The 128214-nt window shown below is 49.5% G+C and overlaps 35 protein-coding genes across 35 annotated transcripts; 16 read left to right on the top strand and 19 right to left on the bottom strand.

The window, feature by feature from the left end:
• Positions 1-7557: 7557 nt before the first annotated feature.
• On the top strand, positions 7558-11176 carry FSUBG_4467 (uncharacterized protein; the record flags this gene model as incomplete). The annotated part of the gene is made up of 2 exons (XM_036682459.1): positions 7558-7587; positions 7826-11176. 2 exons carry the CDS (start codon positions 7558-7560, stop codon positions 11174-11176), a joined length of 3381 nt encoding a protein of 1126 aa, XP_036540083.1.
• A 1758-nt stretch (positions 11177-12934) lies between these two features.
• On the bottom strand, positions 12935-19211 carry FSUBG_4466 (uncharacterized protein; the record flags this gene model as incomplete). The annotated part of the gene is made up of 6 exons (XM_036682458.1): positions 12935-15254; positions 15344-16493; positions 16542-18345; positions 18436-18501; positions 18553-19114; positions 19168-19211. The coding sequence occupies 6 exons, from the start codon at positions 19209-19211 to the stop codon at positions 12935-12937; spliced, it is 5946 nt and encodes a 1981-aa protein (XP_036540082.1).
• A 2616-nt stretch (positions 19212-21827) lies between these two features.
• On the top strand, positions 21828-22613 carry FSUBG_4465 (flavin-nucleotide-binding protein; the record flags this gene model as incomplete). The annotated part of the gene is made up of 1 exon (XM_036682457.1): positions 21828-22613. One exon carries the CDS (start codon positions 21828-21830, stop codon positions 22611-22613), a length of 786 nt encoding a protein of 261 aa, XP_036540081.1.
• Positions 22614-22751: 138 nt separating this feature from the next.
• FSUBG_4464 (spermine spermidine synthase family) lies at positions 22752-24583 on the bottom strand (the record flags this gene model as incomplete). The annotated part of the gene is made up of 3 exons (XM_036682456.1): positions 22752-23156; positions 23207-23507; positions 23556-24583. 3 exons carry the CDS (start codon positions 24581-24583, stop codon positions 22752-22754), a joined length of 1734 nt encoding a protein of 577 aa, XP_036540080.1.
• A 1057-nt stretch (positions 24584-25640) lies between these two features.
• FSUBG_4463 (DAL81-transcriptional activator) lies at positions 25641-28024 on the bottom strand (the record flags this gene model as incomplete). Its single annotated transcript, XM_036682455.1, has 2 exons — positions 25641-27444; positions 27675-28024. The coding sequence occupies 2 exons, from the start codon at positions 28022-28024 to the stop codon at positions 25641-25643; spliced, it is 2154 nt and encodes a 717-aa protein (XP_036540079.1).
• A 4288-nt stretch (positions 28025-32312) lies between these two features.
• Positions 32313-33090, bottom strand: FSUBG_4462 (gnat family protein acetyltransferase; the record flags this gene model as incomplete). Its single annotated transcript, XM_036682454.1, has 2 exons — positions 32313-32566; positions 32697-33090. The coding sequence occupies 2 exons, from the start codon at positions 33088-33090 to the stop codon at positions 32313-32315; spliced, it is 648 nt and encodes a 215-aa protein (XP_036540078.1).
• A 2075-nt stretch (positions 33091-35165) lies between these two features.
• FSUBG_4461 (tyrosinase precursor) lies at positions 35166-36935 on the bottom strand (the record flags this gene model as incomplete). The annotated part of the gene is made up of 2 exons (XM_036682453.1): positions 35166-36717; positions 36769-36935. The coding sequence occupies 2 exons, from the start codon at positions 36933-36935 to the stop codon at positions 35166-35168; spliced, it is 1719 nt and encodes a 572-aa protein (XP_036540077.1).
• Positions 36936-41824: 4889 nt separating this feature from the next.
• On the bottom strand, positions 41825-42934 carry FSUBG_4460 (dihydrodipicolinate synthetase; the record flags this gene model as incomplete). The annotated part of the gene is made up of 1 exon (XM_036682452.1): positions 41825-42934. One exon carries the CDS (start codon positions 42932-42934, stop codon positions 41825-41827), a length of 1110 nt encoding a protein of 369 aa, XP_036540076.1.
• Positions 42935-45088: 2154 nt separating this feature from the next.
• FSUBG_4459 (minichromosome maintenance 10) lies at positions 45089-47458 on the bottom strand (the record flags this gene model as incomplete). The annotated part of the gene is made up of 2 exons (XM_036682450.1): positions 45089-47391; positions 47449-47458. The coding sequence occupies 2 exons, from the start codon at positions 47456-47458 to the stop codon at positions 45089-45091; spliced, it is 2313 nt and encodes a 770-aa protein (XP_036540075.1).
• Positions 47459-48123: 665 nt separating this feature from the next.
• FSUBG_4458 (ribonuclease H2 subunit B) lies at positions 48124-49380 on the top strand (the record flags this gene model as incomplete). The annotated part of the gene is made up of 1 exon (XM_036682449.1): positions 48124-49380. The coding sequence occupies one exon, from the start codon at positions 48124-48126 to the stop codon at positions 49378-49380; it is 1257 nt and encodes a 418-aa protein (XP_036540074.1).
• Positions 49381-49437: 57 nt separating this feature from the next.
• Positions 49438-50185, bottom strand: FSUBG_4457 (DASH complex subunit duo1; the record flags this gene model as incomplete). The annotated part of the gene is made up of 2 exons (XM_036682448.1): positions 49438-49887; positions 49937-50185. The coding sequence occupies 2 exons, from the start codon at positions 50183-50185 to the stop codon at positions 49438-49440; spliced, it is 699 nt and encodes a 232-aa protein (XP_036540073.1).
• Positions 50186-51046: 861 nt separating this feature from the next.
• FSUBG_4456 (uncharacterized protein) lies at positions 51047-52357 on the top strand (the record flags this gene model as incomplete). Its single annotated transcript, XM_036682447.1, has 2 exons — positions 51047-51822; positions 51874-52357. The coding sequence occupies 2 exons, from the start codon at positions 51047-51049 to the stop codon at positions 52355-52357; spliced, it is 1260 nt and encodes a 419-aa protein (XP_036540072.1).
• A 732-nt stretch (positions 52358-53089) lies between these two features.
• On the top strand, positions 53090-55517 carry FSUBG_4455 (tubulin-tyrosine ligase PBY1; the record flags this gene model as incomplete). The annotated part of the gene is made up of 3 exons (XM_036682446.1): positions 53090-53985; positions 54030-54095; positions 54203-55517. The coding sequence occupies 3 exons, from the start codon at positions 53090-53092 to the stop codon at positions 55515-55517; spliced, it is 2277 nt and encodes a 758-aa protein (XP_036540071.1).
• Positions 55518-60708: 5191 nt separating this feature from the next.
• FSUBG_4454 (Ca2+-transporting ATPase) lies at positions 60709-64861 on the top strand (the record flags this gene model as incomplete). Its single annotated transcript, XM_036682445.1, has 3 exons — positions 60709-60749; positions 60835-64113; positions 64165-64861. The coding sequence occupies 3 exons, from the start codon at positions 60709-60711 to the stop codon at positions 64859-64861; spliced, it is 4017 nt and encodes a 1338-aa protein (XP_036540070.1).
• Positions 64862-66718: 1857 nt separating this feature from the next.
• On the top strand, positions 66719-68291 carry FSUBG_4453 (NAD-dependent histone deacetylase SIR2; the record flags this gene model as incomplete). The annotated part of the gene is made up of 2 exons (XM_036682444.1): positions 66719-66959; positions 67069-68291. 2 exons carry the CDS (start codon positions 66719-66721, stop codon positions 68289-68291), a joined length of 1464 nt encoding a protein of 487 aa, XP_036540069.1.
• A 954-nt stretch (positions 68292-69245) lies between these two features.
• On the bottom strand, positions 69246-72105 carry FSUBG_4452 (SCY1 kinase; the record flags this gene model as incomplete). Its single annotated transcript, XM_036682443.1, has 3 exons — positions 69246-70570; positions 70618-71455; positions 71521-72105. 3 exons carry the CDS (start codon positions 72103-72105, stop codon positions 69246-69248), a joined length of 2748 nt encoding a protein of 915 aa, XP_036540068.1.
• Positions 72106-72847: 742 nt separating this feature from the next.
• On the top strand, positions 72848-74124 carry FSUBG_4451 (branched-chain amino acid aminotransferase; the record flags this gene model as incomplete). Its single annotated transcript, XM_036682442.1, has 2 exons — positions 72848-73061; positions 73115-74124. The coding sequence occupies 2 exons, from the start codon at positions 72848-72850 to the stop codon at positions 74122-74124; spliced, it is 1224 nt and encodes a 407-aa protein (XP_036540067.1).
• A 285-nt stretch (positions 74125-74409) lies between these two features.
• On the bottom strand, positions 74410-74870 carry FSUBG_4450 (NADH:ubiquinone oxidoreductase subunit; the record flags this gene model as incomplete). Its single annotated transcript, XM_036682441.1, has 2 exons — positions 74410-74500; positions 74611-74870. 2 exons carry the CDS (start codon positions 74868-74870, stop codon positions 74410-74412), a joined length of 351 nt encoding a protein of 116 aa, XP_036540066.1.
• A 975-nt stretch (positions 74871-75845) lies between these two features.
• On the top strand, positions 75846-79313 carry FSUBG_4449 (BRE4-like protein; the record flags this gene model as incomplete). Its single annotated transcript, XM_036682439.1, has 9 exons — positions 75846-76458; positions 76515-76927; positions 76980-77310; positions 77362-77858; positions 77913-78230; positions 78277-78505; positions 78549-78928; positions 78977-79194; positions 79244-79313. 9 exons carry the CDS (start codon positions 75846-75848, stop codon positions 79311-79313), a joined length of 3069 nt encoding a protein of 1022 aa, XP_036540065.1.
• Positions 79314-79372: 59 nt separating this feature from the next.
• On the bottom strand, positions 79373-84267 carry FSUBG_4448 (DNA replication ATP-dependent helicase Dna2; the record flags this gene model as incomplete). The annotated part of the gene is made up of 6 exons (XM_036682438.1): positions 79373-82609; positions 82659-82751; positions 82801-83401; positions 83484-83604; positions 83643-84162; positions 84223-84267. 6 exons carry the CDS (start codon positions 84265-84267, stop codon positions 79373-79375), a joined length of 4617 nt encoding a protein of 1538 aa, XP_036540064.1.
• Positions 84268-84669: 402 nt separating this feature from the next.
• On the top strand, positions 84670-85869 carry FSUBG_4447 (uncharacterized protein; the record flags this gene model as incomplete). The annotated part of the gene is made up of 1 exon (XM_036682437.1): positions 84670-85869. The coding sequence occupies one exon, from the start codon at positions 84670-84672 to the stop codon at positions 85867-85869; it is 1200 nt and encodes a 399-aa protein (XP_036540063.1).
• A 204-nt stretch (positions 85870-86073) lies between these two features.
• On the bottom strand, positions 86074-88966 carry FSUBG_4446 (uncharacterized protein; the record flags this gene model as incomplete). Its single annotated transcript, XM_036682436.1, has 2 exons — positions 86074-88004; positions 88051-88966. The coding sequence occupies 2 exons, from the start codon at positions 88964-88966 to the stop codon at positions 86074-86076; spliced, it is 2847 nt and encodes a 948-aa protein (XP_036540062.1).
• A 3009-nt stretch (positions 88967-91975) lies between these two features.
• On the bottom strand, positions 91976-92655 carry FSUBG_4445 (golgi apparatus membrane TVP18; the record flags this gene model as incomplete). Its single annotated transcript, XM_036682435.1, has 4 exons — positions 91976-92276; positions 92326-92421; positions 92550-92565; positions 92619-92655. 4 exons carry the CDS (start codon positions 92653-92655, stop codon positions 91976-91978), a joined length of 450 nt encoding a protein of 149 aa, XP_036540061.1.
• Positions 92656-94364: 1709 nt separating this feature from the next.
• On the top strand, positions 94365-95853 carry FSUBG_4444 (uncharacterized protein; the record flags this gene model as incomplete). Its single annotated transcript, XM_036682434.1, has 2 exons — positions 94365-94602; positions 94673-95853. The coding sequence occupies 2 exons, from the start codon at positions 94365-94367 to the stop codon at positions 95851-95853; spliced, it is 1419 nt and encodes a 472-aa protein (XP_036540060.1).
• A 65-nt stretch (positions 95854-95918) lies between these two features.
• Positions 95919-99169, bottom strand: FSUBG_4443 (3-ketoacyl thiolase peroxisomal; the record flags this gene model as incomplete). The annotated part of the gene is made up of 5 exons (XM_036682433.1): positions 95919-97076; positions 97131-97222; positions 97279-97290; positions 97972-98346; positions 98404-99169. 5 exons carry the CDS (start codon positions 99167-99169, stop codon positions 95919-95921), a joined length of 2403 nt encoding a protein of 800 aa, XP_036540059.1.
• A 2059-nt stretch (positions 99170-101228) lies between these two features.
• FSUBG_4442 (transcription repressor) lies at positions 101229-101889 on the bottom strand (the record flags this gene model as incomplete). The annotated part of the gene is made up of 2 exons (XM_036682432.1): positions 101229-101611; positions 101664-101889. 2 exons carry the CDS (start codon positions 101887-101889, stop codon positions 101229-101231), a joined length of 609 nt encoding a protein of 202 aa, XP_036540058.1.
• Positions 101890-102749: 860 nt separating this feature from the next.
• On the top strand, positions 102750-104476 carry FSUBG_4441 (zinc finger Gcs1p; the record flags this gene model as incomplete). The annotated part of the gene is made up of 2 exons (XM_036682431.1): positions 102750-102867; positions 102918-104476. The coding sequence occupies 2 exons, from the start codon at positions 102750-102752 to the stop codon at positions 104474-104476; spliced, it is 1677 nt and encodes a 558-aa protein (XP_036540057.1).
• A 361-nt stretch (positions 104477-104837) lies between these two features.
• FSUBG_4440 (SFT1-SNARE) lies at positions 104838-105184 on the bottom strand (the record flags this gene model as incomplete). Its single annotated transcript, XM_036682430.1, has 2 exons — positions 104838-104996; positions 105050-105184. The coding sequence occupies 2 exons, from the start codon at positions 105182-105184 to the stop codon at positions 104838-104840; spliced, it is 294 nt and encodes a 97-aa protein (XP_036540056.1).
• A 942-nt stretch (positions 105185-106126) lies between these two features.
• On the top strand, positions 106127-107513 carry FSUBG_4439 (SH3 domain protein; the record flags this gene model as incomplete). The annotated part of the gene is made up of 3 exons (XM_036682428.1): positions 106127-106163; positions 106275-107394; positions 107450-107513. The coding sequence occupies 3 exons, from the start codon at positions 106127-106129 to the stop codon at positions 107511-107513; spliced, it is 1221 nt and encodes a 406-aa protein (XP_036540055.1).
• A 1029-nt stretch (positions 107514-108542) lies between these two features.
• FSUBG_4438 (uncharacterized protein) lies at positions 108543-109229 on the bottom strand (the record flags this gene model as incomplete). The annotated part of the gene is made up of 2 exons (XM_036682427.1): positions 108543-108967; positions 109031-109229. 2 exons carry the CDS (start codon positions 109227-109229, stop codon positions 108543-108545), a joined length of 624 nt encoding a protein of 207 aa, XP_036540054.1.
• A 386-nt stretch (positions 109230-109615) lies between these two features.
• FSUBG_4437 (uncharacterized protein) lies at positions 109616-111347 on the bottom strand (the record flags this gene model as incomplete). The annotated part of the gene is made up of 3 exons (XM_036682426.1): positions 109616-109983; positions 110197-110938; positions 111156-111347. The coding sequence occupies 3 exons, from the start codon at positions 111345-111347 to the stop codon at positions 109616-109618; spliced, it is 1302 nt and encodes a 433-aa protein (XP_036540053.1).
• Positions 111348-112094: 747 nt separating this feature from the next.
• Positions 112095-115025, top strand: FSUBG_4436 (Los1p; the record flags this gene model as incomplete). Its single annotated transcript, XM_036682425.1, has 3 exons — positions 112095-113013; positions 113067-114901; positions 114963-115025. The coding sequence occupies 3 exons, from the start codon at positions 112095-112097 to the stop codon at positions 115023-115025; spliced, it is 2817 nt and encodes a 938-aa protein (XP_036540052.1).
• Positions 115026-120833: 5808 nt separating this feature from the next.
• FSUBG_4435 (D-arabinitol 2-dehydrogenase) lies at positions 120834-121922 on the top strand (the record flags this gene model as incomplete). Its single annotated transcript, XM_036682424.1, has 1 exon — positions 120834-121922. The coding sequence occupies one exon, from the start codon at positions 120834-120836 to the stop codon at positions 121920-121922; it is 1089 nt and encodes a 362-aa protein (XP_036540051.1).
• Positions 121923-123546: 1624 nt separating this feature from the next.
• Positions 123547-123900, top strand: FSUBG_4434 (uncharacterized protein; the record flags this gene model as incomplete). Its single annotated transcript, XM_036682423.1, has 1 exon — positions 123547-123900. One exon carries the CDS (start codon positions 123547-123549, stop codon positions 123898-123900), a length of 354 nt encoding a protein of 117 aa, XP_036540050.1.
• Positions 123901-124654: 754 nt separating this feature from the next.
• FSUBG_4433 (STE STE20 PAKA kinase) lies at positions 124655-127391 on the bottom strand (the record flags this gene model as incomplete). Its single annotated transcript, XM_036682422.1, has 4 exons — positions 124655-124756; positions 124807-125141; positions 125193-126507; positions 126555-127391. The coding sequence occupies 4 exons, from the start codon at positions 127389-127391 to the stop codon at positions 124655-124657; spliced, it is 2589 nt and encodes an 862-aa protein (XP_036540049.1).
• Between the last annotated feature and the right edge of the window lie 823 nt (positions 127392-128214).

The following is a 128214-nucleotide window of genomic DNA, read 5'->3' as shown; positions in this document are numbered from 1 at the left end:
TAAAACTCAATATACCTACCTACGAAAAGCTGTCTCGATCGTAGCGACCTAACCTATAGCTAGCCACATCACCTTTGTAATGTCCAAGAAGATGGAGATGGAGATGGAGATGGAGATGGGAATGGGAGTCATGGCTTTCCCGAACCGGGCCATGCGGATAGCATGAACCTAAGACACGGAGCTTGAGCACACAGGAAAAGGGCATATCGCCGAGGGAGTCTATATCAAAATGCGAGCAGGGGCATCCATACGAGCGATATGTTACCAGTTCGCCAGTACACCTCCAGACTCATTGGACCTGGAAAGAATCTTGACCTGCTAGAGTTGAGCAAAGTCTCATAATCGACCACAGATGTCAGATTGCAGCTATTCACCCCAAATTTAGGAGGATCAGGCTGTCAAACAATGCTCAACTGGCGGTGAAGGGCCTCATTCAAGAGTGGGATGGCGAAATACAGGTTTCTCACAAAACCTGTTCACGGGCAAATTAAACAACGGACATGCATGCATGCTGTAATTAGCATACCCGTGACCCAATATCAGCGCTGATAAGTTGCGTTTGTGCCGAGAGAGACTGCATGTGTAGAGCGGCTTGAGCGTTCGCAGTCTATTGAGTTCTCATCTTGCCTCTAAGCCAGCCTATCAATAAAGACCAGACACTGCACTCGAGCAGAATATTGGTCCAGTCTACAGGGCTATCCCAGCGACGAAGCAGTGCCTCGGAGGTCTTTATCAATGTGGTTGCCAACTATTGAAACCACCGGCGTTGAATTCAGCAATAACCAGTTGCCACGAATCCTAGCTCTACGCTGGTTTCAGTAATTACAGTTTTCAGCTCCAAGTCCGGGCCACCAATCACAGTGCAGAAAGCCGCTATAGCTCTGTGTATTTTTTTTTTTAAGTCGAGTTATGTGAGGTAAGGTAAGAGGGGTTATTGACGCGACGCGTCAACTTCATCTCATGATGTTTTTCTTCGTCCGCTTGCACAGCTCGGCCAATTGACCCTGAAATGAACCCTTGTTATCCGTATTTAACTCAGATCTAGGTTGATTATGCTGACCGAGCCCTGATCTTGCGCCTGCATTGTTCTGCACAACACTGCATTGGCGATCAGATGTGATAACTATGTGCATTACGGAGTACTGTACATACCCACATACGGGAGATCGATGCAAGGCCCTTCTGCCTGAAAGCTCAAGTTACATACCCAATGCAGAGTCACGTAACAGATCTATTTAGTTGGAGATGGAATGTTTACTGAAGAAATCGACTGATTCACTTCTGACAATACCTATCCTCGTGTCCTCCCTCCACTGATGTTTACCAGGAATTCACATTCCCCACTCACAACAACAAATTAGGGGCTCTGTGAGACCAATAACGTCTTTTTGTCTTACCAGCGGATTGACAACCACCACCAACTTGTCCCTGGCGCCAGCCACCACCCATCAACTCGTAAAGGACACTGCTAACCAAGTTACTAACTAAAGGGTAAACGGCGCTCCGGCAATTGTGGGCGCTTGAGCCTCTTGGAGTCTAGGTGGACTTTCGGCGCCGCCGTTTCGCGAGAACATGGCCCATTCAACGTCAATTCTAATATTGCAATGCTATTGCCTCCACTTGGCTCGACGATGGGCTTGATCATTGCGTCTTATCAAAACACAGCCAATTGGGTTAAATGCACAAGAGTTAGCCCCGGGTCTAGAATCTAAGAGGCCAGGACATCGTACGTGTATAGAAATTGCTGTCCCTGATGGAAATGTGAAAGATTGCCATTGTACTGTACATGTGCGATCCCCTTGAGTCCAAGGGTGTCAATTGAATCTTCAAAGTATAAGTATAGCCTAGCACGACTTGAACTAAAGTGTTATTCAAGCAAGACAACAAATTGATTGTGTCTCAAGACGAGCAATCTTCCGCCGGTATGAGATTGACTCGATAAGACAAAGTCAACTTAGTTCCTTGGGAGTGACAGTGTCCCAGGCGCGTGGGCAGCTGGACGCCTCGTCCGTCATGCGCCACCTAGCCTCCTAGGCTCACGTTTGTCGAGAGCCGATATGAGACAATGGCCGAAGCAATTCGCCATTGACTCAAAAGCCACGGCGATCATGATAACTCGGAATTATTCCCCTATTCTGCGAGGAAAGTCTAGCATTCCAGTCTGCAGTGTCGATGTTGCTTCTGAACTTAGAGAGCCTCAAGATAGGACCCTTGAAGGCTTGTCCGCCCCCGCGAAGAGAGCCCAGAGTTTGTTTGTCCCTTATTCAATCTGTGGCTGTCGACAAGCACATTGCGGCTTTTGAGTTTAGGGCTATCGCCAGAAAAAGCAGTTCGTGCATTGCGTCAGCTCTGATCGTGAGCACTAGGCACGTCTGTCTAAAGCCTAGCTGCCGTTTGAGGATGGTTGGTGGAAATTAGACTCGATACTCAGAGAAAATGCATTGTGTCGACTGGCTGAGGAACACTTCCAGAGGTTCGCAAGTCGGGAGGCGAGTGGATTGCTGAATGAAAGCAATGCCAAGTTGACCGGTTCACATCCCTTAGGAATCCATTAGACAGATGAAGCGTATCGACAGGGGTGTTAGCAAATTAAACAGCTAGTATCAGAGGTACTTCTTACAGCAGCTAACTTTTAGTATTAGTTAAAGTATTCTTGATACTGCATATTGCAGATCAGTACTTTAATTCTCACCAGATCTTGCCCTAACTATAAGTCCCTCAGGCAAATTGATCAGCAGCTAATCAATACTGGAGCAGATTCCACTTAAATACGCTTCATCTGTCGAATGGATTCCTAAGGGATACTCGAGGTGTTTCCTCTTCAGATTCATCCGATTGCATCTGCAGTCAGATGCATGAGAAACACCAGAGATCAAGGGATATCCTAGTGTCAAGAGAACTCTGAAGGAAGTGGGGAGAAGAAACGACTCCGCTTTTCTAGACAGTCTAGACAGTCTCGTTTCAGGTATGAGTTGCGAGAGTTCCTGGGATGGATTCGGTCTCTGGAACGACCCAATGCCAATACTCAAAGAAACCGGTTCACGAGGATCTGGGCTGAGCACATGTTTGTCAGCGTACTATTGGGCTAGGCAAAAGATATCCAGTGGCCACGAGTCAGCCTTATCGAGACAAGCGAGCACCAGGAGCAGGGGCGCAAGTTAAGTTTCTCTGCATCGCGGGCCATTGCCTCAACACGAGGAGGATCTGCCTGTGGCTTTCTGGGAACTTGGTGTGAGTGCAAATTCACCTGGAACATCTGAATGGTGCCCGCCTTGAGGTTAGAGATGCTCCAAGTCCAAGATGCTAGTTCTTGGACTGGGCCCCACTATCAGACGCAAGCGCTTCCTCGGATCTTGATCGAAAAGCTCGTCGACCGAAAAACATTCCGATACCCATGACTTTCGACGACGGTGGAGGCATAATCTCACCAAATCAGGTCAATCGTTTCATCCGACCCCTCAGTAAATGCAAGCAAGAGGCGGCCAGCTGCTCCGCTTTCTTCAGGCAGAGGCAGAGGCAGAGCGGCAGGTTTATTCTGCAGATCATTGGGTTTTTGGATGTGGTGTGGTGTGGTGTGGTGTTATTGTTGTTCCTTTGTTATTGTTTATGTTTATCTATTTATGGTTGGTTGTGGCTGATACAATCTGTGTGGCAGGCCTCATCTTATCACAGTATGTTTGTTCTCCGTACCATTGTTGATTTCAAAGATAGTATTGTTCTAGATCTGCAAGGGGCGATTATTACACGTGTATCTACTCCGTAGTTTCTGGAATATTAATTAAAGCAGATTTTCATATAAATAATAGTTTGGGTTATCTTGGTAATCTATGCCGGTACTTATCAACAAACTACTACTAATCTAACAGTATAATATAAGTGCGAACAGGCTGGGACCAACGTCGAAAGGAGCAAAACATTAGCTTCGGCAACATGAACAACGAATGTCTTGTATTGCGCAGAATGGGGGGATTTCAGAGAGTCACGAAAGGTAATTGCTGTGTCTGGTACTGTTATATCGTGCTTTTCATGTATCATCAGCAAATATTGGTCTTGCAGATGCTAAGAACGGCCCGTGTACCCCGGAGCACTACCCTACCAACTTAACCATTCTGAACCATGATATTCACTTTCTTATATGCAATGATGGAACATGATGTGATCATGAAAGTGTTGGAAAAAGACAAACAGCCTTGATTGCATCCATCGGACTTTCTTCCACTCGAACCCTGCGCCACCTTGTCAATGGCAAGGTCCCTGAAGTTGGATCGACAAACTCTTTTTTGTTTGCTTGCTCTCTCTGTTCTTCATGCGTCAATAGTCCTAGGTACTTGGCGTTGCACACGATAACCTAGGGCGGCCGCAGACTGATGGACGTGGGACAAAAAGGCGAGTTGCTCATGCTCACAAGCAGCTTCTCATGTTCGTTTGGCCATTGAAAAAGCTGCTGGCCTGCGGTTATTGAAAGGCCGAGCCCGCCATGGGTAATATTCAAGTGCAGTCCCAAGGAGGAAAGGTGCAGAGGACAAAGCAAGCTGAAAACTGTCACTGACCTGTAATTGATACCAATTGCAGACAGGGCCGCATCAAGCAATCGGGGAACTTGTTGCAGGCCTTGTCGCGATTTGGCTAGACAAATACGCGTGAAATGGCCAACTACTCCGGAGGATCATACTGTGGTAAGGCAATGTGTGTTACTGTTAAATGACTGGCTGGAGTTGGAGACTTGTCATTGGATCACAAGCAGCATCATGAGAAATGCCAGTCAGACAGATCTCAGGCGGTGCAATCATAAGATGCAAGATACAAAGTCAATGGGAACACAACTCCTATTTCCGTGATTGGAGGTGTTATAAGAGTAATGTCTGGTTCAGAGCAGACTTCGACAGACCTATGCTCATAAGCTGACATGTTATCCTCTGTGGGCGTCGCGAATTGATACCCTATTTAGCATCTATTATGCCCAGGACCCTTTTCATAATCATCAATCCCTTGAACGTCGTAATAAGGGTTTGTTGATAAACAGGGTCGCTGCCAGGGCCGCGTCTCCAACCCGGAACGGCCCTGTGTGACAACAGGGGCGAGAATACATAGCTGTACACGTTGTATGATGCAGATGGATCGTTGTATCTCATCCCCCAGCTGCTCGACGGCGAGAGGCATACGCGGGAACATCAGTCTTGCAAGCGGACAGCGTTACCAGGGCCCTGTGACAACATGCTGGTGATACCAACCTACAGGTGCGGATAGCCTATGCTGTTGTGTGGCAGAGCAAACTCGGAGGGCCCTTGGCCTGTGTTGACGACGTCAACTTGACGTTGAGCAAGCAACAGACAGGGCCCGTGTATTATGTTTTTCGGTCTCTGAGTCTACGGCAGGGATCTCGTGCTGCTTTGCTTTGCCCGTTCCAGGGAGTCTCCATCCCGTTGTGACCCCCGTCGTCGTCACCTCCGGGGGCCGGGACGAGACGAAGATAGCGAGCGAGCGATTGAGCTCGAGGATCAAGGGCAGCTCGATGAGATGCCCTTTTGGTGGAGTACTTCGACTTCGATCCTGTGTTTTCGCTCTGAAGATCGAATAAGCACCTCGTCCTTCGTTCAGACCACCGGCTTTCCTGCGCACCATCTGACTTTGATGCAGAAATGCCGCTGTAGGGAGAGCCCGAAATGCAACCCCCGGAGGAAGCCAAGGAATCCCCCGGTGAAGTAACCCGCCCGGAGCTCCAGGTACCAGGGTTAACAGCCACAGGGCAGTCGTGTTGCCCACTCCAGTCGTAAAAAGCATACCAAACTTCATGGGCATCGATCGGATAAGTCGAGACAATTAAAGTTGATATTCCTTGGAATGGTAAATAACGGGTGGCCAGCCCCAGGCGCTAGATAATAAGCGTTGCATCTTTCCAGGATATTGAGATTTATGTTTGAGACTTTGAGACGTGATGGATCTCGTGTAGCAACTGACTAGACTACAGGACTGTAGCTACATACATACAATAGGACAATTGTAGTGGATGTTAGGTGAGCAATTACATTTAGATCAAGATGCGCTGTGTCAAACCAATTTCACCAAACTAAAGACGTCCCCCAAGTTTAGCAAGACTATCATCCACCGGAGGATCCTCATCTTGACCTTAGATCCGATGTACTAATGCTAAGTCAGTGTCTATGATATCAGATTCAGGCCATTGAATCAACTATTGTATGCAAGTCATGTTAATAATGGCTGCCCTCCACTCAAAATAGCAGGTCTAATCTCTCTTGCTGCTCAGCGCTTGAGACGTGCCCCAGCCCAGACCCAATCAATTCCAGGTTTCTCAGGCACTCGCCATATCTGGGCGCAGCGCCGCAACGGGCCACCTGCAGTCCTGCTCGCACTGGACTGCCAGGGATAAGACACATTCAGTGGGCTTCCCGGCTTTACAGAAGCCCTGAGGCCCGCAACGGCGCTAGATGCTCAGTGGCTCCGTCCGCTAATAAGAGACAAATGCAGGACCTGGGTGCCCTGGCTTCCCGTGGAGTCGCCGTCTTGATGTGCATCCCTGCAGAGACGATCCGTCCTCACCTAAATCTCACTTGTAATCTCCAGGTTGCAGGTAATGAAAAGCGTACGATTCGAGGGGCTCAGGGCGGCCTTATTATTATTATTGTTTTTCTTTTTTCGTCTCTTCTTCCGTTATGATTGCCCAGGCTTTGCTGCCGTCTTGGGGTTCAATTCGACGTACAGACCAAGGTAGCTACCACCTAACTTGCTATCAGGGCATCCAGGAGAAAATCGAACAGGGCAAAAGAAGACGCTCCAAAGACAACGCCAAGCTTCTTTTTCTACGTCAATTATTTCCATCTGATAGTCTCTCCCTTTTCCACTGCACAAATCATTCGTTCGTTCTACAGGCTGAGGCGGTCCAGGTTCTCCGTTCTCCATCTCCCCACTATCACTGGCACCAACACTGAGGTGCACTGTCGCTAAAAGGTAAGGTACCTACTACCTACAGTACTGTACCTACGCATCCGCGGCCGCAGCTGCCAGCCGAGTTTTGTTCTCGTCAGTCGCTCCCGCGACCTGGGCCTAATCAACCTCAAACTCTCAGCTCAGCCCAGAAGTTTCGTCTCTCATATTCCTTTTCCAAGCCCAAGGCTTTTCCCCGTCTTTCTTTTAAAGCCCCCTCAGGAAGTCAGAGGAGACACAAGAGACCGACTGACGCCGAGGTTCTTCGGGGAGAGAAGGCATCGATTTGCTTGCTGTCTGTCTGTTTGCTTCGCATTGTTTTGTTTGTTCGGCCAGAATCAGGTTTCGCCTAGCTTCTTCCCGACTTCGCATCGCTCTCCGGGGCTACTCTTCCTTTCTCTCAAAGTCGGGGGACCTTTGGAGCGCTTGGGTGTGTGGGTTACAACGGCTTCTTCTCGAGCCTTCAGGTTTGTCGCCTCCATTGAGATCTCTCAGGTCCATGGCTTGAGCGACGATGAGCATCACCTCCGTTTCCAGTACCGCCATCCTCCGCCTCTAGAATGCTAGCCGCTGCATTCTCTCTCTCGCTTGAGTAGAGCGTCGGTTTCCCTCGCAATGGAAGCTACTATGCAGACCGTTCCAAGTGTAAGTTTGTTGCTAGCTTTGTCCTCCCCGCAAAACCAATCCACAATCACATCGAATCAACCAAGGATCATCACCACCACACCAGCTATCACATGGCGCTGTTATAGACTTTAACCTATCCCACCCCAATTCTGCCCTATCCTACACTTCTCTTGGATCACCTCAAACCCTCTTTCTAAAGTGGCTTACCCACCATCTTTCCTGTTGCAGCAGTAATTGACCGTGTTTATCTATTCAGCTTGTTGGAACCGGCACTGCCATCGCTGCAGCGGCCAGTGGTTTGGTTTTCGGCCAGCCCACCACTGAACCCGGCTCTTTCTCTCGTTCGACTCGACGTCCTTCTCATTCCAGACGAGTCTCGATAGACCGCGAGCCAAGCAAGCAATCACAATCGCCTGGCAACTTTGTTTCCCCACGACCCGCTACGAGCAACACTGTTGCCTCTGCTCTCTGCGCCTCGCACTATCACACACTGCCGCGCCCAACTACTGCCTCGAGACCTCCCCTCTCCCGTTACCAGCGACCGCCTATGCCACAGACACAGTCAACCCCCCCTCCTCTGGCCATCAGCAGGAACTCTTCGTTTGTGAGGCAGACCGACTCTCCGGCCATTATCCCCGAGTCTAGAGACTCAATCTCTTCCAATGGATCTTGGATAAGGCGTCTCTCCATTCGCCCACTGTCTCGTCACGAAAGCACAAGGTCGAGTATAGGTCCAGACGCGCCTTCAACCTTTTCCCACGGTTCAGCTGCACCCATCTTGCGCAATCCTACAACAGCAACACTCCCCCCAAACAAGCTCGTTAAGCGATCTACCTCAACCCGCATCGATCCAGATCCTTTACCACGACGGCGTGCGAAATCTCACTTACAGATACTACCCGTTCTTCGCAGACCTGCTACGAGCCATCAGAGGTCTGCAACACTGCAACAATTTAGACCCGATTCTGCGCTGAATACACCAACCGATTCGAACAATTTCTCGTTCGACGACCCATCGCGACCCCACGAGTTCCTCGCCCCATCCCCGCTTGACCCCCCCTCCAGATCGACATCTGCAAGGAGCGGATGGAAGTCGTACTTTCACTCTAAAAGATTAAGTATAAGCGGACGCACAGGGTCGGGTAGGTTTGGAGAGTTAAGTCCACATGCTCGAGCAATCTCCTCGAGGCGCATCTGCATTGAGAACGACGAGCGCAACAGAGTTCATCTGGTGAAACCAAGAATGGTTTCAGCGGCATCTGCCCCTCGAGGTCTATTGCCAGCTGCACAAATTCAACCAGACACTTATACTCATCAATCTCCTGCCGAAGAAAAATCTCCATCTCCTGAGGGAACTCCTTCCAGGACGCCACGCAAGTCGATCTCAATGCCATTTGCATCTGCAGGAAACTGGGCGGTAAGGACGACAGGGAGCATCCGGCGCTCCAAGCGTGGCGCTGAATCCGGGATCGGGAATAAGCGACATGTGTCGGAACCGCTGACTGGCGCGCAATCTGGCGCCGAACCTCGAACCAATCCGCCGCTGGAATCAACCCTCCGCGCACCATCACCATTATCGGGCCGGCAGGGGTCGTTCCTCGGTTCAGCTGCAACTGTGCAGTTGAAAGGTCGTAAAAGGAATTCATCGTCACCAATCCCCACGGTTCCAAGACTTGCAAACTTCAATGTGGATTCATCCCGGTTAGGGTCTTCTACTGGAGCTTCCACTTACCAGGCTCGGCCTAACCAACCCTCCGGAAGTTCTACCAGCTCCACTGCGATGTCACAACTTAGGGCACCGCAGCACGACAGGTCCTCCACCATGGAGAGCTCTGAAGGTGACACCCGGGATTGCACATCGGGAGATGACGATGACACGGATTTCAAGAGTGATACCATGTTTGACTCGCTGCGCACTGTTGGCTCCAGTCGTGCCCGTGCTGTTGAGACCCCGTTAGAGTCCATGTATGACGAGTCACCACCAAGCACCGCCGGCAATGGTACAAAGACGAAGCGTCTCTCAATTCACGAGATGCTCGGCCGGACATGGGATGAGGATGACAAGATCATGGAGGAGGACGAGAATGCATCCACACCTGTCCGCACAGTCAAGCGATCTGAAGCATCACCACGCTTCAGGCTTGAGTCGAGATTTGACCCATCGCCCTACGATGTCTTAACCACCACGACCAAGGAGTACAGCAGGCTGTCCTTGGACGACGAATTTGACGATGATTGGGCTAGGGATGATGAGTTTCCCTGTAACCCTTTATCACCTCCCTCCAAAGGGAGTTCACTGAATTCCAGAGGAATTAACCCTAATGTTCGCCTCGCCCTCGCCAATATTAGTGGTAATGGCCTTCCTGATACGAACGGCCACGATGCTGCTAACGAACGCCCACTTAGCACTCTCTTCGACTGGAGCGAGCCCCCAACACACGACAAATTTGATACTGGACGGAGTTTGCGACCAAAGACTGCTTATGCTAAGGAGATGGACTCTAGAGGTGGCCGCTCCGCCACACGTAAAGGTCCAACCCCAACTCATGTTCGAAGCCAGAGTGTCCCCGTAGTTCATGATGCCCCCGAAGATTCCAAGACTACCGGATCCAAGTATGGTACATGGGGCATGGGCACCAAGACAGTCAGCGAGGACTGGGATGACGACTTCGAATTTGGTGCCGGTCCTGTTGGCAGCAACGACAAGAGTGACAAAATCTTTGCAGTACCAGAATCGATTCGTGCGACACAACCAAGTGTCAAGGCCCATTCCGGCCATATTCGAGAATTCTCGCTTCTGGTTAATGATTTGAAACGTCTGTGCCGTCATGGGCGAGATATGGATATGCTCGAAGGATCTCAGAGGCATCTCTGGAAGGAGGCTGACGGTATTATTGCTCTCGCATCCCCCGATGAAGAGTTGTTGGACGAGAACGATGATCAAAAGTCAACTTCATCTATCAACTTCGATGCATTCGATATTGACGAAACGTTCGGAGACGAAGGCTTTGATGCCCATTCCATGAATCGCCTCGATGCCGCCTTTGATGGTCACGAGCCCGCTATGTCTAAAACCACTGTCGTTCGAGAACGTCACTCTCCCCGGCGAAGATCTGTCTTCTCTCCAGAAGACGATATTTTCGGTAATTGGCCTTTGAATGACAACACCCCTTCCAACAGACCCAGTCGGCCTCGAACACCGGAGAACAAGTACAATAAAGCTCATGACGTATCGGGAGTCGTTCGTTCTGTCATTGGGGCTATGCAACATCGTGCTCCCGAGCAAGCACATGACAACGGCAAGGTCCACTTCGATACAAATAGCCTCAAGGCTTTGGTCAAGAGAGCCGGCGATTTACGAGATACACTGTCCGACATTGTTCGACAGGCCGATCAGATTACGCACAGTCCAATGAGAACACCCAGACATGAGCGCCAGCATGACTCGAGCCCTGCCTTTACACGGGTCTTTGACGACCCCGGTTCGAGCCCTCCTAGAAGAGTGGCACGAAGCCGCGGCAACAATTCACTCAGGGAAGCCGCATCATCCGAAAACTCGCCATCTTCTGGCCTACCACAACGGATGCAGATGATGACTGTCAACTGATGAGTCTGCGTCCTGGTGCTCTGTTTTACCTGAGCGTGTATAAAACAATAATTACATGAGAATTTATTTGCATAGCGGTAGCCTTTGAGACTCGGTTTTATTCGCATACGTTCAAGGCTGGGAACTGTTTCATGGATGATCTGGCCCACGCCCCGACATGAGTTTTTCCGACCGACTTGATCCATCTGGATTCTTCTCGTCTATACATATACTTTCAAGACGAAAATTTATCCGTATCCTCGCTTCTGGTGAGCCTCATTGCCCACTGAAGCTAGATTCTGGGCCCGATGGATCCTCGTACGAGGCAGAGCGCACTCGCCAACCATGAGCATAGCTCTTAATGACTTTTTATAAGTAATACGGTAGACGGAACACGAAACGCTGCGGCGCCTATGCCGGTACTCGTTCGCGCGAGTATAGTTTACGAAGTGTCGCTTTTTTTCTTTTTAACGAATTTTCTTGCGTTGTCCCTTTGTGTTTATGAGGAAACGTAATGTTTCGTTTGTTATCCATTTTCTTGTTTGTTTCTTTCTTTCTTTCTGCTGTTCTACTCTTGCGGCCCCGACGCACGCTGTAATGCTTTGATGATTACTCAAACGAAAAGGAAAAACAAGCAGAGGTGGTTGCGAAACAACCTTCTTACTCGAGAGAATTTATGTCCCTTCGCTCGAGACAACAGACAGAACAACTGCTGCCCACAGAAGCTGCCTTTGAAAGGAGGAAATACCAAGCTGGACATACACGGATCAACAGCCAGGAGGAAGACAAAAAGAGGAGAATCACACATGGGGACGCTTGCCATGTGGCTGTTTGGGATACATAAAGGTTCGGACACGAAAAGAGCATATGGAGAAAAGGAGAGACGATTGAGTAAAGGCTACGTGTAGCTGCGTTATTTTTATTTTTGATGGTTTTGGAGATGTTGCATCGAGGGCGGCGTATAGTTTTCCAGCTCCAGCCTGTTGTTATGATGCATTCACGCATGGATAGAGAGGTTATAACGGACGTGACGATTTACTGCCTATATCCTTGTAGTCTCAAGTTTGGTGAACCTCGGTCTATGTGATGTCTTGTGTGTGTCAATATTATAATTGTTGATCGGTGGTAGGTGGCTCGAAGAAACATGTTGCATAATCATGCCACAGGTGATAATGCAAGTCGTCGCAAGGGTATGTCCCTTTAAATCAGCCTAAACACAAATTTCTTCTTTTGAGGAACCATAATGACATGATAGAATGGAGCTTTTCGGAAGTTCTGACACACGAAAGGGTTACAAGTCGAGGCATATAAACACGAGGTTCAAGGGGCTAGTAAGCATATCGAATCATTGATTGGTATATTGATCGATTTGTCATTCAAGTTCGAATGCTTCAGCTACTTTTCTGAGGCTCAGGTTGACTGCGCCGTGTTGTTGCTATTCTTACAGCAGGCGTGAGCAAATGCACGCAATGAGACAAAGAAAACCCACCCGCGATGTTGTCTATCGCGTCCAACGCCAAACGATTAAAACCAAATGCTGAGGCCAAGGGCCAAGACCAAGACCAAATCAAGCCAAGCACGCTCCTATTTCCTCCAACCGGCTGTTACTGCGGCTCGAATAGTAATATCATCCGCTTTGAAAGCAAGGTATAAGCAATTTCATGCCATAGTTTCGCAAAATCATGTCCGAGAAATCTGATGGTCGTAACATCATGTCACACAACCCAACCCCAATCTAGCGGAGGTTGTCGCCGTTGCTGTTTTCTATACAGGGTTCCTTTACCACAGCTGCACGAATGACAGTCCCTTTCTAAGAGATTTGTCAATCCATGAACCGTCGTCCCTAGCCCCAGGAGCAGGAGACTGAGCGCGAACCCAAAGTCCCTGTGCACTGAAGTCGCGGGGAGTCTCGCTGGCGCCCGGGAGAAAGGCGGATGAGGACGAGCCAGGGTAGAGGGGCATCGGGGGGCGGGCCTTCTGAACGCGACCACGCTGAGAAGTGCCAGAAGCAATATGCTGCTTATCGAATTCGCTGAGTGTGGGCGTCAATTCGAGGAAGCGAGCCGTAGAGGGCTTCCAAAGCTCATCTGATGCAATAACAGGCTCGTCAATGTCAGCGCCAGGCTTCGACCAGAGCTGATAGTTGTCGGAGTCGGGTGCGCAAGGATCCTCGGTGTCCATCTCTGGGGCCTTTCCAGATCCAAGTCTAATGGCCTCGTCCAAGGCAGCGAGCCACTCAGCGGGTGTAGCGGCGGGCCGGGACATCTCTGACTTGATGGAGGAGGCCCTGGTGAGTGCGGGCACGTCAGAAACGACGGATTCGCTATCAGTGATAGACACGACTGAGGCAGTTCTCGGTCGGACTGTGGAGAGAGCAAGCCAATTGATCTCGGTAACATCCTGGCTAGATGCGCGCACAGACCAGAGGCTATCTGTGTTGAACTTCGGCAGAGAATGCTGCGAGATGCGCTGCTTGGGTCGGGTCTCGAGAGCTGCGGGGCTCTCGGACGTAGTACGGAAGTTGTTTCGGCGGTGATTCAGGTTGAATAGGCCCTCCAAAACCAGCGAATCAATCTCACTCTGCAACTGAACGGCGGCGGCATTGGCCTTGGAATTCCAGAGAGGGGCCATGTTCCAGAGGTGGGTAAATCCAAAATCAGGGAAGGCCTCTAGAGCTCTTCGTGGTGAGCGTTCCATACCCTGAGCAGCAGGCGCCAATTTTGTTGTGCGGTAGTCGATGCGACGGTGGCTAAGGCTAAACAGGCCGATCGGCTCTTCATCGTCAACGGAAGCAGAAGCGGTAAGAGGCTCCCACAAGCCAAAATTGACCGCCGAGGTCTCGCTAGATGTAGAGGGTTCGGAGCCGGTGACCGAAGGTGCGGAGCTTGATCCGCTCCAGAGACCATCTTCGGAAACGACCTCGGAAATAACAGGCATGGCAGGAGTCCACAAGGAGGTGCTATCTACAGCTAGAAGCTCGGCCTCTCTAGGCTTTACTCGGGTAGCATCGTCCTCGACGATGAGATAGGTTGCCCAGGTTTCAGCATCAGGCTGTGGAAGACCGTATGAGATCTTGGTGTTGATTGGCGATTGAGTCCACATGCCTGGGAGCGGTTGTGTGGTCCCCCAAAGTCCGAAGTTGTTGACAGGTGCCTTCTTGATAGGGGCGGTCCAGAGCGAGTTGCTTTTGATAGAAGGCATGTCGGCCTTTGTAGGGAGGAGGCGTGCAGCCTCACCAGTAGGAATATAGGAGTTCCAGGTATAGTCGTCGGGTTGAGGGAGTCCTTTGTTGGGACGTGAGGCAGGGGTGCTAGGAGTCCAAAGAGCCATGGAAATGTTCGGATAGTTTGTTGTTTGCTCAAGAGAAGACTGAGTGGGAATTGATGGAGGATACAACAAGTTAATAACCAAGATTTGTCGCGGGCGTGTCGGGGATTCGGATTTGTAAATGACGAGCGGACTTAGCGGCTGCGGAGTCGGAGAGTCACAATCAAGCTTAAGGTCGGCTGGCTTAGAAATGGAATCCTCTAAGAAACGGAACAGAAGCGTTGCCTGCTGTTGCTTGTGAGGGTGCCCTGCGCCTGGGGCGCCACGGGACTTAGACTCCCTGTCAGTGCAGGGGTCTAAGATGGATTTGGACATCGCATGAGTGCCATTGTCGTTGGTGATTGGTGCGCCAGCCCAATCTTGTGCATTTAGACCCACGTCTATCAATAAGCAGCGAGCCATCAGCGGCACAGGCATGCTTATTGATGCAACTCGACCCCCAAATTGCGGCTGCTGGCGGACCCTGATTCGAGTTTTCTCAGAGACGTGCTCCCGGAGATCCATATCCGCAATCGTCATCGCCATGGTGGTTGTAGAAGTGGGGGGAGCACCAACTGCTGTACCGGCTTTTGCGCTGTAATCTCCAGCCTGTGGGCTTTCGCTCTCGCTGTCGGCGTCTCCATCTTCGTCGTACTTTACCTGGGTCTGTGTACGGAGACTTGTCCGATCATTGGCTTTGTCATCTCTGCCGCTGTCGTGCATCTGCACATCCTTGGCATAAGCATCCTCGGAAGTCTGGCAATATTTTAAAAGCTCCGAATCTATGCCTTGTCTACAGAGAAAGAAAGAAAGAAAAATAATCAGCCTCATTCTTGACAATACCCAGGTCAGCCCAGGTCATCGTGGCCGATTTTTACTTACTCATCAATTGACTGAGGTTTTAGTTCGTCCTCGTGAGAAGTTGATATTTTTTCAGGCGGGGCTCCGTGGACATACGTGTCCGTTGGCTGGGGTACAGGCCGGGCCAATTCGAAACAGTCCTCATCGTCGCTATCGTACGTTTCGCTCGAATCGTAGTACTCCCCGTCATCCTGCTCGTAGTCCTCCATGTCGAACACCGAGCCGCTATGCTGCATCTGCATCTGCGTCTGCATACCCCCATCCACCACAGGTTGATAAGTCATGCCAGGCATGAACATCGGTGTTATTGTCGCACAGTCTGACCGATCACCCCATGGGAATTGGAAGATTCCAAGTGTCCCGCGCCTATCAGGGAGTGGTTTTGGACTCTCCAGGATATCTGGCAGCATAGTGACACGTTTGATGCGACGCGGGGGGTTGCGGGGAGGTTTTGACTGCTGGGCCTTAGCTTCCACCACTCGGGTTTTGACTTGAGATACTGGCTGCCAAAGTCCGTCACTGAATACCTCAGTCTTTGCTTCAGGTTTCTCCCAAAGTCTTGAGCTCTCGATCACGAGAGATCTCATGTCCTTCCTCACCGGTCCTCGATTTGACCTCCCTGGGATTTCCACTGGCGCGATTCCCCTCAGTGGCCTGGGAGCAGGGGTCCAGAGTGACGGTGCAGTGCTAGTGCTGGTAACCGCTTGCACGGAGACTATGGGGCGCCACAGCACCATGGCCGCCGTCTTGGCAGGACTCATCTGGGCATGGCCAATGAAATCCTCGTGATCTTCGGCGTATTCGCTTTCTTCATCAGTATCAGGAGGGGTAGGAGTTGCTAATGAGTTCGTAAACCTGGGGTATGTCGAGCTAGCCGCCAATTTTGTCCTGGACTTCAAGTCGGCCTGAGGGAAAAGCGCGAGAATGTCGTAGTCTGCATCCAGCTGACCTCGCTGCTGGGCAAGCTTTGACAGGCGTGCACTTCCATACCCATATCGCGAATCTCGGCTAGGAGATGTTCCCACAGTTGATAGCGAATCACGAACGTGCATGGTATGGCGAATGGTTTGCCATTGGTGTTCCTGTTCGTTCAGCTCCAGTTCCAGGTTTGTCAACAGTGCCAGTCTATCGTTCTCCGCTATCTGATAAGATGAGCCTGGAGAACCAAAATCTTATCCACTGTTAGCGATTGCACAATAGCAAATCCAGGTGAACTTACGGGTCCTGTCTGGCAAAATTCCCACATCTTTTTCAGAAAGGTCGGATTCCACGGGCGATGGCTCCGCGTAGAAACTGTCGGTCCGGTGGAAAACCAGCGGTGCTGGCGGAAGACTCCGACGAGGCTTTGTCGTGTATCCCCTGTCTGAGAAAGTTGCTGGACGGGTTTCCCCCACTTGTGATGGCCAGAAATGTTGTTTTGCGGTGAGGTAAGAGTCCTCGGCTCGTCGCAATTCCGATTCAGAGCCGACATTAGCTTCGGCAGATAGCTTGCGCACAGTCAAGGGTAAGGGCTCCTGAGAACTCTCGTCGCTCGATGCTGATAGAGTCTCCGCAACTTGGAGTCCGCTCCGTTGTTGATGTTTTGCCGTGACTGTCACCGTCAGGGCCCTCTGCACGTGGACCTGCATCGCAGGCGACCTGATATCCGCGTCAAGAGCAAAATCCTCATCTCTAACCGTGGAAGGCGTGAGTGCGCTCAGGTCTTCAACTGGCAGAATAGGCGAGGATCGTCGACCGTATCCCTTTCCATACGGGTCACGCCAAGATGAGCTTGTCGCAGATACTGGCTCATTATCAAGTTGGGCAGTCGTAGGCTGAGGGCTCTTGGGAAATTGAATCGACGGATCACCTAAAGTAAGGCTTGCTGGCGTCGTGTTGGGAGCGGTCAGACTATTTGACTTGTCGATCTGTGGCTTGGATTCGTTGCGGTTCGGCTTGAGCTCGATATCAGCTGGTAATATCGGTAGCTCAACCATAGATCGTGATCGTCGCCTCGTGATACGGTCGGTTTCAGTTGGTGTTGGGATGTTGGCGTGTAGAACATTTGCGAATTCATTCAAACGGGATAAATCGTAATTGATTTCTGCTGGTGTGTCATGCAGCTGTTTGGATCTCACGGAACCACACGACAATGATCGCTTGTGATGCTGGAGGTTTGGGGACCCCTCTGCTGGGAAGAGGGCGCGATCGATGTTCGACTTTCTTGGTATTGGGCGAGGACGATGAACCACCGATAGTGTTTTTGCGGAGTCTTCTCTCTTGGCCAGAATTTCGTTCGCATTGCTTCTGGGAATGACAGCCAAAGGTGCTGATTTCGGGGGCTGATTTCGCATTGGCTGGTAAGGGCGCGGTACCCTTGCGTCTACAGGCAACGAGAAGTTCACAATGGCTTCCCCTCCGGCTTGGGTGGGAGTGCGTGCTTGCAACGCGGTGGGAGCCGTACGAGGAAAGATTGAAAGGGCTGGCGATGGCAACTGTCGAGGGGATCGTCGCCGGACTTCCTCCGTCCCTGGTGACAAGAAAGCTGAAGTAGTGGCGGAGGCTGTATTCTCTGAAGACAAAGAGCTGTGTTGGGATCCGGCTAGTTTGACGATGTCGGCCCAGTTCTCCTGGCTGGAAGCTGAGGTCCTAGAATCAGAGCTGGAGCCGGAGCTAGAAGTGCTCAAGTTTGCCTGGTGCAAGGTCTGTCGAGAGCTTTCGAGTTTCGTCGAGCTTGGTAAAGTCTGAGTCCTTGGTAGAGGGAAAAGTTGGCCTAGCACGGGAACACCACCCATTCCAATGTTGGCTTGGCCAACAGCTGGCATCGTGATCAAAGGTAGCTCTCGTTTGGGTTCTACGGGAACTGGCCAAGGTTTCGATGCTCCCGTGAAATCAGCTGCAGATGTTCTCGCTATTTCGTCATAACTCCTCGGGCGACGGATATCCGCACTAGTCATCTGTCGTGTGTTGAAGTCTCGCGAGGCATCGAGATCGTTGACGTCCGCTGATTGTATGTGCTTTGAGTTGTCGAAAAACAGTCGACCCTGGGACAAAGTGAGTATGCCTATCGAGTCAGCTTGATTCATTAACGGATAATCGAGAGCAAACCTACCGATTAGTATCAAGAGACCTACTGAAGGAACAGTTGTTCGAACAACAATGGACATGGGCTGAATGCTCAGCATCAAAGGAGCACTGGTCTAAGCATAGTCAGTTATGATTGTGCTCATCTATCGGCCATCTATACTTACTCCTGTCCATATTATCAAACCCAGCACAACGAGAGCAACCGCTCGGGACTGACGAGGACTAATGGCTCCTCTTTGGGTCTCCGAGTAGACACCCCGAGAGATAACTCTGATTAAGAGGAAAGCCACGAAAGCAGTGTCGACAACAGACACAGTAATCCCAACCGGCAGAATGGACGTTTGAGTCAAACAGATAGTGTTCAGCTGTGGGCGCTGAATCCCTACAAAGACTCCTCCGAGAATAAGTCGTAAGACAATAAATGCTTGCATGATACCTATCTCAGTGAGAGACGCAAGACTGTGGGTGCTGAAGATCCATAATAGACTCTGTTGTATGGACACTCGTGCGAACTGATCGAATGTTGATGCAAAGGTAACCATGATCTGACACCCTGGCATAGAGTTGATATTAAGTAAAAAGGCGAAGAAATCGATTTGAGCCCACAGGGCTGAAGAAATAAGGAACGCGATGAGGGCCAGCCTCGGAGCATCTCCAATGATTTTGGAAGCACGATTATTTAGAAGAAGAAAGCCACCGGCTATACCAGCATGGGCGACCAGGCCACTGTTCTCTGGTTATTCGACCAATTCATATGGCGGCGGTAGGGGATGACTTACAAAGTAAAGGCCGCAACCAGGACCTGACGGTGATTGTTCGTCATGAACGCGACATTAGTATTATAACGAGTGTAACGAAGAGTAGATCAGGCTAGGAAAGGGAAAAGGAAACGAATGAGATCTTGGATCAACCAAGACGCATACTACTGCGCGTAGTTCAGCGGTATGTGAGATTAGAAGAGAAATAATGGCAAGTAAGGGAAAGGAGAGATGGAACGAAATGCGATGCAACGATGGGAAAGGAAAGTCACCAGAGCCGTCAACAGATGGGGACAATACTTTGAAAGGCAGAGTGGCACTTGCAACACTAAGGTAGGTATATCATGCTGGGTTTCAGCCGAAGGTCTTGGGTCAAACTGGCTTTGTTCGAGCTCACTCGCGTAGTCGCTTGTTTTGTGGCGCACAGTCCGACATGATTGGATGGAATAGAGATATCATGGTGTTTCGTCAAGGCCCAATGTAGCATCTTCCGTTATGAAACTGGAGTCGTCGGAGATGGCGGCTGTTAGGGCAACACTGAGACGAGGCTCCAGACTTGGACTCGGCGCTTGACACAAACCGGTCCACAGTTGAACTATAACAGGCATAGACGATAGCATACTGGTGCCATCCATAGCATAGGTAGGTAGGTAGGTATGAATAAGAGAGGGAGCCTGCTGGACTATAACCGCGAGGGTTGATTTATTCCATGGATCAGACTTATTCGGAAACAGCTTCCAAGTTGGGGACGAGACCGGTTTGTTGAAACATGGCGAAGGAGTTTGCTTGACTTTGACTTTGGCCGGGAGATGAACGTATCAACAAAACACTTCTCCAACTCATGTCATGTCATGGCTAATAAAAGTAATAAAAGAGAAGAGAAATAACGCTCGTCCTCTCGCGTTCAGATGAATTAACATGACATCCCATTACCCGTTCGGACAGTGACCGAGACATGATATGGCGGGGCAAAGGGAGGCCTGCTGTTGGTTGACCGAATCGCCGCCCAAGGCATGGCACAACTTGCAGGGTGACAGACAACCTAGACTATGGCGCATTCTTATGTAGGAGGAAGAGGGAAGAGACGAGAATGAGTGAGGTTATTGCCGAGGATGCCTTGTAGTTGTAGTGTAGTAGTGTTTATGAAAAGCGGCCGAGCTGGAGTTGGAGATGGTGAAATAAATGGGCATCAATACTTCTCTATATTCTCTTTCTCTTTCTCAGTGGAGCCTTACTCTGATTCAACCCGAACACGCCCGAAGGACGACCAGGAAGAGGGAGGGGCCTTAGGCCTTTCTTTCCCGAACTGGACTAAAACACGGGCACTTGGATGCAGCCCGTTGATACCCTACGAACTTCCCCGGATTTAGTGTAATAACCTTACCCAGCGGCTAACAACCTAAAGTCTGTGTGGTACCGTAAACTCGCTATCAATGGTTCAACGGTTGATAAATAGATGTCGACTTGGGGATATGGTCACTCGTCTTCCAAGTGCTGCATATGTTGATTGCTAAAAAGTTATCAACACTATAACGATTTAATGACAGCCATCAATCAGGTCATTACAATACTGATCTGCTGTAATTGATCACCTGACCGTTTCTAGCCACCAGGCCCTAAGGTGTTGAGTAAAGTTTTCGGTTCTAAAACAACGTTGAGTGTCAAGTCACACAATGGTCAACCTAGAAAACATACAGGTAAATGTCGCGATACCAATTATTAACCATTACTAATATCATCCCAACTCCGCTGTCCTAGCGTTCTCATTTTGGGACAGATGCCAAGTCAGCTTTGAATATTGACGTATAGGGTAGGTCACAGCGTAATGAATAAAACAGTGACTAAACCGAACCTTAGCTGTTTCTTGGCTAAAACTCAGGTCGAGTGAGTATATGACAAAAGCTGCATTATTATACCCAGAAAGAGACAAGCCAGTCCCTCTCCATTGTCCTTCCTATACCGTCCACGGCCGGCCCCCCCGGTCATCTGCAAAGAGTCACAACCGGGCCGGTAGATCAGCCTTTGTCTGATATCGGCAACTTCAGCCTCGAACTCTACAGACCAGTTAGTCATTCATCCCGCAGCCGCCAAATATTACTCCATCCGTTCAGAATTCTCATTACACATCCTATCAAAACCAAGGTATAACCAAGATTGATTCCAAATAAAACTAGTCGTCAGTTGTCAAACTGGGGACTCAACCTCCAAAATCCCCAAACGCAAATGCAGCTACCGGCGGCATAGGGCGTAGAATTACTACATTCAGGTTCATGATCTGTGACTCGCCAATTGAAATCGACGTAATGGTCAGTTGCCATTGTTAGCCGCACCACCATAAGCGCTGCTAGCCAGATGTGGCTGGATATCTTGGAAGTATACTGTCATGGCAGTGACATCAAAAGGTGCGCAAGTGCTCTACATCAGCTGGTATTTCTCTCACCAGGTACACTTCAAATTGCTCGGACAAATGTGCCGAACAATTCAATAACATGATAACGTATCTCGGCTCCGATACGACGACTCACATGTGTTTGGCTGTGGGATCTAACTAGATTGATGTGTGAGTAACACGATGTAAACCCAACTATAAGAGGCAGAGAAACCACCGCAATCAAAGACATCACTAATTACAACCAAACTCATTACTATCTTCCACAGCATCGACATTAGCATCAATCACAATGGGTCGGTTCGATCTCGAATATCCCAAAGAGGCCATCAACACCGTTAAACGTGAAAACGACCGCGGTGTTTATGCCCTTAAGACAATTCACCACATCATCAACACTTGTCAGATCCTCCATGTCTCTTTCAACACACCGACCCAATCATTCCCTGTCATCCTCCCAATGATTGGCCAGATGGGCTCATTTGACCGACCCAGCGCAGACATTGGTGACCCTCTGGACCTCTATCTTCATGGATATGTGTCAAGCCGCATCATGAACTTGGGCCGTAGCGCTAGTGACGAGAAAGGCATGCCTGTTTGTGTGGCTGCATCCCATGTTGATGGGCTGGTTTTGGCTTTGTCCACCTTCCATCATAGTTATAACTATCGCTCTACGGTACTCTTCGGTCACGCGGTCCTCGTAGAAGACGAGGAGGAGAGGATGTATGCCATGGAGCTCATCACGAATAGTGTGGTGCCGGATCGTTGGCGACATACCCGTCTCCCGCCGACCAAAGCTGAGCTTCAAAGCACTGGCATACTCAAGGTCAAGATCGCATCAGGAAGTGCCAAAATCAACACCGGTGGTCCCAGTGACGACAAAAAGGACATGGAGGACGAGTCGATCAAGGATCAAGTCTGGACAGGCGTCTTACCTATTCACGCAACCATGGGTGAACCAGTGCCTGGCCCTTACAATAGGGTTGATGTGCCAGACCACATTGCCGAATTCTCCAAGGATTTCAATGAGGACAATCAACAGTATGCCTTGAATGCCGCAAGGGACCCCAAAAAGTAGGCCGATATAGTGGTCAATCCAAAGGTCTATTATATCATACATCCAGGAACATGTTATACCTAAACAGGCCTCTAAGTAGAAATATACACAATGATTCGAAATATGTGCAATCAGAACGTATACAGCATAGATATGTGTCTACCATTGCTCCCAAATCGTTCCAGGTAGCACAGATCGCATGATCTTCCAATGTCCAGCAGCGCTGTCCTGGTGCCACTTGGTAACCTTGCTTGTTTCATTCTTGCTGAGGACATCCGTAACCTCATCTTCAAGGAAGACCTGCTCCTTAATCTCATACTTGGGCAATAGCAAAGCCTGCCGAACTTGGCTTCGGAGGAAATCCTTTTGCTTGGGATTGCGGAAGGTGACCTCTCCGGGCGTCTTGCGGCAGAAGATGACCATGTTGGTGAAGTCGCTTCCCCACTTCTCAACGTTGGCCTCGTCTCGTGGGCTCTCACGGAAGATACGGCAGGAGGGGAAAACCTTCTTGATGGTGCGGTAGACGAGCTGAGGCGTAGGAAGGCCAAAGTCACCAGCATAATTCTAAGGGTAAAGTTAGCGCATGGCTCAAGTTTATGCTTAACTTTACTTACAATAGCAATGACTCCATCATCCTTCAGCAAGTCTCCCAATCCTTGGAGGAACTCGAGAGTGAAGAGGTCAACAGGCTCTGCACCACCAGTGAACACATCGTGAACAATATAGTCATAGGTCTTGGATTGCTTCACCAAGTCAGCTGTATAAGAGACAGCATCGGCAACGGCAGCAGGTTTGTTCTCCCGAAGATCGAAATATTTTTGAGCGAACTCATAAACTACTGGATCAATCTCAACCACGGTAGTGTCAATGCCGTGAGAAACAAAGGCAGAAGGGGTAGTTCCAATACCAAGGCCACTGTGTTATGTTAGGGAGTTATGGCGAAGCACAAGAACGAGCACTTACATGACAAGGGCGTTAGCTTCGCTGTCAGGCAGGGGGGCCTCTCGCTCAATAAGGCGGACAGCTTCGAGCATGACGAAAACACCGTAAATCGGCTCCGACACTCTTCGACCATTGAGCTGAACCCACTGACCTCCGAGAAGACTATGATCACAGCGCATTACACGATAACCTCTCTCCAGACTCTCGATGACCGACACGTAGCCAGTCAACGACTCACGGCGCTCCAGCAGTGTCCAATTCTGAGCTGTCAAGGTACTGTTGAGAGCATCGGTAGCCATGGGTGTCATAACGTGGGTGTTTAAGACTGCTGTGTGTAATAGCGCAGGGATAGCCAAGACGAGATACTTGGATGGTGCCATGATAGCATAGATGGCCCCCAAGACAACTTCAATACCGACACGAGTAAAGACAAAGGTGCTTCCAATAACACCCTGCAGCTTCTCCATGGACTGGTTCTCAGCCAGCCTAAACAGACCCCAAGAGACAATGCCAGGTGCCGCATCTGCAACGAATTTGGGCAGTGCGCTCAGATCAGCGTCCTCAAGAACATCGGCCACGGAGGCTGCCGAAACGATGGCCAAGGGGAACAAGGTGAAACCCTCGATGATGAGAGGCCCCCACCAAGAGCCAAGACGGTCAGTGAAGGTCCCGAGAAGAAACTGGATAGCCGGGATATTAAGGGCGATGACTGGGAGAAGCTGAGAAGTCGACATAGGAAGAACCATGCGGAGCATCAGATTGCCGGCCCAACCAATAAAGCAAGCCGCCTTGAGCGCAGTTGTATGCGTGACAGCAGAAGGGATGGACCCAAAGATAGGGGACAGGTTGAGCTGCGACGCGCTCGACGCGACACCCAACAAACCAAGGAGCAAAAGAGTCTGGAAGTAAACAAACCCCTGACCCATGAACCGCTTCGTAAAAGTATCTTCTTGGGCCCTAGTCGCAAGTTCCTTGAGTTCCTTTTCAAACCGTTCCGGCGTGAAGCCCTGAGGCGCGCCAGTCGCCTTACCGTCCTTTTTGGGAGCCATTATGAGATACGAGGGCAATTGATAGACAAGAATGTACAGGAAATACAACTCAAGATATGAATAAAGAAGGGAAATAGACAAGAACGGTCTGACCCGGCGGTTCAAATGGCCTGCACTTGAAGCTCGTTGACAGTTTCGTTGGTTACAGATGAAATCAAGCTCAATTAAGGTTGACGTGGCGGGAAACTGTTTTCTTTGTTTGGATTCTTTGTGGCTGGTGCAGTGGCTCAATTGAAGTGTGGGGCAACGTTTACTGGTACGCTTCAACAACAGTACCTTACCTTAGGTAGGTACCTTCAGTATAGCAACAATTCTTCTTATACACACAATAAACTTCTGTCTAGGTATTTTAGTTTACACTTATATGATATACATTCATACTCAAAGCCATGCCGCACCACTTCGCCTCATGGTAGTATCGATCTAAACATTTGCCGTCGCATGCACAATGTGACATCAACCACTCGCATAGCAATCCTCTGGGATTAAAGATGTCACTGCTACAATTACCGTACTAAGTGCACTTAGATGGCTCTTATAGTTGCGGAAAGGAAACGAGACGAAACGTTATAACCTTCTCTGGAGCCGCCAAATCATGAGATTCAACCTAACTCAACTGCTAGTGCTGCCATTCCTCATATTATACGTCATTCATAAAAGTCCAATCCAATCTAACTGATCATGCACACCTTGCTTTATGCAACTCTGAGTTCTCAATGCTCGTATCCCCAGTATAATGCGCCCTCATGCTATTCCGTCATGTCCCGAGCCCCTCCAGAGGGACCCGGAAACCCAAGGTATCATTCGTCAAACCAAGCCCAAATGATCAGAAAGAAAAATAACCATGGTAATGCCCAAGAGGATGACAATATACCCATGCCAACTCCTCAGCTCTACCGAATCGCAATGCAGCAACGACAGAAACGCCTGAACGATGCAAGCCGTGGCAATATGTCCCATAACAACACCTAAGATCGTTCCTCGACCATGGTAGTTGTCTGAATCTTGGAACCTTCCTTTTTTAAGTGTATCTTGTTCCCGCATGTCCCCTCAATCCTTACATCCGTGTAGGATAGTCTTCCATGTCATCATCACTACTGTCTATCTCTTCCTCTTCTTCCTCGTCATCCGTCCGCGGACTATACATGGCGCTCATTTCCGGCGCACTGGGCCTGGTGCCCAGGCTGTCAAGAATGCCACCACTGAAAATGGGTGGCGCGGAAACCGAAAGGTCTGCATGACTCCCATTCCTACTCATGGAGGGTTTTTCGGGGAGCTGCTTGAGTAATCCTGTGGAGATATCCAACATTGTCATCGCAAACTCAGTCAAACCCTTGCCTTCCCCAGGTTTGGAGCTAACTGACAGAGTCCATCTATATTCTCCCAAACGTCTTCGATACCAATCCGCTTCCTCGCGCCCAGGTGATGTTGCCCAAAGGAGAGATCCAAATGTACCAATCAATGCAAAGTTAGTCTTGGAAGCGAAGTACCAAAACGAACGCAAATGGTTGGGTCCGAGTCTGTTGACAAAGTCCATAGCAGAGATGAGGCGGGCTTTGGCGGCACTGCGACAGATATGTTGCACATATGAGTCGACAGAGCTAGACGGAGAAGCCAATGATCGGATGATTCGTCGATGGAGCGTAATCTCGGCCGCAAAGTATGCCAGATGGAGATATCCAATACTTGACAACCTGTTAGATGACGGGTTAAGGGAAGAGTATGAAGAGTCGAGGCGAATCAGTTGTGGTAGACCTCCATACCACTCCTTTAATTTGAGCTGAATGGGTTTCGCAAGCGACAGAACGAGTTGCGTTCCTTGTTTACCTGCATTTGCAACCGTGTTCATGGCTTGAAGAGTATAAAACGTGTCTAAAATTTCAGAGAGTATTTCCGAAAGTTGTACCACTCGTGTGAACAACACCCTTCCCTTCTCAATATCGAGCTTCTCCTCCGGGTCGTTCTCGTCCCATTCGACGTCAGGGAAGTCATTTGCTGTTAGAGGCTGAACACCCCAGTTAGTAGCAAAAATGTGCGATGGCCGCCCGTGAACGAGGGCACCCCATTTGTCCTGCATGTAAAGTGCCCAAGCCAATCGTTTTCTCAGGCCCTTCTCCCACGGTGGTATTTTCCAACCAGTACAATCCAGGTGCAACCCCAATTCATGACCAAGTGCGACAAGTTGGGCGGTCGGGGCCCACTGGTCACCCTCGGGCCTCTGGGAAAGAAGTAGACCGGCCTGAATAGTCGAAAGCTTGGGTCGAAAAGTGGCTTCATCTAGAGTTGTACGGACGATGCTCTCGAGCTCTCTAACATTGGGTCGCGGCAAACCAGCCAGTTCCTCACTCTGATCCCACCAATTGATGGCAAGGATGTATACAGCTGCTAGTAATGGTGGTGAAAACTCTCGATAAGATCTTTCATACTTTTCCATGAAGACATGTTTTTGGATGATAGGAAACCCTGGGTGAACGACTCGGAAGTATATGTCGACGAGACGTCTGCCATGAGGTGCCACGATGGATTCGACATGATCGGCGTCTTGCGTCACATGTTCGTGTCCTGGAGTGCTGGAGTCAGGAAGCATCAAGAAAGTATCGTGTTCGCTGACTTTGCGAAGAGTGCCTCTTGATAATAGACTTTCGTCATGGGGATCAAAGGAGGAGAGGTTGATGAGTGAAGGTTCAAAATCTGTAGTAGGACCAATGTACTGGCTGTAGCGATCATCCTGGAGGCCGAGCGTACGTTTAAGCATGGTCGGGCCGCCAACATTGGCCATCTCCTCTAGGAACGAACTGCTAGCGGCGGTGCTGGAAAGGCTGGAGTTATGGTTTCGTCGCCTAGATGCGAGACCCGGTGAACTGTACGAGGCCAATCATATGTCAGACAAAGGCATGCAAGGAGGAACACGAGTAAGGTGAAAGGTTATCAGAGAAAGGAAAAGAGTGTAGAAGGCAACGATAGACGCATGGGAAAGGCACGGGGACCGGTGGAGCATTCAACCAGGATGAGTGTGGAGGGCTCAGCGGCATGGATATGGAGAAGAATATGGATATGGAGAATGAGATGGGGATATCGGAATTGATCTGACCTTCTTTTCCCGATAATATCATCACTAGCCTCACCATGAAGCTTCCTTTTTCGGGACTGAGGGCTGGATGAAAGGGAACATTCGGAGCCCGCAGCTTGGCACTGGATGCAGCAGTCGTCGTCGTCGTTAAGGATGCAGTTGACGCGAGAGTACCGACATGATAGACAGGGTGGGATGGAGGAGGCGTTGAAGGATGAACCCTCAACGGGTGCAGAGCTGGCGACTCCGTGACCCATCTCGAGCCTATGGAAGCTGTCCTGGCGATAAGCAGATGGCTCTGGCCGAGGAGGTTTAGGAGCAATGGCGATAGGCGCCGTCCTCTGGACCGGGGCCGAGGACTGGGGAGACATGGTGGGAAAAGTTACGGATAGATCCAGAACAATGTATGGAATCTCGATACCGCCGCAGGTCTGTCCGTCTGCCTGCCTACCTGCTGCTATCAGCAGAGCAAAACACCAACAAACAGAGGGTGTGTTGCTGTCAGGGCACAACCTAGGGCTTGAATTGTGCTACACCAGAATACCTTACAGGCGCCCGTTGCCCTGCAATAAACGGGCGCAAGACGGTTGAGCCTCAGTGGCTCTTTGAGTTGTCAGCCTCCCGTCTCGGGGGTACAATGCAGCCCGGTCAATGCCAGTGCAGCAAGATTTCCGATATGGGTGGTGGTTGACGATAGAGAGATACTGTAGGTGGTTTTTTTTTTTGGGATGCGATAAAGCCCCACGGGGTCGACAGTGACGCAATGAGGCTAGAGCTACGACCACTGAGAAGCGAGATGATAGGTAACGATAGCTAATAGAACCACGTTATCCAAATCGAGTTGATTGAGTTGATTAGAGTCACACACACGACACGAGTCAATGGTTGGTGTGAGATAAGAATCTGGGGAAACGGAAGACGGGATGTGATGGGAGGCGAGGTGTGATGCAAGGAAGAATGAAAAGAAGGAGAGGGGAAAAAGATAAGAAAATGCCCGAGCGAGCGAGCAAACAGAGTGTGTAAGTGGTTGGCGAAGGAAGACGGGAACCAGCGCGAGCGAGGGCAAAGAGTGGGATCCAAGATGCTGGGATCCAATGTCAGGGACTTGCTGGGATGATTGGGGATGGCGGGCGCAGATGGGCGCCGATGGAGTCGAGTCGGTCGACAGCGTAGAAGTGACAGCGACAGAAACAGAAGCAGGCCAGACCAGGGTGTGTTTTTTTTGGTTGTTTTATCTGATAAGGCTTCTGCAAGCGGGAAGAGGGTATTGACTAAGAGAACGATAGAGAAATACCGAACTCGGTCCTTATTGTTGAGTCAATTCTCCTTCCTTTTCCCTTGTTTCTTCCCTCTTGTCTTGTCTTGCCTAGGTAGGCTGGCTTGTCCTACTGTCCTCTCTCTGTCTTCCGTCTCGACAACCAAGACTTGATGTATATAAGGTAGGTTAAGTAGTAGGTTGCAGATGCGATAGCCCGGAAATTGTACGGCGATGATGCCGTGCAACACAACAAGCGAAAGCCTAGACAGACAAGACAGAGCACGATCAAGTACAGTGCTGTGCTGTTCAGATCGTGGGCGACGGCGATAACAGGTCGGCACAGAAGAAGCAAAGCAAATTGAATGACAAGTTGTTTGCCTTGGTACGCCCGTTGTGAGCTGTCAGCTGTGCTCTGGCTGGCTGGTTTGGTGCTCCCACAGCCAAAATGTCTTGACTCTTTGTAGGCGGGGGGGATCAAAGCCTGGGGAACCGGGGATTAGATTAGACTGTGTTTGGTTGGAATGCAGATGCAAATGCAAATGCAACTGCAGGGCCAGGGTAGCGTCCTAAATCTCAATGCGCCGTCAAGCTACCCTCTGCTGTGACCTGATTCGATCCAGTACCGGCTTCTCTTCTTGGAGAAGAAATGATCTGGAGAACCTGTGTGTAACAACCAACTGATACTGATAACAACGATGATAAGGATGTGCAGAGGCCAGTGGACCATGGAACGTGGTAGAGGGTAGATTCTAACATGGGCTGGCGGCTTTTCCCTTGTCCTTTTTTTCTCTCAGGTAAATGCGAGATAAGCTAACAGACCTATCAGATTCGACGTCATCAATAAAAAAACGACCGACTGGGCCAATATCAGCTACTAAGTCGCCCGACAGTGGCGCGATGGCCGGTTTCGCAGCCGCGGATAACTTATTTATATCAGAGTATAATTAAGAGGTGCGATAGCCGTCCGTTGCCTGAACTGTGTCTTTTGTGGCTGGGCAGTACCCGAAAGTGAGTGAGGAGAGAAAGAGAAGAAGAGGGAAAAAGACAGAGAGAGGAGCAGAAAAACAGCAGAGTTGCTGCTACTGTACTAAAATGATCATGGAGGATGGTTTTGGAGAAGGGACATGATGAAAGTGCAAAAAGACAGGCATGTGAGAAACGACAACGACGAAAAGAGAAAGAATACATCCGGCTTGATGGTATTCCCCGCAACCCAAAAGTACCTGACCAGGACTTCTCCCGTCAAAGGGTCCCGTTCTCCAGATCCAATCCCCAAGTTCCCCTCCGTCAACTTCGGGACAAGCCTTGTCAGTTGGTGTCTAAGAGGCGTCCCCCCAAATTCGAAGCCCCCGGAGCATGTGCCGAATCAGGAATCTCGAACTTGGGGAGCATGGCCCAGGAAGGGAGGTACTGAACCTCAGTACGGATATTCCGTATCTCGACATCAACCAAACGACCAAGGGGAACGCATCATCTGGGGACATTCGTGTCTTGGCCTGTATGTAAAGTTGGGCTGTCATACCTTCAACTTGAGTGGCTGTTTGCCTGTCCTTGCACGCAAATATACTAGGGGCGTAGTAATCAATGACTCAACAGACTGAAACATCAAACCTTAAGCTTTCTCATGAAGAGATATCCACCTGCTGCAAATCATATCCCCCAATATCAAAGTCGCTTCCAATTTCCGACTTGTCAAAGATAGACACACGGACGGTACGGAGTACTCGGCGGGAATACAGCCTTGCCTGAATCATGGCCAATGCTGAGCCGTTACATGGGCCTAGTCATGTAGACGAAGACCAGCGTGAGCAATGGGGGGTTTTCTCGGCAGCGGCGTCGTTGCCAAATGCCCAGACGAAGACCAGCTCACTTTTTTCCTCGGCTGAGGAAAGAAATGGGCCATATCATGAACAACCCCGGGGTCCAGAGTCTAGGTCTGGATCTGGTGTTGCTGTGTACTGTACATCCGAGCGAGTGAGGATGAAGGCAGTGAGAGTTGAATGGATGAGCAAGCTTATCTCTGAAAAGCAGAGGAGATAGAAATACATAATGGCAAAAGATAAGTTAAATCAAGAAAAGAGGAACCCCCCAGCCTTCAGAGACATTTTTCTGCACAACCACAGATGCCAGCTTTGAACACCATCTTGAGAGGAAACCTTGAGCTTGAAAAGTACAGTGTACACAAAATCACCTTGTGAATACACTTGGAAGTCAAGTACTCCATACTAGCTGACCAAGGGCGTCCCTCTGAGCCCATTACCAAATGGAAAACCATCTGTGAGCTTGTCTTGCCTCATTCTGCATGGTCCGGCAGTTGTTTTAACGTAATGGCTCGTCCGGGGTTGATTTACCGCCGCAGTCAAACACGGCGTTGTTATGTACCCTCTCACTGCCTAGACTGCGTATGTATGTATGTTAGCGGCTAAGATAACCTTTTGTCTCATTGGCAAAATTCCCGAGGTTCCTTACTGTTGGATTCGCTGGTCGTGATATGCCTCATCAGCTCCCCAAAACACCGCAAATCTCCCCTATCTGCTCACTTTTGACACTACCGGCTCTATACCAGACCCAGTGCCGCCGCCGGCTGCTTAGACGAATCCGAATTACTCCGATGCTCGGTTCACAGCATGTAAACTCGGTGAAGCGTTTGCCAAAACCAAGCTGTCATCAGTCAGTTATCTCCGGCTGCCAAGTGACGATCTTCTCGTCCCTTTTTTGATAGCAACAGTTCCTGGAACAAGAAAGCATTAGTCATGCAATCCCCAGTTTCATTCCACCAAACCTCTATACAGATTTTGGAGGGCCGTTGTCGTGGGCCCTGCACGCGACAATTTCTCCCTAGATATATCAACTCAGAGTTATCAACAGATAACTTCAGATCTCTTAGAACAAATACACTCTCTATGATTGGTCCATAGAAAGCCCTCCCATCACGATCCGAAAATGTTCCCTTGTCTTGTCCCTGATCTTGGCTCAACAGAGACTCGACCCCTGTGCCGTGGGGGCTACAGGGGAACTTTGCCGGTCCTGTCCCGGCTCGTCGCTACGCACGGGCCAATTTGTCGAGATCCATCAAACACTGATTCTAGAGCGAGTGATATCTAGAGCAAGAGCGTCATTATTCGGACCGGAGCTTCTATCATGGTGGCTGTGACTTTGTTGATGTGATGCAGGTGAGATGCACAACCAGCTACACTATGTGACCCGCTATACTGACCGATAACGGTCCAAACCTCTCCATCCAGTCCGAAGCTCTGCTTCGACTTACAACCTCCGTTGATGTCATATCGGAGATGTTGAGTCAAAGCTCAGCGTTAAATTACCCTTAACGTTCTGCCACGTGAGTGTGGAGACGATTAGCGACGACGTTGTGGCCTCCTGGGTGTAACTCTTTATGGCTTTCAATCTTGTGTCCAAACCATGACTCTCTCTTCGTAGTATTCAGTTGGTTCATCTGAGTCGCGAGCTGGGAGCATCATGTTTAGCTCCTCTCGAATCTGGAAGCCTAGTTTTTGGTAAAATGAGACCGCATTCATGGTAGCCTCGAGAATAACTGGTGCATTCTCTTTGGAGGCCTCAGCCTGCACTCGACGAAGTAAAGTTGACGCAGCCCCTCGGCCATTGAACTTGGGATCTGTGCATAGATATGTCACGTCTAGGAAATGTTAGTGTTGAGTGGCACATGGCAAAGGTAGCTCCGGCTAAAATCTCCAACTCCATGGGTATATAGCGGTGAAGGTTTGGTCGTCGATATCCCGGCCTCCACTCTGTAGCAAATAACTCACGGTAATAAGTCTTGTCACCCAGGACCTTGTCTCTCTTACTCTTAGTAAGATCCGCGTAGGGGCCAAGATATTGACGACGGCAGAAGTCTGGGAACTCATCATCATTGGCTTCTTCTTTTTCTTCCATCTCTCGCGACCGCGGTTGCCGCTGAACGTTCCACTTAGCGAAACTCGCTATTTTCCCGGTCTCTGGGTCGCCTGCAACGAGAACACCCTTATCGATACTCTGGACATGATCCATAGTATCTCTGAAGAGCCAGCCTCGGAAATATTCCTTGCTCTCAGGGTTGGGAAATTGTGCGTGCATCAACAGGTTGATGTCCATGGCGGCAAAGAAGGTGTCGGTGACACCAGGGGCCTCTCTCTCAGAAGGAACGAAGATTTCGAATGACATCTTTACGACGTAATGAGATGTAAAGGTTGCTTAAAGAAAGCGGAAATGAAGTAGGAAGAGTTGTCAAGTCGAAATGGGCCAACCAGAAACCTCACGATATCGCGTTTGTGCTAGACCTGGAGCACGTGACAGTTTGGGTAAGTTTCTTGATATTGACATCTCACAGCTCTTTAATCTCTAATTTTAATTCTTCGAAGCCTACTGAACAGTGTCGGCTGTATTCCCAGTGTTGGGTTTCTATCGCTATTGCTTGAAATCAGGTGTGACAAGAATACTCGAGCCTCAGCTGTTAGCAAGACCAGTTCTGTATAAGGGACTACCCGCTCGATAGCCTCGATAGTATCATTATTGTTAATTTACGGTCATTAGGAAGCTATTCGCGGATTTTGGGGCATAAAATAGGATAACTGTGCCCCAAGTTAACTTATAGACTCTTGTCTCAGGCAGTTCTCCTATAGCTTGGCTTGTATGCACCATCTATCCATAGAACGACGACAAAAAGAAAAGGGGGGGAGGAGGGGGGCAACAACTTTGTACTATAATCTGCAACCGAACCTTTCTGAAGATTTGGGGTGTCCTAACTCTTCCTATGTCCTTCAAATAAAACTGTTTCTCAATGTTGGGGCAGCACCTCATCGGCACCTACGATGACGTGTTGAAAGCACTGCTGTGCAAAGTCTTCTATTTCATTAGGACCAGTGCTTTACACTGGTTTGAACGTTCGTTTCTATCTTTCATTGTATTCAGGCGAGTCTGTCACGATATCTTATTGATCTAAATAAAGAAGCGGCCAGCAGCTTAGAGCCAGGGGTGACAGCTCGTTCACACAGCTTGGGCATGTCTCTCCCGTCCTTGCCTGTTCAGTTTCGTCTTCATGACAACTACTTTTTTTTTTGCACTCTTCTTTCGAGGAACCCCTACAAATATTAGCCCTTGTATAGTAATACCCGAATTTGCCATCGCTGGGAGCCGATGCTATCAGGTTTCGTCCCGAAAGAGCAACACAGCCAACATTTCCTGTAACGGTCTCGAAACATATAACCCAATCTTGGAAGTTTCTCGAAACACAGAGATATTCTGAGCTGGTTCTTATACCTCATAAGCTGGGAAGTAATCCAATCATAAACTAGTGGCGGACAGGTTATGACCAGATACACAATGTTATAAGCATACAGTGGCTTTAGGGGCGGAAGCTGAGTGAGACCACTGAATCGTTGTTGATTTGCATCACTGGTATCTAACGAAAATCAAAGTTACTGGTCTATACAGAGCTTTGATTGCACATGCCATGGTAGTATCCACAGTCCTTAATATTGAGTATCAACCCAGCAAGCTTTCCCCATACAATTAAAGAACATGAATGTCATAAATCATGTTACATAGAATAGGCCATAATAAAAACTATGCTACGAGATCTCCGGTGAGAAAATCGGTCAACAAGAACACAGGAGTCCAACGTTTGAGGGATTGACGCTCCAAGATTACTGGGCAACTATGCCATAGGGGGCCCTGAATGACTTCTTATTGAGGGAGTTGTCAAGTAGCCGGTTGACGATTTTTCGAATTTCTCACGCGAGAAGTGAAAAGGCATAAACGTTTTGTTCGTTTAACCAGACCAAGTTACGTACATCCCTAATAGTTCGGCCTTCCCGTGGCAATAAATGCAAGTGGCATATTTTGTTACAAATTCTCGTACCACTAGATCTTATTTTATCGAGAGTTGGCACGAATTCTCATTCACAGCGATGCAGTTTGGACAGAGTTAACTTGCGTGAAGCACTTCAGACCTTCTAATACATACATACACCAGTTGCGTTCTTAACAGACACCTTGACATCACATCACACATATGGAACGAATACAAGATGTACAAGACAAAGGGGCCGCTATATGACAACTATAGACCTAGTCTGGCGAAAAAATACAATCATGACTCCCCGAGTCTGCCAGGGATTAAAATTACTTAAAAGAATTTGTGCGGTTTGCTAGTGGTCCCTTATGATGAGCCGCGGTCGAGCATGCTAGCCCGCCGGCGGCAGGTATGATAAAATGAAACGCCGATGATGGCCGGGTATTTAGACAGGAGGGTTGAAAGAAGGAAGCTTGTTGGCACAAGCGGCGACGGCCTTGAGTGCCTTGGCGTTGGTGAGGGCAACAGCCTTGGCGGGCTGGGTGCGAGGAGTGCCGTAGACAGGGAGGTCATCCTCAGCAGCAGGAGGAGTGTAAGCAACATCGTCGAGGCTAAGCTTCAAGCTGGGGACGGTGCTGATGTCAATCTTGGAGCCGTCGAGCTTGACAATCTCAACCTGGAGGCCGCTGGTGACGGCATCGGCAACCTTGGTAGGAGAGCAGGCAGCAAGAAGCTGAGGGGCATCGGCAGCCTGGTCAGCGGAGAAAGAACCGTGAACGATACCCTCAGCAGGCTGTCGCATAACGACGAGACCACCAACGAGCTTTCCGGAGACATAGACGTTGACCTGGGCAGGTCGCTCAACCTCGGTGACATCGAGCTGGACGTTGGCAAAGTAACGGGTGGTGTTGGCACCAGCACGCTCCTCAATCAGGCCACGCTCCTCAACATCACGACGGCGGGAAGAACCGCTGCCATAGAGACGGTTGATGGTGGTTCGGGCGGAGCTAGAGAGCTGGCTGGCAGACATGTGCCAGTACTCGAGTCCAGCGTAGGTGTAACCGAAACCCTTGATGCTCTTAACACTGTCAGAGGTGTGGAAGTTACCCCTGGATTTGTAGAAGGGGTTGAGAGGAGAGCTGGGTGTGATGCGGGTGCCCTGGGGAGTAGAGTAACGGGCACCACCAGAGTAAGAGCCGGTGAACGTAGACTGGCTAGGGTGCATGGCCTGCCAGTAAGCCCAGAGACGATCGACGTTGGCGTGGTGCAACCAGAAGAGAGAGTCGAAGCCAGAGAACTCAGTGGCGAGGAACTGGCCAGCACAAGAAGCATCCCAGTGAATGGCGTTGTGAATCTGCTCGAGAGAAGCACCGTTGGCACCGGTGGAAGCGAACTGGTTGAAGGTGGTGGGTCGGGTCATGACATCGTAGACCCATTGCTTGTAAGGTCGCTGGCGGAGGAGCTTGTTGGCACTTGAAGGGAAGCTATCGGGAGCGGGGCAGTGGTAGATGCGAACGCGGTGCTCGTCGTCCCATGATCCGTACTTGTTGTTGAGGGCGTCCTTGGGGAAGTTGTAAGTGTAAAGCGGGTTCTTCATGTTGATGGTCTTGAGGCCGCTGCCGTTGGGAACCTTGACGGCGACATTCTGCTGGGTGAGGATAGAGGGAATGCCATCGAGGGCCCAATCCCAGTAGGCAGCTCGCAGGTTGTTGGCTGCGTCAACGTACTGCTTGCGGTACTTGGAGGGGTAGAGGTTGGCCAGGCGCTTGGCATGCTCGACGAGGATCTGCTCGTAGAGCATGACATAGGGACGGTGCCATGTCAGGAAGATGCTCTCACCGTGAGGGCAGTATCCGGGCCAGCCATTGCCGCTTCGACCACCACCACCGTTCCACTGAATAAAGGGCTTTCCGTGAATACCAGCAACCTGGAAGTAGGACTTCCAGTCAGTCTCCTTAGCATCGTACATGGAGCGCACAGCTCGCATGTAAAGGTCCCTGGTGTTGAGATTAGCATTGGCCATGTTAGCAACCACACGGCAGACTTACCAGGCGGGGCCGCCAGCCTTGTGCATGTCATTGATGTTCTTTCGAGCAGGAACAGCAGCTCCACCAGTGACGGGGACACCAGTAACGAAAATGTTTTGCTGCTGAGCCTCGACGGGGTTGACACCGCCGACGACCGCGAGAGCGGCGACTAGGAACTTGCCCAGCATGATGATTGTCCTGAAAAATAAAACGAATGTATTCGAACAGAAGTCGTGCGTCAATGTACGACTTTGCTTGCTCAAGAAAAAGGACAAGATCGGAGAGGGGAGTAGTAAAGAGTGTGGGAGAGCGTCTGAGATATAGTCAACCCTGAGCCATGACCACGGCAACAAGACGGGGGGTGTGGGCGGGCTGATGGCAATGGCAATGGCAATGGCTCTGGGAATAGGTCATGATCCCTTCTCCGCATCCGAACCTCCGTCCCAGCTGTCAATCATCGTCAAAGGGTTCGTAACGCCCCTCATAGTGGCCCTAGATGACAAGGGGGAGGGGGTGCAAAGGTAGGGCAAAGATCGATATTCCATAGGATGTGTCCACTGACGAGGAGTTGAGAGTTGTAAGGAGACGAGCACTGAGCAGTGAGCGATGAGTGAGCTAGGAAGGTGTGTGAAATTGGGATATGACCCATGCACATGGACAAGCCAGGGTCATGGCCATGTATCCATCCAATGTTGCTTTTCTCTCGTCTTTTCTGTGCTTAGTAGCTTGTTCGCTCGTAACGCCACATTGGATGGACCAACGTCTGTGTCCCTGGCGATTCCCTAGGCCTGTCAGATTGCCTTCGCGTCAATTATCCAGACGTTAGTCGAGACATTAGCAAGGAGAAAAAAGATAATCCTTCAGTGAGATCCAGTGCTGATAGTCAGAAACTTCGTCCGTCCTATGGCACGTCGTATTCAATGGATGCGAAGAGACCAGAAGACAACAGGGGGGAAACAAGATCCCAGGCCGGGCCAGCCCAGCCCACGCGAGCGGTACATACAATTGACCACAGCCCTGCTTCTGGGCTCTTCCAGCGGTTGGGGAAGCTGGAAGTTGGAGTTGCTTGTGCTCGACCCCCTGACTTATAAGTCAGGAAAAAAGGTCACAAGTCAAATCTACCCAGGTCCTGACTTATAAGTCTATAAGTCAGTATAGCAAGATTAGTAATATATAGGTACCTTTTACTTTTATTTTAAGGAAATTCTGTTAACCTAGAGTAGGTAGGTAGGTCTTCTTATCTTATCTTAGCTTATTAGTTAGGAGAAAAAAGGTCCCTATAGGGCCTAGCTAACCTGATTAGGATAGACCTGCTTGAAATAAGTCATTTAGCTTGATTCAAATCTAACCCCCTAAAGCCCCCCCCCCCTAAGTTAAGCCAATTAAAAAGCCGGCTTGAATTGAGGTGTTGGGCCAGGCTAAGGCAAAGGTGATAGTGGGCCTGTCGCTCAGCGGCACGACACGACGCGTTACCCAGAGGACAAAGGGATTGTTGTGGTAAGGAGGTACTTTGCTCGGACACCTTGTGTAGGTGAGATGCCGAGGTAGCGAATGCAAATTGCAATCTCAGACAAGATGTAGCGTAGCGCCCAAATCGACTCCCCTGGCGCGCTTAGAGCCTGTACCTGAAATTTTAACATGGCTTGCATGCCTAAATTGGTCCCGGCTGCGGATGAATTTTGTGAGGATTGGATGTGAAGAATCATGAGCAAATGTGTATTATTTCCTGAAAGAGCTGAGCTCAACGGCAACAGTCCTAGACGCCCAGCTCAATGAGGCCACACCAGTAGCCACAACTACCACATACATATGTACAAACAACCACGGGTGACTCCAGGCCTATCGCTAAACTGTCGACAACGTAACATCCAGGGGGGACTCAAATTAAATTGATGCCAAGATTGAAACCGCCCCTACCTAGCAGAGTCTACTCCTTGCTGGCAACCCAGGCCCAGGCTAGGTATAGGCCGGCAGCCGGCACCACGAGCACACCCAGGGCCAGGTCATGACATGATGTTCGGAAGATACTAAAAAAGGATCACCAGCGCGATGCGCTCTGACATAACAGCCTATCGCCGGTGCAGCTGAAGTTGCGTTTGAGATTGATGATTGGCACAAGGGGCATCAGCCGCTTTCCGGGAACAACTCACGATGCGTCAAAACTACGTCAGGCACTGTTTGATTATTATTCCGAACAATTATTAATATCCATAGCACAATGATCACCGTTGGTGTTGAGGGGAACATATCCTCTTCGATCCTCTCTGGCTGGCAGACAGGGATTGCGGTCCCGTACAGAGAGGCAAACCTGGACGCCCCGGATCTAGACGGAGATGCCGATTCGATCGGTGCAGAGACGAGCGTGTAGCAAAGCAGCAGGAAATAATCGGCTCAGTTATACGAGCCTCTCATCTGTGGTGCGTATACGGTATGGTCAGGTAAAACTGATACATGGTAAAATGGTGTGCATGTTCAAGAAGGAAACAAACGGAGAAATCATCTCTTTGGTCGTGTCAGATCAGATCAGAACCAGAATCAGATGTAATCGCAAAAAGCCCTCCTGCTTCTTCAGGTCAGCTCAGGTCAGCTCGTTTGTCTACCTGAGGCAGTCCAGCACAGTCCCATCACATCCATATTTGGATTTTGGCCCTCTTGTCTTATTGGGCATTGCAAAAAAACGCCCTTTCGGCCTTTTTTTAGCATCATGGCGGGTTAATTACGGTCTCGGTCCTCGTGGTTCGTCCTCACCGTTTAAGCTAGACCCAATCTCCATCAAGCGGCCTCTACTAAGATGCGAGCCTGGAAAACCCACCCAGTCATGAAACAGCCACCCGCTCGATTCGTGCATGATGGCCTGGCCTACCCCTTAGACTTGCAATAGTCTAGACGGCTGAAAGGAACTACTAGTAGCTAACTTATTTTAGTCTTTTGCACTGGCCAAGGGGCGGAGGGGGGCAGCCTTTTGTCCTTCAGCAGGCTAGGCAGGCTCAGGCTCACCAGAGCCATGGGCCGTTGTCCGAAAAAGCCATGTCTCAGTAAAGGGCAATCTTGCACTAAGGGAGAATTAAATCCATTAAATCCCCCTCCTTCAGCTTCTAGCTCGTCTCTAGCTTCGTAGTGCCTCTGCGCGTGATTCCGCTTCTCTTTGGGTCCGTTTCAATTAGAACTATTGATTATACTACTGTACTCCGTGGGTGGGTAGGATCGGAATTACCTACGGAGTACATCTCTTCCAGTCATAGCTATTCGCTTGGTAATATTGTTTCCCCATACTCAAGTTTAGTAAAAAAACAAAGAGAGATGGTGTTCTGCTGTAAGCCTCATGCATGGATCTTCTCTTCAACCACTTGTATCCTGACAAGCCCACGTCGACAAACAAAATGCATTTAACTGCAGCCAATCCCATATTTCTATATGTCTGTAAGCGTCCGCCTCATGTAACTCGATGCATTCATGATTGGCGCCATATCCTGCTGTTAACTTGAAAACCTCGTGTTAACCTACACACCGCCGATGAGGTATGGCCCGCCTGCATGAAGGCTTCGATCCATCAACTTGCCGATACGAGCCTTACAGGTTCCAGCCAAGCAGAGCTGTAGGATGCCCAACTGGATATCCAAATATGGCATCTTGAGATGCTGATGCCAAGTTGGGCTGATCAGATCAGACTTTGTACCGTTTACAAGGCGTTTGCCTAGTGCCTCCCCGCGTCCCAACGGACGAATTCGGCGCCGGTACCGTTGTCAGATTTCGGGGATGTGTTTTGTGGCTGACTATATAACCTCAATGGCTTGATGGCAGATGATGAGGCCATTGAAGCGCCGATATATCACTTGACACTGACAGGAGGCTCTTGCAAGCAACTATGGACAATTCTCATGCTGGCTAGAAGCCGGTGTTCGACACGGGATAGAGATTGAGCTGAAAGTTATTTTTTTTTAGCTTATTATTAGAAAGTTTACCGGCCCAACCTCCAGAGTCACCTCGCGGCTGACCCCGTAGACATATGTAGGCTAGCCATGCATCACAGTCGCATCCTCTCATAAGATCCAATCCAACGACGTGATGAATGAGGGGAACCCATGCAAGTCTCGATTGAATCTGAGATGGATGTGCCAACTTGCCAAGGACGAGCAAGACCAATGCTTACGGCTGATTCATCTACTCTGCATACTATTTTCAACCAACGTATGGATGCCATTGCCAACAAATTCAATAATCCATCACTAGTCCCTTGACATACTTGGCAAAAGATCAGCTCGTTATGCGACAAGGTTGTTGTGCTCAACTCTTGCTTACAGCGTCTGCTCTTGATGAATCGAGATCCTATCCTCGTTTCCAATGTACAGAAAACTCTGCTGCTCCAGTTTGTTTGCTGATCACCGCAACGGTCCGGGTACATGTCGCCGATGTTTTGTCATGATAACTTAACTAACTTAGCATTGTCGATTTCCAATCTGGGACTGAAACACGATGTGATCGTCATGCCATTTGCCAAAAGGAGTCTATCTGGGTTCCTGTAGATCGGCTTGGCAATTATGTAAGGGTTGACCCTTGTAAGATACCGAGATCTGTTACACTGAACCAAAAAAAGAAAGAAAAAAGCATCATCCAAGAACTTATGTACCAACCACGGAGGATAAATCCAAGACAGTCTTGCGCGTCAGCCATGCTCACAGACACAATGCAATGCCTCTTGTCCACAAAATGTCTCATTGAATAGGGCAAACATGTACATACAGATACAGTATCACTTTTATGGCGCAACGTTAAAAGCAGTCATCGCACAATGCCACGCCTTGTGAACCACACATCGCGTCAATACGATGCTGACCATGCCCCCTCCAGCTTCCGACTCATGCAGGTCCCGAGATATACACTCTGAACTCTGTGTGAAGGCATCATAGGATCCTCTTGCTGCTTACTCCGATCCACTCATGGAAAGAATACGACACGATACAAAGTGCATCGTGCTATCAAGGCTCCCCTCTTCCATGTCAAGTTGTAAGATATCCTCCACTTCGTTTGCTTTGGTGTGACACTCGTGGCCGGTCCTTTAAGGATCGCCGTCTCAGACTTAGAGTGATCTCTCCAGCATCACCAGGTCCCGGAAACCTTCCCTCCACCGCTTCGTTTGCTCTGTGTCTGGCCTCGGCAGTGGACTTCGTGCAAAGCCTCCGTAACCCATCCAAGCCTGTAGTCCAGCCTTGACACCAACCACACCGCCTTGGATCGCCGTCCAGTCGCCTTGTGAGACCACTTCCTGCATGTTTTGCGCTTCGGTAACATTGCCCTGTAGATAGAGGTCCATGGTCTTGATGCATACCCTCGGGGCAATGTTGGCCAAGCCTGCCAGGATGCCGTGACCACCTCCAGCCAGAGAAGGGATCAAAAAGTCGGCGGAACCTGCGAGGACTAGGAACTCGGGCGCCTTCGAGTTGTACTTTGAAAGCTTACGGGTTGCCGCGGCTACCCTGTTCAGTTTTCCCGTGTTGCCGCATGTCAACTTCACGCCTACAATATTTGGATGTCGTGCAAGAGTGATGATCATGTCGGATGACATATCCATGCCCCCCACGGCACCAGGAAAGTTGTAGATTATGATGGGGATAGGGGACTTGTCTGCGACTCTTGTGAAATACTCCAGGATGGTTTCCGAGGCCGGGGCAAATAACGTGGCATAGTAGGACGGGGGTAGGACGAGCGCATAGTCACCGCCAGCCTCCCAAGCCTCTTGGCAGTATTGTACGGTCTCGCGCGTGCTCTGACTTCCACATCCCACGATCACGGGCACATGTGAGAAGCCGCCGTCATTCAGGGCGGCTCTTGTGGTGGCGGTGACCAGCTGCCGCTCCGAGTGGGAGAGATGAACGGCCTCTCCGTTGGAACCCTGCGTCGCAAGGCCTGTTACACCAGCCTGAGCGAGTCGCACCGCATGAGCGGCAATGGCAGTAGTGTCGACGTCTTCGGTATCTGCATCGAAGAAGCACATGGTTGGAACATAGACGCCGGGTGTTAGAGGGCGTCTTATATGCTGCACGTCATCTAGGCGATCGTCTGCAGAAGCGCTCGATGAAGAATCAGACATGAAGTTGTGATTTCCATTGCTTGAGTGCCATTGGCTGTGGTTGTATAGTTGGGAGCTGAAGGATCCTGCTGGTGAGGGAGCGTCACTATGAGGAGGCATGATATCGCTTGATGCTGTTGGGATTGCCTGATGTTTGGTTGAATTCAATGGCAAAGGTATTCAATAGGATTTATCAGTGTAAAGGGCGATATTGTAAGCTTTTATTTTGATATCAAGTCGGAGGAGACTTGGCTTTTGTATCATCTCCTTGGTATCAATATTCTTCAACACTCGCCCATATATGGCGGCTCAAAGGGCTCTCCAGTTACGAACCTGCAGCTTGATCACTCATAACTTCTCGTTACTTCACGGCGGGGCCATAATAAGTCAAATGATACAAATCATCAACTCCGAGAGGACGATTAAACCGGTCAGAATAACGGGCAGCTCAAAGATTGGTAGACTCCAATAAATACTCCGCTTGTATGCATCTTGCTATGAGGGGAAGTGCTCACGGGAGTCGCTTCTTGGGGTTATTCCTGCAGAAAATCCGGGGTCGACGAGACTACGATTCAGGGTCTAAGAGTCGCTTGACGAGTCTGGAGCGTGGGGGTTTATTTGAGCCTTTTGAGGCCAATCAACGTTCCATTGGAGCCATTAGTACGGCTTCTAGGGTGCACAGTACATTACAGTCGCGGAAAAGTTAAAGGAGATGAAAGGATCATGGCATGGTGACTGCGCCTCGACAGCGTATCATTCAAGAGGAAGTGTCCGGCGAATCTAACTCAAATAAGCCGGCTTTAACATGGCTCTTTCGAAGTGTAAGCCATTGGCTGCGAACAAGAGACCGTTGTTCTCTATATGATCATATCCTTGATAGACAACAAACGCTCACACGATTTCAATTCTGCAGTGCGTCTTTGACGGACCAGCGGATGTCTTGCCAGCTTAGAAGTCATCACAATGCTAAATAACTACCCGCCAGTGACAATGGCTTGTGTAACCATCCCAAGCATCGTGGCATGTCTTTCCATAAACCACGTTGGTCCAAATGGGTGTCATTCTTTAGTCAACTTAATTTCAGCTGTCAGCTTTGATGACCCGTGATGTGTCAGGTGTTCTCGACAGAACAAGTTTATCCAGCATAAGGTCGTCGCAAAGAGTTCACAATTGCGTCACAACTAACACTTTCAGTTATTGCAACCCAACCGTAATCCTCCGCAGGGAATCAGGTTAGTGAAGCAATATATGCATAAAACGCCAAGTTACTACGGGATGTCAGTGTCTGGGTCGGTGTTGAGAGAGCTTATTACTTGATAGCTGACGCCCATTGCTTACCCTGCAGTGACATATTAAGTCGTATGGTCTAGAAGCTAGAATGAGACCAGAATGTGGTCAGAAAGTATATGAGATAAGGGGCTTTGGCATCGTAGCATCGGCCGTTGGTAAGTAGTGGGAGTTTAACTAATAAAAACTAACTTTGGTGTTGACTTAGCTGAATGTTGGGAAAATAGCATGGTAGTGTCCTTTGGAAACCATAATATGACGAGCTTCGATGCCTAATTTCTCATAAATAGACTATATAACTCACCAGTAGACACGAATTGCTCGCATGTTTTCCATGCAAAAAAAAAAAAAAAAAAAAAAAAAAAAAAAAACTGTCGACAGAGGGACAGACCATACTTTCCTAAGCCCCTGATATCTTGACGTTGCATTATGCTCACTACCTACACAATGCGAAAACTCAACGATGACCGCAGAAAGGTACGATGTTACGGACATTTTCAATGCTTCGGTTGGTCAACAGGGCAAGCACCAAAACGAAAAGGTTGAAGAGGATCATACTTCCTACTCCATCACTTCGTAGTGGCCAATATACACAGCTCAGTTATGTTATGCACTACGCCGCTGGAATACCGCGACGACGCACATCATCATCGCTTACAGCTTTTCCTCGCAGTGCGTGTAATACGTGCAAGTGGAGGAGGCTATGCTAATGTCGAGGCACATGAGGGGTTGGAAGATGGCATGTTGTTGACGTCTTGCCTCTGAACCGATCAAGCACATAAGCCTCGATCACATGTAGGGAGCACGTGGTGTCATATAAGTTGATTCTAACTAACAATGAGACCTGCCTTGATTCAAGCGATATGAGGTAACCCTGACCAAAATCGTTCCTTCATAAACATGTCCGAAGCATCTGCAATAACGCCAAAAAAAACCACAGCATCATGCTCGCCAGTACGCCATGTGAGGGAGAAAGAAGTGAATATTTTATACAATAACCAAATCGTCATCGTCATCGTCGAGCGTGATCTGCCGGTCGAGGAGCTCGTCACCTAGACTCTCCCTGCCGGCTTCACGGATGCCTTTATCTGTCACAAAGCGAGTCTTTTTCCGCACTGGAGGTTGTTCATCTTTGCGTAGCTTTTCCCCCTCCTTCATCTTGGAAAGCTTATCCCTTAAATTGCTACCCCAGCCGAAGGCCGTTGGGCCGTTGCTTATGGCTGAACCAGCCTGCGAGCTGGCTTGAGAGCTGTCTGGGCGTTTCCGTTTTACAGGGCTCAGATGAATGTCAGAATCCTTCCCCAGCAGGCCCAATGACTTTGCGTCTGGCCTGTAAGCTTCATCTGATGCCTGTGCAGCGCTCGAGGGCTGGGTGGAGGTGCCCGCAGCAGGCAGTGCCGCTCTCGAACCAGCTTGTCGCATATATTCCCTTCCAGCTGCGCTGCCAACCTGACCGAGCTTCTTCATCATCTCGCGTTCTTTCTCTTTTGCCTCTAGATCCCTTTTCAAGAATTCTGCCCTCTCTTTTCGATCGTTCGGCGTTTTGTCCTTCCCATCAATAAGGTCTGATGCGCTCATGGAACGTGAAGCGAACCAATGCGTCTTTGTTTCCCAGTCATATTTCTTGGATGCCTCCTTTTTCTTCTCGGCGCCCCAGCCAATGAGTTCTCTAGAGTTATTTTTCCTGGCGCCGAAACTGCTTCCATTTACTTCCATTCGTGTTGAACGCTGTTTGCGAAGGGCCTCATTGGAGTGGAATTCGCAGTGATGAGTACGCTTCTTATTGATCCAAACGCCACATAAATCTCCATCCTTCTTGACTGATTGACAACCTCCGAGATCACGAGATGTGCCAACCTCAATAATCGAGTCATCATCTGAATTGATAACAAGACTGAACTTGCCAGTATCATGTCTTCCGGGCGGGGGTGGCATAATAGTAGGGTTGAGTATCGCAATGACAGTCCCTTCTGTGAGCTTCCAGTATTTTGTGAATCCAGAGTTGAAGAGAAAAAGGTCCAGTTCCCATTCTAGATCGACCAGGGTCATGACCATATACTTCCCCCTGTCCTCCATCTTTCCGTTCTTTTGTGTTGGCTTATGTGCGCGAGGCTCTGATTTCTTTGCCAAGATACCGAACACCACGATGTCTTGTTCAACATCTGGCAAAGCAAAGTCTGGCGCTTTGACAACTTTCAGTATATCCTTAATTGTGTATACTTGCTTGCCGGAAACGTGTCGAGCAAGGACGCCATGTGGTAAAATTCTCTTGGACAAGTGGAAGCTCGAGTATGGCTCAAAACCAGCCGCTTGCTCTTCAGATACTTCGCCAGGCGGTGTCTTTTTCTTCCTAACCAAAGCCGTAGAAGTTGGCACTGGAGCCTTCTTTTCGGGAGCCTGAACGTTAGGCACGGTGTAACTTCGTTGCAAGCCAACAGGTTTTGTTGTCCCTATGATCTCCTCCCTTGAGAAGGACGGAGCCTGCAATGGCTCATCTGGTATCTCAATAGCCTTCTTCTTATACTGCTCCATCTCATCCTGGCTGATACTGAATGCATTCGATCTTAGCTTTTGAATGTCCTTTTGCCGCTGAGCCCGGGCGGCCTCATCTGTCCTCGCGGAAACAAGCCGTTCATTGAAACTCATTGGGCGTGGCTCTGATGAGAAAGAAGAATTGCCGCTCCCTGTGGTTTTCGACCTTGATCTTCGCAAATAGCCCGTTTGCCCAATTTCAGTCGATGTTTGTGAGTCCCGGTAGCTGGGCGCACGTTTCAAGGAGATATCCCGAGCCTTCAGGCCCTTATCAATACCCAGCAACACTCTACTTGGCGATGTTTGCACCGATGGCTCTTGAACCCTCCTGACGGGTGACGCAGGCACTTCCACATGGTTTTGTTGTCGAGCTAGTGGTTCTCTAGTTGGGGTGGTTGCGCGCCTCGATCGACTTGGACCTTGTGTTGATATCACGAGCTCCGAGGTCGTGGCATGTAATTGCTCAACGCTTTCTTCCGACTTTTTCGACTTCGCAGCCTGTAGTTTTTTCAACTTCAGCCGCGCCTGGATCTCTTGAAGCTTCAGCTGTAGGGTTTCCTCGTCCTCATCGTCCTCGTCGTTTTCAATTTCGGCCATAAGATTCATCGAGGGTAAGTTGCGAGCTCTTTTCGACGGTGAAGGTGAAGGCGATGTCATCATCTGTCGATATCGCTCTCGTCCACGCGGCGTACTAAGCAGAGCTTCATGTGGAGATCTTGGAGGCCATTGGGTTTCGGTTCCTTGCTTTGCAGGAGAAGCTATGGCATGGAGTGTCAGTTGATTGTCGCATGAAAGGACAATTTTTGTGGTCTCACCTGGAGCCATGACGATACCTGTGACAGGAAGTAAATTTCAGACGGGTGGCCCAGAAACCAGTCCCGTCGGTATGCAGCCACTTAGAAGGGTTTGGATATAAGTATTCGTCCTATAGCATAGAGCATATTCCTAATCGATTAGGGCGGTAGGTATAGCCTTGGGAGGGCGGCAGCCATTCAGCTGGATCGGTCGAGAGTCGTTGGTGAGGGTAAGATGCTGAAGACACGAATTTTTAGTTGTTGATGCAGGGAATGCTTGTTTCAGTGAACATTTGAAGAAGACATCCACACCCAATGCGTCAACCAATACTGGCTGGGCGGGCGCAAAGCTCTTTGCTCTTGCGCTGGCTGGCTACCTAGGTTAGTCTTGGCGCCGGCCACTATACTTGAATATCCACTAACCTTAATACGGTAACCTAAGTATCTCTCATTTGTAGCCCCTGCAACCGTCGCGTACAGACGCGTCTCAGCGTGTTTAATTTACCAGGTATTGAATCGACTGTACTCCGTAGCACGGGCATCATTTCCATTTAGCTTTTCTGCCAGACCACATAACTGAGGTGTCTTTGGAGAGATCAAGGCATCTGTCTTGGTACATTTTCCCCTTTGGATTCTATTCACGAGTAGCTTTGCGCATATTCATATTCCTTCTTATATCCTCCATACAATCTTGCAATGGCAAGGACAAGATCAACCAAAGCTGCTGCAGCTGATACGAAAGCCTCAGAACCCAAATCTACTTCATCCAGGTTCAGTCTGTCGTCTCAGGCAGAGAACCCCTCAAAGATCTTCATACTCCCCTCAAAAGCGACACCCGAAGCGCGCATAGTCACTCTTCCCAATCCTAGACATGGTCGACCAGCGAGATACCTCGTGTGTCCAGAGACAGGCGTATACGAATTCACCAGAGTTGCGATACCAAATACGACTCCTCGAAGTTGGCTGATCGAGACTTCATCAGACTCCTCTACGGATAGCGCCAGGAAGACTGGAGTATCCATGGGCCAGGATCTCTTTCTAGCAACTTTAATCGACCCCCTATTTCTGGTCCTCCCAGCCTTGACGGAAACCCAGTCAAAGAGCTCAGAAGGAAAGCGGTTGTTTCTTTCCAGTGACGACTACTTTGACAAGCTACCCCAGGGATCATCACATCTATCTGAAATTGTGCGATGTGACAAGACACGGAAGCTCATCGAGAGCCGAATGGCCGAGGTTTGCGATACTGTTGAAGCAGGAGATGATAACATGTTCCGAATAAATGAGAGTAAACTCGTCAATGTCGTCCTAGAGAAGGCAAAGAGAATGTGCGGGGGCGGACTGGCTCCAAGCATGGAGGAGAAGTTCGTGAAGAAGGCTCTGGAAGCACCTATACTCGTACAGAAGCGAGAAACAATTACTACAACAACCACAACGAGAACAGAATCTCAGGCATCTAATCCTGAATCTGTTCATTCCCCATCGACTGCCGCAACGACAGAAACAGAAGTATCCGGAACCTCTACCGCAGCCACCTCTTTTACTGCAGAGACAACCACGGAAAATATTGTCAGTGCAATTGAAGCATCTCCTGAGATAATAAATCTTCAGAGATTACGGACTGCTTTTAATTTCATTTGCTCATGCTACATTGCCTCATCTCTTGTAGCTCAACTAGAGGACATGCTGAAAAGGGAGACTATTGTGGACTTCTCGCCTCTGGACGAGTATCTGGCTAAGCTTAGCAAATTGCGCGCTGAGGCCATGGCTGCTCATTCTATCGACTACTCTCGTAAGCGTGGTTTGGACGAGGAAGAGGACGAGGCTTTTGTCAAGAAGAGAAAGATGGAAGAGGAAAAGAAGAAGAAATCACTTGAGAGCCGGGGAGTTCGGGATCTAAAGAAAGTCAACACCAAGGGCATGAAAAAGATGAGTGATTTTTTCAAGAAGAAGTAATGTTAATAATCTCTATTGGGTATCTGTCATTAAAACGTGAGATGAACCTGTTCTGGCTTATCTGGTCCCCCTCGCTCGGCGCGCACCAAATCCTCGACCAAAGTTTGAGGTACCGCGAGTGCTCGGTATGCTCGACGTAGTGCTTTCGGAGGTATAGCTTGAGCTAACACTCCTCGTGGTGGCGGCTCGGCCCCGGGCTCTCGTGCTACCCCTGAGCCCTCTAGTTCCTCTGATTCCTCGTGCAGGTGCACTCGCGGCCAGTCTTCGTCTCTCCTCTTCCTCTTCCCGGCGCTGTCGCAACTCCTCGCGCCTTTGTTCCTCTTCGGCTGCTCTCCGTTCAGCAGCCTGCTGTTTCTGAATGGCCTCAGCCTCTTGTTCAGCAATATCCTCCGTTGCGCCTTTCCATGCAGGGTTCAGAATTAGTCGCTGGTTATGCTCGGTTTGGGATAGTATCCGTGTCCAGGTGTTGAGAAGAACGGAAGCATTATTCACTGTGCTCAATACAGTCTGTAGGCGGTTAGTATATACACACTTGATGATGCAATGAGAAACATACGTTCATATTACCCCCTGCACGTTCCAGGGTTGAGATGACACCCTCAATGGACTCATTTATGCTCCGGACACCTTCAAGCTCTTTGCGTAATGCGGCCTCGTGGTCAATGGGCTCTGGGCGCTCTTGTGTAGGCGTTTTGGGGGTCTTGGGAGTTCTAGGAGTTCTGGGTCGAGAGGTCGGTGGGCCATCATTGTTTCCGGGAGACTCCCAGATATTGGATTCTGTATATTCGGTTGTATCGTCAGCCATTATGGCAGACAGCTATGGCTTCCAATCCAGTAGAAGCGGGCTCAGCTTGCTGAGAATGGTATCAATGACCAATTACGTTGGAAGCGCCAGCCTATGGTCGCAGAGAGGTCCTGTGTTTCGAGACGTCCACGTTTCAAATATCATGTACAAGAGTTGTGGCGTACCGATGCAGGCAGGGTCAATAGGCGCTTGCTGAATTGATTGTCATGGGTTGCTGTGGAATGACAGCTTTTGTTTAATTCATGAGGGGCACCGCTATTGTTCCCACCATTGATTTAAACTCATAGCTCATGGCTGCATATTGATTGGCCGTAATCTGTCGCGTAACGGACGCGTCAGGAGGGGTTGCTGACACGACGGACGCGGTTAGGTTGCAAGTGGACCTATCTTTTAGTGGGTAAAACCAGGTCGCACAACCAGAATAGGGAGGCTGGGAGGCTGGTGCACACTCCAGGGTAGTTTTGTCCCAGCCACTTCTCTCATCTTGATTCTTCTTCCTACCTTATTCAAATGTAAACATCTTACCCTACAAACTCTCATCTCTAAATCTGCCATTATCATCAATTAGCAAGCGACCTCCATCATTGAGCTCTTCTTTTGCTATACCCAAAGACTAAATCCCCCCCTTCAAGACGACGATTATATTTTTCAAGTCAACTGCGCTGTTTATCACGTCAGTGAACGAGACCAATTCGAAGCAATCACATCGGGCAGACCTGGCACCCATCGAGATCAAGTTTCTAGTATTTAGTTAAGACTATCCTTTGAAGGATAAGCTTGATATTCTAGCAATACCCCTCAGCCATTTTAACCGATAAGGTAGTCAACACTGACTGCCACTGCCTCTCACTGCCCATCAAAATGGCCGACCATCACGGCTCTACCACTCCTCCACCGCCCACCCGCATCCGCACTCCGCCAACTCCTCGCCTCGGATACCAGGACAACTGGGAGCCTTTCACTCCTCGCAAATCTGCACGAATTTCATCACGACGAACAAGGTCTCCATCGCCCGGCGCATCACACCGTCAAATTCAATCACCGCATACTGCCAAAAAATCAAGCAAGCATATGAGTGGTGCCATCGCTTCTCCTTTGCCGCATAAGAAGCGCATGCCTGCTAGTGATTTCGTTCGCCGCGCAACAGAAAATATGCAGGCGGAAACTTCTCGTGATGGTATGAGCCGTCGGACTCATGAGCGATCTACCTCTTCCGTTGCCGGGGCCGCTGGCATGCTCCCTACACCATCAAAGACTCCTCAAAAACCGCCCACAGAAAAGAAAACTGCACACATCAAATCAGTCGCCCGCAACCTTTTCAGTGCTGATGCCGATGAAGCGACTTTGACTCCCAGGAAACGAACTTCAAAGAAATACACCGGCATCTCGATGGAGAGCTTTTCCGTGGAAGAGGTTGAGGAACCTATTGAGATCTTCACTGATACCCGGGATCGAGTACCTGTTCGTGATGAGAGCCAAAATAACCCTTTCCTGACATCGGAAAACCCATTTTTCAGCGATGCACCGCGACCCGAGACTACTAAACGTCACGACAAGCGCAAGGTCAAGGTTCCTGGAGAAGGCATCAAGACTGTCGATGATCTTGCTGATCGTAAGGATGGCATGGTGTACACATTGTAAGTTTTGTTTAACCCAATCATTTAATATGCAAATGCTAACTCAAACAGCCGTGGAAAGAGATTCTTCCGCAAGTGGTCGGAGCAAGAGATGGATGATTGGGATGAGCGTCAAGCCGCAGAAGAGGATCCTGAGGCTCATCTCAGCCGCCCATTGACTCGAAGTTATATTAAACCTCGTCTTTTATTCCACAACGATAGGACGGATGAGCAGATCGAGGAAGAGGAGGCTGTGACTGACGTCGAGGAGAATGATGAGGAGCTACATGTCCCAGAAACTCCATCTGCGCCTAAGCCAGAACGCGCTCGCACTCCTGAAGCACCCAGGTTTGCTCCCGCTTCGCCGCCGTCTACTCGACGAGTCACTCGATCCGCCAACAAATTGCCTGACGAAGGTACTCCTGTCAAGCCGCCTGGAAAGCGAAGCCCGTTTGATTCTTGGCGACGAACCAAGGAAGGTGTCGTTAAATCACCATCGCGCAAACGCTCCGCAGAAAGCGCCGAAACTAGGGAGTCGAAGCGCACCCGCATCTAAGGAAGTCTCTCACTGTGCAGCGTCGCATTTACTTTCTCTTACGGTGTCACGTCTCGGTCAAGTGGCTGGCTGCCCCACGAACTTCAGTAATTCTGCATACGGTTTAATCCTACTTGTTGCCTTTTAAATGAAGGAATTTCGGACCGGTTTTGGCGTTGGACGGTATTGGCGCGTTAAAAGGATTAATAGGCCGACAGGGTCGATGGCATGTATTGCATTGAGAGACAGCGTTTATTGTTGATACCTGCCCTCCAAAGAGGAAGAGAGGATGGAAGGCCAAGTCTGTCTCGGTTTATTATTTCTGATAAGGTTCGGTACGGCTGGTCTGTTCGCTTAGGGTTTTCCTCTGGAAGTATTCGATTCTGTGAGCCCCGGTTTTTAGGTAGATTTTTTTTTTCATGATGTAGTCGACTGAAGGAAAAGACAAGTTCATGATAATTTCATGAGTCCCCCCCCTGACACCTGTGCCTGTGAATATTAAGCCCAATTGGAACTCAGTCTGTGACGTACTGACGTGATTAGCGCTCTCCCCGACTCTGCATACTTGCCCCACGTGCCCCTCATTGCGATTTCACCCTGACATTGATTTCATCAAATACTCTCGTATCTCACGGGCATTGCAATTTAGTTAGTCCTTTCTCTCTCTCTTCTCTGCGTTACCTTTAGAGAAGGGAATTACTGACTACTAGGCCAGATTGTAGGGACCCTGTGACACCGTCTCCATACGCCAGGATGCATATCCTCGTCACGAATGACGATGGGCCGCCATCACCACACTCCTCTCCCTACGTTCACTGTCTCATTCAACAGCTCCAGCAAGCCGGCCACACCGTCTCAGTCTGCTTGCCTCACACCCAGAGATCATGGATTGGAAAGGCACACATGATTGGGCAGACCCTTAAGCCTCTGTACTACCGCCCTTCAAAAGTTATCCACGGTGAGGACTCTCCAGGCACCACTCACCATCGACCCTCCCCCTCAGGAGATGTCGAGGAATGGATTTTGATTGATGGAACGCCGGCTTCCTGCGTTCAGATTGGTCTTCACCACTTTTTCCAAGATCGAGGCCCGATCGACCTCGTTGTTAGTGGACCTAACTACGGCAGAAACACCACGGCAGTCTTTGCCCTTAGCTCGGGGACGCTGGGTGCTGCTCTAGAGGCCGCTGTTTGCCAGAAGAAATCCATTGCGTTGAGCTTCGCCTTCTTCACTCGAAACCATGACCCATTTATCATTGAAGCAGCTTGCCGGCGCAGCGTCAAGGTCATAGAAACACTTTACAATCAATGGCCCACAGACGGCAGTGCAGACCTCTACAGCGTCAATGTCCCCTTGGTAGAGGGACTGGAGAATAACAAAGCTATATGGACCAACGTTTTGCAGAACTACTGGAGAGAAGGTGGCTGCTTCCAGGAGATCGAAGGTGAGGCAGGAGACGAGAACGAAGAAGAGGAAAGGATACGTGAGGGTGTCGGGGGTGAGGTCGATGATGCGGCCCGGCCTAGCTCACGAAAAGGACACAGCCATAAGCACTTCAAGTGGGCGCCAAAGTTCACTGATGTTTACAAGAGTGTGGAAGAGTCGGGCCCTGGCAACGACGGATGGACTGTGAAGGAGGGATTGACGAGGTGTGTTATTTACAACGAGAAGATTCCATTACTGACTATTTTAGCATCACACCTCTCAAGGCAAACTTCATGCATGGTCCTGGAGAATGGAACCAGCAGGAACTCAAACTGTAAGTGTCCTCGATTGAACGATATGTGGTGGGCAGAACTAGGAGAGAAACACAATACCTGTATTCTACCAAGACCACCAATAGACATATTCTTACCGTTGATAAAGGGACTCAGGTTCAGAGACAAGCCAAATCAAGCAAGAGGTGGCATTGAGGCAAAAGAGCCCCGCGATCCAAGCTGTCATCTCCTACGAAGACTCTTACGTCCAACCACTCATTCTCTCCGCCTTCAACTCACTGTTCCCTAAAGGCATATTTAATGTGATCACTGAAGTACCGGAGTCTGAAGAGCCAGCTCTTGCGAAGATCGTCCCCTCAGCAGAAAGTATTTTACAGATAGTGGCGTACGAGGCTATCGACTTTGAGTATGCCGCCAGTCATGAGCGTACGACTCTTATCAACAGCTATATGATCCGAAAGGCTCTGATCCGAAAACACTTTCTGTCCACTACCGTCGATCACTGGGTCGCAAAGCACCCCGAGTCTGCCTTGGGGTCTCACGTCAAGCGCAGTGAAGCATTCGAAGTCGACTTCGCCGAGTTCCTAGACGATGCTCTAGTGGAAGCTTTTGATCTCCGAGAGAGCATGGAACGCAATGAACAACAGTCCAATCCTAAGGATAAGGAGTGGTGGATCTTGAAGCCCGGAATGAGTGATCGCGGCCAAGGTATCCGGCTCTTCAGCTCCATGGATGAGCTTCAGAACATATTTGACATTTGGGAGGAGGACCAGCCTGACACAGACGATGAAGAGGAGGATGTTGCTGGGCAGGATGATGACGGCGACAACATTATGACCTCGCATCTGCGACACTTTGTTGCACAGCCGTATATTCACCCGCCCCTTCTTGTCGACGACGAGAAGCGCAAGTTCCACATTCGCACCTACGTGATGTGCACAGGAAGCCTTGATGTCTGGGTTTACAAGCATATGCTGGCACTGTTTGCTGGAAAGCCCTATGCTGCGCCTGCAGATGCACCAGAGGATATCGAGTCTTTCCTCACAAACACCTGTCTTCAAGATTCACCGAACGAAAATACTATACGCCGTTTCTGGGACTTGCCACTGTCAGGCGATATGCGCAATGATATTTTCCACCAGGTTTGCGAGGTAACTGGAGAGATCTTTGAGGCTGCAGCAAAGGCTATGCCTATCCACTTCCAGGCGCTACCCAATGCCTTCGAGGTATATGGCCTAGATTTCCTTGTGGATGCCCAAGGAACTGCTTGGCTGCTTGAGATTAATGCGTTCCCGGACTTTAAGCAGACTGGAGGCGACTTGAAGGAGATTGTGTCTGGGTTCTGGAAGGGCGTACTGAGACACGGAGTTGCACCTTTCTTTGGAGTTGAGAATTCGATCAAGGACCAAGAGGGCGCCGAGGACATGGTCCCTGTCCGTAAGGTGGATTTGGGACGACGATAAGGCGCACGGTCGATGGAGATGGAGTCACGAAAAGTGCGGCAGATTTAGTCGTCAACACCTGCTACTCAGGGAGTTCAAAAGTTCATTGTTTTAGATCCACACCTTGCAATTGTTGCACTTATCGCACCACCACGTTACTCCAGTGGAATTCAAGTAGTACTGATGTGAACCGACGGGTCTTAACCATGGTATGGGTGTGCGCAGCATAGCCCGCCGCAATGGTTGATCAACATCTTGACATCGGGGACTGCTCAATGTCGGAACGTCATGATTCCGTTATTGCACAATTCGCAAGATGCAAGGCTAGACAGGGCCAGACAGCACATGTACCATTTCTCACAGTAACTCAATGATGAGTTAAAAGTCTATCATATAGGAAAGTGTCGTTCAAAGAGGAGAAACGGACTCGGTTGATTGGTGTTTGGAATACACAGCCACGATGCGGTGGAGTTGAAAGCAGGATTCCCCCAAGAGCCATTTTTCTCTTAGCACACGTCTCTTTGTAAATCTTCAATTCAAGAGAGTCAAAATTGTGGAAATTCTTCAATAAGGAAGTTGACATCTGCTGTGCCGTAGCAAAGCATGGGACTTTTAGTTGATAAGGAGGCTGTGCTATGATAGTAGTGAAGGATCTGATGATGTAACTGATGAAAAAGGGTTCTCCTACGAAATGAAACCCGATGCTGTGTTCCGGATCGTATGGGTTTTGTAATTGTGAGTTTCACTACAGGGAGTATCATGTAAGATACGTCAGGGGTTTTTTGTTGTTTGCTAGGGCGCAAATCTACTTACGTGAGATTGAATCGCGAGATATGACAAACAAGGACCATCGTACTCCGTGCAACCACTGCGAACCGGATCTTGCCAGGACCTTGGCAAGACTTGTACGGTTATATTTTGATAGTGTCATATTATATACACTTAGTTCTTTGGCGCAAACAGGAGATTAGTCTTACCAGGCCATTTCATGCTCTTCCAAATTCTAGGCTTCCTACGGTGTTTGCGTCAGGCCCAGGATGTGACAACTCATGGCGGTGTTCTTCCCCTCTTATTCGTATGAGACCGGCTTCGTAGTTCCAGAGGCTCATGAGACTTTCCCAAGGCATTATCGAGGCTTTACAGTTTGTCGTCTTCTCTTGTAGTTTCAAAGTCACTAGTAAATCCTGGGTTAGACTGATCAAGTTGGGCTCGATTCTGCCTCGCTACTTCAAAGACGAATACGTGCTAGCGAAATGTACATGGAAATCATCAAACATGACCTGTAACCTCATAGAACATTGCTTCGCAGATCCCGTGATCCAATATCCTGGTGGGAAATAATATGTGCCGTTGCCACCGAATATACGTATTTTGCATGTTTCTCTAACATAGGTAGTAGTCAAACACAAAACTTTGATTTCCCATGCTAAGCTGGACTGGATTATAAATTACGTGAATGGTAGTGACGCACCCGAACCTTGAAACCGACCACGAGTTCTCGCTGAATGTGGCTTAGATAAAGCTAAATCTTGGACTCAGTTTGTAGTCTAGTCGAATGACTTCTGCGGATTCACAAACAGATTCTGTAGTACCATTGGCTAGGGAAACTACATTACATGTGATGTAACAAGCACTGCCTCCTGGGTCATACGTGATAGTAGCTGGAAGGTAGTTGTCGGGGATTGAGCCGCCGCTTGGCTCGCCAGGCATATATGCTTTGCACAATACTGTTCAGCCAACCTAGTACCTACCTAGTAAGGTAGCGAAGCTATAGGCACTCCCGAGTGGCTAACTGGCCGAAACATTTCACCAAGAAAAAAATCACGGGGAACACCAGGACGAAAGAAAGAAGGCAAGGAAGATGCCGACAAACCACACTATACTTTTATACATGCCTCGCGTGTTCGCAAACAGTGTCTCTTATCGGAAATCGCCCGATAGAGGCTGACTAATGCCATGGAACGTAATGAGAGCCATTCGTTTAGTTACGATATACTTCACCTGTTGACTAACGCTTGAACCAAGCCCAGGTTTTTTAAACTCGGATCAGCTTGGCTTGGCTTGGCTCGGCTTGGCTAGATGACTTAAGACCCTTGCTGCATAAGCTGCCAGATGAAAGATTTCTGGACAAAGATCTAAAATGTAATATGATTGGCTGAGTAATTCAAGATTCGTTTCCTAAATGAGACGTGAACAACTCTTTTTTAACGACATTTGATCATCGTTGAGTTGAGGTAAAAGATTGCCTTTGAGGTGATATCTGGTAAGAAAAAAAGCTTCTAGCGATAGTAGCGATGCTTCATGACTCATTTTGCACTCATCTTGAGTATCTCGATCTGCTCTATTCAACATGATCTGGACACAAGCCCCAACAGCCTGACCATTGGTTAGATATGTGGCTGTGCAGTGGCACCCTCCACATTCAAGTTTTCATTAGGTACATATATTAGTACTCAAGAAGGCCTCCGACTGCCCGTATAGCATTACAGAGGTCCAAAAGTTTGTATGATAGGCCAGTCTCCAATAATTGTTCCAAACTTGGTGGAAAGAGTGGCCTCGGCCATGCCAAGCCCCGTGTTTAAGGGATCAAAACCTCCATTTGTTCATGATCGGCATGTGACACGCGACGGGCATAAAAAGGAGATACGAAGGGTCTTTGGCATAGTAATGCCAAGCCTGACATGCCAAGATGTCAATGTCTTGATCCTTAACCAGAGAAATCAAGGGTTTTCGAGGTAAATGTGTTTCTCCAAGTGTGACGGGTTGTCATCGAGGAGACGCAGTTGGCTCATTTCATATCAAAAGTTGCTTGCCCAGCCAATCTCGCTTCTCCCGAACGACAAGGCTCCAAATATCAGAAAACGAAGCTTGACCCGAGCAGTGGGGTCTCAGGAACGTTACGATTGGATGGTTAATAAATAGCGTTATGGGGTTTACAGCTTCTCGATTCAAGGTTACTTGGACAGGATTAAATCCGAGCTCTAATCCTAGTGTAACAGACTAAACATCCCCTGGTACAGTACGACTTTCAAGAGGACTAATGTTTCTCAACATTGAGAGGGCTATGATTCACACTCCTCATCAAGCTATTGCGGTGATCAGAAGTATTCACGCTCATATGGCATGTCGTCAGAATTCTCAAGTTGCTGAATATGTGGCTCTGCTCTCAGCCGGAATGCACGGTTGAGCAATCTAAGCAAATAAGCTCATCAGCCGTGTGACTACGCAAGAGCCCGCAGCTAGGAGACAAGGATAGAGAGGATCCAATTTACAGGGAAATTGCCCATAGGACTTTATGTAGTCCGACCCGGACTCGATTCCTATATTCTTCTCTCAGCCGTAGACGTCCGTCTCACCAGGGAAGTTGCTTGATTAAGAAGATATTTTTGAATGCCAAAAGACTAGGGGTTCAAGCACGACTTCATGGATTAGCCGCAGTGACATCCATATTCATGCCTGGGCTCTTAATAGGGGCGAAAACTGGACCAAGACAGGATCCACGGCTAGTAAGAATAGTATCGCGTCGTCATGTCGACCACTGTCTCGCCCATACCAGCGTGTAGTATATCCAGGTTTTCCCGGCATTTACGTTGAACTGGGGCTTATTCAAGCTATTGTTCTTGCTCATCTCGCTACCAGCCACAATGCGTAGTGACTCGTGAGACGTCATTTGTCAGTTGGTACAAACGAAAACATCTCAGAGATAATGTTCGTTTGGCCGACTATAAGTGCAGATGAACTGAATCAGGAATAGTAACTAACATCACGGCGTTAAACATGCTATGAAACCCTCCCTGGATATACCGACTTAGTCAATTTTTGACCACCAATCACTGTAATTCGTGCTTCTCCCTATGTAAAAAACTGTTTCAAAAGGCGTATGGGCTTGGCGCCAAGTCGTGCCATTGACGACTCAGGCTATCAGGACAAGGCAGTCCAGGAACGCTACAGGCCGATAAATGCTAGAGGCTTGGCTCTCCCCAGAGCTTCCAGACGTTGCCAAGCCGGGATCATCATGCGCGAGTGCCAGAGTGTGTTGCACTGTGGCGACATGGGATGATAAGCTGCCTCACAATCTGTTGAGTGCGACAACCGAAGCTGAATGAACGTCACCAAATCGCCCTTTCTTCACCTCATCATGGACCCGTGACTCTGAGACTCAGAGTTTGAGTTATGTTGAAGCTAGTATGTGCAACACAGCCTCCCTCTCCAAGCGCCAAAGGCGTTAAGGGTACGAGGCCGCCGAGGAAAGGTCCATCACGGGAGAAGTGCCCTAGCCATGGGGCCGACGGAATTTGCTATACAGAAATATGAGACTATGGATAAGGCGATTTTTTGTTAAGCCGAAGGATCTATGATTGAAGTGAAGTTGAAGGAAGAGACCTTCTCGCTACGTACCTCATGGTTGAAATGGTCGGGAATACCTTATGGCACAGTGCAAGTAAGTCCGTCCTTGTACACATAGCAGGAACCTGTCTCCGCGTATTTCTCAAAGTTTTTGGGTGCATTCAGCGCCTAAGACCTCGTTCCAGGAGTTGTGAATACTACTCTACTCTGCTATCCGTATACTCTGCTCTATCCCAAGGCAGAAAGTCTTCCGTTGGTTCGGCGCCTGCCCAGTCCTTGCACCGACCGACGGACGGGAGCTCCATCTCAATTAAGGTACGTAACTCTCTATACACACACCCGTGGTGATATCCGCTAGCCAATCAGCAACAGTCGACGCTTTGCACTGCCTCGTTTTGAAGACTGGACCAGAGAGAATGGAAGCAAGCTCGGTCGAGGCGAAAAAACATTGGATGTCCATGCATGCCCTCCACTCGATGCATTTCTCCTCAATGCAATCTTGAATCTTCAACTTAACCTTCTCTTTTGGTTGTGTAATAAGTCAAGTTTAGGTTGGCCATGATTGAGTTCTCGGGGCTTATTCTTCAGATACCTTAAATCATCCCACTTCTTTCTGCCCTCGAGGCTTCTTCTTAATACCAGTTTCCTTTACTTCCATTTAAACAACATCGCCCCATGCGCTCCTGGCTCCACGCCCTCATCTTCCCTTGAAAGCTCCCGTCCCTTTTGCTCAACATAATACAACACTGACTTACCTCACTACCGACAACACTTTTGCCGCTGCATAGCCTCAAATCTGGTTCGCTGTCAATTCTCCGGCCTCCAACCCTAGGCTGTCGCCCACCGCGGCACTGCCCTACCCAATATGGCCGATCACGATGACCATCCGCCCATGAGGCGTCGCGCGTATGTGACTGAGGCAGAGGCTCAAGGGGCCTCCAGTGATCCGAAACCTTATCAACCGTTGAATGCATGCTGATGAATATCCCAGTCCGACCATCACCATTGATACCACCGCTGTCAACCCTAATATTTCTACTGAACCGCCCCAAGAGTCACATCCCTCCAACATGCAAGACGACGCAGTCAGCCCTACAACAATATCTGACCCTGTATCGACCAGCGGCATGTCGCAACGACCTTCGAGACCCGAATTGGACACATCCTTGGCCTTTGAGAATCGAGATAGCAGACCAACAAGTCCCCACAATGTCTCGAGCCCAGTAACATCAAAATCAGGCGAACGCGGTGTTGGATTCCTTTCTGTGCCTATGAACCACCGATCGCGACAAAACTCAGTCGACTCTGACGACATGTCTCGATCCGTTTCTTCCCAAGGCGACACTACTGTTGTGGCGTCCAACTCGACACGGACAGATACGCTGAAAGGCTCCGAATACGACCACAAGAAGATCACCAACGATGAGAGCGCTTTGAAGCCAGATGCAGGCACAGAGCAAGATTTCAAGGTGGAAAACAACCCCTTTGCCTTTACACCTGGCCAGATGAACAAAATGTTCAATCCCAAGAGTCTTCCAGCTTTTTATATGTTGGGTGGCATTGATGGGATCGAGAAGGGTTTGAGATCCGATCGAAAGGCCGGATTGAGTATGGATGAGAAGACCCTGACAGGCAAGATCTCATTTGAGGATGCAACATCTAAGAAGAAGATGCCCTGCGAAGATCATGCTGCAGCACACACGGGCGCTGGTTTTGCCGACCGATTACGTGTTTTCAAGGACAACAGGTTACCGGAGAAGAAAGGCAAGAGCCTTTTGGAGCTTATGTGGATTACCTATAACGACAAGGTTTTGATTTTGCTATCAATCGCTGCAGTAGTCAGTCTTGCAGTGGGCCTATATCAAACCTTTGGCCAAAAGCACGAGCCGGGCGAGCCCAAGGTTGAGTGGGTTGAAGGCGTTGCGATTATTGTCGCCATCGCCATCGTCGTCATCGTCGGCTCTTTGAACGATTATCAAAAGGAACGCCAATTCACGAAACTGAACAAAAAGAAACAGGACCGTCTAATCAAGGTGATTCGATCAGGAAAGACGATAGAACTCTCTGTCTTCGACATCTTGGCCGGCGATGTGATTCACATTGAGCCTGGTGACTTGGTACCAGTCGACGGAGTTCTAATTGAGGGCTTCAATGTCAAATGTGACGAATCTCAGGCCACAGGCGAGTCAGACATTATTCGAAAGCAGGCTTCTGAGGTTGTCTACAACGCCATCGAGAACCATGACGACCTTAAGAAGATGGATCCTTTCATCCAGTCTGGTGCTCGCATCATGGAAGGTGTTGGCACCTATATGGCTACCTCAGTTGGTGTTTACTCTTCATACGGCAAAACTCTCATGTCATTGAACGAGGATCCTGAAATGACCCCCCTACAGGCGAAGCTGAATGTCATCGCTACCTACATCGCCAAGCTCGGTAGTGCCGCTGGTCTCGTGCTTTTCATTGCTCTTTTCATCAAGTTCCTTGCTGGACTACCGGCTTCTGATGATACACCGGCTGAAAAAGGACAACAATTCCTCAACATCTTCATTGTTGTCGTTACTATTATTGTGGTTGCTGTTCCTGAAGGATTACCTCTTGCTGTTACCCTGGCTTTGGCTTTTGCGACAACCCGAATGCTTCGGGATGCCAATCTTGTGCGACACCTCAAGGCATGTGAAGTCATGGGAAATGCCTCTACTATTTGCTCTGACAAGACCGGTACTTTGACCCAAAACAAGATGCAGGTGGTGTCGGGGACCATAGGAACAAGTCTCCGTTTTGGTGGCCCATCCTCAGGAGATGCCAGCGGTGCCTCTACCCCAGTGGACACTAGTGGTGACATTGGTATTTCCGAGTTTGCCAAGATGCTCAGCAAGCCTGTGAAGGACCTCCTCCTCAAGTCTATTGCACTCAACTCCACCGCTTTCGAAGGAGAGGTAGACGGAGAAAAGACCTTTATTGGTTCCAAGACTGAGACTGCCTTACTCATTCTCGCCAAGTCTCATCTTGGCATGGGTCCCGTGAGTGAGGAACGTGAGAACGCCAAGGTTTTGCAGCTCATTCCTTTTGACTCTGGCCGTAAGTGCATGGGTATCGTTACTCAGGGTCCCAACGGCAGCGCACGTCTCTACATCAAAGGCGCCTCCGAGATCATCCTCTCCAAGTGTACTCAAGTACTCGGTGACCCAGCCAATGATGACTCTCTTGCTCCTATGTCCGATGATAATGTCCGCACTGTTCAGCAGCTCATCGAGAGCTATGCGAAAAGGTCACTCCGAACCATCGGCATCTGCTACAAGGACTTTTCCTCATGGCCACCCAAGAATGCTGGCCGTGTCGATGGCGGTAATGAAGTTGTCTTTGGTGATCTTTTCTCGGACATGGCTTTTATTGGCGTCGTCGGCATCCAAGATCCTCTGCGAGAAGGTGTTCCAGAAGCTGTCAAGCTCTGCCAGCAGGCTGGTGTTGTCGTTCGCATGGTTACCGGTGACAACAAGATCACCGCCGAGGCCATTGCAAAGGAGTGCGGCATTATCCAGCCTAACTCTATTGTCATGGAGGGACCTGAATTCCGCAACCTCTCTAAGCTGGAGCAAGAGGAGATCATTCCCCGCCTGCATGTTTTGGCACGGTCATCCCCCGAAGACAAGCGTATCCTTGTGAAGAGACTCAAGGACAAGAACGAGACAGTTGCTGTTACTGGTGACGGTACCAATGACGCCCCTGCTCTCAAGATGGCCGATGTCGGCTTCTCCATGGGTATCTCTGGTACTGAGGTCGCCAAGGAAGCTTCAGCCATTATTTTGATGGATGACAACTTCACCAGCATTGTCAAAGCTCTGAAATGGGGCCGTGCAGTCAATGATGCAGTCAAGCGATTCCTTCAATTCCAGCTCACCGTCAACATCACTGCCGTCATCCTGACATTCGTTACAGCTGTCTCTAATAACGAAGAGTCGTCTGTGCTAACCGCCGTGCAACTGCTCTGGGTCAACCTCATCATGGATACACTTGCTGCCCTCGCCCTCGCCACCGATCCTCCCCACGACAGTGTTCTGGACCGAAAGCCCGAGCGCAAGGGATCCAGTATTATATCTGTCACTATGTGGAAGATGATTCTTGGTCAATCTATTTACCAACTCGTCATTACCTTTGTCCTCTACTACCACGGTCCAATTGTGTCACTAAGCCCGGCACCGGACAAAGAGGAAATCAAGACACTGGTTTTCAATACCTTTGTCTGGATGCAGATTTTCAACCAATGGAAGTAAGTACCGCATCCTTGTAATTCAAATTGGATTTTTCCTAACGTATACAGTAACCGTCGTCTGGACAACAAGTTCAACATTTTCGAAGGCCTTACCAAGAACTGGTTCTTTATCGGTATCAGTGCTATCATGTGTGGTGGCCAGATCCTGATCATTTTCGTCGGCGGCGAAGCCTTTCAGATTGCCAAGAAGAAGCAGAGTGGCGAGCTCTGGGCCATGGCCATCATTCTTGGCTTTCTCTCTATCCCAGTCGGCGTCATCATTCGCCTCATTCCTGACCATTTCCTTGAGGCTTTGGTTCCCGAGTTCCTTAAGCAACGTGCTAAGAATGTGCCTGGTCTTACAGTATCTGATGAGGAGATGAGCATGTACCCCGAGCCGTTGGCAGATGTCCGCGACGAGCTCAACTTCATACGGCGCATGAAGGGTGGGCGATTGAACAACCTCAAGTTTGCAATCCAGCATCCCAAGGAGGCGGTTGAGATGGTCAGGTCTAGAAGTCCGTCTCATTCTCGATCCAACTCCCTCAATGCACCCCAAACGCCGATCCAGGAGAATCCATTTGACGGGTCGCCGATTGGGACACCCAACTCGGGCAGGAGGCCTAGATCGACGAGGTCACGGTCTAATTCTGCGCTGGGGGCTCCTACGGTGATGGCAGGCATCGTGGCAGCAGGTGTAGCGGCGGGCTGGCAACCAAAGATGCGGCCAGACAATGACGGAGATCACAGTGACTCACCAAGGTAGTTGTTGTACTGCGGATTGGTTTGAACATTGAGTGCGTGCGAGGTATTTTTTATTCTAGTATTGCTTTGAGTACCGATAGAACTGGTTAGCAAGGAATCAACATGAGAAGAGTTTGAGCGATTGAACAACAATAAGAGGTCTTTGTGAAAACGAAATGATAGCTGGATTAAGTGAGCGACTGGAAAGAAAGCCAAGGTATCAATCATGATCTACCTTTAGTTAAGTAAGATTTACTAGACGGCAAGATCTACCTAAATGTGGCGGGAACTAATATAATGGATGATTCAGTAGTTGGTCATAGATTCAAGACTAATTAAGAAGAATAATTACCGTACTCGAGGCTGACAGCCTGACAGGATTATAATATATATGCATTGTGAGTACTCGAAGACAAAGATAGAATGGGATTGTATCAAGGACGCCAACGCTCAGTAGCAAAGCATATGCTTATTCAAATACAGTGCCGTTTGTACGGCATCAACAAAACCAAAGGGCCTAGTCAAGTTGAAGGTTCAGTTAAGTTAGTGGGTGGTTGATAGGCAATATTGTAGCCAACCAATCAGCGAGAATATATATGCCCCATGATGCGACACGAGTACATATGAGATGAGGAGATGACAGAGACAGAAGCGAAGAGAAGAGAAGGGGGAGGGATAAAGTCTGTAATATGGGTTTAGAATAGACGAGGAATACTGAGTAAGGTCGAGAGAGGTTCGTAATAGAACACTCATCAGTTGCTCAGGGTGTTTCTCGAGTTGCTTGTCCATCAATGCCTCTACCTTATTATATTATACAGTGTTTCGAGTACCCTTGGGTTAGTAGCCGACTTATCACTTCTCCCCTCTGTAATTAATCACGTACCCCTGCACTCCAGTGCTCGCCGCCATCATTCCATTCCAGCCACGGTATCTGAGATTCTTTTCCTTCTCTTCTCCTTTATCTATTAATCTGCAACTCTGTTTCTTTTATCGCGTTCTCTCCGGAGATCATATTCTGCCTTGGGGGTCCTTGATCCTCGACCAAGCTTGCTTTGTTGGATCATAAACGAAAAAGGCAATAAAGCGAGAAAGCAAAAGGCGATATTACACCGAATCAGATTACTTATGTTTGATCAGGCTTGATCACGATATCGTGTGCCTTGATATCTTTCTCCTAAGAATAAGGCAGAGACTTGCTAAGGAAAGATTCTATCACTTTCTTTGCTTATCTTTCTTGCCTTTCCTCTCAATATACTAGGTAGTTACCTTACCTTGTTCAACTGCCACAATCTCGTCCTCACACGTTGTCACTCATCATCTTCCTTTCCTCCCATTGCACGAAACTCGCACAACCAAATGAAACCCACTTTCGGCTGATGAGCTTCTTCACTACCTATCGCTCTCTCTCAATCAAGCTGAAACGATTCTCATTCTCTCTTCACAATCACCCGCCCCCTCGACAACTCTACCGTAAAATTCCCATTCTCAGTCGAGCGTTTGACAGAATTCAACACATTTCCTCACCGAGTCTACCACGGCACTAATAAGCCAAGTATCTTTTTTTTCTCTTTCACAACCTTGGGTAGTATCCAGAAGCCAAGCCAAGCCAACCAGGACCGTCTGCATGGTTCGGTTCTCGATCTGGGGTTAATAATAGATGCCACCCTCGTCTTTCTGACCCGCTTTCTTCCTTTCCTTTCCCTTTACCTTGGACATTTGCATTTACACCACTTTTCCTTCCATTAGTACCTACCTTAGGTAGGAGATCAAACCAGCCTCTGATATTTCACCACTGTCAACCGTTTGCAAACCCTAATATCCCCTTCTCCTCACTTCGTTTCTCGTCTCTTTGCTTGTACAAAATCTCATACTCTTTACCATGAACACAAAAAAAGGCAACGGGAGAACTGTTGCTCTCTCCAAGCGAAAGGCTCAACCAAATGCTCTTGAAAAGTTGGGTGATAACCCAACAGAAGACGAGATCAAGATTGCAGAGGCCAACGTTGCACTTGCTGAACTCGAGGAGAGAGTTGCCGATGTCAGAGAATCGTGGGAGACAGACTCTTTGTTTGAAGATGCTTTCGACGAGTTGAACGCTGATAATACCGTGGCCGTTGATGGTGAGTTTGTCTACTCAGTCATGCCCTATTCTATCTATCCTATCTTGAGATCGCCCCAATCTATGCACTCTACTCCAAGATTGCTAACCACATTCTCCCCCCAAAAAAGACCCCAAAGTGTGCACACCTGAAGAAGCTAGCAGACTTCGTCGGGAGCTCCGAGAATATGGCCCAACAGTCTTTTGTCAACGCACTGTTGATGCTGGTCACTATACCGCCAGAAAACTTCTCAGCGCCTTTGGCATTCGTCCTCCTCCCTTCCTAGAGGGTCAGCCTGACGATGCGTATTTCAGTTTACTGTCGCTCGCTATCACGCGTGAACTGTCTAAACGCGCCAAGCTTCTGCGTCACAACACGGTTGACGATGCTGTTGACCTGATCACCAAGAGCAACAACATCATTCTCATTACTGGTGCTGGTATCTCTACATCCCTGGGCATTCCTGACTTCCGTTCTAAGGGAACTGGTCTGTACTCCAAGTTGGAGCACCTTGGTCTTAGTGATCCTCAAGAGGTTTTCGACATTAGTGTCTTCCGACAAGATCCCACCATTTTCTACTCGGTAGCCAAAGACATTTTGCCGAGCACGGACCGATATACGCCCACTCACAAGTTCATTGCCATGCTCCACGAGAAGGGCAAGCTCTTGACCAACTACTCTCAGAACATTGACAACCTTGAGGTCAAGGCCGGCGTTCCCAAGGACAAGCTCATCCAATGCCACGGCTCCTTCGGAACCGCCACCTGTGTTCAGTGCGGCTACAAATGCCCAGGAGAGGCCATCTTCCCCGAGATCAAGGCTGACAAGATTCCTCGATGCCCGCGCTGTGTCCAGACTCTGCGCACTACTGGCGGCGCGCCTAAACGCAAGCGGTCTGCAGGCACAGAGAAGAAGCGAAGACGGTGGAGTGCCGATAGTTCCGACGAGTCTGAGTACGACATCCCCAGTGCTGGTGTCATGAAACCCGATATCACCTTCTTCGGCGAGGCTCTTCCCGATGAGTTCTCTCGACGACTCACCGAGCACGATCGCGACAAGGTAGACCTCGTCATCGTTATCGGCACTTCTCTCAAGGTTACGCCTGTATCTGAGATCGTGTCTTGGCTACCCGCCAATATTCCTCAGATCTACGTATCTCGCCAGGCCGTTAATCACATCAATTTTGACATTGATCTCCTAGGCGATTGCGATGTTGTTGTCTCTGAACTATGTCGCCGTCTGGGTTGGCCAATGGTGCATGAGATGATTCCCAAGGATCAAAAGGTTCAAGTCCGTACTGAGCCTGGCTTTAAGAGTCGCCACGTTTTTGAGGAGCAGAAGGCCAAGAAGTGAGAGCAACTGATCGAATAATTTCCAAGGAGGACATGGAAATACTGCATTTGTGCGTCTTTATAAGATTTTACATTCTGTGCTGCGAGCGGATGGCATGGCGTCTGGAGGATCGGATACAATGCCAACTAAAATGGGTGGATATGGATGGAGTAAGGGTGTTTACAGAACTGACCGTCTGTTGTCTTTTTTCATCTGTCAAAGTTTGACTGTTTTTGAACCAACTTTTCTCTTTACTTAGATATGCGTTTCTCATCCCTCGCCTGTCTCGGCCCCTTTTCTAGCCGCATTTACGTATGAATGACAAACTCGAGGGCTTCAATATCTTGGAGCAGGACTAATTTACTAACACCCCAAACGAGATATGGGTGAGGAAAAGCGTTTGGTGGAGATGTTGAATTGGGCGAGAGACGGCATCAGGACTATGGGTTAGAGCCCACGTACATAAATCGTAATACAGAAATTGAAGATTCGCGACCCAACTACTATTCCCGATGGTGCATCTGTCTGTGCCTTGAAGTCCATAGAGTTTATTGTATAACATTGATTCCGTTGGTGATCCATACGATCATAAGCAATAGTTCACACCTGGTGCCTGATTATGTTCCGAAGCTGAACATCCTGCCAACAAGAAATCATATCAAAGATTGCGAGACCTAGCTTATTGCATACATTACCTATGAGTCTAGGCAGGGCCTCGACATTTATTCACGACACCGATGTTTAGTCAAACAGATGTATTTTCCATCATTCTCAAGTATCATCATAAAAACTGGCCTATAGTAAGTATGTGCTGTTTCTATCCCGATGGTAGTCTTGCCATGCCACCGAATGACCTCGGGGCTGTGGCTATGCCCATGCCCAACTAGTCAATTATCCGTGATTGTATTGCGAAGCCAGATCTATATCCAGCCGTTTACTAATGTTGTCTTATAAGTGTTGTCATATATACCAAGCCTAAATCAGACTCTCATATTTATCCAATCCTGACTTTTGCCCCGTATTGTTCTGCGTTGTGTTCTGCGTTGTGTTGCTCATCGAACTCATACCACTCCAGTTTGTTGTTGGTGGCGGGGGCATTGTGAACGAAGAGGGCGTGGTAGATGTGTTGCCTGGCGGTGGTGGAAGTGTAAACGACTGTTGCCGTGATGTTGAGTTGAGAGACATGTTTGCCATCGAGGAGCCCATGTTGCCGGTAGACGCACTAGTACCGAACCCAGAGGAGCTTCCCCATGGGCTGGGTGTAGCTTTGGCAGCAGCAGACCAATTGATCGATGACCCGGATGTCGAAGCAGTCAAAGGCTGCTGTGGAGCCATCGGTTGTTGCTGAAGTTGAGCTGGAGGTTGGAAGGGTTGGGTCTGGGTAGGCTGTAGTGGATGACTGAACTGAGTAGACGACGGTGTGAGAGCCTCGAAACGACCGAGATCCGGTGTTACGGTTCTAAAAGACGGAGCCTTTTGGGCTGGAGCTTTTAATGCAGGGTTATTCGTAGGCGGAGGAGGGGTCGACCATGAGAATGTGGGCGCGGGCGTACTCGATTTTGACTTGGCTGGGTCATCCCAACTGGGGGTTGCTGTGCTCGATCTAGGACTACCCATGCGTCCCTTGACGAGACTCTCGAAATCGTCTTCTGTAGCTCCATTGTTCTGGTCAAAGCTTGTACCAGTAACACCACCGAAGGCCATGAAATCTTCGCTTGGAGCAGCGGCGCCGTTGGAAGGGCCGCCAAGTTCTTGGAGTTTTCTTGTCTGCTCGTCCTCAACCCTTCGAGACAAACTCTTGATGAGCTCCATGAAACCTTGGAACTGCTTCAAGTTGAGGAGTGGACCCAAACTCATGCTCCAGAGAATGGGCAGAATTTCCATTGCAACAAATTCAGCATCAGCTACTGAGCCCACCACCCATAGTACGTTGAGGGCTGCCATCATAACGGCAGGTTCCTTCGTCTTGATCACTCTAATGAGTGGGACAATCTTTTCCTGCATAGTGTACTTGTCCAAGGCACTTGAAGATGACGTCTTCTTGTTTTCCAGGCCATTGAGCCCGTCATCTTCGCCATTATCGTTCTTTCCGCCACAAAGTATTACAAAGGCTCGCAGTCCACGGACTTTAATAGCAAGGCTGTTCGTCTTGCTAAAAACAGCGGCAATGACTGGGAACAGCTCATTCTTTATTGTGCTGAAATCGAGAACCGGTAGTACGACAGGCAGACTACGTAGAGCAGCATCAACAATTGAGTGTGTTGGGCACTCAATTGCTGCCATTATGACCGGGAGCATGTCTGAGACAATTAGCACCATGTTGACCAGCTCTACTGATTGAACCTACCGTCTTTAAATTCCTTCCCAGAGCAGTTGCTGGAAATGGATGATATATGTTCAAGAACAACCATGAGACCGGCGTCCCTGGCTGGATCTTTCTCTTGTGTCTGTTTGGCGTTGACTACAAAGATTTCTCTCAATGCTGGGCGGACCTTCTCACTGAACGCCCTCTTGGCAGATGGTAGGAGATCGAGGATCTTGAAGACGTTTTGCAGGATCAGTGAAAGAAGATCTCGATCTTTGAGCTCCTCTATCAATGCCGGTAGAATCTTCTTCTCCATCACAGACTTGGGAAACGAGGGTAACACCTTGTTAAGTCCCCGCATAAAAGAAGCCTTTTCATTTGCAGTCTTGGCGGGGAATGAATCAAGAAATCGAATCGTCGACACCAGAATGTTATCAAAATACTCGCTCTGTTGAAACTCGCGTGCCGTCATTCGCTGAGCAGGCCGTCTTGTGATGAGCCGAGGCAGAACATCATGCGAAAGTTCTCTAGGGAGGGGCCGTGATGAAAGATAGTTATTACTGGCGGATGGAACGCTAGAAGATGAAGAAAATAGTCGCTTGTATGTAGATAAACTGCCGTGACATTCAAGAGGGGACCTGTGGGGTGAGTTGTATAGGGCGACTGACATGAGTCCTAGGGAGAACATGTCTGCAGAAGAGTTGAGGTTGTTATCGACTACAAAGTCGGGTGAAGAATAGTCGAGGTTGAGCTGCACTGCCTTTGGTAGTCGGGGGTCCATATTGAGAACTTCATACAAGTTAATTCCTTGAATAGATGTTGGCTTGTCAGACCCCTCAGGGGGACTAGCAAATGCTAGTCCACTGATCTTCCAATCGGACTGTGATGTGTTAGTTGAGTTCCCATGACCAGCCTTAGAGAGCATGCCTTTGCGTTGATGAGAACTGCGTCTGGAGTAAGGTTGCCATGGACGATACCAGCATTCTCATGTAAGAACTCGAGAGCTTTGCTAACTTGGAGCAAGCCCTTTTGGATCTCCAACTCATCGATCTCGAGCTCTCTTCGTCTCTTTGTCCCATCTGCGTCCTCTGTTACGTATCGACTCGATCTGCCCCCGGGGCCTCCAGCTCGTTCCTGTTCATCTTTCTCCTGCAGTAAACTGGACAATGAAGCTGTAACAGACTCTGTCACGAACTGTAAACCTCCGCCTCTTGTCTCCTCCACTGGTTCCACCAACTCGAGAATATTGGGATGTCTGAGCTTCGCGAGACTCGACGCTTCCTTCTTTAATCGCTCGACGACTTCCTCAACCGTCTTCTTGAACGAGACTGCACCAGAGCGGCCCAACGAGCTACCATGGCTGTCTAAGGATTTCCGATCAAAGACAAAGACACTGTATGGTTTGCCGGTAGACTTCTTCTTCGCATCGTATATCTTCCAAGGACCAGCCGTCGAAGTCGGTGCTGAAGAGATGGAGTAGTTGCCTGTGATGTTGGTGGCAGAGATGGACTTAAAGGCCGAGGAGAACATGGTGACAGCTCTCCATGGATCGCAAACGTTAGGTCGAACTCAAAAGGGGTCGCAAGTCGCAAGTGCTGCGCTTAGCCGCCGCTGTTGTTGTTGGAGGCTCGCAATGCGAAATTCTTTGGTGACGATGAATGATACAAGGGTCGACGATCGCTTCGCTTAGGCCACAATAGGATTGGGAATGGAAATGACGTTGGTCGCGATGCATTATCCATGTGTAGGGGTAGCCTCGCGATTGACAAATAACCCACGTATCCTTACCATTCAAGGAGCCAAGCCTAGCTGCCCCACGATAAGCTGATAACGTCTAGGTAGGCAGCTCCAGCTCCTGCTGCTAAATGTCAGATCAGTCCCCCATTGCGCCCCTGTATCACTACCTAACTTGATAGGGCGTCGACAGCTGCGTTCACGGAACTTTAAGTGACTTTCCCAGGCGACTCATCCACGGCCCAATGCGGTTGTGACCGCCTGGAGGCGGCTGTCCCTGTAAAGTACCTCGGGCTCACTTTGCAGCGAGCCTATTGAGTCGGCCAATTTGCAATCTTTCTATCATGAACCTCCGATACAACTCCGACCATAGACAATTGCCCCTAGTACTTAAGTTAATATCCCACCAAGTCTCGACACCACAGGTTATTGCTCCCCATCTTTGAACCTTTACCATTTTGTTCCTCAGTTTATGTTGAGTACCTAATTTCGCCAATTCAACTTTCTATTGTCAATTGACTTCACAAACGCATCAATGATGAGACCGTTGCTTATCCGCTCCGCTTTACGGAGCGCTCGCATGTCGAGCTTGAGACCGCTATGCCATGCGCAACGGTTCAGCATCAAGGCTGAGGCTGCCTCTACCATCAAGCCTCTAGGCTTGGATGCTTCAAAACTCAGTATTGAGAAGACGGGGAAGCCCAAGGGCCTCAGCAAGCCCGAGGATCTCGTCTTTGGAAGGGAATTCACAGGTAAACGAACCCCCCACCAGATGCGCCCTGCACAAAAGCTAAAACTTTGCCAGACCACATGCTTGCGATCGAATGGAATCAAGACGAAGGATGGTTGGAGCCCAAGATCACACCCTACCAGAACCTCTCACTCGACCCTGCGACATGTGTCTTCCACTATGCCTTTGAGTGCTTTGAGGGTATGAAGGCCTACAAGGACAAAGACGGCAAAGTGCGACTCTTCCGACCTGACAAGAACATGGCGCGACTCAACAAGTCTGCCGCGCGTATTGCGCTCCCTACCTTTGAACCCCAGGCCCTCACCGAGCTCATCTCCAAGCTCGCTCAGCTCGACTCCCGCTTCATCCCTGATAAGCGGGGATACTCCCTCTACCTCCGTCCCACCATGATCGGAACCCAAAAGACACTCGGTGTCGGACCTCCCGGATCTGCTCTTCTCTACGTCATTGCCTCTCCCGTTGGTCCTTACTATCCTACCGGTTTCAAGGCCGTGTCGCTCGAGGCCACTGATTACGCTGTTCGTGCTTGGCCCGGTGGTGTTGGTGACAAGAAGCTGGGCGCCAACTATGCGCCCTGCATCGTTCCCCAGCTCCAGGCTGCCAGCCGTGGCTTTCAGCAGAATCTCTGGCTGTTCGGTGAGGAGGAGTACGTCACCGAGGTCGGCACTATGAACATGTTCGTTGCTCTCAAGAACAAGGAGACTGGCCAGAAGGAGCTTGTGACCGCTCCCCTTGACGGAACTATCCTTGAGGGTGTCACTCGTGATTCAGTGCTCGCTCTCGCGCGGGAGCGTCTTGAACCTGAGGGCTGGAAGATCAGCGAGCGCAAGTACACAATGAAGGAGCTTGCTGAGGCCGCTGAAGAGGGCCGTCTTCTCGAGGCCTTTGGTGCTGGAACTGCAGCTATTGTCAGCCCTGTCCGATCCATCTCATGGAAGGGCAAGCTCGTTGACTGCGGTCTTTCTGAGCTCGAGGAGTCTGGTGAGATCGCCCTCAAGATGAAGGAATGGATCGAAGCCATCCAGTATGGTGATGAGGAGCATGAATGGAGTTACACTATTTAGAGTGGTTGTGTATATGGCGTTATATAGCGGCTGGGAATAGATAGATCGGAATCAAAATAATTACGCTCACGCTCAGGTTTACGAGAACATTCATCTGCTTTGCCACAATTGCTTGTTAAGGCTCACAATCAGCGAAACTAGCAAAGGTCAGAGGCTGTGTCACAGTCCTAATTAGACAGACAGTAATACCTCAAGACCAAAACCTCTAGCAATACCATTCTTCAAATGCAAAATAACATGTACAATTGACCGGATGTCCCCCTGTAAGTATGTCGTAACCTCCGCTTAGTTCTTCTTGTCCTGCTTAGATGGGTCGGGCAGGATTCCCTCCTCCTCTAACCTCCTTCGTGCTTCCTCAAGGGCCCAAGTAGAGACACTGTATAGCCGTTAGTAGATGTCCCGCATCAGTTCTCAGCCAGAATTTCGCCATTGGCAAGACAGAATCCGTCCAATACGATGTGTATCCTCCGAGTGCAAATCACTCACGTAGTATCGGGCTTGAAGGCGAGCGCAACAGCGGTGGCGGCAAGGCTGCCAAGCAGAATATAGGTTGGCCACTCCCAACCCTCGGGCTCGGGCTTCTCACCAGGCTTGACACCCCAGAGCCAGCCGGTAGGAGGGTCGAATTGGTGCTCGCCGCCGCCTCCTTGTCGTCGGGCGGACACGGAGAAACCTCTGGAGGAGAGGGGTTGTCGAATGCAGCGTGTGGCGCGCAGGGGCGCGACAGCAGCGCGGATAAAGGTCATGTTTTACCGTATCGTCGAGATCTCGAGGGGGAATTCGATTCGGCGATGAGATGGCGTGGGGGGAGGTCAATGGCTGAGTGACGTTGTTGGACGTGATACTGTTTGTTTGATCTGAACGAATGCGTACCTAGGTAATTGCTGAACTTCGATTTGATAGGTTCACGTGACCCGGTGGTCACCGCACCCCTGTTGGGCTAGTCACTTTGTATATCCTCATCCAATCCCATTCAAGCGGATAGAAGGAGGAATGAGATATCGAGCATAAAGAATTATTATTGTTTAGAAGCCGAGTTTGGCTGCATCACTAGAGCACAGTTGATCAGAGGTTATGTGTCTATCTGAGTGTTTGAGTTCCGCAGGTGCTGCAGTACCAGAGCATTGGCCCTATCTAAAACCTCAACTCAATTGAACTACATGATGGAGTCATTCATGTGCAATTTCAGCTCCATGCTGATAATATGTGTTTCGTAAGCTCTACTTATACAAGAAAACTTATTCTTTCGCTAAAATCCCTGCTTCTCAAGTCGACCCCAGTCTTGGCAATAGTGATGCACGGCCTTGTCGATGCCCGAAAAACATGATCTATTCGGGACCCAATAGTTGGATCCTGCATCATTCTTTGGGATTCTGCGGTTCCCCTTTTGGACTCATTTCATCTAAAATCGGTCTTTTTTTTGTTTTGCATTTCTCTTGCAAGCATATTCATTCTAGAGCATTACTTTCTACTTTTCTATAAGTGAATCCGGAGTATTTGGTGACGAAATAATCCCTTCAAGAATACCGCAACGAAGATAGAGAACAGCCACGAATTGCTTATCTCAGCTCGTTGACTTCAATTACCCTTAATTCTCCAGTATATAATTCAATTCAAGTCTCCTGGGTTGGAGGGCGACACAATAGGCGGTATCGTCAACGCAGTTGGGTTCTCTTATATACCATCATAACTGCATCAGTCCACTAATAACTTTCACCAAAATGGATCGTGGCCGGCAACGGACTCGAATCACGGGGCCCCCTCAAAATGCAACTCAAACAGATGCCGAGTCATCTGCGGATGATAGTCCAAGTCTAAGCCCTACCGGGTTAGACGTGAGATTCACCTTGGACCATGAACCTCCTAGAGGACGCTCTATTTCGCCTGCTCAAGCCTATCTCGCGAGGCCAAGCTTGGACTCTCGAAGGAGCCCATCGCTCATGAGCATAATGCAGATTGATCAGATTATCTCCGATGATCGAATGAATATGGAGACGTATGGGGTCGCCGAGATGCGTGATGGCTTCTTCGACGCTCTCTTCTTAAAGCCGGACCCGATAGATCCAGATGAGGTTGTTGAACGGTCCAAAGCTTCTCTACCTAAGGAATTCGAGAAGAGTCACCCGTTATCAGCAAAACACTTTCTCCCAAGGCAGCTCCATGAGTTCAAATCAGTGATGCGCAAAGTTGCTACCACTAGAGCTGGCATCCAGCTTCTCAAGTCGTTTCTTGCCTTTTTTATCGCCTATATCTTATGTCTAATACAGCCGGTCCACGCATGGCTAGGCTACAATGACCACATCATGGTGGTGTCTACCATAATAAACCATCCAGGTATGGTATATGACTGGTGCAAGGTCTTCCTATGGTAGATGACTGACTAATACCAGGTCGCAACTTTGGTTCTCAAGTTGATGGCACAGTAGGCACTATCATTGGTACTGCTGCCGGGCTTGCCTGGGGCTATGTTGCCATTTTGATTTCAGAATCAACGAATGATGCTTTAAAGGCGTATGGTTGGATTCTCATTGTTGTTTCTGCTGTGTTCTTTGCCGGCATTGCCTTAATACGTTCGATCTTTATCCGCCTATACCAGACTGTTCTATGTGCAGGCATAGCCCTTGCGTTTACAACACTGGGCCTGACTGATGATAATGCTTTCACCTGGCACAAACCGCTGCAATACGGAATTCCTTGGCTGTTGGGTCAAGCAATTGCCCTGGCGGTAAACTGTCTCGTCTTTCCTGATGCCGGCAACCGCCTACTAGCGGTCGCCTTTCATAAGTCATTTAATACTATGCAGGTGAGTCAAGTCCACTTGTTTCTTATTAGTAATCGTCATACTAACTGCTTAGGAATCTCTTGTTATCCCTAGGCCTAGAGATACAGGACTCAGGAGGCGTCTTGCCAAAACGTTCATGGACATGTCACTTGCTTATCGAGATATGAGGATCGATATCACCATCACTCGCTTCCGTCCAAATGACGTGCGAGAGCTTCGTAATTCAGTGCAGGGCGTGGTTAGGGCCCTTCTCTCCATGAACACGGATACAGACCTTTTCGAGGACTGGTCCGACACTCTTGAGATCACTGTTGCAGATGATGCGGGAAGTGAATCCGAGGTTGAAGATTCTGGCCGCAAGGTGGCTCGGGCTCTGTCGGTTCCCACTAGGGAAGTCATCAATTGTATGTCAGAAGGTGTGAAGACATGTCATGCTGCACTCATGGATATGACAGGCTGGCGAAAGCACTTTGGTCCCCCTAAGGACGTTTCGTCTGACCTCATTCCTGTCCAATTGCGTATGCAAAACAGCCTTGTAGCCTTCGATACTGCGGAAGATCATCTCCTGAGATCTAACGACAGGCCCGAAACGTACGCCGATCACGGACAGGCTGTTGAATTTCTTGTGTTCGCGAGACATGTCCGCGAAACAGCAGGAACTGTTGTCAACCTCATGACCATGGTTCAGGATATGCATACCAGCTCTAGAAGCATACGCGTCAATCTTCCTGTATATCCTTTCGGGAAAGCTCTATACAGAACCAACTCACAGGTCAGACACGATCGTGGGGGCGTCACCGCCGGAATGTATCGAGCGACATTTGCGGAGATCGCAAAACTGATAGAGACAACAAGATCATCCGAGAAGCATCATCCTCGTGATAACTATGAGGCAGTCACTGAACCAGAAGACTGTACAGTGATCGAGTCGATCATTCATGGCAGTCCCGCGGTGCGTAAAGATAGGTTGGGTTATAAGTTATGGAAACTCTTGCGACGTTCCCAGGGGTTTGAAACAAAGTACGCAATGAAGGTCGTCCTTCTCCTTTCAGCTCTATCTCTTCCTTGTTGTTTTGAAAGCGCCTCTATCTGGAAAACGCTTTATGATGCATGGTGGGCTGTCGCTGTGGGATGGATCATGATCCACCCTCGCATAGGGGGCAACATTCAGGACTTTTTCACTCGTGCCTTTGCAGCCATTCTCGGTGCTGCGTGGAGTGGTGCAGCACATGCTGCGAGTGGTGGGAACCCATATGTCCTAGCAGTCTTCGCTGCTATATACATGATTCCCATGATATACCGCTTTACCCAGAGCACTCATCCGGTACGTTTAATCTTTGAGTTCCAGAGCATTGCTAACTTGAATAAAGCGATCCGGTCTTGTTGGCTGTCTGTCTTTCACCGTCATATCTCTCACTTTGCGAGACGACAGTCTTGGACCTTCTGTTGCACTGCAGGGTGTTTATAAGGGCCTGGTATTTCTTATCGGCACTATAGCGCCCATCATTGTGAATTGGATTCTTTGGCCTTTCATCGCTCGACACGAGCTACGGACCGCACTGTCCTCAATGATTTTATACATGAGTATAATGTATAGAAGTAAGTCTGTTTATCTTTTCTCGGAGACTCTGCTGATCGTCAGATGTTGTTGCAAACTATGTTTACTTCGACGAGGGTAAGGATCCGACCCCTGAGACTATCAGACGATCCGAGATGCTCGAAAGTCGGATGCGTGAAGGCTTTGTCAGAATCCGACAACTCCTCGTCATGTCACGTCATGAAATTCGTCTTCGGGGTCCTTTTGATCCAATTCCTTACTCATGTCTCGCTGCCTCATGCGAGCGATTCTTCGAGTATCTCATCGCTGTTCGACAGTCCGCTCTCTTTTACAACCCAAACTACATCCGCGATAATCCCGTGGCTGCTGGGCACCTACATAGCTACCGGCGTGATGCAGTGGCTGCTATCCTCGGGAACCTGTACATCCTCGCCGTAGCATTGCGATCCGAACGCAAAGTTCCTGTAAGTGTGAAAGCTCGCATGTGATGGCTCCTGCTAACAACCACGAAGCGCTATCTACCGAGTGCTGCTGCAGCAAGAAAGAAGCTCCTTCACAGAACCGCCGAACTGGCCAGGGAAATGGAGGAAGATACTGAGGGATATGAGCTTGAGCGGCAGAAGACATGGAGTGATATCTATAGCTACTCATACAATGCAAGTCTTACTGGCTGTGTGGCCCAGTTGGAAGAGTTGGAGCGGTTCACAAAGCTCATAGTAGGAGAAAAGAAGTGAGTCATTATCCACAGTCACAGGATCATTGTTAGTTAACAAGAACAGGTTCGAGCGCCCCGCGAAATCCATAGAAGAGGGCGATGAAGATACTGATGTATCGCCTGAGCGGCTTTGATTGATCCTATATTGATCTTATCCTATCCATGCAATGCAATGCTAAACCAGTTCCGCTAATCAAACATATGCGCCGTTGGTCATTTCGTTCAAGATGTCCCTCGTGATAAGTTTCCCTTTTAATAACGCCTTGTCGCTAATCCTGGCCGTTTTCGGTGAACGCCTGCGATTCTCCTTTCCAGAAGCTTTCTTCCGTGGTGATTTAATCCTTTGCGTAGGGCCTGTAGCTGTGATCTGTGTACCAAAGTCGTCAAAATAATGGTTCACAAGCGCGTTGGCGGGCATCTCGTAAATCCAATTCCGGTCCTCCATCAAAGATATGAATTGACTTAGCATACTGTCGCTGCCGCTGCCCTTGAGTGTCGATTTGCTCCCAACAACGAGGAGCTTCGTTTTGGCTCGTGTGAAAGCAACATTGATTCGTCTCCAATCCTTCAACAAGTCTCCAATGTTGCACGCTTCATTGCTTCGGACGAGACTGAGGACAATCACCTCCTTATCTCGTCCCTGGAAACGATCTGTTGTGTGCATCTCTACTCCAGAGAACATCTTGAGCTTGTCTTTGAGCATAAAAAGCTGTGCTCGGTAGTGTGTCATCACACCAATTTCGGAGTCTGGAACTCCAACTGTCAATAGGCTGTCAACGAGCTGAGAAACGATACGGACTTCAGCTGAGTTGACGATTCGTTTGCCCTGGGCTTCTTCACGAACGGGGGGTTGTATTGTGTCGGTGTTAACGAAACGCACGCGTGTCTCGCTATCGAGAAGGTCATATAGCCAGCATCGATTCGGGCCGGGGGCAGCGCAGAACGAACGAGGAGTTGACGCATTGATGGTCGATGCATCGTAATGTCGCTGCATTAGAGCCTCCATTCGTGGAACTTCAAGTTTCCGCCTTCGAAGCTGCTCTGTACCGCACCGAAGCCTTCCATTATAGATGAGAGTGTTGCTCAGGGTCATGATATCCTCACACATACGATACTGATGCTCCAGATTGACGACCGATTCGGGATGAGTGTCGGACAAGAGTTTGAACAGGCTGACATCAAGACCGCCTTGGCGTGCTTCTTCGTTCTTCACCACGGGAGGGAGTTGATTATGGTCACCAACAAGGACAAAAGTGCGAGCCATTCTGATCGGACCAGCGCAGATGGGCAGGGTAATTTGTGATGCCTCGTCCACGATACAGTAATCAAAGGAACGTTCATGGAAGACGGGATGGTTGATACCAAGGCATGTCGTTGCGACGATTGGTGTCCCGTGCCATGCATTTTTTATCTCATCGAACGACTTCATCGGGTGGCCTGCAAGAATAGCGAAGTCCCGGACGTCGGGGTGTACTTTAGCGGGGGCACCCAGACGAAGGATAGGTATCTTGTCAGCCTTGAGTTTGAGCAGAATGTTGTCCACAGCAGTATGTGTATGCGATGTTAGAAGCACACTCTTCCCCTGAGATGTCAAGGCGCGGATGATATGAGCAATGGTTGTTGTTTTTCCAGTACCAGGCATTCCAAGAACAAGTGCGTAGTCTTGAGCACTCATGACTTTTTCGATAGCTCGATGTTGATCAACGTTGAGGCTATCTCGATCCGATACGATGTACTGAGTGGGTGCAGTCTTGAATCTTGGTGCTTCTAGATCGACAGTCAGTCGTCGAATTTGCCGTGATCCCACGATATCGTCTGCCATCATCTGGACGAGGTTGTTACGAACAGTCGCCATTCCATTGCTGAATTCATCTTGGTCGAGCCGATAGCGAATAGGGGCCTCTTTAATTTTGCCTGTTGCCTCATCCTGGGTCGCCCCCTCATGGGCAACGTCCATAATGCTAGCAAAAATCTGGTTATCACTTTCATCAAATCCAGGTTGTCGAATGCGGGCATTATGGAGTCGCCTGTCAACTGCGACACTGATTCGTTGCCTCTTGACTGCTGTAACGTAGCCTATGGCCAAGGCGAAATGGCCCTCCTCGTCAGAGACCACAATTGGCTCTCCGACTGACAACTCAGACTCCAGGAATGAGAATCCTGAGACTTGAACTCGCTTGACAAAGGTGTAGTGGTATCGATTGATCCTAGGGTTATCCGTGTCGACTGAAGCCGATCCCTCTTCGATGATGACATCTGCAAAGCATCGAGATTTCTTTTCTCGTTCAGCACTAGTCATTGTCCATAACTCTCTTTTGGTTTTTTGACTCTCCTTCTCTTCTTTAGTCAGTAAATTCTCCCACTTGATGAAGAATTGTTGATGATGAGGAGTTAAATGCTTGACGAGCTCATGAAATTTCTCGTTCATTCCACTCGAGTCTCCATCCCCGTCGTCAGCGAGTCGATGGTAGATGAAACACGATGTCTTGGCGTAGCACTTTCCACACATGTGCTTACTCTTGAGCATTGGTGGCAACTGGACGCTTCTTTCTCGAACGTAGCATGCTAGTTGATTTCTTTGCATGATCATGTGTCGAAGCTCGTGTCGGATTGCGGGAATACGCATCGTCTTGGATGTTTCCATATAGTAGAGAATTCCATACGCGATTTCAATATCGTAACGGTCCGATAAGAGCAAAGTATAGAGCGCTGTTTGAGCCATATGGTTACTGTTTGCATGTTTACCCGTCTTGACCTCAAAAGGCACAGTCAAAGTCCGAATATCGTTTCCGTCTTGCATTGCAACTTCAACCGTTGCGTCGATGTTGCCCTTGAGTCCGTACATTGGGGACCACACGTGTTCCTCAACATCCAAGAGCTTGGTAACGGCCATGTTTGCCTTTTTCCCGTTTCGGTCTTCGACTACCGCATCCTCCTTTGGGCGGGAGGATACGAAAGCCCCAGCCCAGTAACTCAACTCGGTCATTTTCGATTGCAGATGCTCTCGAGCTGAAGGTATGCCAACTTTAATAGTATAGAGGTCCTCGACATGCTTTTCTGTTATCCGGTCGATAACGGCGCATAAAAAAGGGAGATCCCACTTGTTAGCAAGAAGGGCCTCTTGAAAGATTTCGTGTAGCATTGTTCCATAGATAAGGGGTGGTGTTGGTGGACTGGTGGCCTTGACTCGATCTTGCAGCACAGCACGGCGCATGCAACCGAACGAATCAGCCACCACAGTTGCGGATATAAGTTGATCAGGGTGTAGAATAAGAAGATTTTGGCCATCGTCAACGATACATTGACCTCTTAAAGAGAAATCGCCTATAATGTGAACGTAGGCTTCTGCGTGGGCTGGTGTATCAAACCATGAGGCCCTCAGGTGAACCGTCTTGATATCTTTCGAATTGTCGGCCTGAATGAGAAGAATCTGAAATTGCGAATCAGTAATATTCGAGCATGATTGTCGACTGGTTTACCTTTTCTGGTCGTGCATGTCCGTATTGGTCCGTATACTCGCCTTCCAAGACATTCGTTACCAGGTATCGTTGGATTGTTCTTGGTTTCCGGCTCTACCTGTTACTTAGCATATGGCGGATCCTCCTAGGTTGTTCGACGTACGTCTCCGGAGCAGTTCTGGGCTGCTTGTGTTGCGGCCAATTCCACGGCTTCAAAATCAAAGTCTCCGCCAAATGCGTCTCCAAATTCATCGTCTAAGTCGTCAAGTTCTGTTGTTGCTAGAGCCTGCGATACTTGTTGAGAGTCCGCAGTAATGAGATCTTCTGCCTCGTCGAAGAAGTCATCGTCCAAATCGTCAAACTCGTCCAGCTTGCCATCAAAATTTTCCGGTGTCTTGTGATCCGTCTCGGATACTGGATCGTTTTCGGCTGCTACTACCTCTGGTAGCGGATTCGTTTCCAATTGAGTAGTGTTGATGCTGGCTTCAAGTTGCATTATGGTGTCGTCATCAAATTCGTCAAAGTCATCATCACCATAGTCCGAGGAAGCAGGTTCTGGAGGTGGCAATTGAACTGGAGGTTGAGCCGGAACTTGGACATGCGGTTGCGCAGGGTGTTGTGCAGGCGTTTGAGACCTGGCTTGGGTTTTTGAGAGGCGTGGAGAGCCACTGCTAGTGGTATATATCCGCCTCTTCTTAGGAGAAGGAGATTCTGGACCATCTTGGGGCTCTTCGTGGGGCTCCTCACTTGGTCCGTTGATGCTACTAGTCACCGTATCGAGCAGTGCATTTACCATTGAAGACTTGGATGCCTCCATCTCCTCCATCTCGGTGCTCAGGCGACTACCTGAAGTTGATCTTTCCACCCTTCTCCTTTTGGGCCAATTCAGGCCACAACTTATTGCTCGTCTGAGATTGGATTCGCCAACCGTTGGTTTCGATGGCCGTGGCGAAGACGATACCATCAACTGTGCAAGTGCAGGGTTTGCAAGTCCCAGAGGGCTACCTGCGTTGTCGGTTCCGTTTAGCGAGTACCGGTCCCATAATTCCAGTGTTGGATCCGCGTGTGGTGACTTGAGGGCTTGCGCCAGCTTCCTTACGTTTACCGAGGGATTATTGGACTTGTCCGCTACCGGAGACGAAACAGGCGATGAGCTCCTAGCACGCTTTCTTCCTTTGCGGTTCAACATGGGAGACAATGCTGGCATGTACAACGTATCCTGTCGGTTGTCCCAGAGTAGCCGATCATTCGGTGATGTTGTTGTGTCATCTTCGGTACCACCTGCAGGTTCAAGCAGCTCTTGCCAGGTCAATCGAGTAGCGGGTGTGGTCGTTGTATCGTCCTTGATTCGGTTGTTTGAAACATTCTGGTCGTTTTCTGTGCCCTCTGTGGCTGTTTCGCCATTCACGGGGTGATACTGAAACTTATTAAGTTTGTTCTTGGTCACCTCGGACACAGGCTGGAGTGCCCGAGGGTTTGGTGTTTGTTGAACGGGGTTGCTCCTCGATCGCTGCCATGGCAAGCGCTGTAACCGTTAGTGATGCTCAACTTTGTGTCTGTATGTATAAGTGGTTTTTTCCATTACCTTAGTTCGACCAACTTGATCCGAGTAGGATTTTTGTAGAGGCATTATACCTACCAGGGCTTGAACATTCCGATTTCCAAACCCGTCAAGTAAGGTGATAGTGGGACATTTGAATTGAAGTGGAGGAAGTAGTTAGACGCGTTTAATTAATGGGCAAACGCGTCGCGATGTTCGCGACCCCTTGCAGCTATTGTTACCAGGTCACGTGGAGAAGCTTTTAGCGTGGTTGGAGCTGCAGCGCATCCATGTCATCTCCAAAGCTACCCGACTCCACCATTAGTTAACAGCATGTGCGTCAGTGGACCAGGCTTCAGAGCGTCACCATTTTCGGTCCCGCCAAATCCGTTATTTGATGATCTCGAGCCGATGAATCAGTGAAACACTACCTCACAACGCTTGCTCCGACTCTGAATCACTGTCCTTCCAACCTCAAGAAACTCGGTTGCGATGAATTCTCAGCCCAATGGCGCTGGCCCTGCCCAGTCTCGCGAAAGCTACAAGCACTCTATGGAAGAATGGCGCCAGTCGGCACTCGCCCAGCGCAACCAATATGAACCCCGCGTCAAAGAACAAGTCACTCGATACTTTCAAGAATACTCTCCCCCGTTTTATGCCTCTTTAATTGGCTACCGTCGTGATTGGAATATTCTTGTTGCGACGTCCCGGGTCTCTGGCTTCGCTGCCACTCTAGGTCGAGATCTTGAGGATGTGGAAGCAAAAGCCATTGCCGAATATACCCTCGACAACATCCACACCAATGCCGGTTTAAAGTGGCTGAGCGTCGCACTCGCTGGATACATGACCTATCGTGGTCGCCGTACATGGCAATTCCCCTTCTATAAGCCCAAGCTCGGCGGCCGATTTAACCCAAATGAGGCTACTAGCATTTTCACCAACAAGAAGATCCGTGGAGCTTACCCTCGCGCAACATGGCATTGTCTTCGATTCACTGCTTACGCCGCTGTCATAATGCTCATGATTGAGCCCGCATTCAGGGCTGTCAGTTTCATTCGAACCGAAGCTGCCATGACAAATGATCCCCGCTTGAAACAGTTCACCAAAGATGCAGCCGAGCGTGTCAAGGACGTAATGAGCAACCCAACCATCTCAAGAGCACCTTTCACAGGTAGGGATGTGCATAAAAGTGATGAGAACGACCCTTGGGCCAGTGATGATTCAAGCAACACCAGCTCTGAGAGTAGATATCAGCCCACCGCCACCCAGTCCTGGGACAAGGCTCAATCCTCGACCACAACGCAACAAAGTCAAAGACCCAATGACGACTGGAGCGTTTTAGATGATGATGATGATGATGCTTCACCAATTGCTGCCTCTTCCCGCAATAAAGCAGCATCTCTTCCTGCTGGTTCTGCGTGGGAGCGCATACGCCAACAATCGCAAGGGCCGCCCCAGCAATCTGATTCCCAGTCCCGTACCTGGGCTGCCCGTTCTCAAACCGGATCTCTGCCAGAATCACAATCTGTCTGGGGCAGCAGGTCCTCTGGTAGCTCCAGTGACAGTTTTTCTTTCAGCAAATCGGATGAGGAGAGGGCAGCTGGAAAAGAACAGGCACAAGACGAATTCGATCGACTTGTTGAAAGAGAAAGGAAGGGCGTTGATCAGGAGAAGGCCTGGGGGCGCAAGTAGAGTAAGCTTTGTATAAAAAGACTGCATATGACCTTGTATGTATTTTTCATGTAGCACAAACGAAGAAAGCATTATTCAATAAGTGGTTGCTGTGATTCGTTTTTTGATATCGCTGAAAACAGATTCAATTCTGATTACGTTGCCAGCTCATCCATTTATGATATACCCACAGCCCCCTCGACACGCCTGCTGTCATTCTTTTATTTACTGCTTAACTTCATCCGATACGGCAACAGGCTCAACTGCATCACCTCCCCCTGTCTTGTCCACAGTGGTTTCCAGGATACTCTCACCAGCTGTGTTCGTAACGAGACTCTTCTCAACTCGGACGTGTTCTTGTTCACGCTCAGGCTCGGGTTCTTGAAGAGACGCTTCTGGAGCAGGGTCTGGGGATGGTTCCACAGCAGGTTGCTGTGCAGGGAGCTCAGGCTCAGCTTCTTGAGGTACTTTTCCCGCTGCGGGTTCCGGGTCCCTATGCACTGGAACTGATTCAGATTCAGGCTCTGATCGGAGCTCCGGCTTGGGCTCCAGATTAGGCTCAGACTTCGGCAACGGTTCTTGGGTAGTCACGGGCTCAGTGACGGGCTCAGCGACGGGCTCCTCGGTCTTTTCCACCGCTGGCTCTGGTTCAGAAACAGGAGTCTGTTCACCGGACACTGACAGAGAGCCCTCGGGATCGATAGACCAGAGAGTCTGGGGAGTTGAGAATGACAAAGAAGGACCTGAAGACTGCACGGCCGGAGCAGCAGGGCTCTTTGCCGGAGCTCGGCGCTGTGGACCCCGGGCTCGACCTTTGCGAGCATCCGAAAGCGGGGCCTTCTCCTTCTCTTCCGTCAAATCCTCTTGCGGCTGGGTATCCTCCTTCTTGGGAGCCTGGGGCCCTAACTTGAGACGCTTGTTCAGATCGCTCATAAAGCCTGCCTGAAGGGCGGCAATCTTGCTACCAGCAGGTCGACTAGGCACGGGAGGCTTCTGTTTGGGCTCTGCCGAGTCTCCTGATGAGGCTTTTGTAGGCCGAGGAGGGATCTGAGGCTTTGGCTTGTCAGACACGGGAGGTTTTGATTTGCCCTCATCGCTTGTCGTATGCTTGGGCTTAGGTCGCTCTGGGATTGCAGGACGATCCTCAGATGCCTTTCTAGCCCGTCGCTCCGGAATTGAAGGCTTGTTTTGCTCCGTAAGTCCCTCCTTAGTTTCCTCCTCAAACTCGGGTTCCGGGGTATCAGAGATGGTAGTCTCGTAGAGCTGGCTCTCGGGAGCATCTTCCCAAATATCCTTGCTAGGGAATCGTTGACTAGCAGAAGGTCTCTTGTTGTTGTTCAGGAAAGAATCAGATTCCTTTGATTCGTACCAGATTGGCTTGTCGTGGTTCTTAGGGGGCTGAATATCCACAGGACCGCGTGCCTCTTGCTCGGCAAGTTCCTCTTGTCTCTGAGCAAAGATATGAGCTGGGGTTTTAGGACGATCCATTGCGGATGATCGTCGTCGAGGCTCCTCTGTCTGCTCTGCCTGCTCCGCCTGATCGGGTGTGGAAACCTCAACAGTGAAGTGCACGCTGTCTGGGGCATCCTCCCAAATGTCCTTGCTAGGGAAATAGTGTCGTGCCTTGTTGCCAGGTGCTGGCTTCTGAGCTTCCTTTTTACCCTCTTCGGGGAAGAGAGGCTCATATTCTTCCACGTCGTCCAGAGAAGTGGGAGCAAATTCTTGAGAGTCGTTGTTCTTATAGATGCTGGTGGGTCTGCTCTTGGGTCTGCTAGACCTGCTCAGAGGTCGACTTGTTGGTTCCTCCAAGTCACCGCTACCTCGACGGTCGGCGGGAGGATGAACAGCAGGACGCTGGCTGTAAGAAGAATCATCATTCTTGACTTCGTCGGCAGCCAAAATGGGTGCAGTGTATTCATGGTTCTCCTCGTCTACAGCAGGATCCTCGTTACCATACGAGCGGTACTCTGGGTGCTTAGGGTCGTCAACGTGCACAGTATGTTCACCATCGGGGCCAGTGATCTCCGACTTGAACGACAAAGGCTGGACCTTGCCTTCACTGATGGAAGCGGGTCGGGGAGAAAGGCGGGAAGTATATTCTTCGCTGGCCTGGAAGCCAACTTCATCAGTAGGCGTAGCCTGATAACCAGATGTGCCTGCATCTCATTAGCTAGTGCGAGCACAAATAGACTCGCAACTTACCTAAGCCGGCACCGCGGGATCGCGTGTCTCTGACGAGCTTGTTCAGGTCATCCTTGCTCATGGCAAAGTCATTTTGACGGTCATGCAGAGGAGTCTGATGTTCCCTCTTAAGGGCTTCAGGATGCTTCTCGTAGTATTCCTTCTCGAGTTTGTCCGAGGGCGCAACACCATGGCCGTGGAGGCCGTAACTGCCCGGCGGTCCACCACGAGAGCTGTGCTTGCGATGGTGGTGCTTCTTGAATTCCTCAGACCCAGGGCCAGGCGAAGGGGCCTGAACGTCACCAAGATGAGGGTTCATGGGCACGCGCTGGCCGATTTCGGGAATGCCATGCTCATCCTCCACCTCAGGACGACCATCACTGACCGACACATTGGTACTAGACTGCTTCTTGTTGCCCTGTGTAGATCCAGGGCGGCCAATGCCGAATTGTGCTGCCTTATCGGAGTCGGTGCGGGTCACGGCTTGGACACGCTGCTTGGCGCTTTGCGCTGGCAGGGAAGGTTTGGGCGCATGAAGCTTAAGGTCTTCTGCAATGGTACGTGTTTGTTCGGGTGACGCAGCTCTGTTGTCCTCGTCGGCCTGGATCTCTTCAGGCTTGACTTCGTGGGTCACGGCACTGTACTCAGCACCCTCCTGGCCAATCGAAGGCATCGAAACGCTGGTTGGGCGGTTGATTGGGTCCTGGTGAGCATCGTTGGGGTTAAATCGGGCAGAAATGGGACTCTTGTGAGGAATGCCCTCGTTGAAAGGTGAGGGAGCGAATCGATCGGGATTGGGAGATATCGAGCGGTCAAATCGTTTTGATGAAGGACGAGGTGGAATCTTGGGAACATTGCCCGGAGAATCGTTCTTGTCCTGGCCCTTAGCCGGACGGGGAGGAATAACGGGAGGTTGTTGCATGGCGGCAGCGGTCATTGTTGATATTTAGATGCTCAGAGGAGCGATTATAGAAAGTTGGCGAAACAAAATAAGAGAGGTAAGTGCAGTTTCATGTAAGACGGGCTGTGTGATGATAGTCTGGGGCGACCAACGATGGTCAATACTAAAACAATTAGTATAGGTTCGAATAACAAGTGTGAAGAACCAAGGCAATTGGAAGCTATAGGACGAATTGGAACTTATCCGTGACAGGGGCATAGACTGGTATTTAAAGACATTTGTTGGCCTCGATCCCAGTCTAAAGTCCCATCAACAAGATTCCGTCCATCCATGTGCCCGTGCCGTGCCTGTAGGTTGTACCTGTTGCCGGTTCCAGCTGCAGGTATAGTACTGTATGTATGTACAGTGCTGGACCAGCCCCTGGGCTTATCGGATCCACGGTTCACGAGTTAGAGGCGCCGCCTGTGAATGGATCCATTGCTATCAGAAAGCGATAGAAATCCAATGCCACATACGGGCACACCCTGCTGCGCCCACCAAGTGTTGCGCCCGTCGCACACCGATTGATTGATCTTTTGCTCAGGGACGAAGAAACTTACCAATGGGGTTGCCGTGATTGGTATTGATTGGCCCAGGCACAAGCAGTGCAGATATATATGCAGTATAGTTCAATACTAACTAACAACCGGCTCTGGTTGGGGATTTGAGGTGTCAGATAAGACGAGACAAGATGTACAAAAGCTATTATGTGCGGGTTTTCAAGCTGGCAGCGGGCCCGACTGAATCAGTGTATTTATATGCCAGAATCTGGCCTCAATACAATACAAAATGGAACGTCCAGGTGACAGGAAATGCCACCGGAGCTGGTGACTTTTGTTCGTCGTCACTGGTTGTGAAAACAGGGATGGCGATGGCGCCAAGTCGGACGGTGCGAGGCGTTTCTGATCAACACTGTAGCTAGATCGTGTATTGTTTTGAAGAGTTGAAAAGATGGAGAATGCAAAGAAGCCGCTCTATTCTCGACGATCTTTGAGTGGGAGTTTTGATTCAGTTTTCAGCTGCAATCCGTTTATTCTACTCATCTTAGAGCACGAATTGAGCACATGTTATAATCTCATCCCATTGTTGACCTCTGTTCTGAAGCTTACCTCAGAGCTTTCCAAATAAAGCATTTTCGTCACTTGCATGGCCCTGGATACAGTGCCCCCCGCATAACCATGATACCACAGTCCAGTCCCATGGAAGTCCCCTGAATCTGTCTGTCTGTGTACGGTTCCATGAGTCTACGATTGTCCTTCTGTCCAATCCCATTGATGAAACTTGAGACGCGCGGTGCGACACCAAATCAATGCAGGTGCTCGTTTCTGTCTTGAAATTATGCGTGCATAGCATTGTCTTCAGGTAAGGTAGTCAAGATATCATCACAAGAAATACCTTAATCATACCTAAGCAATGTAGGTAGGTAGGTACCTTACTCACTCAGACGGGAGTCTCTCTCAACAGCTCGCTCCCGCCGACCCGCCATAGTTCATCATGGCGGGGATCTCCTGCAGCCTATTCCCCACCAACCGATCGATGCTACAGCCGGCTATTTTCTTCCTGTTGACGTTCCTGTCCATAAGAGGTCAGAAGAATGACGCTTACTCGACGGCGTGCTACTGGACGGTACGGTGAACAAACCTGACGGTCGCCTGACCAGCTGGAACGGAGCTATCAAACCATGCATTGCAAGTGAAAACGTTGTTGGTAAGAGACCACGAGCCCCTTTGTTGCTACAAAGTAAGTACTGTTTATTAGAGACAAGACTATCGTGGTCCCCGGGGAAATTGGAGTCACAACTTGGATCAGTTAACAAAGGCCAACGACGATCTCGAGATTCTGTACTTCTTTCAGCTTCCATGTCGTTGTAAAGGAGCAGAAGCAGAAGCAGAAGCAAAGGCTCGTGTCAATCATCGCCCACCTGTGGTGAGAAAAACTTTGTTTCCCCTGGGCATCTTACAGTATCGTGATCCTCCAGTCGAATCACAGCCCGTTTGACCCCTCCACCCTGTACATGATGCCATCAGACCGAGAAGTTTTCCGCAGTTGTCCCAAAAGGTCCGTTCTGACGCCATTTCCGTAACCAAAGCTCCAGTAAACCGGTCCGGTTACCCTAGACATTGCCAACTCTTGTATCGTGATGAGTATAGTCCATGACCGTGTATTGTCCATGATTCATTCTATAATCGTAATGGGTTGTTTTCAAATGTATTGCAGATGAGCGCTGGTTTGGTTGAACGCCATGGCACCAAGCTCGTTGGCGTGAAAGCAAGCTAAATTCCTCGCGATATGCGTATGGACCTCAAAGAGGTCTCGAATTTAGCGAATGTTGAGTCCGTTCAGCGATCAACCGAATTCAAACTAGCGCCCAGAAGAAAGACCTGGGTATCATATCACGAGGGAATCAGAGCTTTAAACACTACATTCATTCTATAATGTGCTCCTCGTCTAGAATTATGAACAGTGGGTTGCAGTCTTTGATATGCAGCTAATTTGAGCACATTGCAGTTCTTATCACATGATGGCCATGGGTGAATAGCCACATTGATATGGCGGCGATCCATAGAGCTATCAATAGCTTTCCAGAAAAGCTATTCTATCCGGCAGTGGGTAAATGTACTGAAACAACATCGACATCGTCACGCACGATCTTATGGGCAGCAATACAATAAACGAATTCAAATTTTAGCTAATAACTCAAAATAACGCAGTCGTTGAAACTCGTGCACGAAAGGGCATCAACTTCAGTCAAAACATGAGCCGTTCCTCATCCCAGACGCCAAATCCAGCTGGGTATACAGGCCTCTGCTCTTGGCAGGAACCTAAATCGTCGAGATAAGCAGATTTTCCAACGTCATCCCCGTCCTCCTGCACCTGCGAGCTGTGGAAAGCCTTAGGGTGCCTCCTGTACTTAGCGAACGTCACGGTGCAAGTTGTCAACTTGAATAGTGGTTCGTCCGCTTCGTGGTAGAGCCACAAAATTGGTCGGCCCGGCAGCTGGCGAGTCTACACAATCATCTGCGCGACGCCCTGGCCACCAAGGGTCTTGCTGCCGACAAACGCCTGACCCTTGATACCAGCAAGCAGGTAGCAAAGAGCAGTCAGTAGCAGGAATACAGCAGCGGCAATCAAGCTGCTCGCACCGCTGACATTGCTTATGAACTGCAGAGCAGACATGACGCCGTAGGCGGCCGCGCGCATATAGTTGGTCGAGATCTTGCGAATCGTCTCATCGAACTTGCCGGAGGTTGGGCAGATTCGGAGAAGAAGAGGGACCTCGATGAAAAGGATGACAAAGGCCGATGCTCTGTGGATGGTTAAAATCGATGCTTCATCATGACATGGGCGATTCTTACATAGCAAAGGCGCAGAAGATAATGCGAACTACATTAAAGGAAAAGATGTTGGCGATTCCAACAGCTAGACAGATGATCATGGAAAGAATTCCAAGCCTATGCACAGGTAGTGTTAGTCGGTTGTTGCATCGTAGTCGATTAGGTATGGGTCATGTCGCAAAGTGGCTTAACAGCTCAATAGCTATGATTGAAGCTGTATACACAGCGGAGGATCGTTAGCTTACCATTGTCCGTAGATACCTACACGAATGTTAGTATCTTCCACAAAGCGCAGTTGATCGAGAGTGACATACTGAAGTTTCGCGTTTGGAACTCCTCCTTGAGGGTCATCTTGCCAGCTTACGTCGAGCTTTCGTATTCGGGCTTGGAGCAGCCGAGGGAGAAAGTGACTGATGTTTTCTAAGAGACCAATTCGAGATCGTAAATTGATCGCAGTAAAGCGGATCGAGAAATGTCGATTGTTGCGACGGCGATGGAGACTGAATCGAGAGGTGGAGAGTTTGAATTGTTGTGACGACGGGGATGCGAAGTTTGAAATGATGAACGTAGCCTCTTCGTCAGGTGTAGATGGTATGGTTGCTGAGGTGGTCCCCAATTTTGATTGAGGCTGGTGCAGGGTCAAAGGGCTTGGCTCCAAGTCTCAATACGGACGGACAAAGTTAAAGGAAGGGCAAGCGAGTGGATGCTCCACGGGGCATTGGTTGTTTTGTGTTTGTAGGGGAACAGGTCCTTGTAACGAGGATGGATGGTGCGCTATTGATAGTGGATAGTGGAGGTCGAGTTGGCGAACATGAGACAAAGGGTTCTGGTTTCGAGTCTCTGGGTCTGCTGAGACGCAACCAAGAGGCTTTTGTAGTCCTCGTTTCGTTTCGTTTCTTACTTTGTACTGTCTTGCTCAACATGTAGGTAGTTATTCACTTTCTGTTTAGGCAACTCTATTCTCTGCACAGTCAAGTGACGTACGTTGACCACGCGGCATCGCCAAGCCTCGCCCAGAGTGAAGCGGAGTTGGTTCTCGAATGGAGTCTTTCACAGAGACAATTGCCAAGTTTATGAACGACAAAGCTCAGCCGGCCAGTGGATGCTTTGGAGCTCTACGGATTCGTATTCGAAGGCATCAATTTGAAGGTGAGGGCATATTGAGACTCAGGCACCCTTTAAAAGCTGTATTTTAAGCCCACGAATCAACACTCAATGTTTATGCATACCTTAACATACCTACCGACCTAGACCTCCGGGTGTAAGAAGACTTGTAACGTTTAAATAAGGTGTCAAAAATATTTAGTCTAAGATCCTCTATATCTCTACTAAATTATACTAAGTTTACCTAAGTTTACCCTAAGATTACATAAAACTTTTTGTCACCTAGGATCGATGTCCTAAGTTTTATTGCATCCCCTTGCTAATTACTCCGTAAGGTAGCCATGAATTGACAATACTCTAGATTTTATAAGAAATAGCTATAATTTCGGGCTTTACAGTTTGGCAAGTTTGCAATGCTATAACGAGCACAACACCGGTTTCATCTTCCAAACATTGTCCCTTGGTTTACTTTCACAACTTAGTTAGCGTTCCACAGACCAGCTACCTACGGATGCGTGACAATCGATCAACTTCAGTCATGTTACACGAATAAGCGAACCCGTTATAGACTTGTCTAGACCTACCCAAATCGAGGTCTTCTCACAGGAATAGCCTCAAATCAGCCCTGCCAGCAAACACCCAACTAAACGTTCCATGGCCTGCACGATCGTACCTTATTCCTACCACGTGTTGAGGTGGAGTGTTTCCTCCCGTAGAAGATCCGGGGACCTGCCAAAGTTACCTATAAATAAGCTCCCTCTACACCATTACATCATCTTTAACACGCATCAATTCTGTCTTTTTAGCTTATCAAGCAACACTCATTGGTCTCTAGCCCATGATCTGACCGTGAAAGTCGAGCAAATAACCGGTGAACCAACAATTGCACAAACTGACTCATTACAAGCTCTCGGTTGTTAGAGCATCTCGCATTTTTGAATGAAAGCTCACGGAAAATGACTTATACCGTTCTCTCAAACGACCAGGTCAACTCGATCTTGGAAGGTCTTACCATTGATGAGCTCGATGAGTTTCGCCATGTTTTGGCTTCATCCCTACACGAGTTCTCTACTGGAGTGCCGGCTCTTGAGGAAGCCTTTCAGCAACCAGAACGCATTTCAACACTACATCCAGAGACCATGGCTAGGACGCTCTATATGCCCTCATGTGCTCCGTGTGGAATGGGCTGCAAAGGTGAGACCTCATCCCACAGTATAGACGAATTAATCTAACCAATAAGTGATTTCCTTGACAAGTACGGAAGCATCCCAGGATTCTAGTGTTACACAGATCAGTCCTACTGGTGTTCTCAACCTGTTCCGGCCAGATGGATCACCGCTTGGAATCGTCAATGCAACAGCTCTCACAGCTTTCAGAACAGCCCTGGCATCTACCTGTCTGTTGGAGCGCCGCAACCATGTCAAGACCTTGACAGTATTTGGCAGCGGTCTTCAGGCTTACTGGCATATCCGGCTTGCCCTGATGATCCGCGGCAGTACTATTAAGCACGTTCATGTTATAAACCATAGGTGGAGCGATAAAGCGACTGGCATCCTGAAGAGATTCGCTAGCATCCCTCCTGAGATCAAGAGACGAGAAGGTTGGTCGGACACCAAGTTCGGTCTTCTGATCCCTGCATTCCACGAGTACCGACGCCTGATAAAAGATCAGATAAGGGATGCAGATGTGATCTACTGCTGCACAGCCTCGCAAAAAGACCTCTTTGATGGATCCATCTTAACGTCTCACGAGGGCCGCAAGAAAGGACGTCTCATCATTGCTGTCGGAAGTTATACACCAGAAATGCGTGAGCTTCCAAATGACCTTATCCAGCTAGCAGTAAAGAGGGAGGACAAGCCTCACCGACACTTCCACAAGCATGCAGTCGAAGGCGGGGTCATTGTCGTTGATAACATCAAAGGCGTGCTCAAAGAAGCAGGCGAGATTATTGCTGCCAATATTGGGCCCCATCAACTTGTAGAGTATGTGCTTACTCCTCTTCTCTCAACGGTCACTGACATCAATGACAGGCTGGGGGAACTTGTGATGCTCCATCGTCTAGCTATAGAGGAGTCCGACGGATTCTCCAGTAGTCAGGCATCTTTCTCTTCTGACATGGATAAGCTAGATATCCATGGTAGGATGAGCTCCATGTCCACGGTCTATGGCAGCGGAAGCAATGCCAGTGACCCCCCCACCAGCCCTACGGATTCAGTAGATTCAGAAGGGCGTAGATCCAACTCCTTTTTCCATTCAAGAAAGAACTCCAGTACCTCTCTGGACAAAGAAAAGAGAAAATCAGAGGACCATCTCTGTCGTTGGCTGAGGGACGGCACTGTAGTATACAAGAGTGTCGGACTTGGACTGATGGATCTCGTGGTGGGAACACATCTGATTGAGGTTGCAAATGAAAAGAATGTAGGAACTCGTATAGACGGGTTCTAGAAAAGGTAAATTGAGATAAATACTAAATGCTCTTAATACATGCTGTAAATATTTGTACACAAACTCTACTCGGCAACCCAGATAGCGGCCATACCCATACCAGTTCCTATACACATAGATGTTGCGCCAACCTTTTGGCCTGTTCGCTTCAACTCATATAGAAGAGTAGAGACCTGCCGGGCACCAGTGCAGCCTAGGGGATGGCCAAAGGCAATAGCACCTCCCTTGGGGTTGATCTTCTCTTGGGGAATACCCAGCTCGTTGGCACACCACAAGCACTGGCTGGCAAAAGCCTCGTTGATCTCCCAGATATCGACATCATCCTTGGAGATGCCGGCAAGGTCGAGAGCCTTGGGGATAGCCTTCCAGGGGCCCTGTCCCATAAGAAGGGGCTTGACACCGACGATCGAGGCGCACACGTACTTGCCGAGAATCTTCTGTCCAAGCTTCTCGGCAGTAGATCGCTTCATGAGAAGGACAGCGGCGGCACCGTCGGAAATCTGACTGGCGTTACCAGCATGGATAGAACCGTCCTTAGCAAAAGCAGGACGGATCTTGCCCAGAGACTCAGCAGTGATACCATCGCGGACACCATCATCCTTGGAGACGGTAATCTCCTTGGTGTTACCGTCCTTGTCCTCGAACTTGACCTTGAGAGGAGCAATCTCCTCGTCAAAGAGTCCCGCTTTTTGGGCCTTGACAGCCTTCTGGTATGATGAGGCAGCAAAGGCGTCCTGTGCAGCTCGGGTGACGTTGAGGTCCTTGGCCATCTGCTCAGAGAGGACACCCATGGGCACCTTGCAGTTGGCAGCCTCGGGGTGGTTCTCAAAGGCTTCCGAGAATTCGGAGACAGCGCCAGGGCCATAGTTCAGGGACATGCTCTCAACACCAGCACCAATACCAATATCGATCATGCCAGTCTTGATCTGGTTGGCGACATCGACGGTAGCCTGGAGACCAGAAGAGCACTGTCGGTTGAGAGTTCGAACGGCGATAGATTCAGGGAAACCGGCGACCAAGCTGGCAGCGCGCATCTCGGTCGCGCCACCACCGGGGGCGAGCACGGTTCCAACACATAGGTCCTCGACGAGGGCAGGGTTGATCTTTGAGCGGTCGAGGATGGCCTTGAGAACACCTGCCATAAGATCAGCAGCGGGGGTATCCTTGAAACCGCCGCGGCCTCCCTTGGTGAATGCGCTTCGGCAGGCAGCGGTGACAACGATCTATGTATGGTCAGTAAACTGTAACAGCGTATGCGGTAATGCTTGGTAACATACATCGTCAGGGTTCTTCTGGAGGATCTTCTCACGACCGCCAGCGGTCGGGTTGCCAGAGATCTGGCCTCCGATCTGGATGATTCTGTCGGTGACTAGGAAAATAATTAGTTCAAGTTTGCGACGATCGTAGTGCGACGAGAAGACATACCACCCATTTTTGCTATGATGTAAGGATATATAAGTGTTTGAGGGAGAGAGATGAGTAGTACTGGGGTATAATGCGCAAAACAAAGGACAGAAGTTGATTGAGGCGGAGAAAAAGTATAAGGGAGGAAGGATTATTATACAGAGAGAAATCTCGTTAGACCTCGGATGTTGTGTAGGAGTAGAAGTAGACTCGGGCTTGGTCAGCTTTGTCACAGGAGAAGATGGTAAAGAATGGCCGAAGATGGAGACCAGCTAAGAACGGACTTCAAACCGTGCGACCGACCGACCGAGGCATCTCGCCGCCCCAGTCTTGGCGTTACTAGCGTCTCTTTTTAGTGTCCGATCACATGTTATTTCCCCAGCTTTCAGCGCGGGGGAACTTCTCCAACTGCTATCACTCTTGCGTCACGCGGTGGCTAGCAAAGTAAGAAATACTCCAAAAAATGACGATTTGATCTGAGTCTTATAAGCACGTGGTCCCCCAATTATCACAAGGAAATAACCGACTCGTTGAAGATTGGCGAAACTGATATCGTGACACCGCCGTTCCCGAACTGGGTATCAATATTAGAAAACATAATAAGAGTTTTAATACAAGCAAGACCAACGCCATTCTACACCAAGAAAAGGAAACAAACAAACAAACAAAGATGATCAAGCAGAAATCCCCCAGTCGGGTATTGTTATTTCATACAAGTATCAAAAGAAGAGGAAAGGCCACCGCAGTCCGAAACAGCCGGACTCCAGGCCGCGCATGGGTCCTCTTCTTGATATGATTGAGATGCTATCGACAGAGCGTCCCAATCCCAAGGTGAACTTGAGTCTTCGCCAGAACCTGAGTCGCCCACGGATTTTGGTACCGAAAGTGAAGTGTCGAATGATGTATCTATCCTGATAGAAGGTATCGACGGTACCGTCAGGGCCCGATTACGGCCAGTGGTATATTGTTGTGGCGCAGGTGGTGTAAGCACATACTGTCCGAGGATATCTTGTGGCTGTTGCATATAAGGAGGGCTGATGCCAGTCCATGGTAGATATTGGCTAGGAGGTGCAGATCGAGACAACTGTACTATCTTTTGGTTAGCTACATTCTGACATGAGCTAATCAGCACGACATTCTACCTACCAGTCTCATCAACTAGATGTAGAGCCTTGAGTGCATCAATGCCGAGCTCAACACTGACCCGTTGGTCTGGAAGCTTGCCAAGCCGAATTGACAGTTGCTTTTGAACACTACCAATTGTTTCCACATCGATTACATCCAATTCGCACCAGTGTCGGGCGTCTTTCCAGCGAGGCTTGGGCACTGGATGTATCTTGGCGCCCCAGTTTCGAGCAAAGTCATTATCGACGACACTCGAATCCCGAGTGAGATAGCACTTGGCAATACATGGTACTTCAGTGGTCTGGGTTTTGAGAGTAACTCGGATCATCTGTTCATGTTTGACTCGTGCTGACTGAGTTCTTAGAGGCTGTGCTGGCGCCTGCCAGTTGGGCCCTGATAGCGGAGAAATAGGAGACTGGCCTTGGCTTGGAGGCTCCTCGTCCGTGAAAACGGCGGACTCATCCACGGATAATCGAGGGAATGGCGAAGAGTCCTGGGAGCCGAGAGGTGGAAATGTAATGCAAGTTTCGGGTTGATTCGTCTGGGTTTGAAAGCCCAGAGGATCAAAGTACCTGTCACTTTTGGCCCGTCGTCGGAATGACTCAACAGTGTGAGAAGTAGTAGACGAACTACTTCGACGCCTCGATCGATCCTTGGAGATAGGACTGAGTGTAGAGGGCGACCGTGAGCGAGGGGAAGCTTGTCTGATGGCTTCCTCCACACTGAGTTTCAAGCGACCAGGCCTACCAGCTAGAGCTGGGTTTCTTTGTCTGCTCGGCGGAGTCATTGGTAAATGTTAGAGTGTAGGAGAAATGGATATAAGGCAGAGAATAGTGCCTGGAAAAAGAGTAAATGTTGTAAAAGAAAAACAGGGAATTCGGTTCTTAAACAGGAACTAGACACAATGAAGAATGTAGCAGCGGGGGTATGAAATTCAACCTAATATATGTAACAGGTATATGAGGCTTGTTCCGAGTAAAATCACCTCTGCTAGGTTTTCCTCGACATCGTGGACAGGCAGCGCAGCAAAAGTACAGATATCTGTGGCCAGCCATTGGATTAGGCCCTGTAACAACACGCTTCTTTAATTCCGAGGCATACAGGTCCAATTGTCTGCCTCGATCCTCTTTTCCATCAAACACCCAAAGAATAGGCGTTTTGAGTGGCCTCTGGTGCTTGTCGCCGTGCACAGCCTCGCTTTACCGACATATCGAAGGCGGGCTGTGCTGCTAACGGTGAAATAAAGAGCCGCCTCTGTGCGTTGTGCGACAGAGACTGGCCACGCATGGTTGAAAGCGAGGAACTGCATCTTATCACTTCTGACGAGGCGCGGATGCGGGTTTAAATCACAGTTACATTCCACTTCTGTAACTGTCATCGCCTTGTCACAATCGTGGGCCTTTTTCAACCTCAATCTGAAAGGCAACCGTATATGGTGTTGTCAGTGCTGCGCCTCAAAGGAGCATAAGTCACCGGGCGTCAGGCTCTGACAGAAACAAGATGCAGAAGGACTAGGTTCACAGTAAACCACTACGAAGTAGCGTGCCTTATGGAATGACACATTCGCCTCGTCATCGTAATGTATTACGACTCCCAAAGCTGAATGCCGCCCACTTCCGAGTCACCTCAATGAAGCCTGGGACATAAAAATGTCCATATAACTATGCACTCGACAGGTATCAATGAAGACTCAAGTTCAATAGTTACTAGAAGTTACTACAGTCAGTATATTGTCGCCTTCAGTATACCCGTTATTTCTAACTTGCACCATAGGCCTCCTGAAAGCTGTTTTCACAGAATTACTATTAATCCATTACAAATCTTCTAGGTATAAACTTGAATCAAGCCAGGGAAACAATTAGATTGGTTGATTTGATGGCCCCCAATATTACTATCAAAGCCTTGTTCATGCGCTGTCCAACAGATAGGACGAATGTCCAAGAAAACAATGGACAAATCTGTTACAATGCATTGGCCAAGGTATGAATGCTTCTTCAAATACCTGTTACACGACTTTGAACTAATGCCTTTTAGCTCATGCCCAGCCATATTTATGCTGGAAAAGGAAATAATTGTAGTACAGCCCGTTCTGCGGAAGCATCCAAGAGAGTGAAACCTTGTGAGAGACAGCTTAAGGATCCTCAGCGGAAGTCCGTCTATGGAGGTCAAGTGCCTCGAGTCTCCACGGCATTATTTACTATATCCTGTTCTGAAAAAGGGCTAGACAATTCGACATATATATCTCCAGGACACAACGGAACCGGAGAAAAAGGACCTTTAGTCAAGGATGAGATGATCGACACTTACACAGAAAGCAATACATATGTTCAAGGAAGACTTGGTGGAAAGTCTGAAACTTTCCTAGTCGATGGCTTGGAGGAAAGAACACGTTGTCTGGATATTAGCTTTGAGGACCAACCCGTGGGAGCCGACATCGAAGAAGCATATATACAGGGAGAAGCCTTGACACCACCCGAAATCAAGTTCTCTGAGGAAGGTGATATGGATGATGACTACTGGACTTGGGACCAGTGCTCTCAAAGATTCCGACATTGGGATGCAGAACGTGGAGAATGGTTATACTTCCCTGAGAGATTTGATTGAAATGATTTGATAAATCATAGGCGGGTTGGGATGTGCAACGGCCAACTCGGTGTAGTCAGATGAAGGAGAGCTCTAAGACCAGTCACTGTAGAATCCGTTCGCTGTTCAATATTTTCATGTTTCAATTTCAGCTAAGTACCACCTCACTTCGGACCCTGCGCCATATACTCCTCATTCGTACCAATGCCGCTCGTCATCTCATCGTCTCATCATTCGTCTTTCCCGATACCGGATACTTCAAATCAAGCCTTGCTTTCAGGCCTATCCTTGACAGTCTTATCATCAGGTGAAAAGCTCAGACTGACGCTGTTCACACAGTGACGCTCATCAGTTGGCGTGTCAAAGCCCTCGCCCTTGAACACATGTCCCAGGTGACCGCCGCAGTTGGCACATACAATCTCTGTTCGTGCCATACCGAAAGCACGATCCTCGTGACGGACAACGGCGCCAGGGATACTGTCAAAGTAGGCTGGCCAGCCGCAGCCAGAGCTGAACTTGTGGCTCGCCTTATAAAGTGGTGCATCACAACCAGCGCAGGTATAAACACCCTGCTCAGGATAGTGCTTGTCAAACGTTCCAGAACCAGGAGGCTCGGTACCCTTCTCACGCAGGATACGGAATTGCTCTGCGAACGTTAGTTGCTCTGCAGAAGAGATGCTAGCAGTGTAAGAACATACCCTTGTTGAGGACAGCTCGCCACTCGTCGTTTGAACGTTGATCAGGGTAAGACATATTGGAAGAGTTCTTGGATGAAGTGCCAAACAAAGCGCCCAGCAGAGGAATACCAGACATAGATCGAAGGGGAATAGGTCGAAAGGCCAGGTGTGAAGGCAGAGGGGGTCTTACGCGGGTGATATTTGAGAAAGTGTAGAAAAGTGTTGATAGTAATGGAGAGAAGCGCATTGAGAAAGGAGTTGTATATGGTTATTTATATTTGATTGAAGATGAGTTATCATTCATGACCTTCAAGAGAGACGTTATAAGTCCCGGGTCTTAGTGGCAACCAGTTGACAAATCATGGGTTGCGAACTGTGGAATCATCTGCATCATCGAATTATTGCTGCTAAGCCTACCACAGCCACCTTTTGATTATCCCGCTTTACGCTCTTTGTGGCCCAACGGCTCGAGTATTGCGCTCGAATACGCTGGAACAATTCCAAATCCGGCAATTTGATGATTCAACTTTAAGAGCTGATTACTCTGAAAGCCAAAAAAAAAAGTCTTATTTTCTTCGGGTAGGATAAGACTTTGGTTTCAGCCCCCATATTTCGTATCTCACCCAAATGATCGAAGTCCGAAAGATAACTTCATTTCAAATGTGAGACAGATACTTTACCCGCGAAGAGTGAGCCATGAGTCTGAGTATCCTTGAGACAATTGCAGGCCAAGATGTTTAAAATGTAAATTTCTTCGACCCGACTCTATTCACAAAAGGAGTAATTAATCATTGATACAAGGTGAAAGGAAAGCTGGGATCATCCAGTGGCTGGTGCAGTCTTGTAACCCCCCGCCAAATCCAGGGGTCAGGTACCTACACGCCCCGCCCATCCATTGCATATATTCCGCTGGGCAGCTAAAGGGAACATCACCGACCACCTTGGCACCTCCCTATCAACATTCATCCAATTCTAGGCACACCCTTTTCGAACAGGTTGCCACTTTGCAACAACACTCGTTCAGAGTGACGCTTCGAATCCCTTTGCCTCGACTTCTACCACAACCCGTAACGAACTCCCTCTGTATTATCATCAATCAGTATCACCATGTCCAGGAGAGCCCCGAACCCCGCTGCTGAGCGGGCGGCGCAAAACCAAGCTACCATCAAGAGTCTCCTCAAGTTGGAGGCCAATAAGGTCTGCTCTGATTGTAAACGGAACAAGCGTATGTATTAGACTACGAGCTTGCTAGCAAATTCCCTCTAACCATTTCAGATCCTCGATGGGCCAGCTGGAACCTAGGTGTCTTCATCTGTATCCGATGTTCGGGCATCCATCGTGGCATGGGCACTCACATCAGCCGAGTCAAGTCTGTCGACCTCGATTCTTGGACCGATGAACAACTCCAAAGCGTTCTGAGCTGGGGAAACGCTCGCGCCAATAAATACTGGGAGGCCAAGCTTGCGCCAGGCCATGCTCCCTCTGAAGCCAAGATCGAGAACTTTATCCGAACGAAGTACGAACTCAAGCGATGGGTTATGGACGGCCCCATGCCCGATCCCGCTACTCTAGATGCTGATGGCGACGACGATGTACCCCTTAGCATTGTGAAGGAGAAGCAAGTCATAGAGCGCAAGGAGTCCATCAGAAAGGCATCCCTAGGCAACTCACAAGCACCGAAATCTATCCCTGCACCTCAGGGCGATCTTATCGGCGGAGACCCTGTCCCTGTGCGGTCAAGCAGCGCTGCTCCTCACGCGGCGAAGGTTGCTCCTAAGGCAGAGCCTGCTCCCCCGAGGGCAACGAGCACAAAGGACTCTCTACTCGGACTCGACTTCTTTGGCGAGCCCGCGGCTCCTCCTCGACCGGCCAGCACAACTGGTACCGCTCCGAGCGGCCAGTCTCGTCCTGATTTGAAACAATCTATCCTATCCTTATATGCTACTGCACCTAAACCTCAACCTCCTGCTCAACCTCAGCAACAGTCATCTGCGGGAGGCTTTGGTGGCCTTGCCTCTCCCACTTTCAGCCACCAGTCTCAAGGCTCTGTTGGTGGCTTCAACGACGCCTTTGGTGGTCTCAGCATCTCGAATCCCCCCAAGCCCGCCGCTCCCGACCCCTTTGCTAGCCTCAGCTCCGCCAGTCGTACCACATCAAGCAGCAATGCCTTCGGTGGCCTAGGAGGAGGTAGTTTCTTCAACAGCAAACCCTCCCAACCCGCTGCCCCTACCCACCAGCAGCAATCTTCCAACTTCTCGAACTTCGGTGGCTTTTCCTCTCCGCCGCCGGCTGCTTCTGCTGCTCCTGCCGCGCCCAAGCCCGCTCAATCCTCCGCTATGGGTGACCTTTTCGATCTTTCTGCACCTGTGACCACATCGCCCCCTCCACCACAGCCCGCAGCTGCTTCTACCAACTCCGTCTTTAAGCTCTCTTCTCCCCAAAGCCCACCTGCTGCCGCGCCAGCCAGTACGACGACAACTACTAACGCAGCCGGTTCTATGGGTGGTTTCTCTGGTGCTGATGTTTGGGGTGGAAGTGATTGGGGAGCCCCTGCAGCCCCAGCCCCAGCTCCAGTCCAGAAAGCCCCTGAACCACCAAAGCCCGCGGCGAGTGATTTTGGTTGGGGTAATGCGGGAGGAGCCTTTGCCAATACACCCATCGTCCCGGGGGCATCAGGAGGCTTCAATCCTATTGCATCGCCCAAGGTATCGGCTGATGAGGAGTTCGGAGGATGGACAAGCAGTGGACCTGCTGCTAGTGGCAGTAGTGGTCAAGCCAAGCCTAGCGGTGGCTTTGGCGGAGATGAAGACTTGTTCTCCAACGTGTGGCAGTAGGTAGTGGGTTTTGGAAACATCTAGATGGCTTTTGGGGCGGAGGTTTCTATAAAACAATTGCAGGCATGATTGGCGTTTGCATGTTAGGAGTCAAGTAGATGCGAAACAGGATGGCTTAAATTGTACGACCATTATGACATTGGCTCGGGTGAGAAGCAATGTGAATGTATTCAAATAACGCCGGCCCAACGCTGCGAAAACAGTAAAAATCCTGAGACACAACTCCTTAGCCTTTTAGCTGTGGACACTTGGATGCCCTCGACCATCTGTGTATGCCACCTGGTAAACACCCGACTTTCCTTCACAACTGATGCCCTGTATTAGGATCGTTCCTTGTCCAACTTCATCTGTGTCAAGGCTCTTAGAACAACAGTTTAGCCCCGTAGAATAACACCAAGAACACGCCAATAACGATTCCCGAAAGCTTCAGAATAGCGACACGGTTGCCTGATGCAGCCATGCGAGTTAAGCGGCCAGCAGAACCCTTCATCTGTGTGGTCATGGAGGAGAAAGTATCGGACTGTTGGACGTTAGTAAACTGTAAGTTGTCGCTTCCGAAGGAGGTAGACGGACGGTGTTGTCGATGACATCCTGAGCTCGGGCATTATCGTAAATGTCGACTGTCACACCCCGAAGGGCGGAGACCTTTGCAGAGAGCTCATCCAGGCGTGCATTGTTCTGGCGCTCTCGTTCGTAGGCTTCGGACATGGTGAAGATTGCTGGAAGTTAGGGATGGCGAAACAGGGGTTATCGGTACGGTCTGGCTTTCTATGGGAACAGAATGATTGGTGTGTGTTGTTTGTCGCCGCTTTGCAGAAGACAAGATAGCTTCGTCGTCGTGAAATGTACCCTCGAAATGTCAAGTGCCAAGTTGTGAAAGGGGTTCGAGTTCTAACACAAAACCGATAGCCATGACGACCTCCTCCTCCGTCGGCCCCAAAGTCCGCCACGGCCACCTCACGCGGGCGCGCTGGGCATTTACTGGTACGTACTCTGTTGCTGACACCGCCACACTTCAACTAACAGCCACACCTCCATCCGCCCAGAAACTGGAGATTTCTCCATGCACCAAAGGAAAGCTGTATGTAACTGTACTGTACCCTGGCGCCTAAGGCGGGGCAACATGTTACATACAGACAAGGCCTGATGAAAGAAAATGGTTGGGTAGTTGTAAAAGGCTCTAAGTTCAGTGGATTCATTGTTATGTACTTAGGTAGGTAGGTATTCACGCTGTCACGACTTGAATTACTGCGCCACAGAACATGGAAGCTCCCCATTACGAGGTGCCGTGAATCCGCATGCCCAACGTCTGCACCTAATAGTGCAGACTTGAGACCTCTACTTTTCCTCCTTTGTAGCTTTGTCGATCCTACAAGTCCTTGTATAATATCGCCGCAGAATATTCTACACTCGTTTGCTTACGTCCACTCCTTGGCATATACCATCGAGGCGCAGCAGTAACTCGTCTGGTGACGACGCAACCCGGACAAGCTGGGCTACTATACCTATCGTATCAACCCCACCCATCGCCCTTGTACTGAGAGCTTCTTGGCTCCTCCAACAACAGTTTTCGACTTGCGCGAAGACAACTTTCGATCCCCGTCCCTGTTTGTGTATTGTATCTCTTGAGCTTTGGTTTAGTGTATCAATATGGGCATCAACAATCCCCTCCCGTCGTCTATGGCGTGTAAGTCGAGCCACCAAATTCTGCACTCATGATCGCACATCATGAGCTACTCCACTCCTCAATGAAGCGATCAGCTCAAGTGCGAGACATGGCTAACACAATCCCCAATAGCGGAATGTAAGAAGTGCGGCAAGATCCTGACTTCTTTCATCAACCCCCGCCAGTCTTTCGGTCCCGACAAGGTCATTCCTCCATCCATCCTCGCCAATGCTAAGGGTCTTGCTATCATCACCGTTCTCAAGGCCGGGTTCCTCGGCTCAGGACGTTTTGGCAGCGGTCTTGTCGTCGCCCGACTTCCCGAGGGTGGTTGGAGCGCCCCGAGCGCTATTGCAACCGCCGGAGCCGGCTTCGGTGGTCAAATTGGTTTCGAATTGACCGATTTTGTCTTTATTCTGAACGATTCGAGCGCCGTCCGATCCTTTGCCCAAGCTGGGTCTTTGACACTAGGTGGCAATGTCTCCTTGGCAGCTGGTCCCGTTGGTCGCAACGCCGAAGCAGCCGGCGCTGCTTCGCTGAAAGGTGTCGCTGGTATTTTCAGTTACTCCAAGACCAAGGGCCTCTTTGCTGGTGTTTCCCTTGAGGGATCTGCGATTATTGAGCGCCGTGATGCCAACGAGAAGATGTACGGCCAACGCTTTACAGCGCAGCAGCTCCTCACCGGTTCTGTGAGGCCACCTCCTCAAGCTGCCCCTCTCATGAATATCCTTAACTCGCGCGTTTTCAATGGCATGAGAGGCGGTGGTGATGACGCCATGTACAACGACATTCCTGTATACGACGATCAGCACGACGACGTTGTTTGGAACGGTCGCCGAGGATCCGCGATGGGCGAGGGCGTCCAGCGCGATCGTACCGGCTCAGGCTCATATGACGATAGCTTCGGACGACCCAGCCGATCGAATACATGGCAGGACGATGTATACGACAGACCAGGCGGCTTTGGCGGACCCACGCGTTCCAGCACATTTGCTTCTGGCGGCGGCGCGAACAACGACTACGTTTATCATGACAATCCCACAGGAGGTTCGGGAGGGTTTGGCGCTGAGAAGAAGGCTGGCCCTGGACGGCCAGCGGCTCCCAAGCCCAACTTTGGTGCCAAGCAAGCAATGCTTAAGAAGAACGAGGCAGTTGCTGTGTACAACTTTGACGCGGATCAACCAGGTGATCTGGGTTTCAAGAAGGGCGATGTCATCACTGTTTTAAAGCGAACCGAGAGTGATAACGACTGGTGGTATGTATCCAACGCCAACTGCTTAAATACCGTCGCAATAACTAACAGCCTCTAGGACCGGACAAATTGGCACAAGAACGGGCATTTTCCCCAGCAACTATGTCAAGATGAAGGAGTAATGGTTGTTATCTTTGTATCGATTTAAATACCCTTGAGGCACGTTTCGGATGGATACCTTATGAATACGACGGCTTTTTTGTCTTATGTCTATTTTGAAAAATGGCGGTTGCAAAGACTAAACAGTTTTACACCTCACATGTCCTCCACAAGCTTTGGATTATAAAAAACCTACACATTTGTAGCAGATGGATGTTTTGTCACCTCTGAGCGTTTAGTAAACGGTGCATTGGCTCATGGACCCCAGCCAATGCATGGCAGATGTGTTAGTTAGTAGGTATCTAAGCTCTATCAAACTAACACATCGAACATTCCTAACTTGAGCTTTAGGAAGGTAACATGGTTACGACTTTAAAATAGCTGTTGCCATAGTTGAACCGCAATAAGACTCAGTAGGCGCCCATAACGGCTAGGCACCACAACAGAAACTGTATGAAGACTGTCTGCCACATAGATGTAGAGATAGCGAAATTCTGTACGTCATGGCTAACCGTTCACACGCAATCTAGTTAACGCTATCATGGCCAGTTGGGGATGAGCGTACCCCTTAAAATACACTTGAGAAGTTTGTACATGCCAGGCTCTATATCAATGACAAACGGCACCCAGAGTCTGGGATCACAATGAATACGCTCTCTTGACTGGTGGCTTTCTCACCTGAGGCAGATTTCTAGTCCTTATTATGTCCAAGCAATGAGTCGGTCGCCGAGGGTATCAAACCCTAAGTCTTCGCCGGGCATTTGCAATAGAGTTCACACAAGAACTCAGAAAGAGATATTTTGAATTTATCAAACGCCATGTATTAATCAGTCTTTCTGTAAATGGGGAAAGAGGCTAACTTTGTGATCAGTCGTAGTACCAAGAACAGGTAGATCCTCAGATCTGTCATTTGTGAACTATCATTGCATTTGAACTTGAGAGTGTATTAATAAAAACTTTGATGAAAAACTTAATTTTAAAGCACTCAAGGGTGTTAAAGAAAATACAGCCTTGAAATGCACCAACTGTGCCAGGACGACCATGATTCTGAACTAGGTGCTTGACCAGGGATGCTTGCGAATGAGGTGCCAGGCTAACTCTTGGGGTGTATTTATGACCTGGATGATGTAGAAAGCTCTCGCAAGTTCCCCATCACCGTTCTCGATCTCTTGAATTCGTTGGTTGATAACATCTCGTATGTTTTTGTGAAACCTGGTCCAGAGCTTGAGTCTGGTTTGACCTCGGTGCTTGCCCATATTGCGAGAAAAACGACTGACAATCATAATATGGCTACCCCTCTTCTCGAACCATTCCAGCGTGTGTTGATCACCGTGACGCTGGCTGGTGTTTCGACAGAGACGGAAATCTTTGTTGGTCGTCTCCTGGGTATTGTTGAGAGGAATATCTTTGAAGAGATTCCTCAGGCCTCGCTTTCGACAGAACCAGCCAGAAAGACTAGTAGGCCGCTTGCTAATGCCTTTCATTGTATAATTAGAACACATGTGCGTACTATGCTAGCACATGCAAAGTCACAACTTACGTTGGGTGGACTCGCGTGTCCGTTTTGCCCGGATGTCAAGAGCTTTCTCGATATCAATGCTGGGGAACTTGTCCAACACCCGTTGCATCTCGGGACTCTGGATTATCTCTCGGTCACTGGAACTGGGGCCAGGGCTCGGAAAGGTTGTAAGGATATTTGGGTCCTCAATGCTTGGTAGGACTGTCTCTGATATCGACATCGTGACAGCTAGGATGAATGCAATACAGAAAGAAATGCAGCTCAACTCTAACCAATGGGGATGCGCGGAGTCTTCGCAAGAACAATGAGCCCTGTGAATAAACTTCGTATTAATGGGCGCCTTGATGCCGTGATAAGTTGGATGGACCGAGGACGTAAAGGGGTTCGGTTGGTTGTTGAATGGGGGAGGCGAGAGAGTCCGAGGTAGGTGTGGTCGGTACAGTTCATTATTAGGAACGGTGAGTCAGTCTCAGCAACAAATCAGATGCCTACCTAAGGTAACTATTTGCAAGCACTTAAACTCCCATAATAAAGTCAAATGTCCGAGTTTCCTTCCTTTAACCTCCAACTATCCGTTCATATGGCAGGTAACTCGCCAATCAGTCGTCACTCCCCACCGGCCATGACTTGCAACTTTTCATACCAGAAGTCTCTACGTCTTGCCCATAGTTGCTTTGAATAGAACTGTGCAAGCAAAGCTGCATCACCGCCCCTGGCAACATCCTGTCCGAACTGTTCAACCAACGGGGTTGTTGCTTGATTCAAATCCTTCAACGTGTTGTAGTCACTGAGTATAACCCATGGTAGGAGCTCCACGCCCGAGCTTCCTTGCCTTGATTCTGAGGACTTATGGGAGCTAGTTGAAACTTTTGGGCCTTTTGGGAGGGTTGTCTGACATTCGGCGTCCTTGTACATACCATCTTTGGCTTTCACACTCGCAAATGCACTCGCCGATTTAGAGCTGAGAGGGTGGTCTTCAAAACTGTTAGTTGCATTAGAATAATCTTCAGTGTTTTCTGACGCAAGAACTCTGCCACTATTCTGGTTTAACCTCTCATTTGTGGTGTTGTACGTGGTCTCGGTGCTTTGACTTTTCCCTGAATTGGTTGGATCTCTCCTTAAAGATCGGCTTTGGGGTCTCCTGGGTTTTCTAGGGTCGGATGATTTCTCAAGCCTCGATCGTATACCTGCAAACACCTCAGGCTTCTTATATGGTGCGGCGGTCTTTGCGCGTGAATCAAACGGCAACTGTCTGGGTCGAGGCATCTGTTTGCGAAAGTCCTGGTCGTGCAATGGCTGTTGACGGAACGGTTCTAGCGAAAGGTCTTTTATCAAGTCTGCGCGCGTATCACAGCTCTTGGTATCCACATCCGAGCGACTTTCAAAAGAGCCGACTTCAGGACTTTCACGAACTGGGAGACTCCGCGCATGGGAGCCTGTGGTGGACATATTCAGAGGCATCACCATGTCGGCCCTGCCGATGGGCGACTGTGTCGGAGGCGGTGGCGAGTTAAAGGAGTACCTCAGAGGCGACCCAACGCGAGGTATGTGTGAGTGTGTGCCGTCTCTTTCAAGGAACATGTGGTATGGGTTGAGTTGTGCCGTCACTGGACTAGTATGCCGCATTTGAGTCCCTGGAAGATAGTTTTGCATTTGTATTGACTGCGCTCTTTGTGTCTGTTCCATGTAAGAGGGCGGGACAGTCGAAAATGGCGAAGGCTGTAAAGGAGCGTTCAACATGGTGGTGAACGAGAAGTCAGGTGGAGCACCAGTTCCTTGGAAATGATTCGGAGGCAATAGAGTCGGCGGAGTGATTGATGAGAGTCGCGGCCTTGTGTCAAACATGGCATCGTGTGTTTGCGATACAGGCTGAGGAGGAACTGTTACAAGAGATGCTGGTATTGCCTCGCTAGCGAAGAACCCAGCCTTCTGCAGCAAGCATACAGTTATACTGAAATCTCTCTTTTCCTCAAACTGCACGAGGAGCGCTTGTGGCTTCTTAGGTACAGATACACAGATTCGATTCGTTTGATTATCGATGCTGATGATCTCTGCAGAGGACGATGATCCTCCTTTTATTTCACTGAGTCGAAGGGAAACCTGGCCCATTAGCCTCCTACTCTAGCCCAATACCACCAGTCCATACCACTTGTTGTTTCCCTTTATGTATCAAAAGAACCAAAATTCCCATTTCTGATCCGATGGGCCTTTCACCCTCGATCGTCAGAGTAAAGGCACTGTATGGGCGAGAAGAGTTGTAGGCTTTGGCATTCGCTCCATCGCGGATCTCCAAGTAAACGAGTGGGCATGCGGACACAGGAGTTGGGGGACCAGCCATGATAGAACTCAAAAATGGAAGACTGCATAGGTAGATACTCTGCAGAGCAAATGAGATAGGTTTTGATCGAGTTTGGGTCAGAGCTCGAGGAGACACAGTCTTACGCGCCTTGTGCTGTGCAATTGGGCTTTGATTTGAGGACTCGGCTTCTCCTTCCGAAGCACTTGATAGGTAGGAAGCAAGTACTACCTGCCGCGACACGGCCACCCATCCTTCTTGCTAGCTTAGTAGCTTATCTAGGCACCTGGGTGTTTAAGCAAAGATCGATAAGTCCACCTCAAAAAAAGGATCTAACGACTTCAACTTTGGTCAGGAGAAATTGAGGTAAAGTGATGAATACCTTAATTCACTGCCTACCTTACCTTAACGAACAAGAGAACCATTTTCCCCACCATGGAGGTTGTGACTAAGAGTCACGTGGAGATAAGCTAGCGCAATCTTACCCCAAGAACTTCGACGCGCCGCGCCAAACCAAACTATCAGCGACTGACCCATGCGATTTGAGATTCGTGGATCAAGCTACAAGCACCCACGGTATCTCTAAAAACCAGCTAATTATTGATACAGAGGCCATTTAAGCCTTTTAGACGCTGGGTGGAAGCGCCTGTCCGTGGAAACCTTTCGTGACTGCACGACATTCAACGCAGCTCGACGACAAGAGACCTTTCCCCCTTCTTCGCGACTGCGCATTTCGTATCCTGTTTCTAGCCACCCGCGCATAATCAGTTCACCGCACGACCTCTCAATATGGCGCCCGTTCGCAATGAAGTGCCACCGCACACGATAGATCGCACGCCCGAATACGAGGATTTTATGTCGCGACTCCGTGAATATCATTCCAAGCGAGGGACAACACTTGATCCAGAGCCCAAGGTCGGCGCAACGCATGTTGACTTGCTCAAGGTCTTCAATCACGTCGTAGAGAGTGGCGGTTATGACAAGATCTCGGAGGAGAAGCTCGCATGGCGACGTATGGCGTCAGAGCTGGGTATATATTCTAACAATGAAGCCTCCACGGCCTTCTCGTTGAAGGAAAAGTTCTACAAAAACTTGGCTGCGTTTGAGATCAGCACAGTACATGGAAAGGAACCTCCACCAAAAGATATCTTGGAGGATGTGACGGCTAAAGGCGCTGGCTTGTTGTCACGCACAAGGGAGAATTTCTGGGGGAAGAAAAGAGAGAGCAACGTTGGTGCCACAGACTCAGCGGCCTCGGGAGACGATGGTACACCCGTCCGCGAGCGACCCGTGCCAGACACTGCTGCCAGTGCGCGTGCTTCCAGAGGACTACGTGAGGCGCCTCCTCAGCGTGTCATCTTTCAACCGGATACTGGACCTTCACGAACAACCCGTCATTCTTCTGCTCACCATGCGAGCAGTACCAACTCACCGGCCGCGAACCCTCCTCAGACCCCTTCGCATCACCCAAACATGCACATACCTCAGCAGCACCAACAACAGAATTATCAGGGAAACCGAGGTCCCTCGGTTCTTCACCACCCAACTAACACTGAGAATACATCCAACTTGGTCACTGCCTATCAGCCGCGATTTTCTAAACCCCTAACACTGCGCGCAGTGCCAACCCCAAGCAATGCGCCCACCGAGTTTCAGAAGCCACGCCAAACTCCGCGCATTGACCCTCGTCAACCGATGCAACCTGGCAGTGAGCATTCACCCGTAATTTTGTGCTTTTCTCCCACTAACTAGGTGTATTAGCCGGTTTTGATGGCCCAAATATTTACATGAGGTGTCTGAACGCTTTGCGATCAAATATTCCCGCTGAACAAGCCTTTGCGCTCAGTCATCTGGTCAAAATATCGTTTGAGCGAGGTGACAAGTACAAGTTCGACTCGTTCCCCGGTCTGGCCGAAGGTCTAGTTGACAAAGCCCTTGAGGTGGGACATCTGTTCTACCACGTCAACTGGCGCATATCTTGGAACCTTCCATATGACTCTAGTGACCCGAGTGCCCTCGATGGAAACTATGGGACAAAAGATATCCTGGAGCGTATCGAAAACCTGATTGAGAAGGATGTACCCGACATTCTGCAAACTGAGCCATTTGCGGACAATATGGTGCTGATCACTGAAGCTGTCCTGACGTTGCGGAACATGGTCACCTTGCCTGAAAACGCTCACAACATATCAGACTTCCCTCCCATCAAGGATCTCATTTGTATCATTCTGAATCTACCGCAGAAGGATTCTCTTGTGGAACTGAAACATCTTGCCCTGGACATTGCTGAGCAGTTGACGCCGTTCATGACATTGGACTCAGAAGACCCCATGTATAGGACATTGTTGGAGCAATTGGCGTCTGACGACCGCGGTGTCATTCTGACGTCTCTTCGGGCGTTGGGGCGCATCTCCATGAATCTCGAGGCTACCAACAAGCTAAGCAATGTTCCTGGGCAAGTGCTCCAGCGACTTTCCAGTTGGCTTTTGCTCAACGATGATGAGCTTATCGACGCGTGCCTCGATTTCCTCTATCAGTACACTGCTGTTGTGTCCAACGTGGACACCTTGGTCCGGTCTCTGACGCCAGAAAACCTCATTGATCATCTTGCACGCCTCCTGGCTCATGGTGCTCGTAAGACACAACGCGAGTTTGTTCTTGTGCCCGAGCAAAGAATTCCCGCTCGTGACCAGATTGCTCCTATGCCTCAGGATCTTCTTCAGGAGATGCTCAAGCTTGAAGAGCCAGATCGTGTTCACCGTTGGGTTCGCTGCTTCTTCGAGGAGGACAATAACTCTTTTGTCACACAACTAGCCGCCTGGCAGGCCTACCAAAACGCATTTGTCGCACCACTCAAGGTCATCAATCAGCCTCTTATCACACCTGCCGATTTCATCCGGAACAGTACGTCTGTATACAAGGATTCAAACGCGCAGGTCCTCAGAGAGCCTGGTGATCCGCAACAAAAGTTCATCATCCACGGCATCCGTGCAAGACCAAAACCTCTTGGCTTGGATGGCAAGGAGTATGGGCGATGCCTTTGGGCCTCAAATCCTAACAATAAGCTTGAGAAATGTGGCAACTTTTACATTCAGCCTGAGAAGCTTTGGGAGCACATGCTCGTGGACCATCTGGGAGAGAAGCGAAATGAAGGGGGGCAATTCGACAACGTCGAGAAGGAATACATTTGTACCTGGGATCAGTGCTCCCGCTATCCCAAGTCCACCAAACTGCACCTTCAGGATTTCGCGAGACACATCAACACGCACATCTCTTCAGCATTGCCCAACGATGCGCTCAGTCGAAAACCAGAGCGTTCATGGATTATTCCCGCCAAGACTATGGCTGTGACCTTCGAGGAAACTGCAACAGCACGGGATGAGCGAAATCCAAACCTCCCGCCCCAGGCAGCTGGTATTCCACTCAGCGCTGCGCTAGTGCTAAGGAACATTGCTCGCAATGTGGTCAAAACGGAGGCTGAGGAAGAGATGGTCAAGAATCAAGAGAAAGTGGGTGAAATAGGAGGTTGGAACGAAGTTCTTTTTCGCCCTCTGCTACCGCGACTGTTTGAGATCCTTGCAGAGAACAGGGCCTTGGTATGTCTATCAAATACAATTACCGTTTGCCATGAAGTACTTATACTAATCAAGATCGCAGAGCCCTTACATTGCATCACTCCTTGATCTAGTCCATATTGAGAATTACGATCAGGACCGATGATGCAGTTTCGCAGGATGGCGTAATGGGAAAAGACGGGGCGTTGTCACGACATGCCTTCAAGCAACCTTGCGTTGAGGAGGCATTGTTCGCAGTGATTTACACAGGCTTCCTCACATGAATGAAAGCTGATGGAGATCAGAATGCCATGTGTTTCAGACGGATTACTTGTATTAATACCCTGCCCGTGGGCGTTCTGGGCTGGCTGGTTTTGGATGAGCGGTAGATCTTTGAACTCGAAGACTAAGAACAGAAACAGTATGCATTCTGCAGAAGTGTGTAGCATCTTTGTCGCTTTGTATGTTTGCCGCGTGAACCTGTTGGGAATGTATCAAGTGCGCATACGTCTGAGTGCTGTATACGTGATATTGGCGTATGCTTTCATGGCCTGATACCTTCAGTAAGGACAGTGCTGAAGTATTCGGCGATATAAGTCAATTACCCTCGATTCCACTGGAGAATCAACTACCGGCCCGGGCATCTGGTTTGATTCCCATCAACGCATTTTGAAAACCGGGCCGGTGCCTCTGCTGTGCATACATCTCAACGCCAGATCTCTGTAGTCTGTACTCAGCTCTATCATCAGCCGCAAAACGACTCGTACGAAACACACGGGAACCGCCGTTATGCGCATGTGGGGAAAGGGTAGTAAATAAATTGCATTGTGGTTGCTCGATAACGGCGGTTTATCCTCGCCAACTTGGTACAGTTCGACATGGGAAATCCAGTCCAGTCCACACAACAACTACCCCAGACTTGGGCACGCCTGTCGTGATGGGTGATGATAAGGGATGGAAGGGCCGTGCTTCTGCGAGGATTCTGGAACTCGCACGAATGCATGCATGCCTGGGCACCTGGTGCCCCCTTGTCCCCTTGACAGCTCCCCACCACACGATAGCTCCAAGGGTGTAGGCAGGGCAGGGCTGCAGGCAAGGTATTGCGTGCCTGGTTGTGAGATGGGCCTCAACATGTCATGTCAGTGAACCTCGCACAATTCGATCACTTGGTTGGACAGGAGGAACCTTGATTTTGATTTCGATAGTGCTTATACTACACCACGCAGTAGCTTATTGTCAGACTGTTTACACAAAGAAGGTCACTTGATATTGCAGATCCAAGTGATGTCAAGTATTGGACCAACGCTATTCACAAGATGTCAAGGCCTTATTAAAGTGTGCCTCATTTCTCTTGCCCTTGTCCCAGAAAATTGCCCCCATCAGATATTGATCAGATCAGTTGTAAACGAAGAAGATCATGTGGGTCACCCAAGGAGCTCCAAGTCCGCTCTGCCTCACGCAAGAATATCTAGACTATCCTACAGAATTAGCGATGCAGCGTCTAAGGGGGGTAGTCGAATATCGTCTGATATCTTGTTTTTGCTTTGTTGTCTCAATGGGTACAAGCGGAGTCAATCGATGAAACGAGTTAGCAAAAATACAACGAGTCTGATGTATACACCGTCTTTTGGTGTTTCTTCGTAAAGTCACCATGCTGGAAATTTGGCTTGGACCAAGTCACAAATGATGATCGCCATGCTCATCGACAAAGCGTAGGAGGTTTCATCTCGTCATTTTTGCGACCGATTAAATAAAGTAGAGTAGTAGAGTTAGTGAATAAAAGAGTTAACCCCCACTGATACAACTAAGCTATCTTTGTCATTGTTTCCTATCGTTCAGACCACGAACTGAGAAGGTGAGAGAACATTCTCGGTCAGGGTGGTATGGACAAATGGGGGGTACCAAAGGGTGGGTTAGTGTTAATGTTGTCTTGGCTATCTAGGTGTAGCCTGGTCTATCCAAGGAGGTGGGATGGCACACCGAGAGAGGTGAGTACCTCAGTAGTCTGAGCACTATGATCTATGACTACCTATGATTAGAGGTTGAGAATTGTTGGGGATAGAAGGGATCTTTGTGAGCATGGTTCTGGCACAAAAAGGAAATCTCGAGGTCAGAATGAAGTTCTATTACGAGACAGAGTCGAAGGATATTCACATGCCATGTATCATCTCCCTCACCTTGTGGAGCGGTTTCGGTGAGGAAATACTGACTCGACTGGTAGTGGATGGACCAGGATCAGCATCAACATCAACATCAGTGCGATTGTGGCCGTGTTACCCGGGACTGAAAGTTGAAACCTTCCGTGGTGTCGGCCCAGGAGGACGCGCAACATCAGATGTATGTGCTGTCTGTCTGTATGTGCGTGCGTGCCCCAGATCAGTTCGGGTCTAAAAACTGTAGCTGTAGCACATTACCGCACATTATTCAAGCACTTGCAGACTGCAGCAAGTAAGTATTTTGGCAAGGTGGAAAGCGGTGTACCAAGTTAGAAGGTGGAGGAAAAGAATTCGTCTGCCTAGAAAAGATGGAACAAAGCCTGTCGTTGGGTTGGTGACAAACTAAGCTACTGCAAGCCCTCAAGCGGATGAGGTGCCAGTTTAGCTCAGAGGCCAGCCATCATCAACAAGTTAGTGAAAGCTGCTATTTGAATTGTCTTTGGTGTTGAGGCAACGTGCACGTCTGTGCTCAAATTGTTTGCCGGTGGCCGGACAGCCGCGAAGCCAAGTGGGCAGCAATCTAGAGCCTAGAAATAGGCGGGTGAAGGCCAAGACATTCCCCGGAACGCTCGGACTGCATGAGACCTTGCATCAACTTTGTTTGTTTTGAGAGACTCCTGGAGTATGAGTGGGCAGTCTTTTCATTGCCCGAGTCTTCCAGCAAAGGAGTTGGAAACGTCACATCCCATCATATCACCACCTCACGGTGACATGTAAGCGCCCGCTGTGGAGGAGGTTGAAAGGGAGGAAGAGCGAAAGGTGGGGGTCCCAGGAATAGCTACCGAGAAAATGCTAGCCAAGCCCGTAGAGCGCAGCTCAGCCAGAGAGCTACCCCTGCAACATCCCGAAGAGCCCCTAGAGGCTAGGAGCTGGCTCCCCGCGACCCGCCATAGCTCCCCACGGCTGTACGTGGGATCTGGGTTTCTAATTGATCTTCTCCACTTGGTGCATCGAATCCCTGGGTGCCCCATATGCTTGTTTCCCGCTCTCTCAACCTACCTACCTCATTCATCATGGACGTTGGATATGTACGGTATGTAATTTTCGATGACGAGTGTGCGAAGCGTCTTTTCCGTGCCACCATCTGCGTCAATGGCTGGTTGTTTGTCCGAGATTGGCGTTGAACAGAGAAGGACACGCAATGGATGCCGTGTCGTGTCGTGTTTGTGTCTGTGTCTGTGTCTGTGTCTGTGTCTGTGTCTCTAACTAGGTAGGTAGAGAAGAAAAAAAGACGTGAATGTGAGACGTAATAGAAGGGTGAGAAAAGAGGCTGCCTCTAGACCGTCACCTCAGAATTAGAGCTGCATATGCACGTTCCGATGTGGGCATTGAGAAGCAGCGGAGAACCCCACGTTGTTATCAAGCCTATAAAATAAAAAAAAGTCGGAGGGTTATGAGAGAAGAAACCCGGACCGGCTGGCTGTACAGTACAATAAATAGCAGGCGTATCAATTGATTGACTGCCCGATGATACAATTGTCAATTGGGGCCTTTAAAAATACTAACCCAACCTGGCACAATACTTTCAAGACGACGGGAGGTAAGAGGAAACAACACCATCTCACCTCAATTATTAGGTACTTAGGTAGTTAATGCTACCTAGGTACCTATATGTAAAACACCATAGAATCTTCTCACAGCCCCCATGAATGAATGCGGAGGACCAAGGTAGCCCATATTTATTGAATATTCAAAACAAAGGCCACCTACCTACCAAGGTAAGTCTCAGACCATGTAATCAATGCTCCCCCACATTGCACTGCTTCTGCGTGCCTGAATGCGCGCCTCTGCTGTGGTCTAGTCCAAGTCTCGTCTTTGATCAATCTCTTGACAGGAAATGCAATGACCCTGCCAGTGGCCCTGGCAATCGATCTTGTGACCATCACAAATCTCCCATCCCGTCTGCCCGTCTCACATTTTGGAGGAAACCCCCGCTTGATGCGACATCGGTGCCCCGGTCCCTCCATGATGTGAGGTGAGGGTGAGGTGAGTCCAGCCTGTGCTACCCCCTTTCTTTTAGACCCGAACTAAGGAACTTCTAATTCAGGAACCATACCAATGTACCTCTATACCTTTTCTACGGTTGCTCGCTACATACAGATCTGACCTCACCGTCATACACCGAAGTCGGTGAAGAGCAGTTCTCCCTGGCTTGGGCGTCAGTAAACGTGCCGGTGGTTGCTCCACCTACGTGTGTATTGTGTATTGTGTATTTTGTACTCCGTATTGTAGCTGCCATGAGGTAGGTAAGTAGGTACCTAAGGTAGGTGTAGGCATGAGATTCTGGATGCCGTCAAACCTATATAAATCCATTGCCGGTCGGAGCTAGTTCCCCATGACCTTTCATCACACATACGCATTTCTACGACCTTAGCTTCTCACAGAATCTTTTCTCGCTTCGATCAAGAGTTCATCTGAAGCTGTATGTTATCCTAACGAAGTTATTCTTCTTGCCTTGCACGCGTAGTGAACCTTGCCAACCACTTGGTTCTTTTTTCTTGCTGTGGCCAAATTCAATGACAACTGCGACTAATAAGTTATAGGTTTTCATCGACACCTTCTCCGCACCACCTTGGTTAGAGAGATAACTTTCTGCTGCACCATAGCACACACAGGTAGCATTTTGCCACCAACAAGCTTGCCTCCTATCCCGGATCCGAAGACCAAGCCCGAATCTCCGTTGTTCGAGACATCCAGGACATCTATCTCAGATCAGCTCTACACAGCGAACAAAACGCATTACCTGTATTGCCGTTCTGGAGTCGCTATTGAAGAGCCCCGAAAATAGTACCGGTCCTCCCGCAGTCACCTAAACTTGGAACAAGCGAAACGTACCTTTCCTGAACAAACAGAACAGAACGGAACCGCACTGCTCTACTCTGCACTGCCATACGCTGCCCAGAGGTCCATCCCGTTAACTCTTGGACTTAGCTGACTTCGGAGTTTTCCTGCCGTGGAGATCTGCACTTCACATACCCAACTGTTCTATCTTTTGCCTGCACTCTTACTCCCGGTTCCACTGTTCTCTCAATCCAGGCCCCCGCGCCCGCTGCCACCCTCCTTGAACAAGCACTAGAAGCCCCCAGAGCCGCCAAACGAGAGCAGATCCCTTGATTCTAGCCTTAGGTTAGCTGAAGTCATCTGCACTGCACTGCACTGCACTGCATTGCACCGTACCTTATCGCTTACAGTCCACCTCAAGGGCCTCGCAACACCACACCCACACTACCTACTGTACACACCATACACCACACACCACACCCATTCGTTCGCCTTCCTCACGGACATACCGCTACACTAAATTCTGCACCTAGTCTACCTTTACCTTGACCTCCCTGGCAAGCAAAGTAAAACTTTTGCTTTCCCTGCGACCCTACCATACAATTTCTGCGACGACGTCCAAGAAGAAAAAAAAAAAAAAAAGTTTCGTGCTCAGATCTAGAGTTTTCTCTGCATTGCTCTCACTGCCTGCACTCCCTCCGCCTCCGCAACACACTTCACACTCTATCTGTGATTTACTTTCGGACCCACAACCATTCGACTATATATCAAGAGAATCCCTTCATCTATTCAACTCTTTCTTTACAACCTTCATCTTGCACTCTATACCCATTCTCTCGCTTGAGCACTTGTGTCTGCACAAAAAGACCAAGGCCTTATAATATATAACCACTTGCTCTCCCGCAATCACTCCTGTCCTATATACCCCCATATCCTACCTATTCTCAGCCACCAACATAAAGTCACAAACCTTCACAATGGCCTTTTGCTCCATTTCTCGAAACATCCTCCGTGCCACTCGGGCCCCTGCCATCGCTCTCCCCAAGAACTCGCGATGCTTCACAGCCACACCTGTGCAGCGTGTCATTGACACCAACTTGAAGAAGAACGTTGTCCGGGAGAAGGAGGTTCCTGTCACAGTCTACAGTGCTGGTCAGGGCACTGGTGACAAGCACACAGTCAATGTCCCTGAGACAGCTGCTCGAGTTCCCATCGAGCCTCGTGCTCCTTCTACCGAGAACGACATCGTTCAGCCACTCACCCGCAAGACCTTTGAGCAGCTTCCCCACACCATGCGCAACATGAGTGTCTATGGCAAGACCATCATCCTTACTGGCGCTGCCCGTGGTCTTGGAAACCACATGGCTCGTGCTTGTGCTGAGGCTGGTGCCAAGAACATCGTTCTCTTCGACGCCAACCAGGAGCTTGGTGACGAAGCCGCAGCTGAGCTTCATGACAAGACTGGCCTACCTGTCTCCTTCTTTAAGGTCGATGTTCGTGACGGTGCTGCCATAAATGCTGCCGTCGACGAGGTTGTCGAGCGCTATGGTGCTCCTGATGTTCTCATCAACTCTGCCGGCATCGCCGACTCCAACATCAAGGCTGAGACTTACGACCCTGCCATGTTCCGTCGCCTCATCGACATCAACCTTACCGGCTCTTTCCTCATGTCTCAGGCCGTTGGCCGTGCCATGATGTCCGCTGGAAAGCCTGGCAGCATCATTCTCGTCGCTTCCATGTCTGGTTCCATCGTCAACTTCCCCCAGGAACAGAGCTGCTACAATGCCTCCAAGGCAGGTGTCATTCAACTCGGCAAGTCCCTTGCGGCTGAGTGGGCCAAGTACGACATCCGGGTCAACTGCATCTCTCCCGGTTACATGGACACTGCTCTCAACCGAGTTCCTGCGCTCGATGCCCAGAAGAAGATCTGGAAGTCTCTGACACCCCAGAACCGTCTGGGTAACGTTGACGAGCTCAACGGTCTTTGCATTTACCTTGCCTCAGACTCTTCCAAGTTCATGACTGGTTCCAACTGCATCATCGACGGTGGCTACACATGCTACTAAGCGCGCGGCGTCCTATTTTGACGGTTAGCGAAGAATGGTTCCTACGAATGAATGGCTGGATCTGGATGGCACTGAAAGAGGATTTGATTTTCTTTGTTTGGAGTTCCGGAAACAATTGGCGACCTTTTTTGAGCTTTGAGCAAGGGCCAAGGGAAAAAGAGACGTATGATGATAAAAACTAGATCAGCTCTGGATACCATAGAGCAGGATGAATCTGCCGTATTAGACACGGAGCGAGGAGATCCGGACAGAGGATCCCAATTTAATAGCCATTGGCATATAATGAATGAACTCAATAAAAAGAACCACCCATCTCCTCTAGTGATAGACTGTATAAACGAGTATCCTTCCTCGTCGATTGATTAGACTTTCGGGTGTCAAACAAGGTTAATGGGTAAGGTTGTTATCGTACGCTAACAACCGAAGTTTCTTGACCCTTGCGTCTACAGAGGCAGATCGTGACTTTGGCTACCTACCTTAGGTACGTAAAGTGCAGTATGGACCAAGTCTACCTAATCCGTCACTAACCCACCAATGCACGTCAATGTCAATCAATCATCGCATGTTTCCAAGCAGCCAATCACGATGACACTTACATGTTGAAAACGGCAATCCAGCTTGAGCCAATAATTTGGGTCTACAGGCTGCAGGCATTACAAATATATCGCGTATTGTAGATCGCTACGAACCGGTACCTCTGATAGGAGGGATCTATAGCCTAGTAGCAAGTATAGTACATTAAAAGATATCTAATTAAAGATCCCCTATAATAAATCAGAATATCTTAAAAAATAGGTATAACCTCTAATTAGCCTCTTATAATATTAGCAGTAGCCTTTATACTGTACGGACCCGATTTAGTATATTTGTAATGCCTGCAGCCTGTAGGTTATTCTCACCGCTCTATTTTCGCATCTGTCAAGACGATCAAAACCGGGTCAAACATCCGGGCCAGCCTCTTTCATTTTTCGGTTCGCCAGCGAAACTGGCGGTGGAGAATATGGGCCGATATGTACTAACATGAAAGAAGAGGATAGGAGACATGAGATCATGTCCAGTGCCAGTCTCCTGAATCGACGGATATAGGAGAGACACTAGAGAGGAATGTCTCATGAGGATGCAGGAACCAAGACAAGACAAAAATACTCTCTGTACCATAGTGAAAGTCGAGCACCTATACTCAAAATTACTACACAGCCAAGTAAAGAGCTAAACCTTTCGATAAACAACGACTCATGTGAAACGACACTACAGATTCAACGAACCAAGTCCCTCCACGTTCCAAGGATCTCGTGCAAGACACATACACCTACATATCAAAGAGGACCCCGAGGTGCCACCGGCAGACCGCATCGTCTTCCGGCTCATGATGGAGGGGGTTTTCGGAGGTGAGCGCGGTCAACTCATGCAATGGCTCGAAAGGACTAAAGCCTCATAATCACCTGCTGTCTATAACTTCTCTTGCCATTCTTCCTTTCTCCTTATAAAAAGACCAAAAACACATACTCGCTCATGATATCTTTGTCATAGTCTACATAACATTCCAATATCAATTGCAGGTTCATATAGCCAGCTCATCCTTCATACCACCACCTCAAGAAAGGCCTCGACTTCATTTCCGAATATGCAACTACTCTGCACTCCCTCCATCTCGCTGGTCCGCGCTGCTCGGTCCTTGCGCAACCGACTCATCAAGAAAACCCTGCTCTCAGCCCGCGCTGCAGCAGCCTCCGTACGCAACTCAATACACTTCTCCTCACCATTCTCATCACCCTCCCACGACAAGCTTAAACACCAAGCTCGACCTGCCGCTCTTGGCACCGTTGCTGTGCTTGGCAACGGGCTAACCACGGGCATGGAAGGCCACGCCGCTGTCAGAGAGGGCGAAGGTTGCTCGAGAGTCCGGAAGCATATCAGCCCCTTCTATCAACAATGGGAGCAAGGCAGCCTCATGTTCCAGAAGAGCACGTTCCTGTAGGACCCACAGGCTGGTCACCACAGGCTGGCCTAGTGACTTGTTGTTTTGCCCTGTCGTCTTTGCGTTGGAGCGTTTGGTTTAGTGTTGGCTTCCTTTGTTTGGTGAGATTGATTGGCTTTGAGCGTTAGGTCTGTTAAAACATAGTCACTCAGACTGACACCTGAATACTAAGATTTCAATTTCGTATCATCACCACACACACATTCCAGAAAGCCGGGGCACCAATGTACGGAAGCAAACTATTTTTTTATGATTCAAAGCTGGTGAGGAGACATGGCCAGGTCTAGTATCGTGACAGACCCAGCCTCGAGCGCGAACTCGATGTGCAAGAACAATTCGTATGCAGGGGTATATCCAGCGTGTCATATCTATGTGCTGCTAGGCGTCATCTTGGTGTCCGCCTGCTGGCACCTTTTGGGTTTTTCTTTTCTTGCAATGTGTCGAACTCGCGACCTCATGCGCATAACATAATCCGAGCCACCCCTTGACGCGGTATCGTATCAATTCCAACTTCAAGATGCAAGGCCTGCTATGACAGTTGAATAATTTGTGGAAGAAAATGGTCATTAGATAGTTGGGTATGCAGAATCGTGACCCAAGGACGCATTGTGCCTGTGGGGACGTCGTCAACCGAGACCACTGTATCAACTTGGAGATACATTGATCATCGTCTGAGAAACGCCGGCAACAGTCGGCGAAGTCTCTCTTTTCTCACTGGGGGATCTGCAGGAGGAACTCTTCTCCCGGGGTTTACCTACTGCCCCTTGCGAGCCTTTTCTTGCGCCCTCTGTTCTCGAGCGGCTCGCACCAATGGCGACAGTTGACCTAGATCAACACACTGCTTCATGAATTCATGCTAAGAAAAGGGTCAGTTGGATCATTTAACCGGGAATATCGGAGACTTACCCTCAGCAGATCATGAGCACTGGCTCGCTTCTCCGGATCCACCTTGAGTGCAAAGTAGAGGAAGTCCTTGAACACAGGAGAAAGATCCTGCTCATTCTTAATGTGAGGAGTTCCGTTGGTTGCAATCAACCAAAGAGCACGCAAGGGGGATTCCGTCAGGTATGGTGGCTCGCCTTCTATCATTTCGATAGCCATGATACCCAGAGACCAAATGTCAACCTTGCGCCCGTACTCTTTCCTAGTAACGACTTCGGGCGCCATCCAGTAGGGTGTACCCACCATGGTTGTTCGCTTGTTCTGGGCTTCGTTGATGGTCGCACAGAATCCAAAATCGGCTGCTACGGTTAGTTGTGCCTTGCACAGCCACTGGAACACTTGTCACTCACTCAATTTGATCTTGCCCTCCAGGGATAGCAAGATGTTGTCCGACTTGATATCTCGGTGAATGACTCCCTTGGAATGCAAATGTTGCAGACCAAGAAGGGTCTCGCGACACACAGAAGCGATCTGCCCCTCGGACATGATATTGAAGGTGACAACATCCGTAAGGCTGCCTCCCTCCATAAACTCCATGACGACCCACAGCTCGCCACCACACAGATAACTGTCGATAAAGTTGACGATGTTGGGATGTGAACTATCCTTCATGACAAGAATCTCGTTGATGATCAGGTCCTTCTTAGGTTGCTGTTCGAGATTCATCTGCTTGATAGCCACCAATCTGTTCGTGCCACGCTCGTGACCAGTAAAAACACCTCCAGATGCACCCTGGCCGATCTTGTTGAATCCTCGGTATATGTCTCGAGGATCGCCTTCGCTACAGATGCGCTTAAGGGCAGCAACGATGTCAAGACCTGCGCTCTGACGAGCCCGGTGTCGTGGCCTAGCCCCAGGCACGGTTGCTCCAGGAGCCTGCTGACGAGGAGCGTTGTGTACACCATTAGACTCGGGGGCACGGCCGTATCCAGAAGCTGCTTGCATGTTCGGGTTCTGGGGGTGAGGAGTTCGTTTACTAGGAGCACGGCCGATGCCGCCAGACATGGCAGCTTGGGCCTGAGCCATGGCTTGCTCTTGCTGCTGCTGCATGAGTTGTTGTTGATAAGCGGCGGCTTGCGCCTGGGCGAGCTGTGGGTTGGGTTGCGGTGCTGTTGGGGCGTATGTAGGTCCAGTGACGCGCGAATTGGATCTCGATCGGTGCTCTTCGGGGAGCATAGGGCCAGCATCCTTTGACATGCCGTAGGATTCGTCGCCGGACTGAGACATACCGATGCCCGAGTCTTTGGTCGAGTATGCGCCTTGAGGCATATGTCGATTGCTCATGCTGACGGGCGGTTTCGGGGCTGGGCGACTGGGCATCAGGTCCTTACCAACCTGGCCTCGGGGAACAGGCGGCGGTGCTCGGGGATTCTCAAAACTTCCTTCATGATTGACAGTTGGAAACCTGGGGTTCGTAGGTGAAATATTGTTCGGTGACATACCCATATAGTTTGACGGGTACATGCCCGGTGATGCTGCAGTTGCCGGAGAGGTGGCATACTGACCAGCATGATGAAATTTCTCAAGGACCTGATCCTCTGGGGGCCTCTCCGTGGTCTCTTTGTAGAACTGCAAGATATCAACCATAGTTTGCGGGTTTTCTCGCCTTTCCTTTTCAGGAATTCCGCTTTCGTTGATAAGCCGCTGCCATTCTTTTGGCAGACCCTAGAGTCTGTTAACGAGTATAAGAACAGAGAGACGGGAGAACTGACTGTGAACTGGCCTGTGGAACTATCATAGCCGACATGAGTAACGTGGACGGGATTCTCGGGTGCAGAGATAACGGGCTTCTTGGGCGATCCTACCAAACTGTTCATGAAACCGGAAAATCCTGACTTCTTTCGTAGAACAGCAGGCTTGAGGTCCTTGCCATCGTCGGAATATCTCTTAGGGTTGACCGAAGGCCCATCAGTTGGAGCCCTTGGGCCAAGGCTCTTCTCGTTCAAAGACGAGTCCATCGCGGAGAAGCTGGTCGAAGTTCGTAGTGCAGGGCTAGCAAGCCTAGAGTCGGTAGGCGCCTTGACGATTTGGGGCGGGAATTGACGAGGGGCAGCAGCCTTCGGACTTGGAATCTTTATCGATTCGATGCGGTTCAGAATAGCAGCGCCGTCAAAAGGAGCGCCGATCAGGTCGTCAGGCACCGCTGTCTTACTGAGAGGGCGGAGGTGAGAATCGGAGAGACGGTCGGGATGACGGGGGACAGGCGCCCAGTGATTAGCGGGGGTGAAGTCGCCCTGGGGTGAGATGGGCGATGGGACAGGTCTTAGAGTGTTGCTGTTGGCGGATAATTGAGGATGAGATCGATCAGAGTCTTGCCAGTCGGACACGGTCGCGGGGTTTGAGCGGGCTGGGGGAGCGCTGGGGGCTCTTCTCAGACTCTGGGAACTGCGTTTGCTCTCGAGGGACTGGGCGTCGAAGGCACCACCATCGAAGCCAGAGGAGGAGCGAGCGTAGGCGTAAGTGGGAGGTTTCTTGATGAGCTTGCGACGATGTGAAGTTGCGGTATGAGCAGACGCAGACGACGCAGAGGTATATCCGGGGCCGTCCATGATCCAGCGGCAAGCAGGAAGCAGCCTGTCAACTAAGGGCAGTTGGGTTGGGGGGCCCTTTGGGGCTAAAAAAAGGCCTTAGAGGGGACGGCGGGCTGCTGCTGTTAGGTACGGGATTTCTTTTTGTGATGGGCCGAGCAAGCAGGTGGAGGAGACTGACTACCTAGACAGAAACAGAACAGGTATCAAGTCATAGGGTGTGTGTGCAAGGAAAATGAGAAGGAGAGAGGAATCAGAAGAGATGCGCAGTGTAATGCAGTGCAGTGCAATGCAGTGGCCGTGCCGTGCAGGTCTGGCTCAACTCAAGAGATAGATAGAAAGATAGGCCCTTGGGCTTTCAGAATCAAGCAAGAACCAAGGGAACAAACGAAGCCAAACAATAGGAGGAGTTTGACGGGGGGGAGGGGGTCTGGGGATTGGATGCACAACGCAGTGCAACGCGGGGGTATTGATATTGTTGTGGTGTGTTGTTTGACCCCGGTGGCGATGCTGAATTGGTGATGGCGGTCCTGCAAGTGGAATTAAATTACTTGCTCTGCCTTGCTTCGTCTCTGTTTCGTGCTGCCTTTGCTTCTGCGTTTCCTCTCCTGGGAATCCTGCCCGGTGACTTCATAAGAGGAAAAAAATGGTAAGCTGCTGTTCGGGGGATAACAGGATAAGTGGGTTGGGGAGATCAAGTTTGGGAAGACAAGTACACAAGAGAGAGGACGGGAAGAAGCAATGAGAACAGGAAGACAACCTACATAAGGTAGAACTATACACGCACTGTGTCGTATTCCTCAAATCAAGGGGAACTGGACAACAAGAAGGGTGAGTGAGATGA

This window comes from Fusarium subglutinans (genome assembly GCF_013396075.1).
Source record: "Fusarium subglutinans strain NRRL 66333 chromosome Unknown NRRL66333_c0000040, whole genome shotgun sequence".
Taxonomy (NCBI): Eukaryota; Fungi; Ascomycota; class Sordariomycetes; order Hypocreales; family Nectriaceae; genus Fusarium; species Fusarium subglutinans.
The sequence above is the reverse complement of the archived record's forward strand: the minus strand, read 5'-3'. Positions and strand labels throughout refer to the sequence as shown.